This window comes from Melospiza georgiana, chromosome 1 (assembly GCF_028018845.1).
Source record: "Melospiza georgiana isolate bMelGeo1 chromosome 1, bMelGeo1.pri, whole genome shotgun sequence".
In the NCBI taxonomy this organism is placed as follows: Eukaryota; Metazoa; Chordata; class Aves; order Passeriformes; family Passerellidae; genus Melospiza; species Melospiza georgiana.
Window position 1 is genome coordinate 52,493,447 of NC_080430.1, and position 111,103 is coordinate 52,604,549.

Sequence of the window (111,103 nt, forward strand, 5' to 3'; positions counted from 1 at the left end):
GAATGCTATTAAGAACCTGTCCCAAAAAGTTATTACTTTTCTGACCTAGAGAGGAGAGCAGATTTACAGATCTATCACCTCAGATGACAGCTTTACTTGGTACTCTTTGTGGCAGCAGTTACACTGTAATGGAAGATACTATTTCTCAGGGACTAAACTCCCATCAATGCCAAAGGGAGTAAACTTGTACCTATGCTCCCATTCCCTCTTACTGTAAATATTTTCCAATTTAGGGAAGAAAACTTAGGCATTTCAGTGCTTCTCACTGTTCTGTCAAGAGGTAAAAGTAGTTCTGAGGTTGCAACACCTTCCTCTCGTGCCAACATGTAGGTCACTGTCTGTTTCATACAGCCTCAGTGCCGGCAAAACAAGGGGAGCCAAGATACCAAACACACAGGTGAAGTTCACATGATGGACAAGAAACACTCAAGTCCCAGTCCTTAATTCTGGGTGCACCACTTAAAGTAACAACTCCCTCTTTTCTAGGGCACTTGGCAGAGCCCTTGCCACAACTCAACCAATACTGGTACTCTGGTCACAGTGATTTTTATCAGAGCATCTTTCTGGTATCCATCAGAACTGAAATGTAAAAGAAAATAGTAAAAGCAAAAGATGGTAGTCACAATTTCTGGTAAAATCATTGCCCTGCTGCTTCTACCTTTTCCCTTAGCTGTCATTTCCCTTAGCTGAGGACATTTCTGCTGTGGGGTCTTAGGAGGCTGCACATCACTATGGGGTCACAAGAATTGCTATCAGTAACCTGCCACGACGCAATTAAAACCTTGATTGAAACAAACAATAAATAAAGAGAAAGACATACAGGTTTTAAATATAGGTTTCCATTAAAAGCATTACAAAGACAACTTCTCTCATTTTGAAGAAAAAGAAAAAATCCACTTCTACTTAAAAAAAAAAAAAAAAAAAAGAAAAAAATTTAAAAATCACCCTTTTGCAAGTAACTTTAATGAGGAAAGGTGCAGGGAAGGGAAGGAGAGAGGACTTGGAGAATCAGCAAGTGTTCAAAAGGGCAGGTGCCCTCCATCTTGGTCATTTTGCAATTGCACCTTCTTCTCACACAGTCAGGTCAGAGAGCCAGAGTCCTCATGTGGAGGATTTCACCACCTGCTCATATGGGGGAGGTGGTGTGTTGCAATAGGAAGGTGGGGGTGGGTAAACCGGGTTTCCTTGTGGGGAGTTGGGCTGCACGTGGAAAGCCATGGCCATGGGATTCATCCCAGGTCCGCCTGGGTCTGTGTAATACGGCACTCCAGGTTGTTGTGACCCTGAAAGAAAGGAAAGGAGAGAAAAGGTATCAGCAACAGCACAGGCACCAGCCTGTGCTCCCCCAGGGCCTGTGCTCTGCATACTCAGACAAGGTTTTCCAAAGTGTTCATCAGAGCAAAGACAAGGAGTCTTTCTCCCTTCCAGGAAAAAAACAGGCGGGCAGGACTGCATTCACCTCTTCAGATACTACCAAAAAGTTTCAGTTTTGATCCAATGGAAATCACTTAGTGAAGCAAAGGGCACCACTGCCCCCAAGCAACTAGCATTTCAAAGGGAAAACAGTGAGCCCTGTTCAATTGCTGTGACAGAAAAGCTTTTTGTCTGCAGAGAGGAGAGGTGTGGGATCCCAGATGGACAAAGGAGTCTCTACTGTGGCCCTGACTCAGGTGTCAAGTCTTACAAAAGGACTTCAGAGATTATTTTGTGGTGTCCTGGATCTGCTGATAAGCCAGAGTGAAGCTCAGAGGGATAATTTCCCTCCCACAGTTTAGAGGTGAACCTTTGTATAAAGCAAAGAGCCAAGCTGCAGTCAGTCCCTGCTGGCTAACACAATGGGACAAGATTGCTTTGCATAGATTCAATTTAGGAAATGATGTTGGAGCCCGCAGGGACAAGGAAAGGAAATATATGGCCACACACAAAATTCCTTGGCTATGACACATAAGGAGTAACAGAGATTGCTTCCATAATAACAAAGCTGGTGTGTAACCCTCCTCAGATATCACAGCGGGTGGTGGAAGATGACTTAATGCAACTGAAGTCACAGAATATCTCAACATCTAAGTTAGCTTTTTTTTTTTTTTTTCTTTCTCTCTGTCTGTTTAAATAAAGATGGACTGGGAAAAAAGTCATGGCTGAGCAACAGGTTTTCCTCTTTTGGTGCCAGTCTGTGTTTCCTATAATGACACAGCTTGTAAGAGATCTTCCCCTTCCATTCTCTCAGTCAGGCTCCCAGAAGAGCACTCCCAGCAGCTGCTGCTGGAATGGCAGAAGATGCTGCTGCTATCTCTGCAGGGAAGGAAGGACACAGGACACGAGCCACATTTTGAGGGCTCCACCTCAACAGCGAATTGGCTACTGGTATCAAACCCAGAAGAGTAATTACTGGAAAATGGGAACTTGCCTTTGCTGTTAAATATTTCTAGAACAGTGGAAAAAACTAAAAATAAAAAATAAAATAAATGTGGGGCTAGCTCAGAGCCCAAAGCTTTAAAGTAACAGTAGTAACAGTCTGGAAGCAGGTGCCATAATCAGGTCATCAAAGAGCTTGTGCTTATTTATATTTGCCCACAATTAATGTTCCATGAAGCGCCATGAAAGAGTAAAACTGTGCTCTAAATTTAAATCTGCTGTTTATCAGTTCAGCCAAAGACATTCCCTGTTCACATAAACTTCAGACTATTTTTCAGGCTTAAAAATATTAGTCTAGTTGGACTGGCTCTCCCCCAGCTGCAAAATACTCTCTGTTCAGTTAAGGAGAAAAACAGATGTGGAATGGGAGCCCTAAAAACCCTTAGAATTTAAACAAAGAAGTGTCAGTTTGTGTCTGTAACATCTTTTTAACCATTTAGGCCTAGGAGTGTTCCCAACCAGAACTAGCTACCAGAAAGGAAGAAATTACAATCTTAGAAAGCAATTTTGGCAGAGAAGCCCTCACTAGGGTAGGTCCTCCTGATGCTCACAGTAATTATTTACTGGAGAGACAGCAATAAGACTAACAAGGGGAAAAAGACCACTTTGGCACAGAAAGACTCCAGCACAGAACACTGAAGGTAAATAAAAAAAAAACCTGCAAGATGGCAGATTGTGGAAGAAAATGCTAAGCTTCCTTCAGCTCTGCCAGATATTGTCAATTGTATTTAAAACTCTTTATTCCTGAGACTGTTGAATTTGGACACTTATCATTTTGTCTACACTGCAAAGGGAGAGCTTGCTAGCCTCCTTCCATGCATGGACACACACCTGCAAAGGTATTAGGAACTGAAAGAGAGCTGAAAGTTCTCTCATCCCATGTGTTTCAAAACCCCTTCTGTACACTGCAGCTGAATTATGCTGTAGGAAATGCTGAGGACATCACTCACTCAGGAGATGGATGCATGTCTGAGTGCAGTGCAATCCCTTGCACAAATCACACAGTGTCCAAAAACCAGTGAAACAACAGCTCAAAACCCACCCTTTTTTAGTGCCTTGGCCAAAGTAAGAAACTTGTTATGAGCAGTGTCTGACCTGATGCAGTGTTGACTGGTTGTCTGGTGTAAGACACATTAAAAGTAGGTTCTTCTACTAATGGAGGAGGGTACATCCGCCTTCGGATAAAGAAACCAGCTCCACAACAGAACAAAACTCCCATCATCAAAAGGAACCTAGGCAAAAAGAAGAAGGAAGTCAAAACCTGTATATTTAGGCAGCATTTAAATCCAGATTTTTCACTGAGAATACATCAGCCTACAACTTTTAACAGGATTTCTTAAGCAGGTTGTCTCTTGAGAGCAGGTCTGTCATTTGGGATAGCACTCATAGATGTATTCTGGACATCTTCAGTGATCAGTACTGCTGTCAGTGTTCTCTGGCATGTAACCCAAAAGTAAAACACACTTGAACTTTTTTCAAAAGTTCAGGTTCACACATGACCTTGGCTGCTGGGATGCTAAACTGAAATTCCAGGTTTGTAGTACAGTTTCAAACTGCACCTCTTGGATGCAGGCCCCAGGCTCACAGCATCTAGGCTGCTCAGGATGTTCGTGGAGTACAGAGAGGAATACTGTTCTGCATTTGCCATTTAAAGAAGAATCTTAGATATTCTTAAATTAACTCAACATTTTAATTTCAACTCCCATGGGAAATACAGTAGCTGGCACTTAAGCTCAAGCCAGAAGACTGAAGCATTCAGTAGTGAAGGCGACAGATTTTGCTTTGTGCTTCCTACATGGGATATTACATTCTCCATGAAAAAAAGACATTATTTAGCCACAATTCTCCTTCTCTCAGCATCCTTTCCAACCTAATTAAACTGTCCTCATCATTTCCTTGCCCTGGTGTGGCAGAAACAGGAACATGCAGCAAGGGCACACAGATTTTGCTCTTTAGACAGCGGCTTTCACTGTGTTTTCCTTGATCAGTTACCAGACACTCCAGTGACTCATAAAAGCTCTTGTAAATTGGAATGGTTCTTCTGTCTGTAATTGCCATCTTGTTTCATGGCCTTTTACTGGAAGACAATGACAACTGTGCTTTTTTGGAAGGCAAGGAAGTTGGCCAGAGGCAAGCCTACACACCACGCTTATCTCTGGAAAATTCCCAGGTGGCTGAGAGGAAGATTGTGGCACAGAATGGCAGCAAGAGCTGCTTCATGCAAAGGCTCAAACTCTGTTCTTGTTTCTACATTGGAAACGAGAGCAGAAGGAGGTTCTTTTTCCCTGAGCCAATATTTATACATTCCCCTTTGGCAGTGTTCCTGCAAAGGATTTTTTTCTGAGCAGAAAAACAGAGATTTACAACGTCACCCCAGGGATTGAGATAGAGAGCTCTTCACTTATATCAGTAAGGATTGTACACTGAAATCCCACAGTCAGCTTTGGGAAATCTCTGTATTATAGTATACATCAGGCTTCTGTTTCTCACTGCTTATTTGTTTCAGTTTTGAAGGCTTTTTTAAAAATCAATCTTCAAATTCCACATTAAATGCCTGAAAAAAGGTTTTCTAGGGAGCCTTTCCTTTCTCTCAACTGTAATGAGAAGGTTTTATTCAGGTGCTTTCTTAAATTCCACTCCAAAAGGAATTTACCTTATTTTTTCATTATGCATATAACAGTGATTAGTTTAAGCTTTATCCAGATTACTGCTGCTGGTTTCACAAAGCTCAGTCCTTCTGCCTTCTTTTCCTTTGCTGTCATCTCCAGTGAAATCCTCATAGCCATAAATGTACCTCTCTTCCTTTTTAATTGAAGGCTCAATTCAGCTGGCAGGAATATATTAAATCCTGCCTAAAAGCACAAGCCTGCTTACAGGATCCATTTTTAAAACCAAGTGCCCAAAAAACCCAGGAAGAATGTTGCTGTTTGGTAGTAGCTGGGACAGGCAGAAAGAATTCAGCAATTGTGGATAAAAGTGGAACTGCTGCTTGTATAAAGCCGCAGGATGCAGAAGCAGGAAAGGTCAGCCTGCCATGACTAACCTCCTTTTTCAGTGTTTTCTTACTACATCAGGAGAATTTAATAAGAGAGAAACAAAATCAGTGCATTTCTATGTACACACATACCTTCCTACATACTTGCACCTTCTGTACTTTAAAATACCAGGGCTGGCAATATCCTGATTTAAGTCTGACCAACAAGACGAGGACAAACACAAAATTCCAAGTGCCCTGCACCTACCAAAAATACCATAGTCGCTGGATAGAGAGAGCTCTTACACAGCATCTTGAGCCACAGCAATCCTCATAGGAGCGACATCTGGGGAGAAATAAAGACACAGGGATGTTGAGTGGCTGTCAGATTGAAATGGCATCCCCAACCCTGACACCACTCACACCCCCAACCAAAGCATTATTTTAAGAACAGACTACCCTTGGCTGGATAAAGCTGTCAATCATTTGCGTGGCACAGCTCTATCCCTATTCAGGAACTTTTCTTATGTTATTGAAACTAACTACCTATATACTTAATCTCAAACCACCTCTAAAAGACCAAACATGGTGTTCAATTCTATATAAAAAAAAAAGGACAAGTCATAAAGAAAAGCAGTATCATTGTGTTTTCTTTAACATTAAATGAATACTGCAGACCCCCAACAGATGTTTGGAGTTTTATTCACAGAACAGACAAGAACTGCCAGAATGAAACTGCCAGATCACCCTTTCTTTGAAATCAGCACCTTCCAAGCAGAGAAACCACTGAGTGCAGAGAAAATTCCAATTGTACCATCATTTGCAAATTTTATGCCCTATTTTCTGCTCAGAAGTTGCACTGGACTACAACTGCCAGCAAGTCCCATTATTAAAGCAGCCTTCTCTCTAAAAAACCTGCACACTTCAAATTAATATTTTGTATGCACAGAACATTTTCAAAGGTATTACATCCTCAGTCATTGTGGGCACGAGGTACCACTGCACAAAAAGCAGGCACATGCATTAAGGGCAACCTCTGAACAATTCCAATGGTAACTCCTACTCCCACACCAGTGAAACTTAGTAGGGAAAAGGACCAAGTTAACAGAGAATCTGTGGTATGTTACAGACTTGAATAAAAATAAGCATATAGCAATAAGATTACCATATCCACACACAAAACGAAAAGAGGTGACCACAACTGGATTGATCTTTTTAAGGGTGTTCACATCTGTGTGCAGAATGCAAATATTTATTTAAGCATCTGATCTTGGACAGTTTGCTCAACTGCATGACTGTGCTCCCATATTTGTATGCAAACTAAAACCATGTCAACTGAATAATTGTACAGACAATTACACATTTACATGCTCAATTAACAAGGCTTCACTCAGAAAATACATTGTCACATAGGCTTCAGCCTCTAACTGGGGCCAGAGGAGAATGCTCTATGGATACATAATCAGTTGTTTTGCAAGTGAAAACAGTTACATGCTCTTCTGATGACAAATAAGTAGGATTTATTGAGGCAAGCCGGAGGATCTGACATGATCATCACGGCAAAGTTCATTAAGACACTCAGGCACCCAGTTTGAAACTCAGGCCAAGGAAGTTGCTCATGCCAAAAGAGAAAACACCCACTTTGCTACCATTGAACATGAAAGTGACCCATCTGCAATTTTCCTTCTTTAAAGCTTCCCAAGACCCTGACAACTGCTCATACTCAAAACTACCAAACCTCACATAACTACCAACAAGACTTAGCAAGTCAGCATTAACTTCAGTCCTCTTGGGACCAAGAAATTAAGTATTCTTCCATGTTTCCACAGTGGTTCAGCCCAACAGGAGCTTTCAAGACATATGTTGAAGTCAAGGACAGAGTCAGGTTCCTTACAAAATGGGCTGGGAGCTGCTGACTTCTGTTACACCAGTGCTCATGGCACCCACTTGCTCTTCAACATGCTTTGGTTGGAGCACTTAATCCATGGTGATGGGTACTTGCCCCCTTGGCTGATGCTGCACAGCAAGGATTTTGTTGGGCCAGAAAAGCAGAGTAGAAACTGAGCCCTAAACCTAGAAACCCTTCTTGAGTCCATCAGGATAAAAATAAAAAGAAGGATTTTAGGAATGTGAGCAGTCCTTATCTCTACCTCTACACACTGGCTCTGTCAGCCCAGACACCTACATCTGACCACACACAGGATGGGGAGTGGAGGCACCATCTCCCAGAGCCCCAAGAGCTTCACCTGTAATAAAACTTAGAGAGGTCACAGAGACTGCACACACACCTCCCCCATGGCCACCCTTGCCTTGCTTGTTTTGCACCTGTTTTCTCCAGAGCCAGAAAATATGGGAAATAGCTATTTTAAAATACATAATTATGGGCATTCAAACCACCAAAATGAAAGGAGCATCTGTAGAGGAATGCAGTACCTCAATCTGTTTTTTATCTTTAAGTTATCCAGGTTACAAGTCAGCACCATTCTTAAAGTCTCAAAGGCTTAACTTTTATTCCTGCAAAGGAAGGCTAAAGCACCAGCTGGAAGGCAGAAAGGCTACACTGCTGAATATTTATGAAGCTCCTGAGACCACTCACCGACAAACAGGCATCAAGAGAAGTTTCAGGTGACTGAACTTTCAAATGGTTGAAAACAGTGATGCAAAGGATGGAAGAGTCTCTCATGGTGGCTCCAATTCCTGGCAGTCAGTAAGCTTTCTTACTGTAACAGCCAGTGAGCTCAGCCAGCTCATCCCAGGCTGACCACTGCATTTGCTGGGTGGATCTGCAAAAGGATACCAGTGCCACAACCCTCACAACCCTCTGAGATCTGACACTGATAACCTTGTCACTTTTTACCCATAAAACCAAGCAGGTGCTTTATTCTGTGTGCCTGTGAGAGTGGACACATGTACCCATATGTAGGAGCATGGAATCAAGGCTGGAATCAAGGATGATGCCAACCTGCTGTCTGTACTCCCCACCACTTGACAGCAGCACCAAAAAGGACTGGAAAAGTGAATATTCCATTTGCTGATACTGCCATCAGGCTACAGCACAAGCTCTGCTGATCTCTTGTTCTTGATTCTATGCACTGTGGAAAAACAACACAAATCCTGACAATATTCATCCCAATTACAAGACAATTAACTTACTTACAAAAGCCATATTTATTAACCTGCAAAAGTCAACAACAAAATCAGCTTATTAATGGAGTAACATGCAAGCTTAAGTATAATCAGTCTTTGATGTACTATCTCTCACTGCCTGACGGCAAATCACAGCAGAACTAAGACCCTAGTTCAATAAAAAAACATAATTAAGCACATGCACATATATTTATTGAATGGCATGCATTTTCTTTAAATTGAACCCATACTCTGGCTTTGCTTTACAAGGAAGGACCAGTGTGCCTAATGCCAGTTGAAGCAGAATGACCCTTACTAACAATCAGAACTGGACTGAACCCATCTCCAGAAGGCTTTTCTAAAGTCAATTTCCCTTTTTCACAGATCAGAGATGATCCCAAGAACTGCATTTCCCTGGGGCAATGTTCATTTCATTGATCTAAAGTTAACCTACGACACAGGAGAAGACATAATTAGTTGCTTTGCTAATCTGCAACTTCACCAAGAATACAATCTCTCTTTCAAAAACTGTGTGCAATAGGATTTATTATTTAGAAGGTACATCTTTTCATTCATAATTCAGTGGAATAAAAGGACTGTATGTGCATGTCCAACATGTTGAACTGCTGGCACACCAAGGAAGGGCTGTGTCACAGATCAAAGTTACACACTGTGTCAGGTCACAGGGACATGGTTTTTCTCTGGGTTCACACTTAAATCATGGCACTGAACTTCCTTCCTTTAAGGACAAGCAAAGCATAGTTTCTCATAAAGGAATATGGTATGACCCAAACCTTACAAACTCTTTACTTGCATGTGTTCTGTGGATAATAGCTGCTCAATGATATGGTCCAATAGCTCTTCTCCAATATACCTGCATCTACACAGCTGAACAATTCCCTTCCTAGTAGAGCTGCTGCAGCAAAGAGCTGCATTCCCTACCACCACCACATCTTGGAATGGAAGCTGTAATATTCTTAGGTTTTTTCTCTACATGTTTTGCATCATATGGGCCAAAACCTGATTTAGCATTTAAGATGTTTGATTAATAATGTATTTTGGAAGAGTGAAGAAACCATAAATTGTCAATCCACATGTAGTGGCAGAAACCTTACTGCAGACACAAAGACAGAGGATGAGTGGGCGAAATAAAACCACAGCTCCACATCAACAACCAAATACAGTGAACTGCATCATCTCTAACCTCATCTTGTTCTGAAGACAAGCCTGACATGAATTCCAAAAAAAGGTTGCATACCAGTCAAAGGTTAAATGATTGCTGCACATATCTGTAAATTCTATGATACAAATTGGGACTCACTGAAACACAAGAAGCACTGGCAGTTTTGGAGCGGGGGGCAAGAAAACTGAAGGGAGTCAGGGAATGGTGTAAATGAAAATACAGCAGTGGAGCAAAGCTAAGAACACAAAGGAAACATTTTGGGGGTTGGTAGTGGCATTAGATGAAGCTAAGGAAGTGCCAGATGTGGCCCTAATATTGGCACAGGCAAAAGACCGGAAGGATTCTTCATAAGGGCTGCAAGGGATGAATTGCTGAGGCTGGGTCATCTCCAGGCAGATTCAATGCTGAGCCCTGAAGTCAGAAGGTTCAGGTCTGCTCCTACAGAAAAGATGACAGCAGACATCTGAAGTGTGCACACACATTTACTTGTTCTAGGACATAGGAAGTTTTAAAAATAAAATTATCTAATCTGCTTGCAACTCAGCTGCCAGGAACAGAGAAAAAGCAAACAAGGCTTGAGACAAAAAGAAAAAGCAGGCAATCACCACAAAGTGACTATCAGAAACAATTCTGATGAAGCTCTGAGTCATGGCTGTGCTATCTGTGAGGAGTGATGTCACTGAGGTACACTGCCACAAGACTTAGACCTGACAGACAGAAAATGGGGAAGATAACTGAAGGTGCACCATGTAATTGAGAAAGAGTTCTTTTTCTACCAAGTTTACTGAAACTTTTATTCATTTCAGACATTTCGTAAGTGCATTGCCATCTTCCCATAAGAAGCAGACTTCAAAGCAAACCCATTGCCTGCACTGCTGTCTAAGGAAGGACACAGACTATTGGCTGCAGATATGGGGAAAACCATCACACAATGGAGGGGTTATCCCAAGGAATCTGTTTTGCTACAGGAGCCCACAGAACATGGAAATAGAAACAGAGAGTCCAACTCTGCACTCAGGAGTCACACCTAAGCAACTATTTCTGGGACCCAAAGTGCTTTAGTCTCTCTCCAGAAAGATGCTGCAACAAAAGGCCACATCCTTCCATAGCATTGACTCAAGTGCTTGAGGAGCAGTAAGACAGGCAAGGTCTTTGGCTTGTAGGGAACATCTGCATTCCAGCCTTGGTCTTAGGGTCATTTGTATCTCCTTGGTCTAATTTTCAGCAGACACCTGCAGTTACAGGTTCTCAGCACCCAAAAGCATTTATCTTCTTTGAGATAGCAAAGGCAATCTCTCAGCATATGCAATAACAGTGCCTTGTCAAACAGAGGTCTGATATGTATGACTAGATAAGTTTATTATAAAAAATACAGCTGCTTCATAGATTAATAGAGCTGTGACCTCATTGCATATCTGTACTTAAGAACAAAATCACTGCTACTGGTACTAAAGAGAGCACTAGAGAGGATAACTAGAGAGATAATTACCCAGGTACTTGGTAAATCACACAGACCTTAAGAAGAAAATGTAAGCCAAAAACAAAGGAAAAGGGCTGTCAGGTGATTTTTTTCTACAGAGTAGAAACAACTGAGACAGAACAGTATTTGCTCAGATTAGAGTCCTGTCTGCTTTGACACAACTAAAATCTCCTATAAGACAAGATACTTGGCTCCTGTCCTTCACACAAACATGAAAAACAAGAGCAGGCAACAGCTGAAAAAGAGCTCATCTCTCAATTACTCTTTAGGTGAAGAACCTATAAATACCATCTCTGTGCAAAAACTCAGCAGAATAAGTAAATCCTCCCCCACTTTTGATGGTATGAGAAGTATTTGCACACGTGCTCCTATCAAAGCAATCCTTCTCACGATCTTCTGCTACCCAAAGGTTTACCATAACCCCAGCCTCTCTTTCCAGATCCCAAGAAGAAAGTCACCCTGCAGAGGAACTCTCTTTGTTGTCTGTAAAGTACCTGTACATGGCTTTCTGGCCAGCACATATCCATCTAGAAATTTTCTCTGCTTCCCTTGTGGCAGAACCTAGCAAGAATTGCAGTGTCTTGGGCTTTGGCAGTGTATGGAGCCTTAAAGAGCTATTTTTCAACAGAGGCTGCAGGCTTTTCTTTCACAGAACAAAGCAGAGAAACAGGATTGCTTAAGGCTCTGACAAAAGTAAGCCACAGATAATGTATATGACTAGTCTGAATTTTCTGGAGGTGGAATTGTAAATTTCTTGGATCAACAGGAATGAGGAATCCTAGTTAACCATCAGGCCCCTTATAAAACAGTTTAGTTCTACGTATCTCAAGCTGCTCCCAGTGGGCAGGCAGTCCTACTGCATTTCATCCCTGCTTTGGGAAAGCATAAGTCTGCTGGCAGGGGGCGATGGGTATCCAGGAATTTGCTGCCTGCCTCAATTTAAAATACTCAAGCATAGTAAACCTTTTTTTCCTGCATCAAGCCACTGCATGATCAAATGCAGAGAAGGACTGGGTAGTAATGGCCAGCTGTTAAGTGCCATCAAGTCTTTCAAAACTTTAATTTGGGGTCTCCCTACTTAGAAAGGGTTAGAACTTCAAGATCACTTAGGCATCAGATGCACTCTGACACTGTCCACTGAAGCTCAAACCAGGTACAACCTTTTCCACTGACAGGAAGCCAGAAGAAACTGATTCTCAGTCTCTCATTAGGGTTCTTGCCTGGGACATGGAAGAATTAAGACCTGATGAGTATTTCAAGTGAAACATCTTCCATAGGAAAAAGTGAGGCTCACAGCTCACAGTAAGTCACAGCTGTGGTTATCACACCCTCTGGAAATGAGAAGGGGATGGGTTCTCTGCTCCACCTCAGCCAGGGGAAGGTCTGGTCTCAGAGGAGTACCCCACTAGAAGGAGTATCCCTCTTTTCTTCTTTCCTCACCTTCTCAGAATTAGCTGCCTATACCTGGTCAGCCTCCAACTCCAAAATCATCCTTTAAATCTGAAATTAGGTCCATCACCTGTCTGATGGCTTGTGAAGGTTGATATACTAAACCCCTCTTCAGGACCTGCTCCTAGCAAGTTGAGCTGGGCGGTAATTTGGCAGCCTAATTCACCCCAGATTGCTTTAGATAATTGATCCACTGAAGGAAATTCCAGTTTGTGGCAAGGCACCTACCTGCTGGGTAACTCTTATTTGGAGCAAGGAGTAAGCCCCTTCAAGGGCACTGACTTTTGAAGCTTTGACTTTTTGCATCACTATTGTTTAAGGCTGCAGAGGACTGAGCACTGGCGGTGGGATTCTGTTGCCTTTTCTACAGGTGGTCTGGTGATTACTGCTGTCTTTGTTGTCAACACAAACCATGTCCTTACATTCTTGCAACGAACCACATCTGCAATCAGGCCCTTCCTGGGGCTGCTCACTGCAAAAGTGAGCCCTGGAGGGAATCCAGGTCCCTGTGTCTGTACAGTGCCAGCTATTCAAGGCGCCTGCAAGCATGCAAAACTATTACATTGCCTCCCCTCTCCCTCCTCCCTGGTGGCTTCAAAGCAAATGGAAGGATAAATCAGCAGCTATATTACCTCCCTAAGCACACACCTGCTGACACTTCAAGCAGCTGTAATTGCAGTGGAAAGCTAAGTGTACCATCAGAAAGCCAACTTAATTAACAGCAGTAAACACAACAGAATGTGGAGCACAGACAATAGCTACCATCATGCAACACTCCCAGTGGATTGGGGTGGTTTTCCAGCCTCTTGGACATACATTGATGGAAGAAGTGCCCTCTGAGCTATCTGAGCAACAGCAAGAGAAAAACACTTTTTAATGTTTTCACCTGGGACATTTTGCAGGTTCTTGATAATGCACAGAATTATTATGGACTGATCACAAAGAATAAAAGGACTCACATTCAAAACCAGCCAGATGAGTATGGCTGTGTGACAAATACAACAAAACTTAACAACAGCAAAGTAAGAGAAGCATGTGAAAATGCACAACAAAATTACTTCAAAATCCCTGAAAAACCACAAATTTAATATATTCTTCATTCTTCTCTACAATAAGAAAAAAAATTACTCTTCCCATGCAGGGTAGGAACATGTCTTAAACATGAAGAATAATACCTAACATTCATTTAGGTGTCTGTTAGTGTTCTTATACTAATTCTAAATGAAAAATTAAACAGATTTCATCAACACAAATGTGTACATGTGCAGTTGTCTGCTGTATGCAGTAAACTGGTTTTTATGGCCAAAATACACTGCCCTAAAAACATAGCACTTCCACCTGCTTTCAACATTAATTCAGGTCCTGCTTTGGATAAGAAATAGAAGGTAATAAGAGATACCTGTCTTTTCTGTTCTGTTCTTCACATAATTACCAACAGCAATGGTTAACACTTTCTTCCAGAGAAAATGTTCATGTTTCTTTCCGGAGGTCTTTCCCCTAGTAGCATACCTTTGAGAAGTGAAGAACTACCTAAGACAAGGAACCCAGGGCAGAACTCAGATGCAAAAACTCAGTATTTAGGAGGTAGATGATGATACAGGCTACCAAGGAGGCATTTAGAAATCTTCACATACACAAGTAGGTGTGATGTTAGAAAAGCCAAATCTCACCTACACCTATTAGTTGGAAGGGACACCAAGTGCAGCAAGAAGAGCTTCCACTGCTACACTGGCAGTGGAAGCCATCTGTGGATAAACCAGAGAGTGGGAGATGTCATTTATCCCAGCTTCAGCATGGCTTCCACACTCAACATTCTCATAACCAAGTGCACACCTTACAGCCTGGGCAGGAAGGCAGCTAAATGTGTTTAAAAAAAACCCCAAAAAACAAACAAACAGAAACACCATGGTGAGGCTCAGAGGGCAGGGGATAATGGGTGCCCCTCCCTGTGGGTGAGTCCTTCACTGACCCAGTGGCACCAGCCACGGCATATCTATTGCTGCGGACACATGCCTACTGCTCACACTCAAAAACATTCCTGCTGTTTTATAAATATGCCATGCAGCCTGGCAAGGAGAGGATTAGAAACACGCATCTGGAATTTATCACCTCATTAAAAGCCCCAGTATGATGGTAGCTAACAACTGAAGGAAAAATAAATAGAAAAGACCTACGGGACTGATCAGTCATACCAGGAAATACACTTGACTCTGCAGTGAGGGAGACATCCACAATCATTCCAATCAAACTACTACTCATCAGCAAAACATAAGGCAGCCTTCCCTCTCCTATTCATGCCCAACTTAGAAATGGAAAAACAACTGGAGTATCTTAAGTGCTGCTGGCATCTGCCTACAGGGAAGGTGGTTTTGCACTCTAATGCATTCTCTCTGTTACTATTCACATCATTGCCATGGAAGAAAAGTACCTTGACTGTTTCTTCTGCCAACCATCAGCACATCTGAGATAAGGCTGAGCTGGCTTACTTAAGTGAGAGTGGGATGAGGATGCTTGTAGAGCATCAGTCGAGTCTCTTGAGACAGCTTTAAATTCTGAATCATTTTCTGTGCATCCACACAAGGAGAGGTATGATCTAATTCTTTAAGCAAACTCAGGAACAACTTGGCTCCCTGCTTTTCCAAAGGATAAGAATTAGACTCCAATGACTAATTCCTTTCTCTGCTTTATATTTGCTTACTTATTTTTCTAAGTCATATTAAAAAAAACATTTTGCTGAAGTAGTAGAAAAGTATCTAACTGACAACAGTCTCTGGTGACTCAGGTAACAAGGACATGGAGAAATGGTTGGATGGGTTAAGGAAATAAGTTAAGAGCAGTCTTTGAAATTGTCTGTATTAAGGACAGAAGACAAGCATATGTCTCTCAAATTCTTGGTAAACTTTCCATGTTCACTTCTGGTCTGAAATACGCTGTAGCTTACTCCCATAGGAGAGGGAAAAGATTTTGGAAAATTATCAACTTCTCAGTCTAGCCTTAAGAAATGGAATTACATTTGGAAGAAACATGCTTGAATTAAACTAAAGGTTATTGATGATATATGAAGGATGGAGTAAGTATTTTTATTGGAAAAAAATTATTTTTAAAAAATACTAATACCATTAAATAATTGGACAGAAAGATGTATCATTAGTTCTGGAACTGTGATCTTCAACCTTTGCCATAGCTGTTCAGATGGAAAGCATAAAAGACAAGTTTTAAGAAAGTTTTGAACAATATCGCTAAAAGATTTTTCTTTTTAAAATTATTATGCTGGAAGGCAGATTGAATAAAAAAACCACTGCAAAACATTAAGCTCCAAAAGAGAAACTGTCATATTACTGCAAGTTTTAGCCACCCAAATCTAGCTGAATTTCCAGAACACTTCTTTTGGCACACTGTTCCTCTGGCTTAGCAGACACATTCTTATCTGTCTTTGGAGGGCTGAAGTAGAGCTTTTACAGGAAAGATTAACTCAGCTATCTTGCCTTTAAACTTCTGAGAAAAGCAAACCACCAAGTTATATGACAGTCCACCAGACTTCTATTGCTCTGGGTAATTAAAAGAGAGGCAGGCACCTTCCAGGAGGATGCGCCTACCCAGAAGTGATAAGGCTGTAGATAGGCCAGTTCAGGGATACCTCGGTCCCAGCATGCCACACTGCATTTGTGAAAAGACACAGCACTTGGCATTTCTGAGCTGACATGCCAACCTTTTCATTATAATACCAACTGTCTCTGTTGGAGATGTGACATAGTGCCAGCATGGGACTGAAATCACAGGAAAATCATTAAAAAGGATTGCATTGCTGGCTTTCGTAAGTCTCCAAAGATAGTCTCGAGACGAAAGGAGAGACTACATATATTAACTGGGGAGAAAAAAGTCTGTTCACAAAATCAGTGATAGAAACAAGTGGAATCTATGGCAACCTCCTTTAAATATAAATCTAAATATATCTGCTTGGTATGGACTGTTGCTACAGAAATGGTAAGATAAAATAAAACCCGTTTCACTAGAGCACATCCCAGATCTAGATTTGCACAGAGGAGGCACTCTCAGGACAAAGTTATGCATGATGCCTTTAGATAATTTAAATGTAACCATATGCTGATGGAGACGATGCTATTCATGCCTCCTCCCCCACAATATGCAGAATACTCCCTTCCTCCCAGTTCACCGGTGTTTGCCAAAAACTATACCAAGCTGATTCAACACCGACTCGAATGTGCTAAAATGAACAACTTTCTGTGGGATTAGCAAATTGAATTAATTCAGTGAAGGGTCAAACAAGTGCTGAAGCAATGGGACTTCGCCCTAAGATATTGAGATTGGAGTTGTGCCTCTGCTCCACCACAGAGGTGTGAAAAGACAGCACAGGTAGGAAGCAGCTGGGGACCCTGAACAACAGAAACTGACATTGCAGAAGCAACAAAGTAGATCAGCCCAGGCACCGCAGACGTGCACCACCTTCCTACTGCTTTGATGCATCCCCCCTTTAACCCTGCTGGGCTGTGCACCCAAATACCCTCTCCCTGTTCCTTCATTTGTCACACATAGTATCTGTGCTCTGAGCTTTACCATCCCCAAATCCTTATCGTCTTTCCCCAGTGTTTCTTCTTGCCCACTTAAACTCATAATCACAACAACAACATTAGCATTAACAGGACACTCATCACCCCTGAGACAATTGCTGAGCACACACATCCTGCCCCTTTCCCCTTCCTTTTTCCATTGACTTCCACTATTCAGGAGAGTGGCAACCATGACACTTCCATGCCATGACTTGGATAACACGGTGCTGTAGTAACTACCACAAAACACACGATGACAAGTGACAGTCTTCTGATTGACTTGACAGTGTCAATATAGAACAGGATTTTTTTTTTTAGCCCTTTTTTTTTGGAGGAATCTGTATGTACACAAAGGGTCTGAACCCAATCTCCAAGTAGCCACCCCTTCGTATTGCCCAGGGAGACAAACACTATCTGTAAAATCACATGGGCAGAAACCTAAGCAAAACACCAAGGTGATGATGAATAACACACTCCTGAATGTCAAGGTACAGTGGGATTTCTGTAATTTTGTGACATCCCAGCTTCTTTCCCACATTGCAGAAAAGCAAACCAAAATGTAGGGGGAACCAAAGTCCCATTGTTATTAGCATGCAAAGAAAATGAACTTATTTAAATTCCCCCATCTGTTTTGGCCAACCATTTATGAGTAATTCTCCACATTTCAGTCACCTGAAAAAAGGACAGTTCTAGGCACAAACACTTCCTAAGCAGTTAATATCCAGGATCACAGATGATTAAATCATGGTGTTTCATTCTTTCTGTGGGCTTTCTTTTGCAAGTGGCTTCCTGGCTGCTTTTTGTCTCTTCCATTTCGCTCCTGCTTCTGGCAGATGAAGTGGAGGTGGAAAAGAAAAGGGAGGGAAGTTCTTGGGTAGCATAAGGATTACAATAATTTCCAATCCTTCAGCAAGAAAGAGCTTGCTCAGGGAACAGATAACCTAATGCTTTTCCACCCTGCCTTTTTTTTTTTTTTTTCTAACTTATGTTTACAGTTGTTTGTAATTATAAAGTTATACAACCAGGTAGAAAGTTTACTACATTTATCTCCTTTCTGCCCCCAAACCCACACTGAATGTACCTCCCATCCACATATTTCCTCCACTTTTTTTGCCATTGCTGTGGGCAATATGAAACAGAAAACTGCAATTAGAGAGATCCTCAGTCACATACCTACAGGTCACTGACATTTGGTTCTTACCCAAGTGAATGCAGATGCCACTCATCAAAAGGACAGTTATGCCATGGATAACAAATGATCTCAACTCCCTAAATTAAACAACAGTACTAGCACAGGGACAAAGTTACTTTCAAAGCATTCAAGGTATTCTGTCTGATTACCTGTCCTTGTTCAAAACAAAGGGAGAACTGTCTTCACATTGGTCTACTTATGTTTCCTTTCAGTGCTCTGAAATAAGAGCTGTTCAAGTACTTGAGTTTTGTTTTCAGTTGGAAAGGTCATCTGGGGTGTGTGGCAAAATGAATCTGTACACTTTTTTCAGTAAGGAAAAAAGGAGAGAGATGGGTTTACAGGGAAGGAGGGAAATGAAAGTTTACTGCATCTTCATTTTTGAATTTGCAAAAGTCTCAGATGAGTTATAGAAAAAGTATAATTAGTAAAAGAGCAACAATCTAAGAGACTACAGAATCTAATTCTCTTTTGCAAAAGAAAAGCAATGACTACTTACATATAATATGTAGGATATAATCCTTCAAAGTACCAGCAATGCTTTTTGGCCTCTGTACACTGCAAAAAAAGAAAAATATGGTATTAATATTTACATAGGATGATTAATAGCTATAAACACAAGCTCAGAGTATTTATAAATACTGTGGCTCTGAGCAGTTAGGAGAGGTTTATATTCCCAAAGATTTCCCAATCCAGATACGCACAGCAAGCGGGAAGTCAGTTCACGTAAATGGCAGCGTGTCCTGCCAGGATTCAGATGCCTCACACAGGGCTTTGTCTGCGGGGCCCCACCAGCTTCCCACAGCTCCCAAACAAGTCAGTACATTTGGCACAGACCCAGGATCCAGCTGCATGTGTTCCCTGGCAGAGCTGCTGCCTTAAAACCACGGACAACTTTAGAGTCCATGGCGGTCATAGCCCCTTACGTGACATCCAAGGCACAAGCAATGTGATGATACCACATGTATGACTGCACAGTAAATTCAAGTTACAGGGAATTATTCATCTTTCGGGATGTGTGTGGCATGCAGAGCCAGGCTCAGGAAGGAGCAGAATGGAGAACTATCTACCCGATCTCCTCTTCCTAGAGCTTGGAAATGCCTCAAGTGTTCATTAAAGTAGTGGGGAAAGGAAACTGCTTTCTGCAGCTCAGGGGTATTGTTCTCTTTTGCAGACTGCCGTGTATCCCTGTGAAAAGCCTGGACAGGCATTTCCTCAGCACGTGTGTGCCAGCAACGTGAGAAGTGCTCATCCTTACGGGCACTGCCCGAGCACAGGCGGCAGCTCAGAACAATAGCGGCCCCAGTAAAGAAAACCAGATGTCAAGCTCCAACTCTACACAATGCACCAAATATTTCTGTGTATCCCACTGACATCACTAGCACAAAATGCCATCTTCACTGCAGACACGGCTCCAGCAACTCCCCTGCAAGCTGGATCATCCCATCAGTCATGGGCAGGGCATTGTGGGACACCCACTGCAGGGCTGTGAGGAATATCTGGGGTTTTAGCCACAATTCCCTCTGCTGCTCACACCTGACACCTGACCACAGAGAGCCATTGGCACACTGCCAGCGTTTGGATCATTCTTCATGTTCACTTGGCAGCTCACCTTTAAATAATAGCTCGTTTAAGTTTATTAGCCTTCCCAAATCCCAGAATACTAAATTAATCCAGTTAAGACAAAGACAAAGTGGTTTTAGATCCTTGAGTCTCACTCTTCATGAATAAAAAAAGGCTGCAAACTCTTTAATGAGTGTCTGATGAGCTAAATCACAGACAGATCAATTACAGCCTGTGAAGACAAACTGCTATGGATTAAATTGTTAAGAGTGGTACACGAGGTTGGGGGAGGAGGAGGAGGAGAAGATGCTTTTGAAGCATGTGTTGAGGCCTTTTTCCAGTAACACAACAGGCTCACACCAGTCTTTGAGAAGCACAAGCTTTAGCTTATGCTGGAAGGACCAGTCCTCTTTCCCTGGGATAAACAGCAGAAACCTTGTTCCCCTCTCAAACTGATGCCACGGCCCAGGCAGTATATTCAGGAGGACTCTTTAGCTTCTACTGAGGCAAGTGGTGTTCAAAGATCCATCTCTGCATTCACTCTATTCCCTCCTTGTCCTCCTTCAACGTTTCCAACTTTTTAACCCTTCCTTCCAAATATTTTCACCACCTAGCTGTTTCCTCTGACTCTAAAATTAGAAATATGTCAAGTTTCTCTCCATAACACCATGCAAACCTACATGCATCGAAAAACCCAGGAGGCATGCTGCCAAATTCACTGAAAAATACTTTGGCTCTTCACCTTTGATGGCGGTAGATCAGCAGACATTGGCTAAAATCCAGTGTCTGCAGGTCACCCCCCTGGGAAGCCTCATTTCAGAGTACAGCTTGGGGTGGCGCAGCCATTAAATGTGTTTCCTTCCTGCTTCTCGGCCAGTATGAGTCACCATTTACCTCAACAGCCTGGAAGCCTTTTGTCAGTCTCAAACATTTTAATTGATGCTTTCCCAGAAATGTTTCTGAGCACGTGGAGCCTGCACACCCTTTTGTAAGTGTAAAGCAGACATTTATATTCAGCACTCTCCCCCCATATTTTAATCTGCTTTACAAGTTCTAAAATTAATTGGGAAGATTCCACCTTCCAACACCTCCCTAACTGTAGGATTTCTGTTTTTGCCTCTAAATAATTCTCTTTTTAGACAGCCAATATGCTTACTGCTGTCACAAGAAAGGCTCCAGCCTGGGAAAGTTCCTTCCATCTTACAGGGCTTAGATACCTGCTCTAAACATCCTTTGGTGTCCAGATTTAGTTTTAAATTGGCCCTGGAAGAGCAGGCACCAATCCCAGTCCTGCCTTTTTTTAATATCACAGTGCTATGAATACTGCATGGCAGTTATTCAGCTCTCCTACAAGGGAATCGGGCAAGAAAATCCAGTGGACCTCGAATGTGAGCAGCAGAGCCAAATGTGATGCACATGACATGTCAGACAGATTTACACGCACAAGGGCAAAGCGCCGAGCTCCCTGCTCCGCTAAACTCCCACCCATCTCCATGGCAACTCCACTCCAGGAAAGCCTGACACAAAGCAGGCGGCTACTAACCACCCTCTCCCCTGCTGGTTAGCAGACTTTGCAGAATTGCTGCTGAGAGCAAGTGGAGAATGTCACAGCTGCTGAGGATTTGAGTGCCTGTAGCACTCAGGCCCAGAGAGATGAACGGGGGTCAGCGTACAGATTAGCTTTTCCCACCCCACATCCATCCTCTGGAGAAGGCTATGATAATCTGCTGCTTGCCAAGGCCCAATTTATTCTTCTGAGTGGTATTGGCCTCAAGAGCTAAGCTGGTGGAGAGCCACACAAGAGTAAGAGGAGACATGTGCCATCAGCATCAGGCTCTCATGTCCTTGTAGCTGCTGGAGACGATTAAATCCTCAAGAAGGCACAGCTGGCAGGAACTCGCTGCAGCCCACAAACCAGAGGCAAAGGGAGGATTAGTCATATTGCTGCCATACAATAGGACCTCACACATCAGGAGGGGTGCCCACTCTGCCAGCTCCCATATGAAGACAGGCTGTATCTCAGGCTTTCTAACAAGCATTCATTCATGTATTTAAAAAGCCATTTACCCATTCACTAGTAGACAAAACAGCGTGTCTACAGTTTTGTAACTAAGATTAGGTACAGCCCTACTGATACTTCCAGCTTTTCTAGGGAAAGGACTACTGCACATTTCTCTTATAAAATTTTCCCTTCTATGCCCTTTAAGGATTTGGCACAGCTATAAAATATAAATATGAGAGTACATTCATTTTTAAAACAAATTATGCAGGTCTAATTAGGTGTGCATATGTAATCTTTAGAGAATTAATTGTATGTGAATTAGCCAGATGCTTGAATACATTCCTTAAGTTTGCAAAGAAAAGGAGAGAAAGAAAAAACACAAGACTTGTTTTTTTGTTTGTCTGATTTTAAATAAATCAGCATCTGTCTTGTAGCCTGTTTTCTCTGCAGGACTGTTGCAATGTGAATTGCAAGCTGTCCTTTTCTGTGGCCTCTAAATTATTTCAGATTTCCTTTTAAAAAGGACACCTGCTTCCTGCCACAGACTGATATTGCAAACGTTACGGCTGCTAGTAAGAACAATGAGAAATAGGAGTTACTAAAACATTATCCAAAGACTGATTTTGATCACACCATAAAATACAGAACACAAAATACATATGTATGCACATGGTGTGGGGGATGCTAGAGCAGGCAGCCTGCTCACTGAATGTCAGGTGGTACTCCACTGAGAGGATTTGCAGAAATACTATCTCTAGCAGGAACATCCCTCACATTGCACATCATTATCTCTCAGCCCACAGGACAACAAAAAGAAAATAGATCTGATCAATTAATTACTCTTTGTAATCAAGGGATTCACAGCCTGGGCCTTCAGTGGAGGTTTGGAAATTAGTAAAAAAAAAGTAAAAGCAAATAAAGCCCCATGTGCACATTCCAGCAAGAATACAATACAGTCCAGCACGAGTACAGTCCATTTCTGTTATGGGTACCAATGGAAAAAGCAGCCTGCTGTGGACAGCCATGCCTGTGGAGGGCAGATGGAGGGTGACTGCTATCTGTATGCTGAAGGGACATGCAGAGAGAACTGGTGACATCTGCTCAAAGCCAGATTCTGTAGGAGGCTGTTATCTGCCACAAGGCCAATGAAAACCTATAGGTTACCAGCAACTGAGGGTGAGCCTTTCTCCTCCATTATGTGTTACAAGGATCCAAGGTAGATTCAGAAGAACAAAACCAGGTATTTAACAGTGACCTGGTATTCTGGGGTGACCTGCTTAGTGGCTGTAACCTGCCACTGAGCTGGGTACATGTCATACCTTATTAGGGTTCAAAATGATCCACCCACATGCCAGTCCTGTGGCTGCAGCCTCTGAGGCTCTGCTCGGATTAATGCACAGATGAACAGGAAGAAAGAGCTAGAAGTATCTTTGACAAGTATAATGCTAGAAGTATCTTATTGTTTCTGAGCATCACACAATCTTATTCCAACAGCCAGAACTCTGTCTTCCATACTGCTGGATCAAACTAAAATCTGAGAAAATGGGAAGGACAACACCTTTCTCACCATAGGCCCTCACAGCATCTGAGAAACAACTATCTATTCCTGCTGCCTCTCTTACAGAAGGCCACTTGCAAAATTCAGCTCTTCCCTGGTTTTATTGGTGACTGCATGCAGCAAATACTTGATGAAGCCCAGACAAAACGAAAATAAAGTCCACGGTGCAACTCCAGACTAAATAAGCAGTTTCAGAAGGCACATTATTGGCTACGAATCACAATGTTTTATGGGATCTGACCTTTAAAACTGCATCAGTTTTCAGAACACTATCCCTTTCAGTGCCTAGACAAGAGCTGGAAGCATTATGAGATATAAGCTGGGCTGTATCAGAAGAAACTTGTGTGCTGAAAGTTTGAAAGACTGTTTGTGCAGACACAAGAACACGAGGCATCCTGTTCTTCTATTGCCAAGAAAAGGGCTATCCAAAAAAACTATCCATTAAAGTACAAGACAGCATATCCTGAATGTGGAAAGTGCAGCCTAAGGGTGAAAATAGTTTGCTAGAGAAAACACATTTTGTTTTAGCCTTGCTTGAATCCATCAAAATTCATCCCTACTTCTTCCCTGCTGATGCTAACAGCTGAGGGTGAAAGTTGCCCATCTACAAAACTATTCCAAGACACTGAGCTAGCAAGCCATGCTACCAGTGATTTCAACATATACCCTTGTTGTGAAAGACAGGAGCAAATTTTACTAAAACTCAGGATTATGTTAAGGTATTCTTATTTAATGAAGTAATGAGAACACATCAGGAAGCTCTTGTATAAAAGGATGCCAATCCTTTATCAAGCTTACCCTTCCATTTAACAGTAAACAGAACAAATACTATTTCAGCTATACATCTCTTTCACCAACGCCAAAATTACAAAGTCATATAACTCACAGTATAAATAATGATTTTCATATATTTCATAAGGAAATTAAATGGCTTTGGTTAAAACAACTGCTTTTAGTTAGACTTTTTGTCTGTTCTCTAAGAAAGAAGAGAATATTTCTGATAATAGGATTCATAAAAGAAACAACTTTTCCACCTTGAATTAATCAGTGTGTGTTTTGCAACAGCAAAAAATTTCAGCACAAGCACCTAATTCTTACTACTTCTTGTGCTGTTCAGAGCACACGTATTAATTATCATATTTTTATTTAGAATTAATGTGAGTTTAGCATTAGATAGCTTCCCATCACAAAGCATTATTTTACATTTAGATCTATTAACCTTTCCCAGAGAGGAAATACAAATATCCCTTGTGTTCCATTCTACCATTTCATTTCAGGAACCTGACTCATTTATTTGTTTAATTTTCTTTTTTTTTTTTTTTTTTTTTTTTTTGGCCATTATGCAGCAAATTGCAGATGCGCTTCAGTCCCAGAACAATGCAGTTTCAGTTGAATATAATTCCTCCATCCATATACCCGGGAAAAAGGAAGACATAACAGGCAGAGCAAGGCACCCGTGTTGATATTTTTCAGAGCGCACGCAGGGAGGGCGCGGGGCGGGCGCTCAGCACCGCGGACAGCGCCCTCCCTCCCTCCCGCAGTGCCCTCCCGCAGCCCGGCCGGGCAAGGATCGCCCGAATAATCAATCACCGGTACCACCCTCACCCATACACACCGCCTCTCACCGCTCTCAGCTCCGCTCTCACCTACACCTGCTTAGCAGCAGCCACACCTACCAATTATCTCTTGGCACGTGGGAGCACTTCTATGAGAAATTAATAAGCACAACTACCACAGAATCACGGAACATCGCAGCTTGGAAGGGCCCCATGAAAATCATTCAGTCCAGGTCCCTGTTCCTCACAGGAATATCTGACATTACACCATATGGCTGAGAGCATCATGCAGATGCTCCTTGAACTCTGACAGGCTTGGTGCCACAACCACTTCCCTGGATAGGCTGTTCCAGCAATCTTCTCAGCGAGGAACCTTTTCCTAATGTCCAGTCTGAACTTCTGCCAATGCAACTTCATTCTATCCCCTCACATCTTACTGCTGGTCACCAGAAAGAGATTAGTACCTCCCACTCAGTACCCCTCTTGAGGAAGTTACAACCTCCATGAGATCACCCCTCAGCCTTTTCTCCACGCTCCACCAAACCAGTGATCCCAGTTGCTTCTCATTACGTCTTGCCCTCAAGGTCTTTCACCACCTCAGGCACCTCCTCTTGATGCTCTCCAATAATTTTATGTTCTTCTAATTTTTTATTATTGTGGCACCCAGAACTGCACACAGGACTCCGGGTGGAGCCACCACACCTTTCAATGCAGTGTAGAGCAGGATATTGGACCAGCCAGCAATGCTGTGCTTGATGCATCCAGGACACAGCTGGCTCTTTTGGCTTCCAGGGCATACTGCTGCTGACTCATATCCAACTTCACATCTCAGCCCAAACCACCATCAGATTGCCTTGGATGGAACAGCTGTACTCAGTCTTTTTCAAACTGTTTGGAAAGCATAGTTATGACAGTTGTCATAGTTGTGTGAAATAGCCAGCTGAGTTCTACATCAGAATATCAAAATACATCAGATGCTTACAAAAGTGCAAAGAGAGCCTCAATATCAGAGAAGTTTAGGACTTGCTTTACCTTCTTCCTTTCATTTCTACACTCATGAATGCAGCAATAATTGCACAAACATAAAAGGTGGGAAGTAGGAGCATTTAAACCTTCCTGGTGGAACTGACCTTGCACTGAAAGTTCTAATGTTAGATCTGCAAGGAAGCGTGAGCCATTCCACATACTGAACATTTTCACCCAAGGAAAGCAAAACAGACTCAGCATTCCACTGGAGTCTCTGCAGCTTCCAGGGGGTAGTGGCAGACTTTTTTGTTGCAACTGCAAGTAAACAGATGTAACATTTTCCCAACTCCACTTGCAGAGGTTGATCCATTCCAAATGGTACTGGACAGGTTCCACAGCTCCAAAATTGAATTTAGCTTCTGCAATTATTCTTTTTCCTTTTATACATGCATGAGAAATAAAACCAAGGGTACTATTATTTGCATTCTTTAACTACAGAACAAGTCACATCATAAAAAAACCCACAAAGTAGGGTGCATGGGAGGAAGGGATCATTTGTCAGGAACTGAAAGGAAGACCATGCCAAGAGTGAGGACATCACTATTTCCACTCTCAGTCTCTTTAAAAATTATACAAACCTAAATTAATTTTTTCATGTAAAATGATTTGGTGATACAATGTTTTTTACTTTTATGCCTCTAATGAGCACCACGAACACAGAAACCAAGCCAGCTTTCCTTTGCCTAAGAACTGGAAGCTTGGTTCATCTCCAGCCTCAACACTGAATGGGCACTTCCTGCTGGAGGGAACTGATGCTATTTAGGGCACTACTAAGAGAAAAGTCTAGTTTTAGGTTTCCCCAGTTTTTATCTAAAACGATGCCAGTCCATGCTGAACTGGCAAATTTGCCTGTTTCCTACATGCATTTCGTTCTCACACTTTACCACCCCAAGAATGAAAACAGCTCTTAAATTACCTAGTACTTAAATCCTCAGGGGTTGTCTTTCATCTACCAAACTAATACAATAAAAGCAAAGAAACACTGAGCAAAAGAAGATGAATTCAGACTCAATTTTCTTAGTCATCTGCAGTGCAGACAAGATCTAGGCACTTAAAAGCACTGCACTACAGATGCTGGTTAGCTAAGTTATGACAGCCCTTCAAAGGATGCAGGAAAATGGATTTCTTGGATGGTCCCTAGGACACAGGACAGCTGCTTTGGGAGCTCCCAGGCTCTGTTCTGTTGATGTTATGCAGCTCCCACGTGCTCATTTGTCCCACAGAGAGAGACAGCATGAGCTGAGAGGACAGAGTGCAGCTGCATAATCAAGGCAACTCTTGCTCCCCACCCTAATACCCTTATTTTTCATTCTTGATATTTAATCCGGGGATGCACACCTTCCTCAGATCCTTCTTATGAGGAGTTATTGGAAAACAAAACTTTTTTTTTTTTTTATTCAACTAAGACTCTTTTCTTTTCAGTTTTCTGAGGTATTTATTCCAAAATTGCAAATACTGGATCAAGAAACGCTTTGTGCTTAGAAGTCCTGAAAACATCTGTAACACTGAAGACATCAAATCCCCAGCCTCAAAAAAAAAAAAAAAAAAAATGCAGAGTCCATGAGCAATCACACACCCAGTGGTGCAGAGAACAAAAGAAATCAATAATAATGAAATATTAGCTAAGTACTGTTCCCATAACCTGGAAGGTAAGAAATGCCAAGGCAAGTTCTCACCTTGAAGAGGTTATTCTAGAACCTCATAATGTTTAGTGTTGGATTGTTTTTAGGAGCATCTGTTAATTTTAAATCAGATTACACACGTCATGTGTATATTAAATTAGTAAGCATTTGAACACAGTGAAGATTAAAGAGGTTACCTTGGAAACATTCTGATATTTGAGAAGCAGTTTCTAAAAAACCCTGGCAAGTGAGAATCCAGGTACTTCTTTAAGAAGAAGCATCTACTTGAATGCTTTGTTGGGGGAAGCTTCATACTGGGGCAACTCCCACCAGCTTAGCAGTGAAGTCAATTATTACCTACACACTTACAAGAACAGCCATCATTACTGCGTCCTTCACGTCCTCACAAGGCCACTCAGTCTCTCAAGGGGAAAGCAATGATGTATAATTGATTGTACAGGTCCAATCTGGTTTGATGACCATACTGGGACTGGAGAAACAGTTCTAAAGGAAACTTTAGTTCATTTGTTCCAGCTACATTAGACTAACCACCTTGCAGTAAATGCTGATACTCAGATAGCAACACAGCAAAGGCAGGCATGGTCTGGTCTGCAAGGCTGGCTCACCAAACAGGGCTGTCATACAATCATCTCCCTGTCACAGTCCAGAAACACATTTGCTCTGGAACTCAGTTACTGGAACACTGGGAGGAGTTTATGGGCTTGGGTTCATCCAGGCTAATAATCACATTTTTCTATTCTTGCACACAGTCTCTTAAAGTTCCTACTGATCAGCAGCAAACACATCTGTCTCAAGGCAAAACCCTCCTCACAGGAAGAAACAGCAGAAGAGTTAACTCAATGTAATTTGTACTTGTTTAACAAGTCAATTCAAGCTTTTTGGGAGATGCTGACTTGTGGCTTTTAGGCAGACACTCACCAGGTAGACTGAAACATCAATGCCTTTTAATTTAAAATAAGAACCTAAATGGACTCCTATTCAGACAGTCCAATATACACTACCATAGCAATAGCATATGATTACTAAACTCCAGTGAGACAAATCTAACAGCTGTACCCCAGAACTACTTATTTGAGCAGGAAGAAACACTAAGCATTTGTCCTTGAACTATTTCCTGTTAAAGGACTAAAATAGCAAATGAAGAGATAATCCTTTCAGGCAAGTAACAATGACTACTGATGGTAAAGCATTCTTTCAAATGAAGTAACTTCCTACATAAGACCTCAATATTTGCTTTTCTTTTATTAGGAGCCTGAATGTACCTAAACAAAAATCTACAATGTCCCAGACTGTCCAATCTCAACATAAACCACTAAGAATGTGACAAAGCTCTTCATTTAAACCAAAAGTACACAAGCTTCGGCATTCTTCTAAATGGATCATTTCCTTGCTTTGAGTTTTCACCCGAGTTTTATCATACTCAAAATAGCTTCCTGGAAGAAGAAAAAAAAATATATATTCTTAAGATGACTATTTAGAAAGAGATACTGGATATACATAACCAGACAAATTTGCACAACCCCTTTGGTTAGGTATAGAATCCACAACTTGGCTCTCCCTTCCTTTCACCCCTCAAGCCACTCCCTTCACAACCTGATGAAGGACATGCAGGATGTGGGTAGCTTGTTGCACGCCTCCTCTCACTGGTAATCAGAGCATGCCCCTCCTTCAAACATCTGTCCATACACACGGGTTTTTCTGGGACACCATCAGGCTTGCAGCTTCCATTAATAACAGTTAAAATGCAAATGCCCTAGTTAGCACTGCTGGACCTCTTGCTACCACCCTTGTGGTCTGTGGTTCGTGTGATGCTTTTCTTTTTTCATAGATCATATTTGTGTGTTGGGAAGTTACTTGAAAATACATAACAAAATTTGGGATGCTGCAGTGAACTCTGCTCTTTCCTTTGACACAGACAACAGAGACATCAAAAATCTTCTTACTAAGGTTATTTCCTCCCAAGAAATATCTGAGGTTACCTCAGGGATGTTCTGCAACTGAGAAGTGCAAGAGTAAGATGAGACATAAATGAAACATTCGCTCTTCTTTAACACATGGCCTGCACTCCAAAAAAGCTCAAGATCCTTGCCTGGAGGTATTGCTATGGATGGATAATAGCATGAGATATGGCCATAAATGTTTAATTTATAAACCTAGCAGCTAGAAAATTATTCAACTAGACTGAAAGTGCTGAGGATTTTAATAGTGCCTGCCCACACTAAAAGATGGAAATAGCACCAAGAGCTCAGAGATGAGCACAGACACACTTGCATATTTTGGTTAGTGTTGATAATGTTGCATAAACTGAACTTTCGGAGAAAATTTAATCCCTGTGCATGTAGTGGGCAATTCCAGAGATTTCAAGGGCATTGCTTCTGCTTTCACAGGATATGGCTTGGCTTGCTGCCCTTCTCTTCACAGGCCTGCCAGCTGCTTTTCCAAGTGCTGGGTTCATCTCAGTGGGGAAACAGCACTGCAGTACAATTAATGCTCCCACATTTCTCCAGGGCAATTCTGCTCAGGCAAAGGAGCCTTTATACTGTAGCTACAAATGCAAGCTTGTGGATGAGAGAGAGAAAGAAAGAATGGAGCAGCAGGGCAGAGGAGCAAGGAAGACGATGACGTGCCCATGAAAACCAGACGAATATGAAGTGGAATAAAACCTAGGGCTAACTGGAATAAATGGCACTGACTGAGCCACAGCCAAGCCTTCTTCCCAGCATGTTTCCCAACAGGCTTCAGAGGACGGAAACCAACAGGGTGGTAGCCAAAGAAATCACAGAGGTAGTCCCTGAATTACTGGCTGCTATATAGGAATGACAGCATCTTGCAAAGGTACTGATGAAGGGACAGCTCCACTGGCTTTGTCATTTTTATACTACAGACAGATACCTGTCTCCTCCATGCAAGGAAGCAGTTCCAATTTTTCACCTACAACCAAGTTTTGTGCCTTAAGCCCTTTCCAACACAAAAGCATGACATCATGAATTAGCTACAGCTCCCCGTGCAAGCCCAGGGCAGAAATCTTTTTATGATCTTCCCACAGTGCAAGGCAAAAAAAAAAAAAAAATCTGTTTTTGTGTAGTGTGCTTAGTCTCTAATTTGGGAAAGGAAAAGCCTAGCATCTCACTATTGAGAGGTTGCTTGCCTTTGGCTCATGCTTGCCATTGCTTTTTTTCAATGAGAAGATGAAAACTTCTAATAGCCTAGATGCAAGGGTGCTCAGCCATGTCAATAAAGCCACTTTCACCTAAAACAGCAGAAATTTTCACCAGTTTAGAGACTCCCAAATCAGACACCAGATACTGAATAAAGGCTGAGGCTAAATATGTCAATAGGGCTCCATATACAAAGAAGACTTCTCTTACTATTCACAGTGGACCCATGCAGGGGAAACAGGTTTAGCTCTCCCCTAAAATTTTAAATTACTGAATATGAGCAGCACACCATCACCTTTATTAATTTTCACTCAAATCCAGAAATATACCAACCCATATTCAACACTTTCAAAGGAATGCCTAGGATCCCCATAGTGGTATGCAGTTTTCTAAAATGACATCCAGCCCAATTAAAAGATCTCTGGCCATGAGTTAGGTCACATACCAGAGCAAAGAACTGGACCACCTCTCTCTTCAGTTAAAGGGAAAAAATACATTCTTGCTAAATTGCTTTTCAAATAAAGAAACAATGCACTCATGCCTGGTTCCTACAGTTGCTCTAAGGAGCATTTTCGTGAACTTTTAGAAAGGCTAAGGCTCTGCCTTGTCATTTTGACATATGATCATGAGACTTATGGGAAGAAATTCAAGCCACTGGACTCTTAAAGGATACTTAAGAAATCCTGTTTAACAATCATCCTCTAAAGCTTTCCTAGCTTGACTTCAGGGCCTCATCCAAGACCACCAAATGGAGTGGCTTTTGGGGACTGAGGCTTATATCTCTGACTAGGAGCACAAAACATAAATTAAATGGAAAATTGCTGGCAGCAATCTTTTCTAAAGCCTAAGACAGATGCTATTAGTAGCAGGACTTTTAAAGCAGAGAGCTGACTGTGGAAAGTGCCAATTACCTCACCAGGCACTAAGGTGCCACTAAAATCCTCAGAAATTCATACCAGCAACCCCACTAAGGGGCCCACAGAACACTGAGACAACTGCTAGGCAACCCTTGGTACTATTTGTTTTATGGATGCTTTTGTTAAGCACTGCCCTTTTTTTAATTAAAAACAAAAAAATCAGCCTCTTGGGGGATCTATTTTCCTTTCCTCTTCTGACTTCAGCACAAACACACTAGAAAAATTAGAGCCACAGTACAAATAAAAATAGCTGAAGAACTTGCAGCTGTTGTTAATTTCCAAAGTATTCAACATTGCCTGTTTAATGATGGAACAATATGCTCCAGTTTCAGTCCTGGCACAAGGCTATCTGAGCAGCAGGCAGATATTTTAGCTGATGTGAATGCCAAAGGCAAGTCAACGACTACAGCAAGTAGAGAAATGGAAGGAGGACCCAATGTAAACCACTGGATGTCCACACCAAACATTTTCTCCAGCTTTTTGTTTCTCATTTAATGCTATTAGTTGACTCCCCAGATGGATAGACCAGGCTTGCAGACTTACTAGCATGCTTAGCGGGAAAAAAATGTGCCTAATAAAAATTCATGAAGTGGAGAACATTTTTACAGCTGAAGAGCTGATTTTTCTATTTTAAGTATAGGGTGTTTCTGGTGTGAAATGATTTACACAGGGAAGCTTTGCTCACTTATCTCCCTGAATAAACCAACTTGTGTATGGTCTGGATGAGTGGATTTCCCGAATTTCATACAGAACAAAGCAATAAAGCACTTGGTATTTGTAGAAGAAAAGAAATTAAACAAAACATGCCTCTTAAGGTTGGCAAGGAGAATCTAAATACTAAAACCACTGAAGTCAGATGCAGCAGAAATGCTTTCTTAGTTACACCTCTTGAAGCTCTGCCTTCAGTTGCTAAGCATCTTCTCATGCATACCCACTCACAAAGCAGGCTGAGCAGAGTTAGCAAAGAGACAATGCCTATAAATTCACACACAACAGCAATGAAGTGCAAAAGAAAAAATAAGACTTTATGTACAGGATTAACATTCAAAGGCTCAGAAGTGACAAGGAAATTGGGAAACAGCTGATTATTTCTGGAAATACAGAGCTTCCATCTTGTTGGGCTTCATTTGCCTCATTCCCATGCAAAAAGGCACAGTTAGAGGTCACAAAGCCAGAGCATTTAGGAGTTAATATCTAGTGGAAAAAAAGAAATTATTCCCCTCTTGTTAAGGGCTCACTGACAGAGAAAAATTTAAAACGTGGTAAGTTCCAGTTTTAAAAGAGGGGGAAAATAGAAATTTTAAGTAAGTCAAAGCTTGTAACATTGCCAAGAGCCCTCTATTATGCTCAGATATGGTTTTAATTTACTCAAGGGAGGGAATAAAAAGGCTCAAACAATTCACCCTTGGCCCAACAATTGCAAAAGCAAAGGCTCAATCCAACACTCAACAGAGCAGAGACTTGGGTTCAGGTAGTTCTATATAAATAAACTGCCCAGCAAATGTGAAGGAAGTGGGGAAGAAAATGGCCTGGTTGGGTTGAAAAGCAGACATAAACAATAGTTTCACACATAGCCCCATGCCTTCCTGCAGGTAAAGAATGGGAGTAGCTTAAATCCCATTTAAAAGGCAATTGACAGTGCTGATGTGGCAAAGACATCATTGCTGAGCACTGTGGTGGTTTGCAGGGGTCCCAGGATGAGGGAAGAGATGAGAATCTGACTCCATGTTTTAGAAGGCTGATCTATTATTTTATGATATATATTATATTAAAACTATACTAAAAGAATAGAAGAAAGGATTTCATCAGAAGGCTAGCAAGGAAAGAAGTGGAATCGAAACAAAAGCTTGTGACTCCCAGAGAGTCTGAGACACCTAGACTGTGATTGGCCATTAATTAGAAACAACCAACATGGACCAATCACAGATCCACCTGTTGCATTCCACAGCAGCAGACAATCACTGTTTACATTTTGTTCCTGAGGCTTCTCAGGAGAAAAAGCCCAACAGAAGGATTTTTCATAAAGCATGCCTGTGACAGAGCAGCTGAAGGCAGGCGGAGCAGCACCCAGGGCCAGCAGCACTGTGCTCCCGCCCTCAGCCCAGGGGGCAGAGGAGCAAGCAGCTGGACTTGGTGCAGTCTTCTGCAAAGGGACAAAGCAATGGTGAGAGCTACAGAGAACCTGTTGGAGAGAGCTTGGTGTCCAGAGCTGTTCCCCAGGCTTCTGAGCTCTCCCTGACTCCATCCTGCACATAGAAAGTGTCCTTCCTGCTCTCCTCCTCCTGCTGTTTAACAGAGCAAAGCCACATCCCTGTGGTGCCCACAGAGACAGCAGTGACACGGCTGAACTCGTTATTCATGTTTGATACTTGCTCTGGCTGTCCACAGCTCAGTCCCTGCACGTATGGCTGCTCCCATGACAGATGATATTTGCACATAATAGGTCACATCACAGGACAGTAAATGCATCAAGGCATACAGGCACCTATTCAGCCAGGTACAGACCTGCCAGGATATAGTCCCCAGCCATAAAAAACAGAGCCTTCGTTGTTTGAAGCGGGAGTGGCTGCTACTCAGAGGTCCCTGATAGGGATCATTCACTGTATATTCTCTGAGAAGGTATCAGCTTCCTAACATATTTCATTTTCTCTCTAAAGAAAGAAACTAGATCACAGAAGTGATTTTATTCAGCTTTTAAATCTAGTCTTAAAGCTACCAGCAGAGTGAGCAACTACCTGGCCACAGAGAAATTGCAAAACTAGATAAAATTAGGGAAACAGGAAATCTCCAGAAACAGAGAATCGCACACCTGGCACCGCAGCAACGCTCATGCACACACTGCAACACGAAGGTGATGTGTGGAATGGGTGAAACAAGACCCTGCTCATCACTGACAAACCACTTAAAACAGAGGGTTTGGAAGTAGAACTTAGCTGGCATTACACCAATATGAACATGCACAAGTAGTGCTTGTAGGACAGCTTGGAAACCTAGGGACCACAGCATGTGCTTCACACTTCAAGCCTCGTCCAGCCAGAAGCTTCCAGTGAGATTTCAGGGCTTGCCATTACATCACCAGGTAACTACTAAAGGGCTAACTGTGTTTTCTTTTGATTAGCAGGAGAAGTGGTAGGGAAAAAAAAACAGGAAAGAAAACACGCTTCACTGCAGGGGAAAAGTCAAAATGAAACCCTACATCCAGAATGACTAGATCTGTGAGATGATTCGATGACTTATTCCAGGCACATCCATATGGACTGCTCTTAGAACAGTACAATGTCCATTTAAACAAGAAGAAAAGAAAGAAAACATCATCAGTTGAAATCTTTCACTTTCAAACTGAAATCAGCAGGGTTTTGCAGTGATATACGGCTGAAATCCTTTACATGTTTTTGTGTTGACTTTCCATAACTCTCTTCAAAGAGAATGAAATATCAAACTTTTTCGTCTGTAACCATGAGACTACAAAGCTCCCTGCTCATTTGTTAGAGCAATCATAACCCCTTGACTCTAGCAGCTGATCTTGGCAGTGGAAAGGAATATCACCAATGTGAGACTGACAAATAAATGGCAAAGATTACTAAAAATAACAAACCCACAATGCACCAAGACACTAAAAATGATAATTTGGAAATTCTTGTTCTATTTCAGATTAGCTCTTCAAATTTAAGTCCAGCTATCACAGTAAAGGTATTCTTAATGGGTTAGAAACATCTGCTTTAAACCAGAACAGATATCAGGAGACTGGAAACAACAAGACAAACATTCTTCAGAGTATAACAGAAGAAATACAAAGATCCATCAAAGGAAGCAAGAAGAGAAGCACACGATGCCAGGACACCAGACTGTGAACTCTAAGATGGCCGCCAATGACACTGATGAACACAAATGAATCAAAGCATAATTAAATTTTAAAAATATATACATGCAACCACGTCCGTCTAGATGACTGGGAGATGTGCTACAGGGATAATGAAACAAATCCTAAGAGAGAAATAATATCTGGACAAGCAAGAAAGGTGATGATGCTGTGCTGTTCACCCACTTGTGCAAAAGCAGAGGGATGGAAAGGAAAAGTCCATATGAACTTAATAAGTGCTCCTCTGGCTTACAGGGGCAGAGAAAGAAGCCTCAGTTCCTTTATTAGACTTAATGCACAACTACCAGAAGACAGCACGGAACAGAGAGAGATTAATCTTTTCTGAGCTCTGTTGTAGGAAAATTTAATCCTCTCTCCTGTCCTTTTACTGTCCCTGAGGTCATCTACATCCTTCTTCCAGCATCTGTCTTGTTCTAGCTGGTACTACATGTTAGCATTGTTTCAGTTGACCGGAGGATGTGGGGAGCACCCATACTCAGTGTACATCTTAGAAAAGTTTGAAGTGCTGAGAGTTCCTCCTGGAAAAGAATGATCATGACATCTTTAGATTCAGCAAGTAAAATTAAAACGGCAGAATTTTTGTTTTCAGCTTTAAAGAAGGAAAACAAAGGAAGAGACTGCAAAGAAGAGACCAAAGCCCTCAGAATCTTGTACTCCTTTTGCAGAGATCTCAGGCAAAGCCCAAACACAAAGCACCCAGAAAAAGGGTGTCAGCAGAGCAGAGGTCTTCTGACCTGCCCATCTGTGAGGTTTACCACTCAATGCAAAGTGCCAGGGTGCAGCCACCCTCACAGGCAGCTGTGTCTGAAACCAGACCACAATCTGCCCATTCAGGTACCCAAACCTGTGAGCAGTGAGCAGTGCTTTTGTTTATCTGGCACAGCAAAACACCAGAGGATAATATATAAGCAGATGGTACTAGTTTATATCTGTAGAGGGTTGGTAGGTAGTTTTACAGATTCTGTATACCTTGAAATACACAGTATAACAAGTGTATAGGCATCCTTCAAGGCTGTGAATAGAAGGCTTACAGGATTTTTGCTGCTGATGCTGTTGCTCAGTACCAAAAGCTCCATGTGTTGGGTCCCATGAGATGCTCCTTTTCCCAACTCTCACAACCAGTGAGATAATCAGAGAGGCATTCTAGCCGAGACATCCTGAGGCTCCTTTGGGCCTGTGGAGAAGACTCCCGCTTTTCAAAGCCAACATACCATACCTGGCATATGAGGCATAGTGCTGCAAACACATAGTCTGCTAACATTGCAGGGAGAGAGCTTAGGAGGCGGCCAGATGAGCCAGTCTCATGCAAAAATGCAAAACTCATCAGAACTCTGTGCTTGCAAGCTAACTGGGAAAGCTCCTCTGGTGCCTAGGCAGCTGCCAGCATTGCTGGAAACACTGCAAAGGATATTTACAGAAGACAAAGCCAGAATGTAAAACAAATTATGAGAAAGTGCCGACTCCTCAACCTCAAACAAAGAGCTCACAGCAGCCAGCGTGCATATGAGTGGCTCTCTGGATCCACTGGCACTTGGTTGACTTCTTTTCAGAGCAAATTCTTGGATTTGTCACTGCCGTTTTCTTTTGTCAAGAGCCAGTAATACTGTTTTGCTAATGGTTTATGCAGGAGTACTGGAGCCAGCAGCTTGCACACTGGTTGCTTTTATTGGTCTATTAAAATGAAATGAAGCTGATACTAAAGCTTTTATAATCATTTAGGTTACTTCATTATGAGTTCAGGGCAGAAAAGCAACCAATAGTGTGTTACACAACTGAGCAGGCAAAGTACATCTGCCCCTCAGTCTAAAGGAGAAATCCATATGGACTGAAAGAAAAATCAGCAGTGGGAAAGTTGGTTCTCCTGTTTCTACTGGTAGACAGCTGCTTGCTGTACTTAGCACCACAGAAAAAAAAATTGAAGGGAAATAAATTCACCAGAAGTAGAGTTTGACAGAAAGTATGCCAGGATGATTGCTAGTGCACATTTACATTGGCTGCATCCAGAAGCCCACATCAGGAACCAGGACATGGCTGCACAATCACTACACAGAAAAGGAATAGGGACTATCAAAGTGTAAAACAAAAGACACAACAGAAAGCAAGATGCAAAGAGAGGGTAAAAGCAAACAATGAAGCAATATTTCTTGTCCTGACAGTGACTGGTCTCGATACAGCCCCTTAACTGCTGCCATGTTTTGCATTCATGGCAGGGAGTCCATGGCAGGAGCTGCAGATAAACAAGGGAGGAAACTGCAGGTGTTTACTGAAAGCCTCCCCCAGTGTTTGGGAAAAAGGCAGGATGAAGGAGGCTTATCAAGAATTTCACAGATTTATTTGAAGGCTAAGTTGGATTTAGGAAGAAAACACTAGGAACAGGACGATAGTACAGGAATGCAAAAAGTCTTATTCTGACCATCTATTTATGTTTTCATCCCAGCAGGAGCAAAGCAAGACCATCTTGCAACATCATGAACATCAAGGAAACCATCAGATGTATCAAGGAATCTCACACCAGTTTCTTTTGCCAACAACCAAACTAAACACTACTATTCACGTTCCTGTGTTTCTGCAAGTCTTCCTTGGACTGCAGAGTCAAGAAATACTATGTACCCACAGTAATCACATTAGCCTTGCAAGCCTACAAATATTTTTATTTGGGATTTCATTCTCAACAAGTCACTGCTCATATTCCTACAAGAATAGCAAATTATATTTTTTAATTTTTTAATTTTATTTTTTTACATTCCATCTACACTGACAGGTTTGCAACTTGATTTTCTGGCCCCACACAAACAGAACATTATTTTAGCATCAGGCTGTCACATAATAGTTTCTCCTCATCTTTTTTTTAAGCTCTATTAAGTGACATTCCTGAATTTGTGGAACAATTTTGAAGAAACCTAGGAACTAAGAAGAGAGTTAGTGGTATAATACTATTTTCCATTCATAGCAAAACAAAAAGAGTACGTGTACCAATGGTTCAAATTCTCAGAAGAATTTAGAGCTGTAACTGAACCAAGATTACTGTGCTTGAATTTCATATGCCATTCATTCAACTAGCTCAGGTCTAAGGAACAGCATTAGGCCACTCTTCATTGATATGACATAGAAAGTACAGATCACCAACTCCAAGTATCAGATGTGCTTAAAACTGCCCTTCTCAAAAAAAATTACTAGTCATACATCAGCAAAATATAGTAACACTAAAATGTACAAAGACCTATGTGAACCAGGCTGCATGCATTCGAATTAAAAAAGAAAGGGCAAATCAGAGAAGCAACATGTTTCTGAGAAAGCAGCACCCAAAGTCCTTGTGGTTTTCCATGAGGAACATTAATATCATGTGCATATGATTTATCAGAAAACCTCTGTGCTGATGAACAAACTTACAGTTACTACAGGCCCACACCTGGAGCTAAAAAAAAAGCAACTAGGTAAGATCCACAGCAGCTGAACTTTGACTTGCAGTATTTAATGTAAAACACACTCAAGCATCAGCTGTTAACAGCCCAACTGTGTAATCTCATTGCTACAACACAGAACAAAGCATACAATCCAGTTCCTTCACCAGCAGTTTGAGTCCAGACAAGCAAATTAATGTTCAAAAGGATCAATGAATTTTCTTTATTTACAGCCATACTAGAATGGATGAAAATGACCAGGATATGAATGTTAAGAACCTGCAGAATTTTCAGTTCCCCCTGCATCTCACCACTCTGACCACAGTGGCACTACTGGGATGACAGGGTTAGATAAGGAAGGCAAAATGCAGAGTAGAATGTGTTTTGAGGATCTTCCATTAATCTCTGACTCTCAATATACATCCCCAAGTGGTCAAATTTGCCTACCATCTCAAGGGCAGAGCACAATTAAGAGACACCAACAGCTTGGAGGTCCCAACTTCACCTTGTGGCCTATGTCTTGGCATGGGTGCCTTTGCCATCTTTCAGTCCAGCTGTGGCACTAACAGATGGTTGTGATATACCATGAAGGCACCAGTGGCTCCAAAAATCCAACAGGCACCAAGCATCAAATTGTACTCCTTCAAGAACACAGGCTAAAAGCTAGAAAAGATGACCAACACCTCATCCTGAGTCCCCCCCAAACTCCCACACTCACTCCCCACCTCAAACATAGCAAAACAAGTACAACTTTCTCTCCTTTGTCTACAAAAAAGTTTCATAGGATACAAAACAGCCTCTTTTATGAAAAATACTCAGCTCACTGGAAGAGGATGCAGAACAGATATTGGCAATGCTGTTTGTTACACAAGAAGACACCACCACAGCAATGGCAGGACAGCTATATGGAATAAAATTTAATCCTAAATAGCATCTACAAACCACATAATAAAACTTCCATTATGTAACACAGCTCTAAAGAGCCAGCTGTGATGATGAGCAGCCTGTATGCCCGTGCTGCAGAAGGGAGCTGAGCGTTGGCTGCAGAAGCAGGACGTGTATTCCAACTGGCTTCTGACAGCTGCACTTACCCACACTCCTTCAGGCTAAAATCTGTCCATCTCCTCCTACAGGTACACTCCAGCAAGCCTCTGAGCACTGACTTTTGAAAATTCAACTAGACTAGTTTCTCTCAGACGAGGTGGGCACATGATAATTTCCCCCTCAGCCAGCCCCATCAAAAGCAGTGAGGCTCCAGGAGGCACGAGTCAATTCGTGCTTTTCTGGTGGGTTTCGTGCTCCTTAGCTCTCTGTGCTGAAAAGTCCTTTACTCCACTAATAACTCCTTGCAGAATAAGGGCAACCAAAAGTCAGTAACACTACTGAAATCCAACTCAAACCAATGAGTAACTTTATTACAGTTCTTTAAAAGCTTAGAAATTAAAATCAGCTGTATTTTAAAGATCAGTTTGATCTCTTTTTCCATACAGGAGATGAATCCCAAATTTTCAGAAGATCCTAGTCACCAATTTCTCCCCTATTTTCAAGTGCATCACTTAGTTCTTATTTTTGCTTTCCAAGAAGTGCTTGTAGCTAGAAATCAGACGAACAGGGAGGGAAAACTACAATGAATAATCAAATGGAGCAGCTGCCTTTCCAGAAGGGTTTAAAAGGTTTGGGAGCCTTCAACTTGGAACACAGATGCCTGGGTGATGAGGAAAAGCAAGGTTGAATGCACAGCTAAATGAGGCCAAGTACAGAACTATTATTTGCCAAGCCCTGTAACAATAGTTTCAATGAGTGTCCCTTTTCCTAGCAGGAAATTAATTTAAAAAGTACTTTTTTACACAGCACACAGACAAAATCTGAAATCTGCTGCTGCAGGAAACTGCAGAAGATGACAGATTCAAAAGGAACTAGACAAATACAAGCAAGGCAGATCCAAACCAGTAATTAAACCCAATAAAATGGGAGCTCCACCCTAATGTCTCTGATCCAAGTGGTCCATATGTTGGGGAGGCATGAGAGGAATGCACCTCAGACAGTGGGCAGTCTTGTGGCCCTTCCTGGCACAGCACCTGCCACCATCCAAGACAGAGTACAGACACAGACAGACACCTGTCTCACCCATCTGATTACTTTCAGTCTTGCAGACACTTGTATTTCTCACTATACAATTAACAAGAGCTCAATTAATAAATGGTGTGAACAGAACAATATTTTGGTCTGTAATTGAAGGTGAACAAGGCAAAATCTTTTATAAAGGTGCAAGAAGAAATATCCTTACAAAGGAGGACAACAGAATCCATTTCTCAAATAAATTCAGGACACCAAGGAGATTTTCAATCTTGCTAATCTTGACAAAGGTTTTTGAAATAAAACCAGCATGGCAGCAATATAACTTTTTTCCTATTTCATATTAAATAAATGAAATATTCATCATTCTGTATAATCACCACTTAATTGAGTTTTAACCACTACCACATATCTGGAGGCAAGCATGAAATATTAATTACCTCAAACCTACACAAGATCTATAAAACATTTCAGACACATGATCTCTGACCCTACAGAGTTTAAGCAGCAAACCAATCAATCCATCAAAACACCTTCTCCAAGTTCATACATGGAAAAGTTATGCAGCATTCAATACTCCATTAAATATTCAGACTTCCTCTGTATAGCTGCAGCCAAAGAATGCAAACTCCATGATTCTGCAGATTTATAAACCATAAACAACCACTAAGATCATCTTATGCCTCCAAGACACAGACCATGCAATCAAACACAAAACCATGGCAAGTAGGAAGAGCATCTCCTCTCACCCCTGCAAATGTCCCACTGAACTTTATGGCCTGAGAGCTGGCTAGATGAGGATTCAGGAAGGTGCTCCATTTTGACCAACACCTCCCAAAGAGCAACATAACACACGGATGGGTCTGTATGGTAGTTTACTGAGGGTGCTTTTACTGAAAGCATCATCAAAAAATGTGCTGAGTTTGGATGGGGTAGAGTTAATTTTCTTCACAGTAGCTAGTTTGGATTTGTGTTGGAAACAGTGTTGATACCATAGGGATGTTTTGGTTATTGCTGAGCTGTGCTTACACTGCCTCAAAAGGCCTTTTCTGCTTCTTGTACCACCATGCCCGTGAAGAAGGCTGGGGGTGCACAAAAAGTTGGGAAGATACAGTCAGGACTGTCTAAAGAGATATTCCATGTCATACAGAGTCATGATGAGCATACAAAGCTGGGGGAAGAAGGAGAGGGGGGTGTTCAGAGTGATGACTTATCTCCCCACGTAAACACTCTGTGTGATGGAGCCCTGACTTCCTGGGGATGGCTGAACACCTGCCAGCCCACAGGAAGCCGTGCATGTACTCCTCATTTTGCTCTGTTTGTGTGCACAACCTTTGGTTCAACAGCTTTTACCTCAACCCATGCTTTTTTCTGACTCCTACCACTGATTCCTTCCCCATTCTGCTGGGTGAGAGTGAGGAAGAGACTGTGTGATGCCTTGCTGCTGGCTGGAGTTAAACCACAGCCAGTTTTGGTTGGCAGCCTGGGGTTTGAACATTTGGAGACAGCAACAGGTTAGACTGAAAGGCGCTAGATGGAATTCTAGATAAAATTATTGCTGTTTGGCCATTAATCAGCAGGCCCCTGTGCCTGCATGGCTTGCTTGCCTTACTGTATGCCAGGGTCTGGTGCTCATTACTGGCTGCTCCTTGCTCTCACTGCTTCCTGTACTGCTGTGCTCTTATCATCTCACCCTGCTGTGCCTGAAACATCCTGATAACAGCCTGGGCTGGCCGATGACCAGAGCGTCGCTGCTGTGCTGGACAGGCTGGAATCCCAGTGTGACCCCAGTCACAGGGACTGTCACCTGTGGATGAGTCCACACCAGAGCAGAACTCTCCAGAGCGCCTGTGGTTGCAGATAAGCCCATGCCAGAGCAGGTACTGGGCTGTGCTTATGTCTGGGCTGCAGCAGGTGTACCTCCACAGGGATTGTGGCCAATGGATAAAAGGCCATGCTGGGACAGGCACAGCTCAAAGCAACTCTGCCCATGTCCCTGCCACAGCAGGCACACCCTGGCTCATGGATAAGGCTCCAGCTGGAGCAAGTACAACCCTAAGGAATTGCAGTTTGTGGATAAATCCAAGCTGTAGCAGGGTCAAGTTCATTGCACTATTAAACCCAAGGTCTGGCCCAAAAGGACCAGAATTATGTTATGGGAATTACAACAGCAGAAGCCCCCTGAACCAACAGAGGGCAAACCTTACATGAACCAGTGCAAATGCTGCAGTGACCTGAGCTGGTTGTGGTGCCCAGTAATTCCATGCAAGTAACTCCACACCATCTCTCCAGTCCTGAGTGCTCCCTATAAGAGACGGAACCCCTTAGCCATGGACTAAATGAACCCAAAGTTCACTGACCTAAGGGAATGATATCTACATATTATACCAAAGGATGTGAGGGAAGGGTGGTGGGGGTTAATGAGGATGTATTGGATAGTGTGGGACCTAAGCATGATGTAAATGGGATGGAATCAGCAGTACAGAATGTGCTGGTTTTGGCTGGGGTACTGTTATTTGAGTCACAGTAGCTACTATGGGGCTATGTTTGGGATTTGGGCTGAAAACACTGTTGATAACACAGGAATATTTCAGTTACTGCTGAGCAGTGCTTGCACGGAGCCAAGGCCTTTTCTGTGCCTCACACTGCCTCAGCAAGGAGCACACTGGGGATGCACAGGAAGCTGGGAGAGGACAGAGCCAGAACAAGTGTCTTCAAGTGACCAAAGACACATTCCATACTATATTGTGTCATGCTCAGAATACCAGGTGTGGGAAGAAGGATGAAGGGAAGATATTCAGAGTGATGGCATTTGTCTTCCCAAGTAACTGTTATGTGTGATGGAGCCTGGGAATGGCTAAACACCTGCCTTGTCTAGGGGAAGCAGTGAATAAATTTCTCACTTTGCTTTCCCCACAAAGCTGTCTTTATCCCAACCAGGAGTTTACCAGCTTTGACCTTTCTGATTCTCTTCCCCATCCCACCAGAACAGGGTGAGCAAGTAGCTGTGTGGTTAGCTGCCAGCTAGGGCTGAACCATGGCATCAAACACAAAACACTTTTTGTGCTTTTAGACAAATAAAAACTGCTGGAAGATATTTCTCCTTTATAACATTTTCTGACAAACTTAGGCAAACATCTGGAGAACCATGATGAATCCATAATTTCTAAACAACATTGTGATAACATTTCTAGGTAACTTTGCTTGGAGTTACAATTCATTTGAAGACAAGTCTCAGATCAAAACTGCATGGATTTAAATAGAACTTACTTACTCATTGCAAAATTGTGTACCCAGGTTCCAGAATCAAGGTGCAGGAGGAACAGGATAGCCCAGCTCTGGCAAATAATGGATGAAAGTTTAACAGTACACAATGGCAATGTCTGTGGCTCCTTAAGGTACAATGCCAACTGTATCACAAGTCAAGCACTGCCCAAGGCTTTTCAGGCCAAGAGGAACGTAGATGCAATCAAGGCCATTAAACAAAGCAGAAAAAAGAATCCCAGAGGTTAACCTTTCTCAATAGAGGGAGTGAAACTGATACCCAGATCTTTTTCTACTTTTTTAAAAACAAGGTTTTAATAAAGGCCTTAAGTTCAATAGCTAAAAAAACCCTCCTGACTATGAAACAGTACAGACTGAAAGAGGGCCCCCAGCCAATAGTCAGAGTGAGCATTGCTTGATGTGAAACAACATGTTGATGAGAAACAACATGTTATCTGGCAAGAGATAATTCTGTGGTACTTGGTTATGACCCTTAGTACTCAGTAAAAGGATACCAGGGATCTCTCTTCCTCATCTCTGTGAACAGTAGGATCTGCCCAATTCAATCTACTGAAACCTATCTGTCTTTCCTATGGCTTTTAATCCATGGCTTTACTCCACAGCTTCCAAGACTAGCTATGAATAGAAGTTATAATTCCTTAAACTAAAAGAAGAATATGGGACAAAAATCACAAAGAAACGTGCCCATGCCTGTCAGCAGATCCAACAGCAGAACCCCACTTGCCTAAGTGACACTGCCTTTAGCCACGAGGCCATACTTTTAAACTGCATCCTACAGAGTAAAGTAGATCACAAAAACACACTGGATGGAAAAATATCTTCAAATACATCAAGTCACAAATGAGGAAACTGAGTATTTCTAACATAAGAAAAACTCTAAAGAAGTAAGGGGGTTTTTTCTAACAACACTTAAAACTGGGTTCTTCTGCATCAAACAGAAAGTCATCCTCATCACCAGGATTCATAATCAACTTTGCCAACAGCCTTATCTGAGGGGCAGAGCTCTGAGGAGGTGGGGAGCTTGGGCTGTGCATCCACCCACAGATGTATTCCCTCCAGGTCAGGTTTGAGGCTTATTTGCAAGGCACACATGTAGGCAGCTTGTTTTGAGACTGCCTGGTAGCAGAACAGAGAATTCTTGTGGGACACTGTAAAATCCAGCACTATTTATGCACATAAAATTGTGATCAGAGGCTCAAGGTTTCCTCCAAGCTTAAATCCACAGTGTGCAACAAGAAACACAGAGTGCCAATTCCACACACTGGTACAAAGAACTGCAGGACTGATGCTGCTGATATGCATGCTTTTATTTGAAAACTCTTCACCTTTTTTCTTTTTTCACTGCACAGATCACTTGGATGGTCTCTCTTGCTAAAAGAGGTGGCAAGTGTTAAATCAATCCTGATTTACCAGCCCTGTCACCAGCCACAAAAATACAAAATTGGAAAATTGGACTATGCAGAAAAAATTATAAATCATTGGATTATTTAAAAATATTCAGGGAAAAAAACCCCAAGCAAATAAAGCCAATTAGAGCAGCAGACCCAAGACAGACTTAGGAATGTATAAACTCACCACTTAATGTAGCACACATCCAGTTCCACGGACATTTCATCAGTTCACATAAATAAAATTTGAAATAAGTACCTAAGACTGCTTTAAGATGTTCACTAAAGGAAAAGGACAGCAGCAAAACCAGCCTCAGCATGAATTCCCTGACCTAGTCCCTATCAGACAGGAAGCAGCTGAGGAAGGTACCATGAACTGGCACAGCAATGGCAGGAATACAACAACCCTGCAAAAAATCTTGTGCTTATAAAAGATACTACCAATACTCTCAGCCTAAATATTGTGTGGCTCTGTTTTAGAACAGTCTGCAAGGCTGGAAAAGCTTTACCAGGCATTGCCCTCTCTGTATTCTCCACTGTACCACCTGCCCATCTCCCTAGCCACTGGAGAGGAATGGTGATTATTTGTAATATATCTCTCCAGTATTGCCACAGTCCTTGCCTGGGTGTTCAACATTCAGGACATTGCCATGAGGTGCTCTCAATACAAAAAGGAGGGAAGACAGATTTTTATAAGCTGTTTATTAAATACAAATATTTCATGTCACCATATGAATTACATATGTAGCAGCAGGTAAACTACAGACAGTGCCAGCTTAATATGAAACTTTTAGAGAAATCTTTGGAGAACCCTCTCATATTCGGGGGCTGGCCACATAACTGTATTTTTCAGATCCTGGGACTGTGCTTCCTGCATTCCTAAAGCAAAAACAAAACAAAAATGTTCCTTTGGGGTTTTTTGTATCTGTTAGGTGTCCAAAGGGACAGATCTCCAGACCAGAAAGGTAAAAGTGGAAGGGTGCAGTAGCAATTGCAGTCCAGATCCACCCAGCCCAGCTAATGTGTTCTGCCAGGATATGCAAGTCTGTTTTCTAATCTCCCACCCATAAGGACTCAAGCCTCTCTTGCTCTCCTGGAAGTGAACAAAATTGAACTTCAGGCAATTGGAGGAGACAGAACCTCAAACTTTCATGCTGGCAGCGTTTCTTTTCAACACTGAAACAGAGTGCATATATTTATGCACTCTCTGCATTTGCATGAAATGCATAAATATAGGTACAAAGACCTATTTTCACCAGCATCCTATCTCTATCAAGAGACAGCAGCAAAATTTTTGGGATACTGTGTAAAAAAGCAGCAAGGACAGAATTATCTCTTTCTCCAACACACACAAGCAGATGCCTCAAATTCCCCATGTAAGCACTCCCCAAAACAAGGCCACGCTGTGTTACTGCAACCAACAGACCTAATGTCTCACCCTTTTCTGTCTTCCAGTTTCTATGTTCAGTCTCTGAAGGGGTGTAATCAGAATAAATGCTGCAAACACAGGTGTCTCTCTTCAAAGAGTGTCTAAACCACTGAGCAATGGTGAAGCTTCCCACCTAGCTTAGCACATATTTCCTTTGTAAGTGGAAAAGAGAGATAATGTCAACAACTGACATATAGCAATTCTAGTACACCCCATCTAGGGTAGGAACTCTTTCAAGGACTCATCCAGAGGACACAAGGGAGACAAAACTGGCCTCCCACACCCTGGGTGAACGCCAAGCTTTTCTGAGAAGTTCCACTCTCATCACACATTGCAAACCTGGACTTTCAATTCCCTAGGTTTTGGAAGTGCTTAAACAAAAACAGCCTTTGGAAGTTTGATACTGTTTTGATGTGTTTTTATTTCTATTTTAACTTAATCTACTCAGCAGCATTGACCCAAGTTTGTAAAATATTAGAGTGTCTTAGGACTGCATGGTCAATGAACGGTTAAAAAGAAAAAAAAAGTGAAAACAAAGAACCCCACACAAGCTTTAGTTTCTGTGGTATTTCAGAGTGCAGCACTATGAAGACAACAATAAGTTAAACTGATTTAGTCAGCTATCCAAAGAGGTGAGATGCAGGTGGACACTTCCATTAATTCATTTTCTACACAAATAAATACTGGCATCACTAACAGGCTGAGGTTAATTAGATCATCAGAAAGTCATTAAGTCTGGAAGACAATCCCAATACAAGTACAGCTGAGTGGTAAATGTGCAAATGCATAAAACAAAAGACTAAGGGTAAGAATCTGGAGCTATCTATTGATCTCAGATTCACTACTAACAGGACACACTGAATAAACACAATGGTTGCAATTTGTTAATTCCTCATGGAGAAGAATCCAATCCAGGAACTTTTCCTCCAGACCACTCACATGCCTGTAGAGATTCATGCCATTGACAAGATGCCTTGCTTGGAACTTCCAAAAAAATTCCCATGTCTATAATTTCATGAAAAAGAAGGGCGTGTTGCAAAGTCTTTATAGCAAAGTCAAACCAGTTGTCTTATAGTGAACTGGGTTAGGAAACCAGGAATCAGAAACCTTAAGTTTCTAATTCTGCTACAAACCCTGCACAACATTTTCAATACTTTCTGCCCACTTACTTATCTGTACAAGGCTACACATCTGGACTGGATGTGACTGGAACATGCTATGACAAATTTAATATTGCTTAAATACTATGAAATCCTTTTGTGAGAGATGGTAGTCAAGCACATTTTTGCCATTACAATCAACTGCAAAATTCTGTCTTCCCATAAAAATCTAACTACTGGCAAGGACTTCTGAAGCATAACAGCATGAATTGTTCTTTATTTGATTACTCGTGTTTGAATAAAGCATGAAGAAATACCATAAATGTACAAATAGATTTAATCTAATTTGGAAGACAGATAGCTGGAGAAGCTGTTACCATGAATACAGAACATATATGAGTATAGGACATCATTAAGAAAGAATTTCTCCCCCAGAATAACACAAAGAGAAAAGAACAGTGATTTTTTTCAGCAGCTGAAGAGCCAGGTATTAAAGTCAGGCACACGATGCAGTTTTGCCACCTTCAGCCCATGTTCTAGGAACGAGCATCTGAGTGTGAACACCTCTGTCCTTGCAGGTGCAGGCAGAGCAGGCAGAAGCTGCACCCAGCCCAGCAGAAGGATGCCAGCCCTGCCCGTTGCCACCAGCACACCAGTGCCACAGGCACAAAGGTGGTACATCTCTGCCATCAAATGGCTGCAAAAACATCTGTCAGGCTGAGGGAGAGTCAGATCTGGACACATCTGGCACAGACATGAGATCAATTCCCTTGGAATAGTCATTTGTTCCTGCAGATGGCTTCAGAGTCAGACCTCAGTCCTTCCTCAAGATCAGGGTGTTCATAACCCTCACACAGGAGGAGGCAGTCACCTTCAGAGAGATGTCCAGGGAGGCACCAGCAGGGCTAGAGTAACACTTGCAAATACTGACACTGAGATTACAAGTGTATTCCCAAGTGTATCCCTACCACAGGAAAAAGGCTGCCAAGCTTTCTCTAGGCAGTATCAGGAAACCCAGTACTAATTGTCCCTTCATAACCTTGCTTCATGTCATGTCAAAATGTTCTTGCTTGAAGGAAAGACCTTTTACAAAGGGTTCCTGCTTTCAAGCCTCTCTAGATCTTTTTAAAAGCTTGCTGCAGGAACATTTCAAAGGGGAACTTCTTAAAAGTTATTAATTTGTCTCCATCAGGCACTTCCTGACAGCAGGATATTTGCAGACACTACTCATTTTTTTTCCTCCATTGGACTTGCTTTTGGAAATATCTTAACTGAAGCTATTTAACTGAACTCGAACCTCCATAAGAAATTTAGTATCTTCACAGTCTATTTTCTTCAAAGGGAACAGATGACCAATTAGGATTGGAGTTCAAACTCCAAATCATGGAGCCCATTCTGCTCCTTCCTACCAGTGAGAGTTCTGCCTTCACACCCAGTACAACTGGTATGCTCCAGAGGAACCCCAGGGGATCTGTCACACACTAACAACCCACATGGTGAAAGCCTGCACCTGGGGGTTCCAGAACAAGGAAGGTAACATTACTACTAAAGTCAATCAGATTATACATGCTGCATGTGACACTGGCAAAGCAGACAAAAATAAAGCAAAATCTTGTATGGTGTCTCTGCACCAAATGTAAAAACTGCCTTCATATCTTTTTATACAATACTTACACACCTTGAACTGTCTTATCCACATGAAACTAAGAATTAATGGTTTTCTTTGATCCTAGGCAGGAGTTTACATACATACCTTTCATCAAAATTGATGCAAATGTGATACCATTTCAGTTTCACTGGTTTTAAAAAGTTAAGGAAACCAAAATTCATGTACTGTGTTATCTTTTCACTACTTCACACTTGCCTATCAGTCCAGATAGCATTATTCTTAATGTATCTGTACAGTTACAAATTAAACACTTCTCACTTTACAAAAGCTCCTGTAACAGCTCTAACACATCCTTACATGCTTTTGCACAAAACCACTCAACTCTAGTCACATCTTTTTCCAGATGTGTGATTTGAGACTGAAAAATTAAGTCCATTAAGCATCTGAGAATGTACATGGCATAAATAATTTCATATTATCCGTGGTCTGTGCCTGCCCCTTGTCCCCTACAGTTCACAGGATGCTGCACACAGTCTCCTCTGCCTACTTTCCATCTACACTAAGCAACAGCCATATGTTTATTAAGAATATTCCCCTAACACTCTTTTGTCCTGACAACAACAGCAGCATATTCCAGGGCTGATACTCTACTAAAAGGAGAAGGCATAAACACCAAGGAGAAGGGTTCTGTACAAGACAGCCAACTGCAACGAGGAATCACCCACTCCACTAAGGGAATTCTGGGGTGAAGCTGCAAACTGAACTCTCAAATCTCCAGCCTAAAATGAGAAAAAACATGCCAGGAAACAGATATTCAGGCAAAAGGGACAGGATGGAAATCTGTATTTCTTTCAAGGGAAAAGGAATTTTTTTTTTATTTTTAATCTGCATCCAACACCTAACTGCAATATGTGGGAAATGGATTTATAAGGCACTTTTAAGGGCAGATGGTACAGCCTTTCCTTCTGCAAGTAGGGAAAAGTAAAGAAATGACAGGAGAGGCAAAACCCATGTGGGAAGTGGTTGTGCCAGGGCTGAATCATAGATGGAACTAAAGAAAGCCTAGAAAAGAAATAAAAAAGGAAAGCACAGAAAAAAAAATTTAAAACAGGAATGCAGCAGCCAGGGAACTGGAAACTATTGCAAATCATGAAATCAATAACACAGAAAAGAGAGAGGAAAGCCATCCTAAGCCAAGAAGGGTGGAACAGCAGTCCAGAGCAAGGATGGGAGGAGGAGGAAACCAGGTCAGAGCCTGTAGGTGGAGAGAAGATTATGTGGCAGCTTGAAGATAAGGTTAAAGAGCTTGAGCTTCAGGCAGCAAGAGATGAGGAGCTGAAAAAGCAATTCAAGGTAGAGAAGACATAGCTGTAGCAATGAGAAAAGGTGGCAAACTGTACCTTCAGGACAGTGATTGGGAAGGCAAATTGAAACCACACATAAGAAAACTTAAAAATAACCCCAAACCCACAACAAAAAGGCAGCAGCCACCCAGACTCCAGACACTGATCTGAAAACTGCAGAACATTTTTGGAGCCAGGACTAGTGTTCCCAAATGAACCACTGGTGCTCAGAGAGTTTCTTTTGCTCACTTCATCCCCTGCCACAGCCTTTCATCCAGCTTCCTGCCTTCTCCCGAGCTCACCCCTGCACAGCCTTCTCATGACTAAGAGACCACAAGGAACAGCACCCATCTCCTTCACAGTTTCTCCCTTGACTTCAATTAGCATCAGAGAGCTCTCGCTGGTTTGGCACCATCTGATAATTTTTTCTTTTTTTATGAGTCACCTTCCCTTCTGCAAGAAAGGAATAAACCCATGAACAGAGATGCAAGTAAGAGTGGGGCTGAAGCACACATGTTCTTCTCAGTTGTCTCAAAGCAGGCAATGAGCCTTCTTGCTCCTCACCAGGATCCTGGAAATTGTCCAGCACCTCCCAGACACTTCTCAGGGTGGGGTGGGGGGAAGAGGTACTGGCAACTTCAGCATGAAAACCAGACAGCTCTGGGAAGCAAGAGAAAGCAAAAAATGGCCCCAATCCATGGAGAAGCAACATGTGTTCCTTCCTCCATCATCTGTTCTGCCTTTGCACTGCACAGCCTCGTACAGATGCCACAGGCAGGTGGCACAGCCTTATCAAAAGCAGTTGGACACCTTCACCGCACCTGTGGAGCAGGTCACACCACAGTGTGGAGTAGGGGGACCTGCAGCTGCTGCGTCTCACCACAGCAGCACAGGAGCAACAGAGCTGCAAAGTCTCTGCAAACACACACAGCAGGCACAAGTGTTTCCCCCTGTGCCACTGCCCAGCACCCACCTTTCCCAGCCCTCCATCACTGTGGATGGCTATCACAGAAATAAATGCATATTCACAAGCTATTCTTAGCGTTCACCAGAGAGGCGATTACCAAATTACCCAGTTACATAATCTCTTTTATATAATCACTACGATGCTCTCCTCCTTACGCAACGTGGACAGGGGCCGTGGCTGGCTGAAGCAGCTGCTGCTCCCCCAAGGAGAGCTACGGCGGCAGCTCCAGGGTGGGCACAGTGCTGCACGCTGCAGGTGCACAGAGGAGTGACACCAAGGGCTGCTTCAAGGCAAGCAAACTTGCTTGTGTGTGCCTTCAGCCCCGGGCAGACACCACCATCCCTGCCCACAGGGCTCCACAAGCTGCACAGAGCAAAGGTCACCTGCACCTCAGGCTGCTTCAGACAGCAAATCCTCCAGGCAGCCCGTCCCAGCACTCACTGGAAGCAAGTGGGAAGTCTCCATTGACTTTTAATGGCCTTTGGACAGAGCCCAGGATTAGGGCTTTAATAAAAATAGGAAGTCAAGATTACTACAGAATTAAAACAAGCTTAATCCAAATCCCCCTGGCTTTGTGCCACATGGTGTGCCCATGGTTTTTGTCCGCAAGGAAAACCAGGTGAAGCTGCAACCTAAATGTGTTCCCACAGGATGCCTTGTGACAGGTATACATGCACACAGAGCTGGCAGTGTGGGTCAGCACAGCCACGCCAGGAAGTTTCACCAGCCAGGTTTTGGGCATATTTGAATGTGTCTCTTACAACATTTTCAGGATCCCATGCAATGCCTTCTAGGAACACTGAGATACCTGTTCAAATGATTGCCACATACATGGTATAGGGAGACCCAACTTGCTAATATTCACCCTGGGCTTTAAGGAGTCAGAGTCAGAAGTATTACCTACAGCACATGAAAAAACAAATCTAAGACCTGGATTTCAGAAAACAGAAGCCTCAAGATCTACAGATCACCTACAGATTCTGAAACACTTTTCTATCACCATACTGCAAGTTCAGCACTAAGTTCAGCTGGTTGCATGGTGCTGGCATTATGCGAAAGCCCCAAACTGCCTGAGGTTTTCTTCAACATTATGCAACTTGTAGTAGCTCGCTATTATTAGGCACTTATGCCTCTCCTGCTCCCCAGCTTCCCTAGAAATACAGGTCATGCTAAGAAATATGCAGGCAAACACATGCAGCCTTAGAGTAGCACTGTAACATACTTTATGCAGGGACACATGCTACACAAGTTTAGGAACAGAGACCGCTATAGTTTCAGCTACAGAAAAAAAAATAAAAATGAAGCAGCCTAACGTCTAGCGTTATCTTATGCTATCTCAAAATGCAGGATGACCCAGTTCTGAAGAGTTTAAACCTAATCCCATGTGCTATTAGTATTTCTGTATCACAGCCAAGAGATGCGAATTGCTTTAGTCAAGAAGCAGATGAGAGCAGAACTGGGGCCCCTGATGCAAAACCCCACTGCACACGGTGCAGCCCATCATGGCAGTAGGCATAATTTGGGATCAGCAGGCATCCTCTGCACCACTGCTGCTCAAAACACTGAAAATCATGCTTATCTTTACTGATAAATGTTTGGATAGGCAAGACAGCACTCAAGATAGTACCATCTTATGTCAGCCTGAAAAAGAAAAGCAGACCTCGAAAAAGTAGATTTAAAACTTCCCACACACCCATCCTCCCCCACTTTTTTTTTAGGTTAGACAATTGTCTGACCATTTGAAAGCAGCATGTTCAGAGATCATGTGTTCTCTCTTTTGGACAGAGATTCTGCCAAACTTAATAGCACTTGAACAACAGAAGGTGGACTTTTACACCCATTACCCTTCCTGCAATAGGTTAAACCCCTGGCTCCAATTGCAGCAGGGAAATAAGGCCCTGAGCTGCGAACTCACACTGTAAGAGGGCCAGCAGCAAATTCCTGGATCTCACTCACACCAGTATTGAGAAAATTATCTGTAGCAATGAGCAATGTATTTTTCCCCCCAAGGAGCAGAAATGAAAGAAAACACTTGCTTGACTCATCCTTGCCTGGTTTTTGCATCAAAAGCTGAAGCCCTTACAGTCACCCACCAACCAGACTGAGAAACACCACATGTACAGACATAATTTACATTTACAGATATAATGAGGAAATCAGAAAAGAATTCACTAAGTTAACAGGTTTTCTATCCACTTTAGTGAAGAGATTTAACAAAATTGGGAGAAACAAAACACTGAGCAACACCGGAGCAATTCCCCAGGTACAGACCCTTACACTGTCTGTTGTTGCATCACCATGTCTAAACAGTGCTGCACAGTTGGATCTCTTGTGTTGACACTGAAGGGACTGTGCAAAAACCAGCAAGGTATAAACACCTGGTTATAAACACCTAGTTACACAAGGATCTCCTGTCCAGAAAGGGAGAAAAACTGACTCAGACCAGGATACACAGAGGAATTTTGTTGGTGTACCTACAACCATCAGACATGCATGTAGCAAGACACAACAGTGCCAGCCAAAATACCCAAAGTCTGCAGCCATTCAAAAGAAGCCCATCTTTGCTACTACACTCATTGATTTTATTTTTCTTTGCTAGTATATGTTCCCTGACAGAGCTCCTAATTTATTTGCAACCAAGCCCTCTGGATCACAGGCACACGACCTGCTCTTAACCCCACAGCAGCACAAGCCTGTCACTATAAGCACACTGCTGGCAACACCAAGCCAAGCAGAGGAGGCCTACAAGAGCATCATGCTCCCTTGGGTGCCAGTGCCACTGGCTGAGGCCCAAAAAGACGAACATGCACAAGAAAATGCTCCTCTCACATCAAGTATAACATGTGCTACTCATCACCTTCAGCCTGCTATCTGTGAGATCCCTAACACCTTCCCAACATGCTCATGTTCCTCTCATACTAATTTCATTTCAGGGTTCTCCACTTCTTCATACTCCCAGGGAAGATCCAGACTGGAATGCATGTAACTAGAAAGGCATAAGAAAACATAAAATGTAATTACCTTAGAAGGACAAGTCTTGAGAGGTATTGGCTACATTCCTGGAGTCCGCAGCCCTCACATCTTATTCCAGCAGCAAGACCTTGGAATGAAGGATCCATCCCCAATACTATTGCCAGCTCTTTAGTTGCCTGATGCCTATCAATGTCAGAGGTGGGAGACCAGGCCAGCTGGCACAGCATCTTTCCTACTCCAGCTGGAAACAGTGAGCTGCTTCCAGAGGGCTCGTGTGCAGCCAGGACTGGAGTCTAGGTATGCTCCCATCACCCTGCTTCATCACCCTTCACAAATGGCCACTTTCCACTCCTTTGGAAACTTCCTCTGAACTTGAAAACTAAGGCCCAGATCACTTCACAGTCACTTTCAATGAAAGGCCAAGGCTTTGGGGTTTTTTTTTAGACCTCCAAATGAGAGTGGTGGTGTCAGGAGTTTAGTTCAAGCATGGCTTAAAGAAAAAGGCCATGAAGCCATGCAATTGAGAGAAAAGTAAAAGGTAGTTGCAAAGCAGTTCCAAAGCAGTTCCCAGCCTGACTTCTATAAACAATTAGACTCTCTCAGGCATCACTGTATAAACAATAAGGTTCTCAGGCAGTCTTCCCATAACAAGTGTAACACCCTCTCTGGGAAAAGATGGCACCCTGAGAACAGATGTGGAAGTTTTGGGAACCGTTCATATCACAGTGGGAACACTGGTTTTATTTTGTGTAAACAATCAACGGTGTAGTAAAACAAAAGGAGTGGTTAGAGTTTTCTCTGTTAGCCTATCATGAACCTGGATTTTGGAATATGCATGAAGTTCGTTAACGCTATTATTTAAGCTGGCGGATCGATCAATAAATGGAGTTCGATGCATCAAAGGATTGGTCGTTCTCCCCTCACTTCAACAAGGTGGAGTGAAGGGCGCAGCAGAGGAGTGCTGTGTTTGTAATTACCCTCGGCTGGACTTGAGGACAACAGTCCCTCCCATATTGCAAATGATGCTGGAGCTTCCCCAGAAGTACAGTGTCCATCCACGACCCTCTCCTGGCTCACAGAGGGAAAAGACTGGTTGAGCACATCAGCTCCTGGTTGAGCACTTCTGCTCTAAGAGACATGTGGCAGGTGATTTGGGAAAATGGTAAGACTAACTTTTCCAGAATAGTATCTAATGGCATCTTTCAGGCAAAGATAAAAAAAAAAAAAAAAATCACACTCTGCTAGTTTTCCCTTCTAGCAGAGCACAGAAAAGGTTTCCATGATTGCCTTCCACTCCAGTAGAAATGCAGCATCATCTAGGGACACAGTTTATCAGTGGATGTGGCTGTGTTAAGTTTACCATTGGACTCCATGACCTTAAAGGTCTTTTCCAACCGAAAGGATTTTATGATTCCCATTAGGAGATACCTAATGTTTTGAAACAAGAAGTGTGCTACCAAAATGAGCAGTCCTGCTCCAAGCCATACATTCTGTCTCCTCCCTTGCAGCAAGTTCCATGATGCTATACCAAGGCACAAACCTCTGCTGAGCCAATGGAAAACGATTCCCTCTCACTTTTCTCCCCCAGACCCTTTTTTGTGGCTTAGTCATTCACAGCATCAGTGGGCTGATATGATCCTTTAGTGGTCCCAGGGTCACTAGAGCTGCAGGAGCTGCCAAAAGCAGGGATTAGAGACCACCAGCAACAACTCACACCTCTACTGCATGAGACACAGATGAGAAACCACTTCTTGCTAGTTCCTGTCCTTTAAAAAATTTACCAGACTGAAAGCTGAGTCATTGAGAAAGAAGGAAGAGATTTTTAGTTGAGCTATTTAAAATACAGGTGTGGCTAACACCCATTTAGCATGAAGCTGAAGACACACTTCTGAAGAAAGACATTTTTAACTCAGCAGTGATAACTCTTCCATTTAATATGTGAGAAACCTGTCAAGATATATTGTTCTCAAAAAGGAAAAAAACATTCAAAAAACCCAGATTGTCCTCTCATGGCCTTCTGAAATATTAGGCACAGCATTTCATCTCATATCTTACTGTTCTGGTATCAGGAAAGTGATAATATCCACTGTTTAAGACCTTAGCTTTCTTATCTTTAAACGCTATTTAATGCCCAAGATCCCAGGCTGTGTCCCCAGACTTCAGACAGACCCAAGATTCATTTCCCAAAAAACACTATTCAAGCAATTTAAAAAAAAAAAGCTTTTAGAAAGGCTTTGCCTCTTGCTAGTCCAAAGAGAGTTTATATTTGCTATAACAAACTCTAACAGGATTTCAACAAAACCTTCAGCAAAACAAACTCAGCTGCATTGCTGAGCATACAAAGCAACACAGTGCTGTCAAAAATTAGACAAAAAAAGTAAAATATGCTAGCTTTATGTAGTGGTTTTTCATATGGATTTTACTTTTTATATCACAACAAATTTGAAGTAAATTTGTAGCCATCTTGCCCCAGTAAGATATATTTTTAAAATTTTTTTATTTATTTCTTTTAAATTCTGTAGCATAAGCTTAAGCACTAATCTCTTTCTGTCTGTAATTCAGCATACGCTGATGACCAGAGCAAGCCTCTATATGGGCATACTCATTGCAGTTTTTCTAAGCATCTTCTTACTGGAGAAAACCAAAATGAATTTATATTAAACCAAAGAGTTTCAACTCACCCTGTTTTTTTTTACTGACTTTAGTTAAAACCATTTTAAAAGAGCACCTGAACTCTAAGGGCTTGCTTTGGCCAAGTTTAACCTTCCAGCCACCTGCATTAGCTGAGCGGAAAGTGGGAAGAGGAAAAAGAGTCAGACAACTTCCCTTTTATGAAGAAAGCACAACAGAAAGTGCTAAATATTTTCGACTGCCATAAGAAAATATAAACAGGTTTTACAGATGCTTCTTCTAATTTAAACAAAAAAACCCCACGCCAACCAAGCCCAAAAAACCCCACTTGCAGCTACTCTTAGAGGATGCAAATGGCAGTCGGCCACCCATTCCCTACCCACCACCAACACGAATCTGTCTCCTCCTCAGCAGGAGCAAAGTGAGAAAAGTGTGTGAGCTCAGTCCTGCCGCCTGGAAATCACAGCCCATCTCGCTGCTGTCAAGAGGCAGCAGAGCCTTGCCAGCACCACTTGGATCTCCAAGCTATAAATCCTAAGAAAGCTCTTTCCTGCCTTCGCTCTGCAATGCAATAGCTGCTTTGCAACCAGCTGCAGGAGGGTAAGGGAAAAAAACCCACCAGAAATTGTTTAAGCTGTTAAATCCGTTATGTAACCAAAACCAAAAAGGAGGAGAGGGTTAGTGGCCACATCTGCACTAACAACTCTGTAGCAGAATTTTTGGGATAGATTTTTCCCCTTATTCCCCCCAGCCCCCACGGTGTGGTATTTGCTGGGGTCCCTAGGACAAAGGAGGAATTGATGAATCTGACTCCATGTTCTTAGAAGGCTAATTGATTATTTTATGATACTATTATTATATTAAAGAAATGCTATACTAAAACTATACTAAAGAATACAGATAGATCTCACAGAAGGGGTAACAAGAATAATGAAAACTCATGACTGCTTCCAGAGTGCCAACACAGCTGGATGTGATTGGTCATTAAGTTAAAACAAGTCACATGAAACCAATCAAACAATGACCAGGTGGTAAACAACCTCCAGACCACATTCCAAAGCAGCAAACACAGGAGAAGCAACCAGATAATTATTGTTTTCATTTCCCTCTAAGGCTTCTCAGCTTCCCAGGAGAAGAAATCCCGGTGAAGGGATTTTTCAGAAAACATGACAGTGACATCACTGAAAGAACATGAGTTAAAACATCAACAGGGCAGTATCCACAGTATTCCACAGAGAGGGACAGCTCAGAGACAGCAACACTGGTGTGCATGCACATTTGCACTTTCAAGGGTACATACACTCTTACGGTCCTTTATATAAAGGAAAACCTGACCAACTAATGGATAGAAAAAAATAACTGAAACAGGGAGGAAGGGAGGATGTAGTGATCCCCATAATCCTCACAAATTCTTGAACTCCACCTGTGCCTACCATGATTAAAATGTGTAGGTTTTTTCTTTAAGACTGGTGGCTTTCCTCATCTTAATGTTCTTGTTCCTACAAGGATTAAAAAAACAAAACCCAAAAAAAAAAAAAAAAAACCAAAACACAAACAATCAAACTAAAACTAGAAACAAACCTCTTCAGGAAGGACAGAAATTTTTGGTTTCTCTGATTTGATAAAATCTCTTCTGTTGAAGCCCACTTACAAAAAGAATACTAAAAAGCTCAACCCAGCAGATAACCAACTGAGGAGCACCAGCCAACTTTGCTTTTACTTAAACAAATCCTGTATGACAGACTGTCGGGAGTATTTGAATTTTCTTTCAAGATAACACATTTTGCTGTTCCTATGACACGTCCATTTTCTTGTTCTTTTTAATAAAGGCACTTGATTCTTGCATAGTATCTTCCATCTGACAAATTAACAAGAAGCCTCTACTGATCACTAGATTCTCCTGGATGCAATATAGTGGCCAATCAGAGGTTTAGGCATCTAAAATTACTCGACAGTTTTGAAAGTTGAGGCTGCCCAGCAAGCTTCTCTGCAGCAGCAACAATAAAACACCATTATTACCACTGCAGCACAGACAGGGTCCTCTGTCAGCCTGCAACAGCTCTGTTCAGCTTCCCCATCCTTGAGCTGAGCTTCAGCTACCGAGCTCTCCTCCATCCAGCACTTCTACAGCTTGTGACAGAAAGCAAGCACTCAGTCTGAGAAGTAAGCCCCACAGAGACACTGGTGCCCTCATTCAGGCTGAAAATAAGCTTGCTTCATCAGGGGGTGGGGGGACTGCCTGTTCAGTTTTATTTTTTCCCCATTCCAAAGACATCACTATTCATTAAAGTCACATTTAAGCTCAGACAACCAAAGCCCTTGGGATCACCGATAAAAGAGAAGCAGAAAATCTTGATATACATGCTCCAAACAGTCATCACTTCAAGGACCTCTTCACATCTTTTTGCAAAACTGAGAGCCAAAACTGAGACGAAATACAGTCCTGTTGTCAGAACCACGAGCCAAGCCAGCAAGCAAGACTCGTGGTTATTTGAGAGTGCAGAAATCATACAGCCCAGCACTGTGGGTATCCCAGTCATCCAGGCTCCTGGTGAAAAGGTGCACTTCAAGCAACTGCAGTTAATGACACACTGCTAGCTCCAAGTAGCCAAATTAATTTGAAAAAGACAGATAATGATTCAACAGTCTTCACTTCCTCCTACCAGAACCAAAATTACCTGTCAAATTGTCCACCTCATTTTACCTTACTTGCTGAACTGCTCAACTGCAATTAAGTCATGAGCAAAACACAGGACATCTTTAGCTTTTCTCCCCCAGTAATGTCTTCTCAGAGCAGAGCTTTCTGGGTCCTGGGGTTGGAGATTTTTCTTCCACCATGGTCTTTGTGGTTGCAGTGAAAAAACCCCCGTCACACAAGAAAACTCAAAATTAACTCCGCTCTCCCACCATCACAGTGCTCTGGGTGTGTTTCTGTAATTAGCACATCTCAAGCTTGTCTAGAACAAGGAGAGGCATTTCAGCACCAAGAGACAGCAACTTCTTATGTGTAAATCCTGCTTTGGTGGTGATGCCTTTTGTCACCTTCATGAAACCAGCGACCAGCACATGGAAACTCCTTCCCCTGGTCCCTCAAGCCCCTATTCATCAGGAACAGCAGACCCTCACCTGCTCGTGGGAGACTGCCAGAGCCAGCTACTGACGAGGCTCCAGCCTGAAAGCCACCGACACACACAGTGCCCACATCCAAACTCACACCCACCACGAACCTGATGTATACTTAACTGTGAAGGAGTTCATTCCTTTCATCAACATAACCAGAAATAGTGGTTTTGCAATACACAAACATTTTACAACAAGTATTTTGGGTCATCTACCCAAGGAAAACCCAGCTAGAACCAGCAAACCACTGCACGGTGCTCTGACAGACTAAATGGGTTCCTCCCCACAGCACCTGGGTAATAGAGCCTTTTGCAAAATGATGAATGAAAACCACACTTCTCAGCTCATGCTCTGTCCAATAATAACTAAGACCATGTTGAAGCTGCAAACAGATTTAAAACAATTGCAACAATGTTATTTCAGATAATAACCAGCACAGAACTTTGTGCAGAAGACAGCGAAAGTTTCATGCACCAAAAACCTTCAAAGCAACCAGATGTCTCCGATTAAGTTATTTAAACAACCAGCATTCTGTTTCTGGGCATGTAGAATACAGCCTTATTTACAAAGCCATGTCATTTTAATAGGCAACCTAAGAGCTTCCAAGACAGAAAAAAAAATACCACAAAACCAGATGGCAAAACAAGCATTCAAGATTAAAGGAAAAGGGGGCGGGGGGAACCCCACAATTAAAACCAGTAGAAAAGCTTAAATAACAGCACCACTGGCTAGATCCAATGAGGATTTATGCAAATTACTTTTTTCGGGCACGAATGATCTTTTTCAGCAGAATACACGTTAGGAGAGCAGACACATCTAATCAAAGAGATCCTGGAGGGGTGAAACCTTTCAGCGTCTCAGATGAACACAATCCCTCAGGGAAATGGTGGTGTTTGTTTCATTTAATCGACATTCTGCTATTCCTGCTTTCTGAAGAGCTACTGTGGAGTCAAGAGCAGTTGAGGGCTAGAACCAAGGCCAGGTTTACAGCCAGGGAAAAGAGATGCAAATCAATTAGCCTGTAAAGAGTTACACTTATTTACATTAAGCAATGATTTTGATCTGAGTGTTTTAATGGCATGATGCTGGATGGCACAGTGGGCAACACACCAGAAACCATTCATCTACGTAGGTGGCATAAACATGTAGTAAACATCATTTGCATGAATTACATCCATTACCAAAAGCAGTAACTACACAGCCAGCACTCCGGTTTCCATGTATGGGTTTGGTGGTATGCCGTTTAAAAAAAAAAATAAATTAATTTCCTGTCTAAACTGCTCTATCACAGAGGCAGCACAGCCCTTTCACCTCTCTGACACTTTCAGCCACGTTGCCTCTGGGCTTTAAGAGCGTGGAGATGTACCCAAGACAAGCCCACGGGTGTTTCCGAAGCCAGCCCGGCACGGTGCCGGCGGTGACCCCGCGCGGGAGCGGCACACGGCAGCACGGCTCTGTCCCGGGGGACACTGCTGTCCCCTGCCCGCCCCCAGCCCCGAGGGTAAACCACACACCGACACACAGCTCGCCCCACAAAACATCTGCCCATCCGCCCGCTGGAATAAAGAGCTGCTTCCCCAGCCCCCGATCCAGTGTCATCCCAGCCCACCGGAGGGAGGTTTAAACTAGGCGATCTTTAAGGCGTCTTCCAACCCAAACTATTCTAGAACTGCGTGGCACAAATCCCCCCTCCAATTAATGAAAGCTCCTAATTCACTGTTTGTTTGGTTGTTTTTAAGTACGAAAGCTGCGCTATCCAGGTTTTCCCCAGAAGTTTAACCACGCTGCACGGTGCCGCCACGGCTCCCCGTAAGCTGATGCCGCCGCACCGACCTCGCAATGGACACTTTGCTCAGGAAATGAAAATAAGAGGATAATGAAAATAAGAGATGAGCCTTCCGTCTAACCCTTACTGACAGGCTTTACGTCCCCTGGACAATCTGCCAGTGTGCTGGGAATGGGCAGCTCCCAGCAGCTCGTGCCCCTGCGTACAGGTCCCGTGTTACTCTGCTCCATCACACCGCGGATAATCCTGCTGTGCTCCAGCAGCGAGACCCCGGACCCCCGGCGAGCGCGGCCGCCCGTGAGCACCGCGCCCGCAGCCGCGCCGCGTCTCGCCCAGCCCGGCCCGGCCCGGCCCGCAGCTCCCCCGCACCCCTGACCGCGCACCGCCTGTGGAGCCGAGCCCATAGGCAAAGGCATTAACCCCGAAATAGATCACGCCGGCCGGTGCGGGCTGCAGCTCCCCTCGCCAGCCGCGCAGCTCCAGGTCGCGACCGAGGGCGGAACCCCGCGGGTGAACCCGGGGCTGCCGCAGACGCCGCTGGGCAGGGCAGGGCAGCGCTCCCCTCACGGCCCACCTCACCTCCCACAGCAGCGAGAGCAGCAGCGCGACCCCAGGGTGGAAGCGCTTCATCTCTCCTCCTCCTCCTCCTCCTGTTCCTCCTCCTCCCGCGGCGGCGGCGGGCTCGCCCCTTCGCCTCAGGCGCGCACGGGCGCTGCCAGCCGCGCCATCCCCGACGGCGGGGAGGGAGCTCCGGCGGCAGCGCGCACGGCGGGCTCGCAGCAGCCGGGGGAGGCGGCCGCGAGTAGCCGGCACCGGGGGCAGAGGGACGAGGCGGGGTAGAGCGGCGGCGGGGCGGGGAGGGAGGCGGGGAAGCCCCGCAGCAGGGCGAGGGCGGGCTGACCCGCCGATCCCCTCAGCGACAGCGGCGGCGGCCGGAGCCCAGCGAAGCAGCGTCGGGGTGAGGCGAGGCGGAGACCAGGGGCGCTGGGGCAGGCGGCACAAAGAGGCCGAACGCCGCCGCCACCGCCACTGAGGGCGGGCAGAGGAGCGGCCCGCCCAGACCCCGGCCCCGCCCCGCGGCCCTGCCCGGCCGGGAGGGGGCGGTGGTGGCGGATCCGTGACCCCGCGTTTGCCCCCGCGTTTGCCCCCGCATCTACCCCTGCCCCGGGCCCCGCATCTCCCCCTGCCCCTGTCACCGCCCCCGCATCTGCCCCCGGCCCCAGGGGACAGTACCGGGTTCCTCCCTGGTGCCGCGCGGGTCGCCCGTGAGCACGACACCCCTTCCCGAAAGAGCGATCTTCTGGATTGAATCCAGAGGAGGCAACAAAGATGCCCAGAGGGCTGGAGAATCTCTCCTACGAACATCAAAAGAGTTGGAGCTCTTCAGCCCGGAGAAGAGAAGGTTCTGGGGACACTTTAAAGCAGCCATTTATAAACCTAACTAAAGAGGGGTTATAAGAAAGATAAGGAAGGATTTTTTACCTGTAGCAATAGACGAATGGCAATGATTTGAAACTGAAGGAGAGTCGATTTACGTTGGACATGGGAGAAATTTTTTGCCATGAGTTTGGTGAGACACTGGAACCAGGTTGCCCAGGAAGTTGTAGATGCCCTGTCTCTGGAAATGCTCAAAGCTGGGTTGGATGAGGCTTTGAGTAACCTGATCTTGTGGAAGGTGTCCCTCCCCATGGAATAATCATTGAGAGTCCTTTCCAACTCACATAATTCTGTGGTTCTGTGATTCTATAAGGTGCTCCCTCTGCCAGCCTGGTGAGTGGGAACATGAGCTGTGTGCCCATGCGGTAACCTTTGGCATTTCAGAGAAGAGTTCTGGTCCTTCGTTTCCTCAGCACACTTGGTAACAGCCCTGGGATATCTACCTGTTAAGGTCTCATGACAAATCCTAAACTGGAGTGGAGGTACTCTCCAGCTCCAGCGCTGATCTCTCCAGCTGCAGGTGCCCGGTGTAGTCATGCCTTGGGTGTTTCCTTCACCATGACCATCTTGTCCTGGTGCTTTGAGCCTCCTTTTCCAAGCCCTATGCACCCTTACCACAGCTGGACACTGTGTACAGTTGGAGGAAGGCACAGATCTTCTCTGAGTTTAGGAGGATTTGAGGTCTCTTGCTCTTTATTTGTAGGCAAGCTAGCAACTTACTCCTCAGGGGAAAATCAAAATAGATAAGGGGGAGAACTGCCCCATTTCCCTTTGAATGGCAGACCTTTCCCAGTAGCATTTCTGAAGGAGATACACCTCCCACTGTCCTTTTGTGGGTTACCTATTAAAAAACCACTAGCACATCCTCACAACTCACAACTTTGTTCACCACTTCCCTGTCATCGTAGTATTCAAGCAGGAAACTTGCCCTCTCCATTGCAGCAAAACATCATCAGCTGGTTGTTTTTTCCATACAGTGAACTTTGGGTGAGTTTACAAGTGTCTTCCAGCTGGCACCATTAATCATACGTGCTCTCAGGCCTGGGTCATGTGCTGTAAGTAAGGAGTAACTGTGTACAGGTTCCTGCACACTGTATGACATTGTGTACTCACAGGCAGCCTGCACAAGAGGCCACTCATTTTGATACTTATTTTTGTCTCTGTTGGATGCCAAGCAATCAGAAGCTGTGAGATGGCTTTTTCAGATGAATGCTTACGTCTCTAGTTCAATTTGCTGGAAGGTCCCTAAGGAAATGTCATGACCATCGCTTTGTCCAACAGTGAAGTCTGAATAAGGCAATTATACACACAGGTGTCTATATAATCTCAGTTGAAAAGTTACAATTTCTTACATCTGGCATATTGAGAAAGACACATTCTACACTGGGTATTGCCTCAGAGGGATCAGCTTATATTGTCTCAACATAACCATTCAAAGTCAGGCATCACTTCAAAAAGGCTGCAATGTATAGAAGTTTGAAAAGGATGGCTTTCAGAGCTCTGTGCTGATGTGTGGCTAACCCTAAACTCCCTTCCCATTCCTAATTTCTGTGTTGCATGACCTAGGAGACAGTGTTTTGGAGACATTCAATGACTATTCATAGAAAAGATGAAGAAGAGCATAAAGATGTTTAGGGACATCAAATGAATCTGAATGTCAGTGCTGAGCACGAGTGCTCTGTGCTGCTGTTGTGTGTCCAAAGGTGCTCTGGCAGCCTGCAGACAGGCAGAAATCCTGACAGCACAAATTCTGGGAGAGCTGAGAAAGTACTAAGGCATAAGTAAAACTTAGGAAAGAAGTCTGGAGTCTTGCAGCCTAAGGCACTACTACCCTTGAAGGCTGACCCTGCCAAAATTTTCAGCTGATGGCCCACTATCAAATGTGCCCAGGGAAGAGCAAGCTCTAAAATGCATTTCAGTTAATTATTAATACACAGATAACTACTGACTTTAATTTGAGAACTAATAAAGGGTTAGAATTTTTTTTTTTTTTTTGAAAAAAGATTTCAGCTAAGGCAAGAAAGGCTGAAATCAATAGACGGATTAGCAAGAGTGAGATTGAAGAAGCAGTGGGCTGGAGGAAGAGGAAGCTGCCCAGTGTGGAAGCATGTGCCTCCCAGTGCATAGTTTATCATCCAGCCTAGATAAAGGTATGGATGTTCCATGCTATAAAATTCTTTCCAGGCCAACATAAGCTGAAAAAGGAAAAACATCTCCTGACCTCAAAATAAACAGTTTTATGTTCTGTTTCAGCTCCCCTTAGTGATGTCTTCTTTCATTTTTATACCTAGCTTCAAGAAGCCATCTTCATCCCCAGGGAAAGCCCATTAGCTTCAGTGGAGTTCAAATACAAATGAGCTCGGCTCAGCATGTGGCATTTTCTCAGCAGAAGTGTGAGATGCAGCAGAGCCCCTTGGAGCTTGTCTAGGCGAGAAGTGAACACTTTCCCTCCACCCTGCTGCAGCTTGATGGCGAAGCAGCTTGACACAACAGAGAAACAAGATAAGGCTTTTGTGGGAGGCAAGGTGCCTAGCTAAAAAAACAGCCCTTTCTTTCACATCCTGATTCTAGTGTCTCTTCTGTTACTGTGTTCAAAAAGCTTAAAACTCCAGAGCTTCAAGAATCTCTGTATAGAAACAAATATATATACTTTAAAACAAAATAAAACCATTTCAGGAGCAGTAACAGTAACAAAGCTTTATTTTACCTGATTGAAGCTTGTAGTGCAGCTGAAATATTCATAATATACTGCTTCTCTGTGGAATCTTAGGTGTTCCTCAATAATATTGCCTGAATTCTCTCACCAGCGGTTGCCAATATTAACATATTTCTTTTACACAGCTACCTCTCTTTCCTGAAATGTAAGACCATACGTTACTTTTTGAGACTGCCACTCTTTTGTCAATTTTCCTTTTTCAAACTGAGTAACAGGTATAAAAATTCCTAGGGGGCGCTCATAGTGCACATGGATGTGTGTATTTTGTAGACCTTATTTATTTTGAACATTTGAATATTTTTAAATAAGTAAAAAATAAACTGGTTATATTGAACACTTCCTTGTTTCTGTTGAAACAGTTGTGTTGTTTCTAATACTATTGAGAAATACTCAGTTCCACAAGGGCTGTGTGTGAAGCAGGTAACCACTTTATTATGAACAAACAAATACATTATTTTCATTTGCTTCCCTGCATGAACTGTAAATAATTATGTACCACTACAATTTTGTATTTAAAATATTTCACTACCTTCTTCACAGGTGCTGTTAAAAATTAGCCAAATCCTTAATTGCTTTCCAAACTCTCTATTCTAATTGTAAGATCACCTTAAATATATTTTGAGAATTTGGAGATTTTTTTATGATTATGTAAATGGCAATAGTCTTTATCAGTAAGTTAAAGAAACCCCTTTTAAAGTGCATAAAATATTCAGTAAATGTCTAAAGCCTTTGAAAATCATCACTGGTATCTTTTAAGAACCTACACTAGCATTATTCATTTAAAAAAAGGTAGGAAAAATATTCATGAACGTAGCAATAGCCTGCCAAGACAAACACAGCATTATATTTCTGCAGTTTCCGTATCTTGTTCAAAGCAATTTGTTTATCCAGGGTGTGTTTAAAGAAAAAAAAAAACCAAAAACACCATTGTTTTCTAACTATCAAGCAGCTTACACAAAGGTGTAGTTTCTTGGCTGAATAATAGTTAAATTATAGTCCAATTTCCCAGAATAAAGGCTAGGGTTTTTTTTTCATCACTTGCACCAGTAATTAATCATTGTGATTGACTTTAAATGAAACTTTAAAGGGAATATGACTCAGGACTTGTTGAAGTTTCAACAACCTACTCCAAATGCAGTAGCATATTGATACCAGTGCCTCTATCTTCAATAATTATATTTCAGTAAGAGTTTGTGGAGATTTAGAGAGATGGTCTAGATGTAATAGCCCTCTTACCAGTGCTCTTGTAAGAGTTTATACCTCCTACAACTTATTTTTTGTGTGGATGGCTATTACTGAGCTGTACGGCACTGATTAGAAAAAATGTGCCTGATTCATATTTTAGGATTCTATTACACCCATTGATCTTCATTAATATCTGAAAACTGCATGTAGAAGTCACTTTTCCATAACTAATGACATTAAGTACACCTCACTGAACTGAAACAGAATGGCTGCTTACTGGATTATGCTTTGAGACCTCCAAATAAAAGTCCACGATAGCCATAGTCACTACTCCACTGGAAGTCTATGTCCACTTGAAAGAAAATATAACACATTTAACAGATATGCTGAGAAATGAAGGTGGAGTGGTTCTCTGTAAGCTGTTCTACCTGGGCTCCCAAAGAGCAGCCCCACTGTCACACACTGTGACTTTCAGGCTTTCTTGATGGAGTCGGATATTTGTCCATCATATTAAAAAAATAATTCTATAGCAAACAGTATTTTGAGAAGCAGCAACTACAAGATAAACATTAGTATTCTGAAGGGCAAAGTTTATTGATTAAACATACTACCAATTCAACCAGAATAGCTGTGTCAATCAGATCAAATGCGTTTTTGTTCAGTTTTCTCAATAAAGAATGGAATTTTATCCCCTCAGCAAAGATACTAATGCTTGTGTTAGAGAACTCAGGAGCTGAGAGGGATTATGTTTTTCCTGGAAGATGGATCATTTGTAAATGCAAACTGTTTGCAGTCCATGGTGAGATGACAAACGTGCTTGCTGGAAGGATTAAGGAAGGTTAAGTTCATTCAGAGTATCATTACAGCACCAAAGCCCATTGCCAATGAAACATTTAGGCCTTGAATTCCTATTTGGGCTCCTGTTATTGATTTCAGTGGATAGTTGGAAGTCTGAACACATGCTGTTGAATCTAGGTGTAGTGTGCACTGCCTCAGACCTGAGCATGGTGAGTACCAAACACTGTTAAATTAGAGCAGTAGCTTTCCAACCTGCCTGCAGTTTGTAACAAGACTGAAGAAAAAGATCTGGGCAGGTGATCAGACCAGCCAGGAGGGGAGGACAGGACTGAACTGCACATATAGGAGACGGGGAGATCAGATGAAGAAACCTGCCTTTGGCCAGGCAGAATCAGAGACAGAAAACAAGTAAAATTTTGTCAGGAGGATCTGAAAGCTGTGAGAGGATGAGACAGAGTAGGGTGGGACTGTGAAGCGGAATACATGGCACAACAGAGCACAGTGAACATAAGCAGGGTGGTGGTGCACAAGGATGGAAAAGGACTGAGACAGAGATTCCAAGTGGTAATATGTGCACCACTGATGGCCTCTAAGCCCTGGAGAAACAGTGGTGTGGAGCAGATAAATGCACTTTATCTTCCCTTGGGAATGTGAGAGCCTGCTCTGGAGGCAGAGCAGGGGAAGAGCAGGTAGTGCTTTCCCATTATGGGCAAGGGCAGAGCCAAGAGCCACTGCCTGCCATCAGTGAGGTGGAATAGCTAGCTGTAATTTATATGAAAATATGTAATATACCAAGCTGCTTTTTGTTCCAGAGTGTTTATCAGGCTGCACAGTAAACTGCAAATGGAAAAAAGGATGGCCTGGCTGAATGTCTGTATGTCCCCATCATTGCTTGCTGGCTTCCTGCATTGCTCACCACTTATTTCTTCTGCAGAGAAGCCACTTGATTTAAAAACATGGTTATTCTCCCTGAATGTTAAAATAAAAGGGATGAGGAGAGGAAAGGGATGTTGGCAGAGCCTAAGAGCAAGAAGTGATCGCTGTCAGGAGTATGTTGTGCATCTGGACTCTGGCAGTGAGTTCTTTTAGCACTCTGGAGAAAATGCCTGGGAAATGCAGTTCCAAGAATGTGGTGGCTTAATGGAAATGTAAAGCCATCCCCTGTGGCCCATGAGGACAAGACCCCTTGAATGAGATAGTCTGAAGCACTTTATTTTTGCTTTGTCTTATCTTCCTGTCTATGCAACAAACAACCTCTCAACACTTACAGCATCCCTCTAGCTAGAAAATTAAAAGCTCTATGAGGTCATTGGTTACAGTCTGGAATAGTGAAACCTCAGCAATCCAATTTTTCTCACACCAGTGTAAATTAGTATTAATTCCACTGAAGTCAATGAGACAAATATAAAACTAGTGCAAGTGAAGAATCAGGTTTTAGATTTCAGCTTTAAGTCAAACAAGAGATGAAGTTGCCTAATAAGGATTTTCTTTATTTAAAATAATAACCATTTCTGGATGGATTTTTTTCCCTTCAGTGTGAAATTTATCTGTAGCATTTCTTCACTGCTAGAGCCTGGATATTTTAATGTGAAAACAAGCATCCCATTAAATAAAGATGGAAAAATGCATCAACGGTCTGGGAATTACAGGCAACGGGTTTATTAACTAATGTCCTCCAAGCAATCTCAATTTTCTCATATAGTAATGAGATAGCAAGAGGATTAAGCTGTTGCTGTACCGAAAAAAAAAAATCAACACTAAATATATTCTAGAAATCACAAGGGATAAAATGCAATTGATGTCAGAATGACAAGAAATCCTAATACTAATAGGGCATCTGACCTGTAAAACAAATAATTTTCCGTGATGGAAAATACAAGGGTTGTTAAAAGAACTGTGCAATGATGTTGTTCACTTAGTCTGGTGTAGTAACTGTAGAGACCCTCACGAGGACCATTATTAAAAGAAAGATTATTTAACCTTTCATCAGCCTTCTTGGAGATGTGCTGTCTCCATGTACAGTCCCCCACACACACACACTTACCATGGCAAGGCAGGAAGTACTTGTCTTACTGGTACCCCAGTGCCATCTCCATGCCCATATGCTCCCATGTTTTACTACTTCTATCAGCTCCACTACACTACCACAGTTGCATACAAATCCAAATGAGGAGATCAGGCATATCTCCTGTCCTCCTGAAAATTCCTCAGGGACTAAAATAGAAGACAGAAAGTTGCTGGTGGTAGGTGAGTAACCTTTCCTTCTCACTTGAGTGATGGTCTGCAAGTGTGCCCATGGGGTGACCCTGATCCCTTCAATAACACAAAATCTAACTACCAGCCAAAGTTGTAAAGCAGTCTTGATGGCATAGCTTAAATAAAAATTTAGGGCAGACAGATCTGCAAAGCTGGCTGACATAGACAGCATGAGGTACAGCAGAGTCATGACTCATGTTCTTTAAAATCTGTACAGGGTTATCCACCATATGCTTGTGTGAGGTAATAAACTGATAGGCAAGGAAATTTTCAGGAGAGATGATGAGTCAAGGAAGGCAAATGTGGAATGCAGGAGGTTGAATGTAGGCTTTGTCCCCTGGGCAGAGTTTTCAAGCGCTTGTCTCAGAGTGAAGTTTCATAGTGCTAAACCATTCAAGCACAAAATGCAGTACTGATATGAGTGCTGGCATTAGTCTCACTGTCTAAATGGATCCTGAGAGGCTGTGGACAAGAAGGTTTTGGGTTTTCTGGAATATGACCAGTGAGGTGATTTCTGTGTCAAGAGGGAAGAAAGAAGCCCTAAGGATTATAGATTCAGGAGGTGTAAAATCTCTTCAGTGGAAATACTAGATTGTATGATTTTTTCACCCTTAAAAGGAATAAATAACTCCAACCCATCTGTTATAACTTCTTCAAGAAACTTGAGGACCAGAGCCAAGAATTCCTCCCTGGCAAAAGTGCAAAAGGGAGCATGTGTGCAGGCACTGAACCTTGTAAGGCCCTGCATGAGGAAACTACCTTGGTTTTCTTTAGGAGTGCATACTGCTTATCACATAAATCAAGATAATTCCTTCAGCTGAGGAGCACCAGCTCACTAACTCAAGATGCACTCTGGCAGTCTGGTTCACTGTGTAAATCTAAATGTAAGGACTTGGTAAACAGTAAAGTCTGTTGAAGTCAGTGATTTATTTTTTGCTTGGCCTTAACAAGCTGCTAATGCTATTCAGCACGGACAAACACCTCACACCTACCTAAACTCCACTACAGCATTTATTATCTCAGACACTCCTTCCTGGCTGTTCTGAACCGCTGCAGTGTGCTCTGCATTGTTAAATAACTTTCAAGCTGTTCTATTTTCACCTATGTTAGATTTTTCAACTGCACAACTTGCCTTGTGCTAGCACACATTTGCCTGACCCTCAGTCACTTTCAAGTCCTCTCATTGAAATCTGTATTTGTGCTCCCATACTCATCTCTTGTAATGCTTCCTTTCCCAGCTAGCCCAGCTTGAGAAACCCCTCTGTGAGCATGCTTCAGGGTATCTTTATGTTTTAGGGAAGAAAACTTGGATTTTCTAGGCTTGCTGTATTGAAGAAGAGGAAATTTGTGTTCATCTCTAGAAACCAGGCTCTGGAGCATAGGGGACAGAACATGGTGGGGATAAATAGCACTGCTAGGATAGGGGCTAGATGAAAACAAAATGGTCCTTCCAAAAGCCAAGGGAAGCTGATAATCTTACCAGGCACTCGGTAGCAACCGCTCTTCCACAATGCCAGATGCTAAGAGGGATGAGTAGCTCATTAGTGCTTTTCTCTGATAGAAAGAACTACACGGCATTCACACAGAGATCACCCAGGAGCACAAATTCATGGAACATTGAGGCAGAAACTAAAGATGATACGTACATAATGCACAGAGAAGTAGGAACTTTCTTCTGCAGCCATATAGAAATGGTACAAACACAAGATTGGTTGCTTCAAAACTTCAAAAGAAAAAGCAAGAAAAACTACTTCCCTGTTCATTGTCACAAGACTTTCCATCCTCACTTATCCCATCCCTTTCTCCCTACTCTCTTTTCAAAACAGCAGCTGACCATACACCAGGAAGGAACAAAATAACAGATCTGAAGTGTCCCAATACACCTTTAAGATGCAGCCATAGCCCCCAAAATAACAAAACCATCCCACAATCAATGCAAAAACCATTCTGAGGTGCATTTTTGAGCAATAGATTGAATTCTTAGTAACAAAGAGCAAAGCATGCAAAAGAGCAGAAAATAGGTTTAAAACAATAGCAGTTTACACATTGAAAAATAGATCCAAAGACTCTCTTCAGGCTGCAGCTGTGTAAAAAATTGGCTTGATAAGAAAGAGTTATGGTCTGATGCGGAGTTGTGGGGAATTGCTCCCACATATCAGAGGAGTGTTGGCATTCTGAGCTCAGCACAACAATCACTACACACCCATCCATTAGATATTGGAGTGACAGACAGCTGGATAGGAACAGGCCAAAGAGCAATGCAGCTTTTACCAGAGGAGCCAACCATTCAGCTGCCATACACACAGCAAAGCCATGCACAGCATCAAATGGCAATGTCAACATCAATTATTTACTAATTATTACCTATGCATTATTGTTAATAGTACTGGCTTTGACATTTGCAGGGATTCTGCCTGCAGAGTGATGCAGCTCCCAGGGTGAAGTGCTTCTGGGCTCCATTCAGGGTGAATATCCATTATCCTCTTGTCCTTTTTTTAGTAGTGATGAGAGGTATTTACAGGAACAATAGGACTGACAGGAGACAATATCCTTCTTAGGGAGACATTAGTCTGCTTTTCACTGTACAAAAAATTCCCCACAGGTTTAAGGGCAAGCATAAGAAGTCTGAGCCAGATGGTATTCCAGAAGTAGCTCAGCATCAAAGTCTTTGCACTGTGCCTAGAAAGAGTCAGACTTAAGATGTTTTTGGGAGATGAAGCTGGTAACATTAATCACTCTTTGATGTCTGCTGTATTCACAGCTCATTGACAGAGACCTTGGGCCTGTGCTAAGATATGGTGAGCAAGTTATCCACTTCTTGCAATCTCCAAAGCTTGGGATAAGATTTTTTTTTATCTCAGGCTTGAGTGTTTCCAGTATAAAAAGTCATAAGAAGGTAGAAATATTCTTGCTGCCAGTAAGCAATATTACTTTACAACTAACTAGATTCATACGCATTTCAAATGAAATGTGAAATCTGATAGCTAAAAATAAAACCAAATTATTATATTTCTAGTTGAAATAGCTGATAATTTGGTCTTGTTGCATCCTAGTAAGATATCATCAGACTTGCAATTTTAGCAGTGTAAACCAAGCACCTCTAATAACTCTTTTCAGCCAGCTATTCTTACTGATGGAAATGAAGACAAGCACAACATGTTACAGCACTTTTTCAGACTGCTAGACCATCCTAATCTAATTTATGCTGGCAACCTTTAATTTTAACTAGGTCAGTTCACTCTCTGAAACCATAGAGAAAAGTATCCTGACAATATAAAATTATTAAGCATTGGAAACAATAATAATCTGAACTTGTAAGTAAGAGAAGAGCAGTGTTTGAATAAAGCTAGCCACAATGGAAATATTGTGTGAAGCTACCACAGGAAAAAGAAACTCACTTTAGAAAGAAAAAGGGAATTACTTGCATTGGGTGAGATCCAGCAAGCTATTGAACTCAGCGGGGGATCTTTGTCTTGGTTTCAGCAGGCTTGGCTTGGAGCGGCTGTTTCTCGCAGTTCGGAGAATCAGTTTGGTTCTTGGACTCCTGAGGCTGAATCGAACGAGTAAAACTTACTCTGATAATCTGGAAAGCCTGCTTGGCTGACTCAAGGACGCTTAGAAAAACTGTGTGCAGCCCACCTCTAATGGTGGCTTCACTGATCTTTACTGAGTTGGGCTCCCCAAGAACTCCTGGCTCCTTCTTCTACTCCCTGCTGTCTGAGAAGCTCATGGAAGGTACCTGATGCTGCTTCTTCCAGAGACTCTCTGGAGCTAATACTTATTGCAATATTCCTAACTTTCAGATTTTAATTAAATCAAATGTCAGTGGAATCATATTATTTTCGGATGGTTAGATTTTAATGATGTTTTAAGCTGATCCTTCACTTTAATGAAATAATTATATAATGTAGAGATGTGTGGTGCTATTCATCTGAATTAATAACATGATCACTTTTTGTGCTGTCATTTGTTGCTGAGGAGGGAGAATATCAAGCAGCTTTCTCAGTCTGCAGATAGGTGAGGCAAAATTCTCCCTGTTTGTGTTTACTGAAATGCCCTCTCCCTTACAGACCATGTCTTACTGTGGCTATTCTTCACACTTCTTACACCCAAAACTCATGGAGCCTGTTTTGTTTCTGGCTGAAGATGCCAATTTAGCATTGTCAGGGCAGGTGACCATTGCCTGACTGCTTGAAGCAATACAAGCAGAGTACAGAAAGCTTACTTAGTTATAAGGAATGAAACATTAAAGCTTCTGCTGCAGGCAGTCAACAAAAATGAATTTCAAGAAGCTTTGTGAATTATGAGAGAAAAAAGCTGTTTAAAGGAAGTGGGCATTTAATGCTGAGATGAAAGGACAGGTCAACAGGAAAAGGAGATGGCAGCAGTGTTTTACCTGGTGGCATTTTTTCAAGGGCCTCTGTACTTCATTTAGGCTTTCATTCTTCATTTCAATAATTATTGTGTATGCAGTGAAGTAATTAGAAAGATGTTTGGTGCTCTGCTGAGGCTTCATAAGGTATTCAGCTCCTGCAATCTGTCTCTGTGAGAGACACACTCTCCCAAGAAATTATCTGGAAACCACACAAGGGGCACCACAGGGAAAATTTCTCCGTGTCCTGGCAGCCACACACAGTATGTGTCACACTTTTTAGATATTCATCTCTAACAAAGAAACAGAGTCATCAAAAAAGATATAGTTTTGTAGTCTGGGTACACATGGAAAGCACTTTTGCCTCATTTCACCTGAACGTGGTTAACCCCTCCATATGGGTGTCACGGGGATGTACCTGAAGGAACAGATTTATATCTGGCAGAACTATTCTCAATCTAGTCTTATTGCAACCCTGCTAGCAGAGATTGCTTCCCAGAGCAAAGCAAAGTTGCCTCCTCTAGTGTGCCTGCTCTCACAACTGATTATCACTCCATCAGTGCTGAGACCAAGAAATTCTCCCTGCTCCCTCTCGAGGTCACACCTTCCTTGCCCTTTGTTCTCCATCACACTCACCTGCACCCAGCCATCCTCAGCCCCAGGCCAGGGGTTGGTCAGGCCAGCTCTGAGCCGGTATTCTCCCAGCCCCTGCTGTTTTTACTGTGCGAAGGGATTTGTTTAGCCTGAAAGAGCAACAATTTGGCCTCTGGATCTAAGGTCTCCAGTGCCACCTCTACATACAGCACCCCACATTAGCCCCAGATGAGGCAAAGAAGCTGCAGCTCTTACACTTTAAACATCAGCAGACCCACTGTCCACCCTTCAGGTCTTCAGGGTGCATCATCCACCCAAACGAAGGAGCTCTCAAGACAACTCACGGTCAGGTTTAGCATGGCTCCATACAGAAGTCATTTATCTATTTAATGCCATGGTTTACCGATATGTATGGGCTACAACCATTAATCTAAAAGGGATCTCCTGAGTCACCAAACCTAATTTCTTGCTTTTTCAAGACTCTCACTCAGTTCAACCATAAATTTAGCAAAATACATCTTTCCTCTAATCAAATTATGTTGAAAAACAGGGAAGAAATTTAATTTAAAAACCATGTACAAACTCATCACTTGATGTTTATCTGTTAGGAAAGCCACCTCAAATCTTAATTATCTTTCAAAACTAATATCCTGCAACTTTTTGCTATTTTACCAACCTGTGTTTCAGCCAAGGTGGGGATAAGTGGGCTGTAGTCCACAGTCCAGAACATACCTGTGTTTGCAGTACCCAGTAGGTTACAGCAGTTATATGTAACCTTGCTTCAGATAACTGAGAGGAGATGCCTTTCGGGGTTCTTAATCCACATCCACTATTTTCAGGGTTTCTTTCAAGATTTCTTTCAGGATTCACTGAAAGAATTCCTTATTATCATACACTTCCAATCTGAGCTGCCATCATTGCGTTATCAGTTTTCATTTTCAGGAAGTCGAAATATTTTCCATTTTCTGGAAATGTTTGAGGTCTTGCACTGAGATTTCCTACAGTCTGTTAAGTTTTTTTTTTTTTCTAGAATCTTCACCCAGTAGTCTTCACTGTGGGTAAGTTAAAATAAAAACTTTCTCAAGAGGCTTTTTTTCACTGTGGTAAATTCGGGGTTCCCCTTTTTTTGTAACCCATTACAATGTTCTTTGTAATGCTGGCAAAGGTCTTGTGATAGGATGTGAGCCCTGTGTGTATATGCTGTGAGTGTCTGGGGAGTTGGTGCAATTCATGCATTTTTGCATTTTTTTCTAATGGTGGAAAGTCTCTCTTTACTGATCATGGATGACATGCAATATTTACTGTCCCAGCTCTCACATGTCTTATCTCATTTTCAGAAGAACTCTATTACTTTTTTCATCACCATTTGTAAATATATCTATTCCTACTCCCAACCATAGCATGGGCTAGGATATAGGTAGAAAGAAAGCACTTTGATTCTGCTGTGGAGCTGTTGGCAACGTCCCCTTAAGGACCATTCTTGTATTTTTAGCAGCATATCCAAGTGTTGAGTTTGGAAGGAAGGACAAAAAGCTTTTCAGGATGCTGGAAAGAAGCAGAGACCCAAGTGCAATGGTAAAGCATGGGTGAATCAGGATATGGCAGAGGGAAGTGGAGGAACTTGCAAAAGTTTCCTAGGAGGATGGAGAAAAGTGGTTGAGCAATGAAGCAGGAGGAGGCCATGTTCCAGAGAGCCAAGAGCAGCCCTTGTAAGTGTACTTTCAATGTACTTATTTTGTGGTTCCAGGTGCCTATAACCATCAAACTCTTGGAGTAGAGGAAAGTAATTACCAAGAATCCTCATTATCTTTATTTCAACTCCTTATTTCACATTGAGAATCATTTACTGTCTACTTCTCAGTTGTTCTCTCTCCCACATTTTTCCAGCAATGGTGTAAAAGGAGCACAATCAGCCTAAGCCATTTTTATGAACTGACTTGTTCCGTCATTTTCCTTTGGCTAACCAACAAGAAATACTTGCAAATCCATCTGGTAGGAGTCTGCAACTGAATTGCATGACACCTGGGTGGGAAGCTTAGAGGCTTAATAAAGTACTTTGCAGTTGCATAAATTTCAAGAAGTTCTAACATCAGTCAAAGTCTCTAAAATTAAATCCCATTCTTCCTCTTTCAGTTCCTGATGGCCAAAATTTGTGAGTAGCTACACAGATAATCCAGACATCTTTCTGACACACTTTTGACTGAGCAGCATTTTTGTTAGTTTAGCAAGTTTATGCTCTTAGATTTGAGAAATGGAGAAAGAGAGGAAAAAGCATGACTTTAATGATTCACTAAGAACCAGTGATAGAATTGGTATGATACATTTCTGTCCTTAGCTGAGCATTTTGAAGTTCCACTCACTTCAATTTATATTCTGCAGTTAGACTAAAATGGCCTCTTGATGGGGGCTTTCCCCCTTTTAAATGCTGCAGTATTCTCCTTCCTCCTAATGCCCTGCCTCTGGTTGCATGAAGAGAGAAATTCATCATGCGGACAACTGGATACTATATCCCCTGTGGTATTAAAAATTAATAGTTTGAGGGTGCTAGAGGGCTAAGCTCTGCTTGATTAATTTTTTGAGTCACCCCACAAGTTAGTTCTTAAGCAATTAAATGCCATTGTCCATCATCCCTGGGAAATAATCCATAGCTGATCTGGACAGAGGAGCAAAGGAGAAAGATCAAGAGTCGCCTGTCCATGTCAAAATCATATTGTAACAACTTTCTTGTGTTTGAATTCATAGCAAATTTCAGCTATAATTCATCTGAGACACCTGCAACATACTTTGGTCTTCTATTGCTGTTGGAGAAGATGATTAATGAATCTCCGCTTGTTATGTAAAAGTGAATAAAGCATTTGTTTCCTGATTTGTGTAAGGATCAGGGGAGCTATCATAACTTGCCACAAACCATATGGTTCTCAAGTGCATTTCTGTCTTGTACATTTTTCACTTTTAATGAAGTCCAGATCGACTGTTTGTCTGTCAAGTGTTCTTTCTGACTTGACACAGCCCTACAGTCCTAGCTCAATTTCCTTTTCTAAGCAGACTTGAAATCCCCACTCACTCTTTCCCCTTGCAGATAAATAGGTTGTTTGTTTCTAGTTCTCCTAGTGTTGTCACAACAATCTATGTGTATAAAACTCCAAAACTCCTGTGCATTTCATGGCTCCAAGTTTTAGCTGGGTTGCTATCAAGTTTGTTAGCTGCTTCAGCTTAAGCAAGACCTTACTTTCTGTGTCTGTCCCATTTTCCACATTATTTTGAAGGACTTTTCCCTAATTGCTTGGGATGCTTATTCCAGGATTACTTTATATTTCAAGCAATCCTCCTGACTGGCTAATTTTGTCACAGTAGAAACATTTATCTCAATTTCTTATTACTGCTTTTTCTGAGTGCCAGCTTCCTGGTTTTAACCAATTTTAACACTTCTTTCTAGCCTCCTCAGGCACCATAAAACAAACGAGAATCCCTCTTTTCCACCCAGCTTGGCACAGCCCTGTGCTTACAGCATTGACTGTAATGGGGTCCCATACTCCTTACTTTTACAGGAGTTTCCTCTCCTCTTGCCAGTGAAAACACTGTGATGAATATCCCAGGCTTCTAAAACCAAACTTGTCACGACTCCCACACTGAGCTTCACAGCCTGTCCCCAGCTACATTTGCCTGTTAAACTGCATGCAATCCCTCTGTCACTGCCTAGGCTGGTCTGAACCTGCCCCACTCATCCCTGTAGAGTAAGAACCAGCCATGTCCCACTGTAAGATGGACTTCTAAAGGCACAGCCAAAGACTCAAACAGGTCTCCTCAGAGGCCAAGTCCCCAGGGAATCCCTCCCTGACTGTGTACTTGGTGCTGTTGGACACATGCACTGCTGTTCAATGAAGCCTTGTAAACAGTGCAAAACACCAAACCTGAGCTGACTCCTCATGGATCAGAAAAACATGCTGCTGATGCTCAAATCCATCTGAGCACTTCTCAGCTGGCCCAGTCTGAGATGCCCAGTATGGACAATGTGTATTTAGGGGCACATGAAGGGTGCAGGACTGCTCACACGTGCTGCTGCTGCCAGGGGGTCACTTCTCTCTGCTCTTCTGCTCTAGCACACTGAAGTTGCTCAGCATTGCAGGGACATAACCAGCCTATCCATCTTTGATGTTCAGCCTGAACAGATGCAAATAAGCAAACCTTTTCAAAGAGTGAAAAGGAAGTGGCTTTGATTTTCTAATTGAGCTTCGATTGCCTAATGTCACTAACATTGAATACGAGGGTGCTTTTTCAGCCTTAGAGTGTTCTTTCATTTTTCAAGCAGGCAGCTCTAGTCAAAAGATGAACAAACAAGCAATGACAAGTTTTTGCCAGGAACAAAATAAAAGACCGTATCATGCATAGTCTGCTAAAAACTACGTTAATTTTTCCTCCATGAGTGGGAATTCTACTTGAAAAATATTTCAGAATTTATGTCTGTATGAATTAGAATTGACTTATTTACCCACAGAGCCCTTTCCACACGGGGTCAAATAACTAGCAACATAATTTGTCTTTTCTTTGATCAAAGTTTAATCAAACAGTAACCATGGGGATGTGAGGATGTAAAGGCAGAAAAATCAAACACCGTGAATAATACCTCTTAATAGAGGTTCAGCAAGCATAAAGAAATAAATAGACTGTCACTGTTTCTAGGTTCCTTGATCCAAACAGAAGAAAACACAAGATTTTACTTGCATTGCTAATGCCACAGGATTGCAACTAGAGGAATACCTGGACATGTGACGTTCTATAGGAATTATTATTTTTGTCTAATTGCTGTGTTTTTCTGGAAGAGTGAAAGGTGATTTCCATTTTTTTATTTCCTGCCCAAGGTCTGTCAAAAATAAATACAATCCTGTATTAGAGATGGAGAGGTTTGAGTTACACACTCAAAGGCCAAACCCTGCAGTTCTTATTCAAAGGAAAATATTTCCTTATTGCATTGGGAGAAGAATCTAATAAGCTGGTCTCACTTTTGCCACACACACACACGTGTAGAAACACAGAAATCCTCAAGCTTTGTCCTGAAAACTGAACTGCAGACTCAGCAAACAAACAGCACATAATTATTTGCTCAATTACTCTCAGAGCACAACATCCCATTACCCTTGAGCTGGCAGGGGAAGGACAGCACTCAGTTCTGATTTTTTAAAATGCTTTTTTCCATATTTTTTTAAAATATTTTTTCCATATTGCCAGATTTGGCAGATCACCATAGGACAGGAAATATTACCTTCCCACTTCAACACATTTTAAAATTTTAAATTTTAGCATGGACAAAAGAATGCATGTTCCCCAGGTAATGCCTCAAAAAAAAAAAAAAAAAAAAAAAGAAAAGGACAAAAACCCCATAAACCACAATGTCTTGGAAATATTCCAAACCTACTTGGTTTGAGCCAAGTATCTGGTGTGGAAAATTACAATCCAAATGGTTAAGAATTGCTAGAAGCAATTGCAAACAGATTTTCCCAAAGGAAAATGTTGGGCAACCTTACTGATAAGCGACCTTAAAAGTTCTGCATGAAATAATAATAAAAAAAGGAATACCAAGTAAATAATGCTTCTGTTTACATTGGTCCTGTCTCCTCCTGAAATGATGAGTGTTAACTGTTTAATGCCTTGCTACAGCCAGTCAAGTAATAAATAAGAACTGATGGCTTTCCCTTAGAGTCAGTTGTGAGATTTTGAGATTTTTGTTTTCCATGTGGATGCACCCCCCTCTCTCACTTCACCCTCCTCCAGCACAGCAGAGGGGACACTGTGCAGCTCTGTCTCATTAGCAGCCACATCCTGGCAGCAATTTGTACCCTGGCTTTTTGAGGCAGGGGGGAGGATGAGAGAGCCAGGCAATTTAGTTTAATTGCAGCAGGCAGGCAGAGGAGCTGCACCCTCCTGCCCCGCTGCAGAAAGGGACCGCTCTGCCCTGTGCCACCCCTGCCAGCTCTTTGCCTGTACTTCTGCTAAAATCAGTTAATAAGTCTGTTTATTAACTGATACCTGCAGATAATTCCAATCTACTCTGGCCTCATTATGAGAAGGCAGACTCTCAGCTCAGTAATCTCACAGGGATAAAAGAAAACAAGGAAAGAAGAGGAGAAAGTAATTTATGTACTTTAGGAGCTGCGGAAAGGCTTGAGAAACAGGGACTGCTTTCTCAGCTCCTACAAAAGACATCCATGGGCAGGAGGATGACTGCCCTTGGTCAGGATGTGCCTCAGCCTGCCTTGGTTAGTGCCTTTGTGGTAGCAAATCCATCGTTTTCATTGTTTCCTTCCAAGCTGGACACTTGGTCATCCCACTGCTACAAGGAGATGGTGTAGCACAATGGTGACACCCTAAGTTATAAAGAAACGTGGTAATTATTGATTTTAAAGGCGGGATTTTACTTTTGCATGATCTTTCTGCTGTTCATCCTATAAGCCTTGAGCCCAGCCTACCCCAGGCAGCTGTGAGAGGGTCAGAATGCAGAAAGCCATTACCTTCTACTCCTGGAAGGGAAGGGAAGGGAAGGGAAGGGAAGGGAAGGGAAGGGAAGGGAAGGGAAGGGAAGGGAAGGGAAGGGAAGGGAAGGGAAGGGAAGGGAAGGGAAGGGAAGGGAAGGGAAGGGAAGGGAAGGGAAGGGAAGGGAAGGGAAGGGAAGGGAAGGGAAGGGAAGGGAAGGGAAGGGAAGGGAAGGGAAGGGAAGAATTTTTCTTAAAAAAAAAGAGGCAGTACTATTCCTGGGAAAGCAGCAGCTTTAAACAGTTGCCTTTTCCAGTTCAAATCCAGAACAATGAGTTGTAAAACCAAAAGCCCTGGAGCAGAGTGAAGCCTGCCCTGTTTGCAGAGGCTGATCTCCCAGCAGAGGCTGAACCCCAGAGCCCCACCTGGAGCAGCTGAGGCCATGCCCTGCTCTGCAGTGTGCTTCCTGCCTGCATGTGCCTTCCTGACTTGGTAAAGCTCTCCTGTTAAGCATGAATAATGAACCGATTTGGGTTAAAAATAACTTTCTTTTTCCCCTCAGCTATTTTTTTTTAAACCAGATCATCCTCACAAATCCAGTCCACAAAGCTGCTCTGCAAATCATTCATCTAGCAGAAAGGCTGCTGCCAAAATGCAAGGGCATAGCAAGCACTCTGGGGCTTAACACAGTATTTACTGGTGATCATCTCTCAAGAAAACATTACTGTCTGCAAAACCCCACAGGTTAGCTGTACAGAACTACTGTGGGGCACTTGGTCAGAGGAGAAACTGCTCTTTCAACTGCTTATTATTGCTTTTTTATTGAGGCCATCACTTTCAAGTATCGTTCTCTTCATCTAGTTCTGCATCTAAAATGAAAAATATACTCGCAAGGTCTGCATTCAAGTCCTCCTTGCATCCATATGATGTGAAAAGACCTGCAGCTTTTGGGGAATACCAGGCCCCACAGCCACCCTTAGGAAGGACCCAAGCTCATCCCTTTCTGCATGGCACTGGCTGGCTGAGGAGCTGGCCATATTTCCCCTTTCAAGACACACATCCACATCCACCTGCACTTCCATACACTGTAGGGCCTTCTCTGGGAAGGCAGAGGGGATGTATTCCCAACCCAAGCCCTGCCTGCCCAGTGTGCCTGTGCTAAGCACAGAAATCTGTGGAGATGTGCTGGGGGATGTGATAAGCATGAGGCTGCTTTCCCTGGCTCCCACGATGATTGCAAACATGCCTTCTCATCTCTTCATGCTTATTACTTCCCAGGGACACATCCTTGTTCCCTCTTGCAGCTTATGAAAGCTGTGACCATTTTTCAATAATGTCAGTGTGCATATTCCGTAACTATCCTCTGGTTTTATCTGCAGGCAGTTATTAAACTGCCTGTTTCTTATCTCTCCTTTCCTACATTTCTAAATATGTCACCCATCCCAGTATCTGCTCTGCCATACTGGCTTACTACCTCTCTCTCCCTCCTTTCAGTCATGTATCAGCACTATCTCCTCTATGCAGCAAAACGAGGTCCAGACTATGAGTGAGACTTTTTTTTTCCTTCTTTTCCATTTGCCATTTTCACCTTGAGTTCTTTGCTAAGTCTACTTGAGGGAAATCAAACCCTTTCCCACTGTATAAGCATCTCTTTGCTGGAACAGTCTCTGGGACTGATGGATTCCTATTGCCTTTGTATAATGCCCTTCTCAGAGCAGGTACAAAGTACTTTGTTATCCAATATGAGGCCAATTTCAATATCCCATGCTGTATAAATATCTGTCACACTTCAGAGGTGTTTTGTAGACCTTCAAGCAAAAGCAACTGTGCTGGCAACTCATAACTGATACTGCTTCAGCTAATTTTACAGGAAAACTTCCTTTAGAATACGTGCCATTTCTGGCCAGAAAGAATATCCAACATCCAGCACCTGGTACAATTGCTTATTCTTCCCTGGAACAGCACTTCTTCTTCAAGAATTATATTTCCCTTTTCTATCCACACACACTTCATATTTTCCTGAGATGAGGCAAAATGCAGGACTTCCATCTCAATTTTATAAAAGCCAGACTCCTTTACTCCCGTGCCATAAAACCAGGCATGTTATACTGGAAGTCCTGAATCCATTACTCTTAGATATGAGGAAATGCACTGACTGTGCTATAGGGTAATTGCTCACACTGAAATAGTCTCTCATGTACATTCACTCTTAGAAATGTATTCAGTCCTAGTTCCAGTTCTCACTCTGAAGGCACACAAAGTGAGCACAGTTTAGTAAGCTCAGCCCAGCCACCAGGTTCTGCAAATGAATGGATTTAGGAAGAAGATATTGATCCATTTCAGCTGGGATTTACAGTGGTTTTATTGCATCCACAGCACATGAAGCTGCCATCTCTCTTTGGAGTGCATGCAATCAGTGCAGCCCTTTTCATAAATGCCACAGATGCAATTATGCTCCCCTTTTACAATTTATCCAAATACTTTTTGCCAGACGTTTGCGGCACATATACCTCAAACTCAGATTTGAGGAATTCAAAAATTAGATTATCTGTATGTGGCTGCACTAAATACAGCTCAACATTTTCCTTTTCAGTGTTCCTCATGCCCAGCATATTTGTTTGAATCCAATTTCTAACTCATTACCTTTACCTGTAAATACCCTTGGATAAGTTATCCTAACAGAAAGGCTGCTTAAGCTTTGCTTTTTGCTCTGGTGCTGAAAATTATTATTAAAGTAAATTATCATTTACTTTAAGCTTGACCTAGGGCTTTTATCCACTCCCTTCTGGATCCTTAAAAGTCAAGAGCTTTGCTGCTCCTGCATCTGCCTCCATTTTGAGCACCATACTGTGAATCCTCATGTTTATGACACACAGGCATATAGTAATGCTGCATCTCCTTAGCCAACAAACATTCTTCTGCCCAGCATCTCTGCTTTCATGCCTTGGCTGAGCAATAAACAGGGTCAATCCCAAACTTGAGCTAACTGCTCTACACTGCAGCTTTTCCTAAAAGTGCTTTCAAAGCTCTTCAGTGCAAAGCTCCAACTCCTAAACAGCATGGTTTCTTCCATTCTTCTGGAGCTGTTAGAATATCTTGACCCATATCCTAACCAACTATTTTTTTTGTGTTTGAAATCCTCTTTCAGAGCTCTTCATGAAGCCTGTGACATTCCAGTGTTGAAGCCTTCTGTGTGCAGCCTCAGCCAGAGCTCTCTCCCCACCTTCTGCCAGTGACAGCTTCCTTTTCTATACAGGACACTTAATGGTCTCGCAATTCCAAGTATTTTTGTCCAAACTCCAAATGTCATCATAGTGAAAAAAAACCCAATTAAATAATTTTTAAAAATCCCACCTGGCTGCTGGCAGGCAGTTTGGTAAGCTTGTCAGAGCTAATTCCAATTTTATGTTGTTTGAGACATTAATCTTGGGCTGCTATGCAAAAACCTGTAGCAGGCACATCAAATATTATACTTCATTATTATACTTTGTTCCACTCCAAACTCACTGTTGTTGACAAAAACATGTCTGTAGCTTGAGAAACCTACATTTTTCCAGTCCAAATAACAGCTCTTTCTTTGTCTGCATCTTTCATAAGAAGGTTTTCCTCCATATGCATGCCAGATCCCTACTCACAGCTTTTAATCAATCAGTTATAATCACACCACATTCAATCAATAGATATCTGCCTGTCTCTAACCCCAAATACAAAATATTCCCATCTCACCTCCTATTCTTCCAGCTTCTCCCACTGTGAAACAAGCCCTACCTATATTGCATATATATTTTATCCTCTTTATTCTCCTTGTCTTCTTATTGAAAATTTCATGAGTGTTTGTATAAGATGCTAAAAGAATTTGACAGGTGTTTTGCTTGCATTAAAAGAGAAAGTATTTCTGGTAACCAATCCTATTATTACATTATGCCTAGTGGGATAATAATATAAGCATTTCAACCTTTTAAGCAATTTTTTTCATATTTTTTTCTTTTAATCATCTTTTTTACTCAATAAAAGCAGGTGGAGTAAAACCCTCTCTTTCTATAGTAACAATATGTGAAGTCAGATGGACTTTCCAAAACTCTGCTCTCTCCCCATCCTGCCAGATTTAACTTCAAAAGGATCAATGCCAATCAATCCAAATGCTTGGAAGATCTCTTCTGTAGGACTTCTACCTACAGTGTTTAATACAAAATGTTGTGTTTTCTTTTAGGAACCATAAGGAACAAACAACTTTAGATAAATAATTTCATAAATGGTGACACAAAATTCCATATTTATTATGTTAGCAGTTTCTCAGGTAAGATCTCCATTTACAACTAACATCATTCCTTTGGCTGCAAGCATAACAAATGCACTCTGCAATCTGAGAGGAGCCTGACTCTCGGCAATTCTTTTGTCAATAAGATAAAAATGTAGCAGATCAGACTCTGCTTCCAAATGAACTTGTGCATGAGGGAGCTTACTTTCATCCTGCAGTTGGCTGTTAATTAGGTATGTTATACTAAGGAGACCATAAGGCTGAAAGAAAATCTTACAGAATTTTTGTAATTAATTAAAAAGTATATTTAATTCCACAGCTTGAATTAAAATATACACAAGAGAAGGAAAACCTTTCTTTGATAAATTTCACACTACTAAGTTAAGTATTTGAATGATTAAGATCCGGGTTTACATTTGGGAGCATAGATCCACCATTATTGTAACCTTTGGTAGTTTCTAGATGGTTGAAAACCATTTTTGCCACTATTACACAGTGCAATGAGAAGAACCTGAAATTATTTCAAAATAGCATGTTGCTGCCAAGTGAGAATACCATAGAAAATGAAATATCTTCAGAGAACATGGCAAGTATCTCCAGCACAGTAACACAACTTGGTCATGAGCTCTAAACAGTACCTTCCCTGTGGGCTGAGTAGCTTCTCATTGCTGCTTTCTACAGCAGGTCTCAAATGGAAACACTTTGTGAAATATGATTTAGGTTTTTTATCCTCTAAAACAGAGAAAGGGGAATGATACTGGTGAAATCTGTTCTGGAAGTTGTGACGGAAAGTACACTAGAAAGAAGGTGCCTGCAAAGTATGGAGAGGCAAAAATAAAGCAAGAATTAAAGAAAATGGTTAAGACAGAGAAGGAAGCAGCATGGGGAATCAAGATCCTTAAAATAAAAAGCATTGATATATTTTTAGCATGTAAATATGTTCAACTCACAGCCACAATTCAGTTGTAGTTCCATTGTAAAACAGTGGAGCGTTATGGTTTCTGTCAGGGTCTTCATAGTGCAGGCAGGGAGCCCTGCTTGTTTACATGGGCCAGCTGAGCAGATGCAAGCACAATGTCCTGTATCCCTCCCATGTGAGGCTCCCCACCAGTGAGGTTCCCTCTGCCATTGCTGAGATGCACTCACTGGCTTGAGCGTGCTTGCACAGAGGCACACGTGATGCCACAGCAACAGCAGACCCCACCCCTCCAGCACAAACTTACCCCTGGTCTGAACCACTATTTTCAAGGTTAGAATAAAATCTTTAAAGCAGGTTATTTTTGAGGAAAAATTCTGATTGGTGTGGCATCTTGGTAGCATACATAGTAGAAAGTAATTTCAATAATCCAAAAGTTTCTATTTGTAAACACGATAGCCCCTCACCAACATAACAAAATACTGTCTAGAGTTCAATCTTCAGGATATTGATTACTGCACACATTGCTGCTTTCTTCATGGTGGTCTTCAGAGCACTATTTTCCAGGGTGGCACTGAAGACTTAGCTGGCATGCTTACACAATCTATAACCCCATGGTTTACCTGTCATATGTGTGGCTCAGAGTTAACTGTCCAAGGGAGAGGTTTACCAAAGGTTATTTTCCTCACACAGGGCTCTGATGCTCGGCAGAAGTCAGGCCTGACCTGGTGATTGTCTGTTTGTGAACATTTTACATTGCTCACCCCTTCAAGCACCAGCAAAGCTCGGTTTCCGTGCTTTTCTGTCTGCCTCCTCACCCCTGGCAGCTGCTCCCTCCTAACTGCTGGGAAGATCTGGGATTTATTCCCAGACAGGAAAGCCAAGCTAGTGACTGCAGAATTAAGTATTTCCTTTTATTCTAACTTTAGAAGAAATGTTTGGATTTCTGCATCCTGTAAACCTATCATTTCTATTTGCCTAATATCTCTGCCTGTCTTGTGTTTATCACCCGGTCAATGCACCTCAAACTTCTTCTCAGGTGGCCTCCAACAGAACAAATTGTAGACATTGATCCTCCAAGTCCCAGGAGACTTACAGGCACTCTTGTTCATAAAAGGCACTATCAATCATTTTTAAAAAAATATTTTCTGCTTCAGTCAAATCATATGAAGGCCACCACCTTCTGTCTCAGGCTCTTTAAGCAGAATTTCTCCTCTGGCTTTGAGTGAGTTCACTGTATATCAGCAGCATATAAGTGATGTGGCCAAATTCCCTTCTCCTTTACTGCAGCTGCTAGGGAAGCCAGGACTGCATCAGGCTGCTGTTTAAAACCTCAGCCCCTGTTCACAGCTGGATCCTGAAGCTCAGCCTGAAGCAGCTGAGCACCACAGGGCCTTTGCTGTGCTGTCAGAGCAATGCAGTCCCTTCCTCCCGCTCCAAAATCTGCAGGTGTTCCTTGTGCCTGAGGCCACGGAAGGACCCAGCAGCTCTGTCACTGGCCATGGCACTGGCAGCTGCAGAGTTTCTCCAAGTAACCCTTCAATATTCACAAATAGAAGAAATAAAAGGGCAACTGCTTGTTCTTTCCCAAATGAAGAGCTCCTGGCAAGTCTTTCTAAAAGCATCAAAACCCAGAAAAAGAAATTCAAAACATGTTAATTCTCTCTAACTTAAAAAACCCTAGACCCTAAATTACCCAGGAGATTCATTTTTTCTTCCCATTTTTCTTATATGCAGTCAGCTGGTATTTTTCCCAAATTAACGTATTGTTCATGTTTTTAGACAAATCTAAAACTTGGCTCTTCTTAATACAGAAACTCACATCTGCTAAAATCATGAGAGCAGCTTTAACACTGCATATACCTTTAATTTTGTATTAGGAAGAAAAAAAAAAAGTGAATCTGAGTTAACAAGTATGTCATCCTTGCTGATGCGAGAGAAAATTCACATAGTTATGCAGGATATAAATAATTGGCCATTAGGCCAATATCAGGGCACACCCAGCTCTCTGCCTAAGCAGAATGCATCTCAGGTGGTGCCAGGAGAGCACTTTGCACCAACAGTGGTGCTAATTTGATAAGGAACATGCTAGTCTGGGGATGATGTCTGCGGATGAGCCTCTGCCTAGTGCTTCCTGGCAACCCCAATGTTTCAGACATCTTTTCATTCAAATCCTTTCATTAGGATTTTTCCTGCTGAAGCTGAGAAGTTTCAGCAACAAAGTGTAAACAATGGTTATCTGCAACAGGTGGATCTGTGATAGGTCTCCTGGATGTTTGGATTTACTGACCACTCACAGCAGAGCTGGGTCTCACTCTCTGCTGAGAGACAGATCTTTGTTATCATTCTTTTTCTATCCTTAGCTTAGCTAGCCTTCTGAGAACTTTTCCTTCTATTCCTTTTAGTATAGTTATAATGTAATATATATATCATAAAATAATAAATCAAGCCTTCTGATCATGAGGTCAACATTCTTGTCTGTTTCATCCTGAAAACCCCTGTGAACACCGTCACACCCCAATGCGTTTGTAGGCCATTGAGCCATTTCAGCCGCATTTGAGAAGGAGAGGAAATCACTTCATACCCATCTGGAGTCCTACAAGTTTTGGAGAAAAGCAGTGGGCTAAAGAAACTGAAGAGCACAGCACACTCGGCCTCTCCTGTGGGAAGCATTTCACAATGAACTTTGCATGCATAAAAGGGAATTAAGGAACAAAAGGCACAAAGATTGTGGTAAAGCAGGCTTTATTAGCTCTGCTGCTCATAGAACAACTTGTATTTGACACTGGGCAATTATCCAGCCAATAATGACACCTTCAACAAAAAGTGTAAGATGAAGACAGAGGAGGCTGTTAAGTTACACATTATCTGACACATAAAGCCATGCTCTACAACAATTTTTAATATTGGGATATTTTTATCTTGCTGTTAATAAAAGAATCCAAAAGATAGCTTAGGTAAGGAAATCAACTGTGAAAGTGAACAAAATAATTGCCTTTCGAAGGGGCTGAAAGAGAAAAATAGGGCAGTTTAAACAGTTTGTATTGATCAGGTGAGTTGGTACCTTATTTTCTCTCTTTTTTTTTCCCTGTAAAGAATACTTGCAGAATATGCAATACAGTAAGTGCTATTTCTCACAACTTTCCTCTTTTTAGGCCTCAACACTATTTTGTTTGCTGGCTTGTTTTTCAAACTGATGGAAATAATTAGGGAGGCCCTTAAAAGACTTCTGTTGCTTTTGGCTGATTTCATCCTTATGTTTGTGTCGATAGAAAACAAAACCAATTCTTGTTAAAACCTAATAAAGTCATTAGGGTTTTTTTCCAAAAATATTATAACAGAACACCTAGTGAACCAACTTTTGTGATGGTCCTTGGAGGCAGTGGAAATCTTGCATGAGTGCTGCTACATGAATTGCCAGGCTGCTCTGCAGCATGGTCCTCATCTTGCTAAGGGCACACACACTCCTCTGTCGACCGTCTTAACATAAAACAGTGAAAAGCCAGGTGCAAGCAAGAGGAACTTCCACACATGAGCTCTGGCAGACAAACTGTTTACAATGGACTTGTGTGTTGAATTGATGTGGAGCTGTCCCAATGCCCTGAAGCAAGAAATGCCATTTATATTCATATCCCAGAAAAGTGGAGAAAATTATTCTAAAAGAATTAAAGGCTGCTGAGCATGGAAGAATGCCAGGCTTTCAGAAAAAAATCTACGCTGCTGAGTGTAGGCACAAGACAGGTATTGTTCCTCTTCTCAAAGCCACTTGTTTCCATGTGGATTCTGTTTGTCATCAATACCATCAGGGCTCTGGAAGCTGCACATCCACAATATTATAGCATTTTCCTGTAGGATAAGCAATTACAATGAGGTGCTGCAGTGCATGAGAGGAGGTAAAAGAATTGGTATGCTACAGGCTTTTCCTCACTACATCCCTTAGCAGTGGCCACTGGATTGTCCTGGGCCATCAGGTGTATCTCTTGGATGGTGCAGCCACCAGTTCTCCCCAGCTGCCTGCAGCTGTGGCAGAGTGTCCTGGAGAGATCTGAAGCAGAGCTAGGTCAGGCTTCAGCAAGCCTGCTGCCCTTCCAACCCTCCTGTGGTCTCAATAAAAGTCTCCTTATGTGTTCTTCAAAGATTACCACACCAGATTTGTTCTTTTGGCCTAAAATATTTATTATTTGCATTATACATGTCACTCCCTCCTCTGACTTATGCTCTTTTCCTGCAGAATCCTGAATAGCTGAGAGTATATCCTGCTTATAGGGTCAAGAATATTTTGTTTAAAACCTGCAGAAATGCATCTCACCACTCTAAGGGGTAGAGAATCGCCTTAACTAACACCAGGAAGGGCATAGTTTGAGACAGACAGAAGCAAATATCCAGCTGCACAGACTAATGGAGGCTTCACATGCTGACCTGAGATTGCCCAAATGACACTTTACTCAGCTGAGAGTTCAAGACTGAGATCAGCCCTACCCTGCTTGGCATCTTTGGAGGTGCAAAGCAAGCTATGGACCCTTACACAACTCCCTGGCATTCAGGATGTTGCTCTGATCCTCTCATCAGCCCACTATCAGCCTTACAGATTTTCTAGACCACTGCTGATGTCAAAACACTTTGCCACACTTTGAAATACATTACATAGGTGAAAGCAGGGAAGTACCTCAGCATTTCTTTGCATACACTTGGCTTTTCAAAAATGTTTTCTTGTTTCTGATTCTGATTTCTGTACTTTGGAGACTCAGCTATGGAACACATTCAGAGAAGAAAAAATGCACCTGTGAAATGTTGCATGTGTTAGGAAAGAGAAACAGCTGCTGGTTTTCCTGCGTTGTGCAGTTTCCCTGATTCCCCTTCCCTTCTCCCCAGGAAAAAAATGAAAAGGAAAAGAGAATCAATCTGGGACAAGAGGGTCATTTAAGTAGCATCTGAAGTCAGCAGCAATCTAAGGAGCAGTCTGCTCTGTGTGTACACACAATTTCTGACTGGAACAACTAGCAGAGAAGCACCAGTTTTTAGTAGCAATGAAAGCATTTCCATTAATATCTGTTATAAATTGCAGTGAGATGGAGCCAGCTGAGCTTCCACAAGGCAGCACCTTTGTTTTCTACATGCCAATTCAATAATTGTCGTCTGCCAACCCTAAAATTGTTTTTTTTTTTAATGGGTTTTTATGCATGAGGATCTGAACTCCCGCAGGCTTAAGAGGAGATTCAGGGCCATGCTGGCCCACAGTCTGAAACGAGGATGCAAAGCATAAGGCAGTGAGGGCTGATCTGTGGCTGAGGCCTGCTTGTACACTTAGCCTTGAATGCCAAAATTCTACTGTTCTACAGGCCAAAATTTTGGGGGCTGGTAAAATGGTTGTTGGTGCTCTTTGCAAAGTCAAGTTACTGGTTTAGTCATTGGCCCAGGATCTGTGCTCCATGGGATCTGTTAGGTACCATGCTCCTGATTAATCATTTTCTTTCTACAGTGGTACAAAGCTGGTAAATTGGGCCCCAAGGGGAGCAAAATATCAAAAATTTCCAGGTTTGCCTTTCATCTGATTTTTACCCATAAATGCAGCCTCTGTGTTGTCCTTCCTTCCCTATTCCCTATCCCTTCAGTGTCCCCTGACTCTGGGCCTTTACCCCTCTGGCTCATTTTAAACCTCACTGATGCAGAATACCAGTCAGAAGGGGGAGGGTTGGTTGCCTGGGGAAAAAAAGAGCCAAAGAGGACATTTCCATCTTTTTCACAGGGTCTGATGAGTGGAAGGGTGAGTTCACAGGGGCTCTTGCAGCAATGTTCCTTTATTCTACATTTCCTAAAACAGGCATTAAGAAATAAATGTCATAATTTGAATCACTTGCCTATCTAAATCTTTCTCCACCTACTTCAAGCCCCTTTCTCACAGACAACAAAGTCAAATTTGCACCCATTGTGCAAAAACTGCCCCTGATAAATTTTCTACTCTTCTGCGTTTTTCTATATTTTTTGGATAGATGCACAAGAGCAGTAGTTTCTTGAGATCAAAAAAGAAACAGGGCACTGACATAGAACAAAAGTGCTGTTTTATTCAAAGGGATTTCTGTGGGAAAAAGAAACTGGCTACTGGAGCTACTTCTAAGCAACCAGATCATCATGAGATTCAGAAATACATATCTGGGGAAAATATGTATCCCAAGCACAGCTGAATAGGAGAGGTCCAGATGTCATTCTGTTTCCATTCCAGGAAAAGGGGAAAAGGTTTCCTACAAAAACATATTTTTTCCCTGTCTCAGGAAAAGCTGTATTAATAAATAAGCATCACAGTATGGATCTCTGCCCTGGCTCCATCTGTTAAGCTAATACAAGACTCCAGAGAGAGTCTTCACACAAATAGCATTAAATAGAAATGAAGAGTGGCCTGAAATTTATTTCTCAGAGCCATAAACCCAGGAAAAGAAGCTAAGTCCATGCTGCCGGGGTGAAAAATATACTCTGAATTGTTACATTTGCCTTGGTTCCTTCACTGGTCACTGCTAGTGTACAAACAGAAATTACTGAGCTTTGCTCAGATTTTTGATTGACGAGATCAAGGTTTTTTCATGTTTTTTCCATTAATGGGCGAACCACCAAGGAGTCCCAAAGCAGTTTCTGCCTCTCCCAGAGGAACAAAGAGGTTATCCTGAGGCACTCTTTCCCCTTGGAGCACGTGAGACAGAGAGACAGCATGGAGGAGACCCAAGGCTGATGAAGCCTCTCTACGTAAATTTCTCTCCAAACACTCTCCAGCAGTGTTTTCTGTAACTCTGCCCTGATGGACTGAGGTGTGGATGCTGCACTTACAGGTCAGGATGGTGCTGAGCCATAATGAGTGGACACTACCCAGCTGAGCTTCTTTGGAGGTGGAACAGCCAGCTGCAGCTGGAGGACAAACTTGGGTGAACTTGGCCTGCAAAAAGAAGCTGTGCTTTGGCAAGCCTGCAGGTTGCTATTTCAAGAGCAGGAGGGACAGTTTTTGGAATACAGTTCACTGTGAAAATGAGTTATGGGTAACATTTTAATTGATTAGGTGAAGAAACCCTAAAGTACAAGCTGACAGTAGGAGCACAGTCCTCTGGGATCAGTCCCAAGGATTCCCTCTGTAATTGATACCTCCTTAACATGACAGCCCTTCTTTATGCCTCCTTTCTTTAAATCCCTTATTTCCCTACTTTTACTGTTCTTTTTTGTTAATTAGAAATGTTTCCTAGTTTGCATCAGTCTTCAGCTAATTTTCTAAATGTTCTTCCTGGGTCTTCCATCTTTTCCTCATCCCCACCTCTGTGACCCACTTTCTCTCTGTACATCAGTCTTCTGAAACCTTGCTAATATTCATTTCTGTATCTTCATAACTGTCTAACAAGCTCTTGTAATAATGCTCAGTGTCTTGGAACTTCCAAATCCCTTCAGGGGATTCAAGATCTCTGCTTTCCATGCGTTCCTTCAAGTTTGCTTCTAAGCCTTCGGCTTTGTGCATGAGAATGACCAACAATATTATAACATCATTTAATTAGAAAAAGCTCACTAAGTGACTGCACACAGTAGATACTCTGAGCATGTGTGGGGTAGCTCTAACCAAGCAGAATTTCCTAGCAAATCCACACACTGGACACACTCTGAACCCCAGGTTGCCCTGTTCTTGCCTTCTTCAGCCTTTGTAGCCCAGGCATCACCCTGCATCCAGGAGATGCCTCTGGGGCCTCTTCAGCAAGGTAAATCACTTGCCAGCAATGCACTCTCCAGCACCTTAGAGCTCCATGTCCAGGCACCACCACTCTGTGAATACAAGGCATGCAGAGCTGCCCAAACTCCAGGGTGTGTTTCTGCTCTTATCTGTGGTGGAGGACATAACCTGTACTGTGGTCACCATTTGTTGTGGTGTTGTGAGGGTCCCCAGGACAGAGTGAGAGATGAGAATAGACTCCAAGTTCTCAGAAGGTATATATTATATTATATATTATATATATTATATATTTTATATATATATATATAATATATATAATATATATATTATATATATTATATATATTATATTATATTATATCATATCATATCATATCATATCATATCATAGTATAGTATATTATACTATATTACACTATATTATATAAAAATTATATACGAAAACTATACTAAAGAAAGAGAGAAAGGAGACATCAGAAGGCTAGAAAGGAATGATAATAAAAACTCATGACAGACTCAGAGAGCCCAACACAGCTGGCTGTGGTTGGTCATTAAATAAAAACAATTCACATGAAACCAATCAAAGATGCTCCTGTTGGTAAATCACCTCCAGACCACATTCCAAGCAATCAGATAATTATTGTTTACATTTCCTTTCTCAGGTTTCTCAGTTTCTCAGGACAAAAATCCCAATGAAGGGATTTTTCATAAAATATGACAGTGACACTGTACAATGCAGCCTGGACATACTTGCACAGTATCTGCAAACATGCAGAGCATCCAGCACTGCCATGGGCTTGGTGATGAGTCCTTGGGCCCACCTTCCTCCTGGGAAGGGTGGACCACCAAGCACTCCTTTTTCCTCCCTCAATTCATGTTAATTGTTTTGCCTGGTCTCAGCCCCTTGTGGTTTATGGACCCAAATGCTTTCCTCCCTCCCCATCCCCATGCTGGGCTTCTCTATATCCTGCTTGTAACCATGGGACTCAGTTATGTGCTGCATAATGTGCAGGAACCTGTTCACATGAATTGGCCTGCCACACCATGCTCCTAGAAGCTGTTTAATGCTTCCTGACTGGATGCCTTGCTACTTGCATTCTGAACAGCTTTTAACATTCTTCTGTGTCCTCCCACTGAGAACTATTAATGTCCACCCATGACCTCTGCTTCTGGGCCCTTGCTTGCTGCTTCTCCTCCCACCAGTCCCTCCAGCACAGAGGCTGCAGGCTGAACACTCTCTCCAGCATCCCAAATCTCTCTTTCCCTCCATTTTGTAACATTTTCCCTTTTGGTTGCCAAAATGTCTCCCCGTCCCCAGTGCCATCTCATCTGCTGATTACTTCAAACTCACACATCACTTCTGTCACCATTTCCATATGAAAGTGTACAGTTTCTATGACAAAGCTGTCATGGCAACTTGAAATTTGTCAAATTTTTCACATTATACACAACCTGCAAAACTGCATATTATTAAACATGTTCTGATGCTCCCAGTTACTTAAAAATTATTCCATTGCCAAATCCCCCTGCTCTATTCAGTCAACATTTGTCATCTGGAAGAAAACTTCCACATCGAGTTGCTGTTGCCTCAGGGCATTGATGAAGGAGGGTGCTCTTCTGTCATGCTTGCAGCTGACTTGAACTAGATCAAAGCCTCTAATACTTTTCTTGCTCAGCTGGTGGATGAATTCAAGAGCTGCAGTAGGATGGGCTACAAAGGAACACAATCACTTCTGCACACATCTTAAAAAATACCTTAAAAATGTCATACAGTAGCTGTTGTCAACATTTTTGAAGGACATTCCTTGTTAACATTCACATTTTGTTCAGCTACAGTAAATAAATGCATGCTGATGGTAGACCTAGACACAAATCAGTCCATAACACCAACATGAAACTCAGGTGGGTACCAACAATCCTGCTTTCCCCTCCTTGGAGCACAGAGAGGTGCTATGTAAGCCTGGCAGAGCCAGGCATTTTGTACACATATATATTGCTTTAGTGACATTTCATTCACCAACTTTATCTCCCATTTCATTTGACTTACAAACACCTATTCTGAATCTGGCTCAACCCCCCATTGGTGGCAGATGGATTTTCCTTATTTTTTATTAGGCAATGAGGCTTAGGTGTGGGGAGAACATTTTATTTCCTTTCTGATTTTAACTTCAAGTGTAAGCACACACAAGTATTTTTCCATCTGTTACCTGATTTTCTTCTTCATAAGCTTCAGACATTACTGGAACTACTTCATCTTGAAAAAAAATTCTTGCTGTAAGAAAGAATAGTGAGGCTGCTGAGGCTTTTCCTATGGAAAGATAAAATGTTTAATCAGGTATAATGCATCAACTGACTTCCAATTTTTAAATTCCCCAATTTTTAACTGCCAAGAAACCTTTTTATTGTACAAAACCTATATTAATGAATTTATAGTTCATGAATCAATTTTCAAGAATTAAAATTAAAAATTGCCTAATAAATAGTTTAATAAAGTGATACATCAACTTGTTTTTTCTCCTCTATATGTAGGGTGACTTCTGGTTTATTCCTTTTTTTGATGAAAAATCACATTTGCTCTGCATTTTCTGGACAACTTTAGCCACTGTATTTTGTAATTGAACCTACTGGGACATTCTGGGACAAAATGCCCATGAGAAGGAAAAAAATGTGTTGAAAGTTTTGTACCTATTTCTAGATTTGGGTTGGGCAGTACAACGTGCATTGCTTTCCCTCAGCCATTCAATCTCCACCAAGCTCAGCAGCATCCTTAGGTTCTTCTTTGGCATTATCAAGGAGACATTATTACAGTTTTCTCCATCATTTCTCAGGAGCTGTCATTATTTTGGAGTATCTGCAGGATACCCACTGTGATGCGATACAAATCCATTCCTGTGTTAGTAGATTCTGACTGCAAGAGTGGCTGTGGGTAGGTTATTTTCCAGACAGGATTATCTGACCTGAATCCTACCCCTCTAATGAAGTCAGAAAGTCAGTTTTTTCTCTGTACTGTGTTTAAGCCCTCCACAACAAACTCCATGGCCTCATCCCAGTGACAGCACCCATGCCTTCCCTATATACTCGCATTTGTTTCTCTCTGATTTCACCAAGCGAGCAGGAAAATAGTGATGGCAGCTCTGACTGACCACTAAAGGAATTATTGCTTGACAAACATCACTTTCCTGGGTGAATGCCTTTACTTTCTAGGACTTCTACCTTGTAACAACTTCTGTGAACTTTCCACCCTCCACATACTCTCCAGCAGCCCCAAACTACCACCTCCTTCCTTGATAAGTCCCAGTGTTTCTCAGCTTTTCCTGCCAGGATATCAGAAGCTGTATCATCTATCAGCTTTCATTTCTGTGATCTTTGGCTTGAGTTTCTGATTTTCACCTTTGTCTCTTGATCTTTATGGTGAACATTTCTCATCTTTTTCAAGGCCTCCTTTGACCTTGCTATAGCATCTGTCAAACCCTGAACAGTTGAAGCTGCAGTCTTTTCTTGTCAACGTTCTCTTTTTTAAAAAAGGAAAACAACCAAAAAAAGCCCCAAACTGCCAACCCACGCTCAAACATACACACACAAGCACGCGCTCATATGCAAAAGATGTAGGGATTTCCAAACCTCTTTCAAATCCTTCTGATTCATTTATATAATAATTTTGCAGAAGGATTCAATGCCTGGTGCTGCCAAATACTTACCCATGTATTTTTTAAGAAAACCTAGTATCCTACATCTCTTACCTCCTGCTCCCAGTATCTCTAGTTCATATTTTTGAGATCAGTAAGAGGCCGGTCTGAACACTGGATACAAATAGCACTGTGTGTGTCCCTCTGGGATCATCAGAGTCTTGACCTCCTTGTTTGTTGCTATCTTTACACACTCTTGCAAAATCCATTCCTACATCAACAATAGTCGTGTCTAACCCTTTCAGTGCCAGAGTAGGTCCCATTAACTTTGGTCAGTTATGATAACTTTGCACTGCAAAGGCTTTTCTAGCAAAAGATGTAGTAGGGTTTTCCAGTGTAAGCGGCATTCTCACTCAGTGGTTTTCTCCAGCCTTTCCCCCTTCTTTCATGATACACAGTTTCCTCTCACTTACCACAATTGCATTCAGATCTATTGATCATTGTACACAAGTGGTCTCTTTTTATTGAACCTGCTAGTGACTGATGCGGCTTCCCCCAGCACAGAAGGACTTTGGCTCTTTGTAAATGTTGTAAAGAGATGCTGGGAAAAAAAAAATTCAAGAATCCAGTGTTGTTTGGAAGAGAAGCACCTGTCTCAAATGAAGAGGCAAAGACATTTCCCAGGAAGTAAACAAAACACTGTGATAATAGTGATAATAGGAAAGCAGAGTGCTCCATCTACAACTTATCAGAAGTCAAAATATCTGCTAAATTCAACCTGAGGGCAACATTACACAGGGAAGGCGCCTTCTGAACTTCTTCCTCATGAGTGAGGATGGAGACATGGAGGCATGGAGCAAATGGCAAAAATAGAAACATGGATAGACAATGAAGATAACAAGAAAACAGGTATCAATAGGATGGTGGAAGAGAATAGCAGCTCTATTGAGAAGGAGTATATCCTGTTCTTTCCCCTAAAAACTCATCCTCCTCTAAATTCTGCTACTTTGCCCTTCATTTTATGTCTTTGCTCCTTTCTACTCCTTGGATGATCCTGTCCTGCTGCAACATTTATATCTGGTCCTTGTATTCTGCAAGCCCATTTTGCCTCTGAGATGAAATTCCCTTCTTCCTTTCCCTGTATTGTTTTAATTCCCTAAAACTCCATCTCTCATCAATACTTCCAAGCCCATTATATTTCCTATTCTTCCCACAAGACATTCTCCTCCTTTCTCTGTAAAAGTTTCTTCTTTTGAGGATGGCAGATTTGCTTTTTCCCAATTCCCATCAAAAATCATATTCTTTCCTTTTTTTACCTGATTGTTATTTTTATGCAAATCATTCCAACTTCAGTTTTTCCATCTTAAAATTGTTTGCTTCATCTATTTCCTGGGTAGAATCACAGAACAATTTGGATTGGAAGGGATCATAAATATTATCTAGTTCTAATTCCCCACCACAGGCAGGGACATCTTCCATTAAATGAGGTTACTCAAAGACCCATCCAGCCTGGCCTTGAACAATTCCAGGGACTGGGTATCTACAACTTCTCTCTGCAACCTGTTCCAGTGTTTCACCACAGAAAATAATCACAAAAAAGAATTTCTTCCTTATGTCTCATCTAAAGCCATTCCCCCTTGTCCTGCCACTACAGGCCCTTGTAGAAAGTCTCTCTTCAGCTCTCTTTAGGTACAGGAAGGCTGTTCCAAGGCCTCCTTGGAGCCTTCCCTTTTTCAGGATGAACAATCAGCTCTCTCAGCCTGTGCTCAGAGGAGAGAGGTTTCAGCCCTCTGGGAGTTTTGTGGCCCTACTTTGGATGTGCTCCAGCAGGTCCATGTCCTTCTCATGTTGGGGGTCCTAGAGCTGGATGCAGCACTCAGGGTGGGGTTCCTCTCGCAAGAGTAGAGGAACAAAATCCCCTCCCTGGCCACACTGCTGTGGATGCAGCCCAGGACACAGCTGGATTTCTGGGCTGCAAGTTCACATTGGGTCATGTCAAGCTTTTTGTCAACCAACTCCCCCAACTCCTTCTCCCCAGGGCTGCTCTCAATCCATTTTCTGCCCAGCTTATTTGTGCTTGGGATTGCCCGAGCCAGGTGTAGGACCTAACACTTGGGCCTGTAGCCCATGAAGTTCATTCAGGTCCATCTCTCAGGTCCAGGTCCCTCTGGATGGCATTCCCTCCCGCCAGTGTGCTGACTGCACCACACAGCTCAGTGTCATCAGCAAACTTGCTGAGGGTGTGCTTGATCCCCTTGTACACGTCACTGACAAAGGTGTTATACAGTCCCAGTATTTGGCCCCTGAGGAACAGCACTCATCACTGCTCTCCACACAATATTTCACTCTCCTGCCCAACCATGTCACCCATACTTTCCCTCTCTCAGGCTCCCTCTCCTCTTCCAAACCCAGCTCTAGATTCTCTGAAAGGAGAACACACCCCATTCTCCTTTCTTCTCTGAGATGCCCACTAAGGCTTGCTTTCACCAGCTTTCCCCACAGATGTTTTTCTCCCTGTAAAAATCCCTAAATCCCCCTGCAACTTAGTTCACTGAGCCCTTTCCTCACTCATGCTCTTTTCAAGCCTTTTGGTGCTGCAAGGCCAGCCAGGACATTCAGTACCTCATATGCAGAAGCATCCACTTCATCAGTCTCAAAAAGATGTTGAGCATAGTTTCTCAAAGGCTGAGTCACTGTTCCACTGACACTATTTTACCCCTGCCCACTCTTGGACAGCTCATTTAACAAACAAGTGACCATTTTGCTCTACTGACACCAACAGAGATCTATAGGGCACAACCATCAGAAGAAGAAGGTATTCTGATGGCAATATCAGCTCAGTACAGCATTTTGCAGCTCTTTTGATTTAGAAACCCCACATGTTCTAATAGCACTGAATGTTTCATGTGCTTTGTTGGTCTTGTTTCATCTCTAAGTCCCTTCTGCAAACTTTAACTTTGTGCTTCAACAAACAGCACTAAGAGGGATATTAAAAGTCAGTCCAACTTGAACTTACATATTGCTACAGCAATTACTAAGGAACTTGCACAAACTGAGTAAACAGACTCTGAATTTATTGTAAGACAAAGATAACAAGAAAAATGATGCCAGCAAGAGCAGGCAGTATGCCAGTTTAAGATATGAATGATGTTTGGAGGATATGCCATCTATATTCAAAAGAAACTGGATTCACAAGTTTAAAAAAATCTGTAAAAACAAGCCTAATTCAGTGGATTAAACCAGACATTCCATTCTACTAGCATTCCTGGGTTGTTTCCATTCAACAAAGAGGTTTAATCCAGGTGTAAAATATACAAGTATTACCTGTTTGAAGTGTCAGAGCAGAATATGGTGCTCTTAACACTAGCATTTGCTATTCCAAACCCAGGATGGTTCCTGGAATTACATGTAACTTGAAATAGGATCAATAATTTCAGACTTACACACTGCAGGGGAAGCATGCTGGACTGCAAGAAAAACTTTCTTTTCGTGTGACAAGTGCAAAAAATTGAGTTTGCCAATCCATGATGTTCTTGTTTTGCATGGAGCTTTGAGATGTCACCTTTACAGCCAGTCAGGGTCAGGATGAACCATGACTGTGTCTCTGAGGATGGAAGTTCAGCCTGTGGGCTGCATTCCCAATAAGGCTGGTGCAGTGAACTCAAATTAAGTCAGCAGGCAGGAAACATGGCTACCATACCTAAATTCTGACATTGCCTAAGGCTGAAATAGCACAGCTCAGGAGGTGAGGAGGTTTAAGTAGCATTGGACACATCTCTTCTCCCAGGAAAAGTAACTTAGCACCATCCAGGTTTACCTAGCTTTGGAATGGCTCTTCTTGGTCAGGATTTCTAGTGGCATGCTGGTAATGTCAGTCACAAAACCCATGCTTCAAGGGGAGATTAGTTCCCCTCTGCCCTTTGCTGCTGAAGATTGCATCGTCCCTAAGGCACCATCAAGTTGCTTCTTGCTCTTCTAATCTCTCCCCAGCCACATGCTCTTCCAGTTTCTCCAAAGCTCTGCTGATTCAGAGTACCAATGCAGATGGAGGAATACTTCCCTGGGGAGAAGAGTCTGCTCCCAGCTTGGAAGCAGCTAATTTTCAGATGGCCTTTTTCCCACACAAAGGAGCATCCATTCTGCCCCTTCCTCCCCCCTTGCTTCTGTATAACAAAATAAGAATTAATAAATAAAGATAATGGATATAATCCTTGTCCTGGCTGAACCTTCTTGTAAAACACAGTGAACTGTTGCACTCAGGGAGTGAAATCAACGGCAGATTTGTATTTCAAGCAATATTACAGATGTTAATTCTCCTATTTTTTCCCTTTGTTTTACAAATGTTACATATGCTTGTTTTAAACAAAACAGCTTTCACATTTAGGAGAATTTTAACTTTTTTTTTGATTTCCATTTTCAGAAACAACTTTTTCACAGAAATCCACCTGAGTGCCACAGCTACCTAGGAACTTTATAGTATTTAGGTGATTCTTCAGGTTTCCTGTCCTTCTACTCCTATTCCTGAGGGAAACTGTGCCCATAAATGAACATCCCAAATATCCTAATGTGAGCCCCCACAATGAGTCTTCAAAACTAGGGACTCCTCCCAGACAAAATAACTATAGCTGAGGCTTCTTTACTTAACCCAACACAAAAAACCACAAGTATGAGGAACTACAGGTAAGCACCACTCCTACATCTAACACATTATGAGCCATTTGGAAGGTATTGCATAGCTCCAGCCAGCCCCAGTCTGCAGAGGAAATATTTTTCTCACAAGTCTGCAGAGGATTTGCTTTCTGTCCTTCCCTTCAGTGCAGCTTTGGCACAAGAAATGCTCCTTCACTAAACAAGGGTTCAGAGGAGAGCTCCCAAACCTGTCCTGGGCTCGACCTGGCTGACTGAAGAGATGGAAAACCTTTCCTTCCTCTCCCAAGTTCTCTGCTGGCTGCTGAGTGTTAGGATGGAAAGGAGCCTGTGGCAGCTGGCCCATGTTAGCCACAGGGGAGGGCACAGCTGGACACAACCCATGGGGTGATGCCAAGCAGTGACAGGCCAGGAGGGAAGCACTTGTCAAGCATCTGAATGAAAGAAGTCAGCTTGATCTCAGAGAAACAGAAGGGCAGGAGAGTTAGAAATCCTTGATGCCACAGTCACTTAACACAATATAAACATATGGTTAAGAGGATATTTATCTTTAGTCATGAATGAATACATAGGTTGCATATATATTTAAAAGCATGTACTGCCAGTTTCCAAAGCAAAATAAATTGTCCCCCTGCTTTCCACTTTTGCTTAGCCTGGGTGACAAAGGCAGGAAACATTTTTACATCCCTTCCCTCTGCCAAATTCTAGCTACCATTTCTCTTGATTACCATCAGAACCAGAAAGAGTCTGTGAAGGCTTTTAGGAACCCATGCCTTCCCCACCTTCTGGCCACGCTCACTGCTTGGCTCCTCCTCTCCTCCATCAGGTGAGCAACAGGAAAGTTGTCATACTTCAAGAACAGCAACTCCTTCAGAAAAAGAATATTAACTGCAGTTTCCCAGTCTACAAAATTAAACCCTTTGCTTACTCTATACACTTTCTCACTGGATAAACCTGGACCATGACTGCAGTCAAAGCCAGCCACGTAAACACCTCACTGTCCAGCTCCACACTCAGCTCTTCACCTGTCACAGCAATGGTCCCCAAAGAGGTAATAAGTTACCTAAACTCCATGATTCACAGAAGACAAATCAATAATCTTTATCAAGAAACCCATTGCTCTTTTAGATCCTAGTTTGCTACAGGTGGACTTAACTGGTCCTCCAATCCAAACACCATCACCATTAGCTAATTAAGAAACCACCCTTTGGTAAATAAATCTCCATAACACATTCCACATGTTCACAATGCAGCAAGTTAAGAACTGTTTCTCATTCTTTTCTCTGATCTTCTCACAGACTTTTCCAGCACAATACCTGGGAAAGTTGTCTGTTGCTCTCTGTGACCAGAGAGCTGCTGCCACACCTACCAGTGTCAGATTAATTGTCATGTCCTAGATCTGGTTTCCATCAAGATGACTTCCCAGTGTGGCTGAAGGAACCTTGAAGTAATTGCCAGTTGTGGTTAAGAGGGAATAGACCAAAGTTATGTTTCATCTGTGATAGTGCCTTTCTTTCCTACCATGCAGGATACATTCATTTTCTCCAGATAAGTATTTCCATGTGGCTGTGTGGACATCTTGCACAGAACCTCTAAAAGCTCTACAACTTCTCAGGAAGCAGTGGAAATATCCCAAATACACCAAGACTCCAGTATCTCACTTTGGGGTTAGGGACACAGGGGAAAATATGATGGGGCCAAAATTCAGAGTTTGGGCTATCACTGAAGTGACTCTTCTGAATTTTCCATCTCTTTGCATAGCTGGAAACCAACAAATTTCAGTTTAATACTAGACACATGACAGGCTACTCCCATATAATGGTTTGAGTTGTCAGGGAACTTAAAAGATTATCTAATTTATATATATATTGATTAAGCTACAAATTAATAATATATTGATATTTTAAAATTGATATCAATATTGATATCTGAAAGTATCACATATTGATATCTGAAAATTTGGATTTAATTAAGTAAGACAAATCACTTCAATGTAAATAGCAGGTTTTAAATCTGTTGAATATGTAGTTGTACCTACTTTTGAGACCAGAATTGAACTGCATCAATGGAGAACTACTGACAAAAACACAAATAACTTTTGTGTAAAACTTACATTTCACTTTTACTTATTGCCTGTTACTCTGCAAGATAGAATACAAAGAATGTTCATATACCTACAGTGTATGTGATAGCATTTTATTCTTTTAGAACAAATGACATTTTTATTTACTGAGCTATCAATATTTCACTTGTGATTTGCTTTGGATGGCACGTGGACTATTCTAATTTATAACAGCAGTAACATAAAACTGTATTTGTAAGCCCAGACCTGAAGAACCAAGCAAGTATTTCTGCTTTTTAAACTTCATTTATTAGTTACTGCTTAGTCATTGTTTGGAGGAAACTGAATTGAAATAAATACAGTAAAATGAAAAAAGCATTCTGTGAGAAGTTAGAGCTATAGAAACCTATTTTACTAATTCAAAAATTCTGGCCCTAGTCATTTTGCCAAGAGCTTTCCCCAGTTTCAGCAACTTTATCTTAAACTTAGATGGAAAATATGCATTGCTTTATTGGTTGGTTTTATCACATTATTTTATTTTACTTCCATAAACTACAGGCGTTGCATTTTAATTTCAAATGCAATTTTAGCCAAATTTAAATTCTACATCTTTTTTATGTTTGGGTTTTGTTTTCAATTTAAAATCTGACTTTTAGTACTATTGTATTGTAGTATTTTTGTCTGCCACCCCTGAAACTCTTACAATGAGCTGCCTTGAAAAAATTACATCTCACATTGTGTTGCTCAATCCCAGAAATGCACTTTTCAATTTCCAAATAGAGCTTTTATTTTTTTTTTTTTTTTTTCATTTAATAGGAATATTTCCTGACAGTCATAAAGTCTGCATTGAAAGGCAAAAACCTGTCCTGCGAGATGTTTGTTCTGCCTGACTCAGAGTGATCTGAGGAAAAGAAGAAAAACCCAGATCAGTTGTAAATGAGGCAAAGTGTTACTTTGCAGTTTAGAGACCTCAATCACTATTCAAACTCACTTTCCAAGCCTGCAAAAATTGGTCAGAAATTCTGTTTCCTCCCAGTCTGGGAAAAAATCCATTCTGGAGCCACAAAATGGAATTACACTCTTGCCAGCTCTGCCCCAGACGTGCTCAGGTTGGCCTTTATTCGCTGTGTGTTTATTCTGTGACAGCCAGACAAATGACATGGTTCCACTGCTGCATCCACACGCCACCACTGAACACCTCCCTTGAATAAATCCCACTCCTGGATGCTGCTGGGACCAATTTTGTTGCACCTCCAATCAACAGATGTCCCTCCAGCTTTGCTTTTCTTTTTTGCTGTGACAGGTTAATGGCACAGCTTCTCTGAGAGGGTCTTAGAAGGAGCTCAGATAGACAAGTATCAACTCAAGAGGATCTCTGTTTTGCATTTAGAAAAAAGTGGGTGAGATGTAGTACATTTTGATGTTGTTACCCTTTGTATTCTTTTTGCACAGTTAAGGATTCCTATGTGGGGCTTTTGCTATGTGAAAACTGTTTGCTTTAGTCTGAATAAACTGAACAGTCAAAAAGAAAATAGCTGCAAGACATCGTTTAAAACAAATCTGTTCCCTGACATGAATAGCCAAAATCAGACAGGCAGATTACACTGTGATTATTTAATGCATTAAGAATCAGTGGGATATATTCACAGGACTGAGTCTGAGTTGTTGATATAAATTAGTTTGTGTCCTGAATTTCCAAGAGATCAGAGCTGCGTTAATAGCAAGATATTACACCGGCAGTAATAGCTGCCTGACTATGATTTACTGCAGTTTTCTGCCTAATAAACAAGCCTGAACATACTCAGGGACCAGAGCATTGTGAGTGACATCTTCTTATAAGCTGTTGCAAACTGGATATGAATGCAGAAAAAAATCCTTTCAGCGGCATATGCAGAGGATAGATGAACCCTGTGGAGTATCTTACTGAGGTGACTAAGAGTGGAGGTAAAATTCCCCTACCTTTTCTTTATTGGAATTATTTAGTTTTCACTTTTTTTATCCTTTTCCCATACATCTCTATTGTAGCAACTCATCACTTTCCAGAAGCACTGGTTTCACCTTTGTTCTGGGGCTGGCAACTCGAATGTACAAAATACTCATGAAGAGAGAGAGAGGTCTACATACAATGGAGTAAGAAAATAGGGAGGTTTGCATTGACTATTTTGTCATATTTGTGATGCTACAGATCAAATTCCAATGCTTCCCCAAGGGAGCTGGTAGATTGTTGGACTTTCCTGAGGCAGCAGCACGGCTGTCCAGTCCCATGTAGCCAGTCAAGGCATCACTGCCTCCTTCAGAAGGTGACTTTAGAACAGCTATGAGAAAGAAAATGTACAAATCCTGCTGTTCAAAGGGTGACAAGAAGAAGCCAAACTGACTGTGACCAGCCCAATCCTATACTGTGTCCAGAGCTTCACTCCATGTGGAAATTTCTAAGTTCTCCACTCCAGGATTTCCAAAGCCATGGGACAAGCCCTTACTACTACAGATCACACGATAGGAACTGAACAGGCAGGAAAAGAGAGCACAGTGTCCAGGTGAAACCCTGCTCCCGGGTGGGTTTCCTCCATCACTCTCCATACTCCCACAGTGAGGCACAGCTCCCACACAGAGCGCCAAAAGGCAGGCATGGTGCTGGACCTTACCTTGTGCTGCTCTCCCATCTCACCTCCTTTCCAAAACCCAGATGGTGCTGTGGGCTGGCAAGAAGGAGCCTCTTGAAATAGATGCTAAAAGGAATGTGGCTCTTTGCTACAATTCAAAAGAAGGCAAGCTATGTTTGAGGAAGGTGTGTACAAGGTAAGAGACAAAGGGAGCCTTCCTCTACCAGATTTCCCTTTGTGACTGGTGTCAACCACCTTCAGGGACACTTGACCCCTTTGAAACCACTTCTGTGGGACATCAAGGGGAAGATCAAGAGCTTGGAATGTGAGTCCACCTTTCTACCTTGTTGAGGGGGTGCTGGTGAAGTGGTGACTGAGACTGACTGCTCAGCCTTCTCCCTCCTCCCTCCACAACAGGCTCCATCCCTCCCACTGTTGGCCAGATTTTGGGTGGAGAATTACTGCTGCCTGTTCCTTTCTTCACAGCCCTCTGTTGATCCTCTTGCTAATCACCTCAGGGCCACACCTTCAAATACTGGAAAAGGGCAAATACTGCAGCAGCACAGCACGCCTGGAGGAACCTCAACAGTTAAAGCAGTAGAAGATGAAAGCACCACAGTTGCATAGAGGCAGCCTGGCCGGGACAAGCAATGGGTGCTTGGTGGTCCTGCCCAAATAAATGTGTGCCATGTTGCACCCTAAAATACCACAGCCACACTCTGCCATGCACAGGGCTGAATTTCTGAGAGCATTGAATTTCTGAGAGCATCCTACAAAAGGATTTGGAAGCAAGAAAATGAAGGCATAGAATGGAAAAAAAAAAGGTTGAGTCCACTTGGGCTATACTCTGATAAGTGAAATCAAGGACATTCCAAAATGATTCATGAGCATGTAACCTGGCTACAGCTGACAATGCCTGTGCCTTGGCAGGCTGGGATGACAGACTGAAAGATGAGCTCCTAATAAAATCAAGCTCAAAAGCAAATGTAGAGAAAGCTGTAATGGCTGATAATTTAATACAGAGAAACAAGATATAAACAGCACACAGGAGTGCACTGGTGTGCAGTTATGACCTACATGGTCATGTAATAAAACAGGTACCTGTAATAAAGCAGATATGAGCAACAGTCTCATGGGCCCAGAGAGGTGAGGGTACAACAGCAGGATGTGCTATTACAAGAGAAGCAAACCTTAGAACACAGCAGGTTTGCAGCAGAGGTGGGTTGCACTGTGCAGAGCAAAAAGCACGCCTGGTGAGAGGCAAGGTGTGCACAAAGACCCACAGATAAACCCATTCTGCCTGAGTTCAATGCAGCTGGAATAGCAGGCAAGATCAGCCATACAGGTAGAAACAGGAACACAGATAGTTTGGATTTTACCATAGGTCAAAATAAGATAAAGATGATGATAGTTCATTTGTAACTCTACACCTTAACAGTTCTTAAAGAAATTTCTATAACATTTGAAGTCTGGAGACAAATAGGTTTCAGCATAGTAAAAGAAAAGGTCTAAAGATGAACACTGTCTATGTGAACAAAATTAGTAATTAAAACAGTCCCCATATGCAAAAAATGCAATATTAATGACAGGATAATGTCAGCATCCAGGACTTTTCTATAATAAATGTGCATTTTGTTTCAGTACTAGAAAGAAAAGGCTTAAAACTGCTGAACTCAATAACAAATCCACCAGTGGTGGAATTCATAAAATGAAAACTCACATCAGAGGGAACTGAGAGAAGGGATACTGATTCATTTGAAAACTCACCAAGTCTTTGCAAAGCCATGTTATCTACAAGTACTGCTTATAATAAGGGCCAGAATAAAGGAGAGATGACAACTAGCAAGGGAATTGCATAGTTTCTAAAAGGTGGAGGAGCCCTTGATGTAGGTGAGAGGAAGAGAGAGACAGGAGATATAAACAGCCCCTTGAAGTGTCACACAGGAGGAGGATACTGCTGCCTACTCAGACTGGGACACCAGCAATAAATCCTGGCATCAAATAAAAAACCCAAATGCTGCCAGAGCACTGCTTCCCAAATTGTTGGAAGACACTATTTTAATTAGAACTATAATTGAATTGCAGACAACATTTGAATTATGTAAGAAAAAAGAGCTAATGGTTCACTCACAGCTTTCTACTTAGAGAGATTTATCCTATCTGTTTCTGGGGTGTTTTAGAACTCCCAAAAGACAGAATATTCACAAAGGGACATTATTTCAGACAATATTATTGGTATTGTTATTATTATCATTATTATTGTTGTTGTTACTGTTATTATTATTGTTAATCTGTCAAGTTTGTCTGGAATTTCTGCTAATGATTAATTTAGCATTTTAAAATTACTTTAACTTATTTGTTACTCAAATAACACCCATGCACAGAACATCAGAAAGCCATAATTTGATAATTACTTATTCACTGTCTTGTGGCAATCTAGTTGTTTTAGAGTCATGTTCCTGGATTCTTTGTAGGTTGACTTTTATCAGGGAAAAGGGTTGACTCACTGGAGGTCAGGCAGGATGGCACAGTACACCAGGTGTGGTAAACAGGAACTCCAGAAGGCAGGTTGTACCAGCAGCAGCAGCTAAATCAGAAAGGCAGCTCACACACAACATGATCTAAGATTCCCTGAGTAAGAAGTTTTAGAAAAGATTTTTGAAGTAGTAACCTAG

General features: G+C 42.2%; 1 protein-coding gene across 1 annotated transcript; it reads right to left on the reverse strand.

The window, feature by feature from the left end:
• Positions 1-817: 817 nt before the first annotated feature.
• On the reverse strand, positions 818-63,556 carry VOPP1 (VOPP1 WW domain binding protein). Its single transcript, XM_058040270.1, has 5 exons — positions 63,375-63,556; positions 18,884-18,942; positions 5,658-5,735; positions 3,511-3,647; positions 818-1,283 (listed from the first exon to the last, which is right to left on the reverse strand). The coding sequence occupies exons 1-5, from the start codon at positions 63,423-63,425 to the stop codon at positions 1,102-1,104; spliced, it is 507 nt and encodes a 168-aa protein (XP_057896253.1). The 5' UTR covers positions 63,426-63,556; the 3' UTR covers positions 818-1,101.
• Positions 63,557-111,103: the final 47,547 nt, after the last annotated feature.

Bases quoted from the DNA above. Each gene is read 5' to 3' on its own strand.
- VOPP1 (XM_058040270.1), bottom strand. From the start codon at position 63,425: ATGAAGCGCTTCCACCCTGGGGTCGCGCTGCTGCTCTCGCTGCTGTGG. The intron at 3,648-5,657 runs GTAGGTGCAGGG...CTTTTTGCCTAG, and splicing joins CAGCGACTATGGTATTTTTG to GTTCCTTTTGATGATGGGAG. The intron at 1,284-3,510 runs GTCAGACACTGC...CCTTTCTTTCAG, and splicing joins ACCAGTCAACACTGCATCAG to GGTCACAACAACCTGGAGTG.